General features: G+C 45.5%; 1 protein-coding gene across 2 annotated transcripts; it reads right to left on the reverse strand.

Moving 5' to 3' along the window:
* Positions 1-23,090: 23,090 nt before the first annotated feature.
* PRRX1 (paired related homeobox 1) lies at positions 23,091-105,791 on the reverse strand. 2 transcript variants are annotated; one of them, XM_073358197.2, is made up of 5 exons: positions 105,144-105,791; positions 37,597-37,772; positions 32,768-32,949; positions 30,386-30,454; positions 23,936-24,020 (listed from the first exon to the last, which is right to left on the reverse strand). In XM_073358197.2, exons 1-4 carry the CDS (start codon positions 105,382-105,384, stop codon positions 30,400-30,402), a joined length of 654 nt encoding a protein of 217 aa, XP_073214298.1. In that variant the 5' UTR covers positions 105,385-105,791; the 3' UTR covers positions 23,936-24,020; positions 30,386-30,399. The 2 variants fall into 2 exon arrangements, with proteins under 2 accessions (XP_073214297.1, XP_073214298.1); XM_073358196.2 differs by lacking the exon at positions 30,386-30,454 and having other exon boundaries at positions 23,091-24,020.
* Between the last annotated feature and the right edge of the window lie 38,388 nt (positions 105,792-144,179).

Consider the following 144,179-nt stretch of genomic DNA (forward strand, 5'->3'; position numbering starts at 1 on the left):
GAAAGGCTGGGATCACACAAAGCACTGAGCACTCTGGACCCAACCCAGTAAAGCACCAACATTCATGAGCAGTTCTTTCAACTGGGATGCTGTTACTCATGTACTTAAAGTTACGCCTGTGCTTTGCTGGCTTGGGGCCAGAGCACTCAGCAGGACCAGCCCATCTGAGATTTGCTCAAGGCATGCAGGGAATCACCACAGAGCCAGAAATTGACCTCCTGGTCTCCTGCATATTAGCTCAGTGCTGTCCCCGCCCTTCATTCTCCCCCAGAACAAGCAGAACCCTGCACGCATCTCCACACTGCCCTGCCAATATGCTAGAACCCTGACCTGGCAGACCCATCGCTAAAGGGGAGAGTGGAGCTGATGCTGTGAGCCACAACTTTCTGTACACCATCTACCTCCACACACTCCCATTTCAGGAGCACCCAAGGGGTACTGGAGTTGTGCCAAAGGGAATTCTGGGCTGTTACTAGAGTAGCACTGGAGAAATTAAAAACCCAAGAGCATTAACACTGTCAAAGATGTGTTTAGAAGTGAATGAGCAAGGAGTGGATTGAAATCATGCTCCTTTGAGTCCAACAAAAATACATTCTTAATAGGCATTAAGCTAAGTGGAGTCCCACAGCATTAGGATTGCCTTTCAGCAGATAGTTCATCTTTGCTGTCACTTTCGCTTACGCCATGATTAAAACAATAAACCTCAGCAGAACCACCCTGCTCCCAATCAGCAGCTGCTTCTCCTCCAGAGCTTTGGAAATGGGTCAATTTGTCGCTTAAAAAAACAACAACAAGGAAAATTAAAGACAGACTCTTCTTCTATTTGAAGCTGCCATGTTTGGAGACTGGCAAGACAAGAGAGTGAAAATTATGGTTCCCCCATAAAGCAGCAGGTTTGCCAACCCAGGGGCGACAGGGAGTGGGGATGAGTCATAGCTCAGAGCTTCATGGATAATAGAATCTATATACAAGGGCACACGCTATTAGAAGATTTAACAGTGTTGCCAGTCCCCAGGCATTCATGAGTCAGGGTTGCCTCCCCACCCCCAAAGATCATAAAATTGGTTTAAAAATCCTAGTTTTCCACAAAATAGTAATTCACTGAATTCTTTTTATTTGCTTTCTTGTTTCTAATTCTGTAGGGGTCACATTTTCACACTTTTCGTCACAACTGTCAGGATGGTGACCAAACTGAATGAATTCAGGTTTCTGTACCAGGGAAGTTAAGACAAACTAAGCAATGAAAACACAAGCCGATATTTTTCAAAGCAGCCCAGAGGATTTGTGCACCCAGCTGCCACTGATTTTAAAGGGAATTGGGCACCTTGATGCCCATAGGCAACTTTGAAACTCTCATCCATAATGAGAGGGTTGTGTGCCTTTATTTTATTTATAACTTGTCATTTATGTTTGAAAGGTAACATGCATAGGGGGAAAAAAGGGGGCTAGCCTTCTTTACCAGGTATAAAGAAGGCCTAAAGGGTGTGAAACTTGGTTTTGTTTTATAATTTAGTGGTCCTTTACTTTTGAAATATCAGGGACATCAAGTCTGATCCTCCTTAATTTTGGTGGCGATCTCGTTGGAGAGGTTGATCAGACCCCAACGGAGCCTTGCTTCATTGTGCAAAATCTCTTCATGTGTGCAAATGCTCAGAATTGCACACTCAGTGAAGCTAAGTTCCAAGGAAGCCATGGCTTGACAGGGTGACCATCTTGTGCAGGACAGGGCTACCTACTGCGGCCAAGCCAATCACTCCCCATGATGGAATTCCATGATTTCCCCCGTGTTTAAAAGACAACCTTGGAAAGTTCATTCAAAAACAAACCCTGTGTTAAAAGGACCCAGTGGTTGCACAGTTAAGGACTCATAACTAACTAACTAACTAAAATATTCCACACCAAGTATGTACACAAGAGAAGCGCCAAAGATAGGACAGGTATTTAGAAATGTGCTCACCCTTTTAAACGTCCTCAGAGGAGGAGGGTTCCCCAGCCAGCAAGCCAGAATCTTTAGCCAGGTTCTTAAACCACATTCTGAATAAGTAATAAACAAAGTAGTATGTTAATATCTTATTGTAACTTTTCCTTAAAAAAAGTTTCTATAAATAAATAAATGAGGAAAGGTAAAGTTAAAGATGCCTCTACAACCATAACTCTGCCCCCTTTTGCATATATATTACAATACAGTATAGTCATAAGTTAGGTGATGTCAGGTGGTTTATCCTCACAGCCCCTGTCTCATTCAGGTGGCAAGTGAGGCAGCAGTGCAGGAGACAGTGAATGGCTGGATCAGCAATAAAGTTGTTCTTTGAAGCTCCACTTACATGTGTGCAATTAATTTAGAGACTGTAAATAATTTTCCTGGAGCAGGGACTGTCTTTCACTCAGAGCCGTCCGTTGGGTAGGGCAAATCGGGGCGACTGCCCCAGGCCCGCGCTTTGGGGGGCCCGCTTCAATAAAATCGTGACTGTCCCAATATTTAGCCCTTTGTCCCCCGACCCGACCGATGTACGATCGGGATGCCGTTTGTCCCGATATTCAGGCGAGGAGGTGGGTGGGAAGGCGAGGCGGGAGGCGGGCAGGAGGGAAGGGGGTGAGGAGGCAGGTGGGCACGCGGGATGGACTGCAAGGAGACTAGCGGGGAAGCGAGCGGCAAGCGGGAGGGCGGGCGGGGGGTTGAGGATGCAAGTGGGGTCGGGGAGGGGGGTGAGGAGGCAAGCGGCAGCCGGGCAGGACACACCAGGCGTACAGCGAGAAGCGGGAGGCTGATTTGTCCTGGGCCCTGCACCTTCCCTAGGGACGGCCCTGCTTTCGCTATATGCATGTACAGAACCCGGGTCTCAGCTGAAGCCTCGAGGCATTACTACAATAATAAAAAATAATAATTATGTGAATCTTGAGCGTATGTGACTATGTGCCTTCCCTTAAGTGTATCTCTCCCTTTATTAAAAACAATGCTTAGGTTCTTTTAAATTGTAATTTTCCCTGATACACGCATTGGAGCAATTTTAACATGAGGTAACAAAGTATTTTATCCATTAATCTCCTTGTTTGCTTAAAAAAATAAACATACCTATTGCTTATGTCATTTCACAGAAAATGCTGACATTTTGACTTTGACAAATTTTATAATCTTGGAATCTTCCACTGGACAGAAACTCAATTTTCTGACCAGCTCTGGGATGTGCATTGCTACAGCCATGGCCATAGGACAGAATCCTTCCGTCTTCAACTGGTCAGGAGAACTACGTGCCCTTGTGTCAGATGGGGACATTGTCATCTCCCCACCTCAGACTACTGCAGGCATCTCAGTCGAAGGGTGAATGAAATAATCAGAAACAGGCTGATGTTGCCCATAGCGCCCCTCATAGGAGACAAAGGCAAGTGTGAACACATCATCCCTGGGCTCTGCAAATTCTAGGGGCTCCCTCTTCATTTCAGAAATGAATCAATATATCATCTCAATGTACGAAAACCTTTAGCAGACGTAGAGCCAGCTACCTCAGAAAATCTCTCATTGGCCATGAAAACTCCAGGATAGCTACACTCTACAGGGGTTCTGCAGCTGGAAAGACCCTGGTTTAGGTAATGAGGCATTCAAGGTAGCACGGCTGCAGTGGCATGATCTCAGCTTCTGCTAGAATGAATCAACCTGAGCCGCAGCCTGGCTGGGTTTCAGTCCAAAGGCAAGCTAACTTGGTTTGAGAAGGATGTCTCCAGATGTGGCACCTGTACACAACCAACACCAACGCCTTACCCCAAGAAGAGGGATGGTTTCACAGTGAAGGGGCCAGACTAAGGCTCTGTCTTCAATTTACCATTAACCTGGGTGATCAGCCCCTGGATTAGCTTAGCCCAGGTCTGAGCATTCCCACAGCAAATCCCTACCTTTGTTACCATGTCCTCACTCTTTCTGCACTTGCCCTTGTGTGTCAGGAGCACATCCCATGGTTCTTTGCGCTGAGAAGCTCTAGGATCCTTTCCTGGTCAGTTGTGGGAGAATTTGTCTGTCCTTTGAGCGGAATTGTGGGAAAGCACTGGAGGACTACCAGCACTTGAGTGATTTCACCTGAATCCTCACTGCAGCGTGGGCGGGTTCCAGCCCAAATTGAAGTAGAGGCTGGGTTCTAGCCCAGCTAACCCTGGCTTAAAGGTCTTCTGTGAGGATGGTAGGGTAGGTTGGGTTAAAACCCGGGTTAAGTGTTCAATGAATACATACCGTCGGACTCAGGAGTTCAAGGTTAAATTCATAGCTTTACCACAAACTTCCTATGTACGTTTGTACAAACCCTTCATCTCACTGTACTTCAGCTCCCCCCCTGCGAAATGAAGATGACAATCCCACCCTCTGCCTGGCTTGTCTCTTTAGATTTAGCTCTTTGGGACAGGGACTGTCTCTCACTATGTGTTCGTACAGTGCCGAGCAGAATGGTGCCCAGACCCCTGTTGAAGTTTCTCCGTGCTACTGGAATATCAACAACACAAAAAACAATAAAATATACACATTGGTCATCTAACCACTGTACAAAATTAAGACTCACTAACAAAAATGGTGTGAAGCCTAGTGTCTGAGAAATACCTAAGGTTTGGGGAAAAGAAAGATTTGTCTATGTAGTGATGAGTACAGCTTGTCTTCATTACTTTTAATTTGATTTGATCCACACAAACAAACTCTTACCTACAACATGCGGTTGCTTTTTGTTCTTTTCATTCTTTACTAACTGGACTAAACCAATTCCCATTTCTAGATTTGGCTAGATGCTCATAATGATGCCTTCTGGCCCTAAGAACTTATGAAGCTTGCACTATGGGTATGTTTCAGGACACTATATAATACCTTTTTCATGGTACCTTCCATTCCAAATGATTGCTTCTCCTGGAAAGCAGCTGCTGTGAGACAGCATTTGGCAACACTATATTACAGACTAGGGCAAGAAGTGAAGGAAAACACTGCATCAGTTTGAAATATTTGAGGGATTATAGTCGGACAAAAAGTAGAATTTGGACAAGCCATTGTAAATAGTAACCCCAGCCTTACAAAAATGACATGGGAGCCTAGAGAACTTTGGTTGCCATTCCCCACTCCCTGTTAGATATGATATGAACTCCAACAACACAGGGCCCCCTACCACCAAATGGCGGCACTGGGCCTGTAAAACCATGATCCTACATAACTGAAATCAGTTGGAGCTTTGATACTGACTTCAGTGGCCACCAATTGCATCATCAACAGTACTCTCTGCTATCCCATGGATTTTGCCCACAGGTCTTCTGTCCAAATAATGACCTGATCTAACCCTGCTAGGGCCCGGATCCTTCAAACACATACATAACTTTATGCACTCAACTTGTCCCCTGCGTGTTTTCAAGAATGGGACCTTTGCAGGTCAGAGCTGATGGCCCAGATCTTGAATGTATTTGATAGTTCATAGCTAACTCTATAATTACCCACATATTGGTATAAAATAATTATATTCTGGATTCCCGAAAGGGGACCATTTTTACATTCTTCTGCTGCTGTTCCTATTTAATGTGGGATTTGCAGATGACATCCTTGCACTTGCTGAACATCCAGAACCTGTGGAGAGGAATGCACAAGAACTCTGTATGGCAAATACGGAATGCATAACTAAGAAGAGATGTGTTAGAAGAAGATGAAGAGGTAAGGAATGTTTGAGGGCAAAAGAAACCTTTCACGAACAGGAAAGAATTAAAGTGAATTGAAGAATTCCTTCCTGCCATCCTCACAACAAGGGAAACTGTCGCTTCCAAACAGCTGGCCCAGAAGGTCTGCTCACTCTAGGAGTCCATCTTCAGATTTCAGGGAGGAGGTTGGGTTTTAGCAAACATGCAAAACCCAAATGTCTCCAGGTTCATATCCCCCTACAAAATGCATGCTCTGGTGTTAGTGTGGTTTTAGGTTATGTGGCTTGGGTCCTAGCTATTTATCAGAGAGGTGGGTGAATTTTTTTTTTTTTTGGGACACTAGTATATTTGCTGAAAAATGCATTTTTTGGGGCACCAAAACGATTCACAAATTTGACAAATAGTTTTGACCAAAAAAAATTGCATTTTTTAAGTGAAGTAAAAAGTTTGTTTGAGCCATTTCAAAATGAAACATTTTGACCTTTCATTTTGGAAAGGCATTCAATTTCAAAACTTAGCTAATTTTAAAAAGGGGAGGAACATCTAAAAAGGACCCCAAATTGAAAACCAAAAAGTTTTGGTTGAACATAATATTTTGATCAGAGACTATCTTAGGAACTTACATGGCCCTGATTAACATAGTATCTCAAGGCCTTTAAGAACCAACAAAATTCAGCTTTGGTTTGAAATGAACTGATTTGTTTTCTTATTATTTTTCTGTCCAGCCCCTGAATCACCAAAAGCAATTACTTGCTCAGCTCTAAGCAATCTATCTATCTCTTTCCTATAGAGCAGCAGTTTTCAAGCTGTGGGTCGGGACCCCAAAGTGGGACACGAATGGGGTCGCCAAGTCTGGCATTAGACTTGCTGGGGCCAAGGGCTGAAGCTGAAGTCCGAGCCCCACCACCCAACCCCAGGTAGTGGGGCTCAGGCTTCAGCTTCAGCCCTGGGTGGCAGGGCTCACAGGTGGCAGGGCTTGGGCAGGCTCAGGCTTTGGTCCCCCTCCTGGAGTCATGTAGTACATTTTGTTGTCAGAAGTGGGGTCACAGTACAAGGCAGTTTGAGAACCGCTGCTATAGAGCCATCATAATAATGTCGAAGCCCCAAGAAATCAATTCCTGATATCTTTCAGGAGACTGGCAGGATGCTAACAAGAGAATTATTTGGTCAAGGCCACTGGAAGAAACATGTCAGGAAGGCAGACACAGTACGACAAAATCTGCGGGTGAAGTCAGTGGGGCTGTACAGGTGTAACTGAGGGCACAATATGGCCCACTAATTGGGGATGTGAGGTTGTGATGTCTATCACTCACATCATTCCTACATAAGGGAATCCAAGGATAACAGTGCACTCTAACCCGGAATCAGACTCCACTCGAATCAGTGTTCCAGTGGGTATTGGTTTGCAAATCAAGGGTCTGAATTCCATACATGGGCTGTACTTTGCACGACTTTCTCCAGTGTCCAACACAAATGGGCTCTTCCAACGCATTCCAGAGAGGGCCCTGATGAAGGATGGAGCCTGCAATCCAGCTTATTCACTTCCCTTTTTCAAACAAGCCCCTTTCATGCTCCAGCCTCTCTCTGGAGAAACAAAACCATTCTGTTTTGTACAGTCCTGGGCGGGCATGTGAGCTGAATGCTTTCGGATTCACAGCCACTGGAAAAAAATACCAGTTGCTGCAAACTTCTCTGCCTGCTAATGACAGGACAGACAAATCCAGGGCACCTCTAGAAAGGAAGGATGGTTCCAGTGGTTAAGGTGCTAGGCTAGGACTTGGAAGACCTGCGGTCATGTCACCAAGCCTCACTGTGCCTCAGTTCCCCACTCTGCGGAATGGGGAGAACAGCTGTGTCCTACCTCCTAGGGGTGTTGGGAGAATAAAGACAGTGAAGATGGTGAGGTGCTCATATACTCTGATTCTGGGGGCTAGACAAGGATCTAAGAGTCTGACAGTAATGATGCCAAGTGAGACCGGGAAAACTGATCAAGCCCTAAAAAGACAAGGAAAGACACAGCCCAAAGAAGGGAGTGACCTCCTTCAGATCCGGAAAGATACACAAGGCATTGCCCCAGCTTTGGTGCAATACAAAATGCTATCAAAGACTTGGCACTTGCTCACTGTGCTGGTGGCTTCCAAATGGGGCTGGCATGTGTTGGCAAGAGCTCTTACAGCTGGGGTGATTTCCCATCGAGCTGACTCCTGGGCAATGGAGTTTTACAGTCAGGGCAATTCTTCACTGACCAGCGCCGTGTGGGACAGCAGCAGAACTGTTTACACTGGCGCAGCTACATTAGCAATGGAAAAGCACCTACATTGCCTCTCCATTGCTGGAATTCCCACCGCTGCAGGGCTGCCCCAGTACTAAAAGCAAGGCAACAATATTGATTTAACTACAGAGATCTATCAAAGGGCAGCAGATGCGTGTGGGTTTATAGACATAAGCCTGCACCCTGAAATATGGAGAGCTACATCAATCTGACTTGTGTGCAGACCAGGCCACAGAGCTGGAGATGGAGCAAAGATAAGCAGATGAGGTGTGAAAGGGATATGATCTGCAGTATCTGGATGGTCAAAGACTTCAGCCCTTTGGAAACTCCTGAAATCATACGCCATAGAGCAGGAGACTGAGGATTTGCTCATTTTCCTGCTTTTCTGGTCTTGCATCCATGCTCTGTGGCTGCTGTTCCATGCAGACTGAGGGTCAGTTCTTGGTCCAGATATTGAATTGGTCCAGATATTGGTCCAGATATTCCCATTCTTCAGGGCTAATTTTCAGCATGAGGGCAGGGAGCTGACACTCAAACCCTGCCAACTGGTATCCTCGTTGCATTGGAACTGGGGTGGGATAAGAACTGGGACTGCATTTCCTTTTCCAGCATGTAAGGGCCTGCATCCTTTCAGCACAAGGAGCTGCATACGGGCCAAGGGGAGGCTTACTGGTTGAACAATGTGGGGGAACCTTGTTCTGCTTCCCATGCTGTACCTGGTCCATGGGTAAAGAGAGGACGTCAGTCTAGCATCTCTCACCCTGCAATTGTGGGACTGTGCTCCTCACCCTAGTTCACGTACACATTCAGGCCAAGTTCCATGGAGCAGCATCTCCTGACTCTCTTGACATCTTCTTGGAGCAGTGGTTGCTGTCCAGGGGGTATGCTCAGTGTCGCTCACTGGTTCCCTTTTAGTATCCCTGGCCTCAGTCCATGCATTTTTGGATTAGTTCCCCATGTTCTGCTGACCCAGGTCCTTTTTTGGCAACTCCCCTGTGGCTGAGGGGGTAGGCCATTGTGTCCATCGGTGAGGCTTCCTTCAGAGGCCGGGTCTGTCAAAATGGAGATCAAATAGGTCATCACTTTTCACCAGTGCCTACTCTCTCTCTTTCTCCACACACACACTTCCTGTTAAAAGAAGTTGGCAATACAAGGCGGACACATTCAATCCACCTACCTGATTACTGCTATGAAATCCAAGCTGCTCAGCGAGTCAGTAAGGAAGTAACTTGGGCAACAGTTGCCCACTGTCCCTTGTCACACTTACGAAGGTTATCAAAATAGGGGAGGAAATGAGAAAAAAGGAAGAGAGCCAGAGTAGACAAGGGTGAAAGAGCCAAATGGGAACGTGTTGGTAAGTGAATATCTGGGGGTAGAAATGAGGAAAAGCTGCCCACAAGAGAAAATAGGGAACAGCTAAAATTTCCAAAAGCACCTATCTGACTTAGGAACCTAAGTCCTATATAAAGTGACTTAGACACCTAGAATACATCTACACTGCAATAAAATCCCCCCAGCACCAAGTCTCAGAGCCCATGTCAATTGACTCAGGCTGCGGGGCTAAAAATTGCAGTGTAGACATTAGGGCTTGGACTGGATCCTGGGCTCTGAGATCCTCCCTCCTCGTGGGGTTGCAGTGCCAGGGCTCCAGCCTGAGCCCAAATGTCTACACTGCAATTTTTTAACCGCACAGCCCGAGCTCAAGTCAGCTGACCCAGGCTAGCTGTGTGTCTTTTATTGCGGTGTAGATGTACCCTTGGGAGCCGGTAGCAGCACCACCTACCTGCTCTGCATCAGGCTAGGCACTGCGCCATCTTCCCCTCACTCAAGCTGGCTCTCCCAACCTGGCTTGGTAGCGGCAGAGACTTGCTGCAGGGATGTGACTCTCCGCCCAAGTCATTAAAGAGAAAGTCCAGCCCTTCTGGGTATCCATCTCCAAAACAAACACAGAAGAGTCCAAGGTTGACCTCGCCCCTCACTCCTGAGAACCTGGAAGAGTTCTCTTCTCCTCTTCTCAGCTCTCCATTCAGCAGCAGCTCTCAGGGCTTCCAGCCAGCAGTTTCCCTTTGCTCTCCACAAGCTTCTGCCTTACCTCCCCCGCCCCGGAAGACTTGGTTTAGCCAAATGACCTCCCTGTCATGTGTCTCGGCTCATTTTCTCCACCTGGGGAGGTGAGTTAGGTGTGCCACATGTGGGGCTGACCCCATGTCCCCTGAGCAGCCCAGCCACCCTGTGATAGATGCTAAGTCACTTTCGCAAATGGAACTTGGGCCCCGAAGTCACTCGGGTGCTTTTGAAAGATTTTGTCTAAAACTCGAAGGCAAGGTACACAGTAAGGGATGAGGTCCAGATTCAGCTCACTGTGTACACGGTGCACTTTGGAACGATGTTGCACAGTAAAGTGCTCTATTTGTGGAACGATTACCAGTAACTGATCTGTAGAGACAAATCCCCCTGATGCTGGCTGTGGATCTGTGCACATGAATCTGAGTTCAAATCCTGCAGAGTTTGCGGAAAACTCCTTCTGAAACCCAAGCCCAGGCAGACGCCTCTTTCATGTCCCACAGCAGAGCTGTCTCGCTCCCCTGTAGATAATATGGCAGAGCAGTCTGCTACCTCAACTCAACAGACAGCGTCCTAGCTAAGTCCAACAGTCCAGATACATTGGGCATGTTTGCTTAGTATTTTCCTAAGATAATAGAACTTTATAGCTACTTGATGGTTATTTTCAGAGTGCTGCACTTTTCCACCAGCACTGAGTCAATGTAGAGGGTAGGGATTCAGGCCAGCCACTGGGCTACAAAAAAACAACCACCATCCCAAACCTCAACGCACACTCCAAACCTCCTCTGAGTTTGGAAAGGTTATGTTCCCATTTTCCCCATGCCTTCCAGTCTTAAGATGAGGCCAGAAGCAGCAGCAGCAGCCGTCTTACATCCACACAGCCAGATCAGAGCCTAGATCACAAACACACGCTTAATTTGCCAGCCAGAATGCCATTCCCAGCTCTGTTCACATGATCTTCTCTGAAGCTGACTCCAGCCCAATGGGCCACTTACATCGCCTGCTTCTCCCTTGGAGAGGTACATTTTGGTGTCACCTTCTGGTTTCTTGGGAGGTCGGAGATGGTGTTAAGAAAGGGCCCCTTTCTCCACACTCCCCATTTAAGAGAAGACCAGGATGGGTCTGTACCCCTTCTGTCTCCCCCGAAAGGCAAAGGTGCCTCTTTGCTTGAATCTCCACCTGGAGGGAGAAAAGTGAAGCAGGAGAAGCCAGAGGAGACATCCTCTTGGCCTCCCCTTCTCTTTCCAGGGGATGTGTGTGTGGGGAGGGAAATTCTAGCTGTAGCCCAAGTGCAGGATTCTCTTAGGATACCGAGAGACAGTGATACCAGGCAGATGTTCATAAGCACCCAGGTGAATAAGGAGCACAAATCTGACTTTCAAGCACTTTTGAAAATGCCACCCACAGCCTTCGTGAACCTGGCAGGTGACTAGTTCTGGGAAAGAAAGGCCAGTCTCTTCCCAGCACTCCTGTGTGCCGCGCCTTGAGTACCGGGATCAGCGGAAATCATCATCTATGGCAGAGATGGAACAAATGAAGCCTCCTAAAAGAAAGGAGCTTGCAGAGAACGCAGCTGCAGCACTTCAAAGCTTTCCTGGAAGCCAGTGGTACTGTAGGGAAATCCAAAAGGGTGACATTCTCCCCACTGCTACATATGGCCAGCCCAGAAGCACCAGAGATCTCAAATACATTCCAGTGGACTGCAAAGCGCTAGACAAGTCATACCAACATTTGAAGGACAGGGTGATCCAGATATGGACTTCCCTTGGGAAAGGCTCCTGGGGCCAAGTTGTCTGCTGGAGAAAAGCCACTGAGGCCAGTGGAATTATACTAGCAAGTAACATGGCCTCTTGGCTTTCTAAAAGGTGATCTGTCAGGTGAGGCCATTGACCATAACAATAGACCTATGTCACAAAGCTAAGTCATGTAACACATGGATTAATTAGTTTCCTTAGCTTTTTTCCCCTTTCCAGGAGGAGCCAAAGGTTCTAGGGGATGCGGACGGAGGAGCATGCTTATTGAAATGCCTTGTCTTGGGGCAGAGTGCCATTCAGGGCAGTTGTGTAGCATCTGTCCTTTGTGTTCTGACTCCCTCTGCACTTTATGCTGCGTAGTTTTTATCTGTATAATCAGAATACATTGCCATGGGATGAGATTCCATTTTTATTAGGCTAATTGTGAGTCTCTTTTTAGTATTTCCGGGACTCTTGGATTTTCTTACTGAGCGGAGACCTCATAATGAAGAAGCCTCATGTTGTTGCCTCCCTGTACATGTGCACATGTGTTTCCCATTAAAGCTTTCCCATTGAAAACAAATCCGACGCCTGTTAAGGCTGGAGTTAAAGGTCTGGATTTATTCCTGCATGAGCCTGAGAAAATGTTACACCACCAGATTAACTCTGTACTCACTGAAAGCATCTCCTAGGCATTGGACTTGTCTTTCCACACTTGATTTTCTTGGTCTAAGGCTTTTCAAAGTCGCCTAAGGAACTTAGAGACCTACTCTACGCCAATCAGATTTGAGCACCTAACTCCCATGGGCTTCTTTCACAATTGCAGATCAGGAGAGGACGGTGATGAATGTAAAAGAAAGTACTTTATAAATCATGTTCCATTTGTGTAAAGCAGGTTAACATTTTTTGACAGTATGCAGGAGGAAGAGATAGCTCAGTGGTTTGAGCACTGGCCTGCTAAACCCAGGGTTGTGAGTTCAATCCTTGAGGGGGCCACTTAGGGATCTGGGGCAAAAATTGGGGATTAGTCCTGCTTTAAGCAGAGGGTTGGACTAGATGACCTCCTGAGGCCCCTTCCAATCCTGATGTACTATGACTAAAAAAAAAAAAAAAAAAAAAACTTTCCTAACAAATGACAGAGTTTCCTAGAAATTGATATTTTTCACAGGGAAATGTTGATTATTGTGACAAAAAGAAAATCTGATTTTTCAATTGGAAAATGATAACCATGAACACTAATTATAAAATGTTTCCCTTTGACATTTTGAAAATATCAAAACTGTCAACACTTCAAATGTGAGACAAGGTGGGTGAGGCATCATCTTCCAATGGGTTACCCTCTGTTGATGAAAGAGACAAGCTTTCATGGAACTAAAGAAGAGCTCAAAAGCTTGTCTCTTTCACTGACAGAAGTTTAAATCTACATTTCAAAAGGTTTCAGTTCCCTGCCCTCTTCCTACCAACATTGAAAATGACAACTTTTTCCTTTTTGATATTTCCAAATAGAAATATTTTGGAATTTTTTTAACCCCATGGAAATTTTCAATTATTTTGACCTTTTGTTTCATTTTGGGACAAACCCAACTGCGAAATATCATCATTCCGAGTGGGATGGAAAGTCCATATTCAAAACAACACTATTCCTGAGAGAGAGACACATGCAGACAGAGACAGAGACATTCAATCTAGTAGTAAAAGACAGAGTCAGAGATGGGCAACTGTCAAAATGTTCCGGAGCCAAAAGTTTGGATGAGTTTCTGAGACTCATTCCAACTCATTCCTAAGCACTTCGGTCTTAGTATCAACTTAGACATTTTCTGAGATCAGTTGGCAATATTCATTCCACTTCTTTTGGCTCGCTAATCATTGCATTTAAATATAGTTTTTCATCTACAAAGGAGTAAATGACTAATTCTCACAAGGTGGGGCTGAGTTAGACTTAAACCACAGAGACAAGTGAAAATGCAAGAAAATAAATATGTTACCCTAACTGTTTCAAGAGTCACAACATTTTAGGTCATCTTTTTGGGAGTAATTTGCAGAGCTTATTTTATCCAAACCGAGAGAGAGAGTACAGAAAACAATTTAGCATTCGGGTCAGTCAAAAGGAGCATGTTTCTGTCTGTCTCTTTCTCATCTGTGGGTTTTGATTGTGTTGCGTTTTGCTACAGAATAATTCTATCCATTTGCACCTCTGCGCCACATGGATCCAGCCCTTCTGGCACTGAGTTAATAATCCAGAAGGATTGACAGTATTTTGGATTTTACTGGGTTTGGTTTTATTAACACAGAAATTTCCCCATCAAAAACATAATCCTGACAAGAAAGGCCCAGCCAGGCTTGGCCCACCTGCTCCCTCCCCTCTTTTATAACAAGTTCTTAAGAAACCAGCTGCAGCAATGAGTCATCACCCTCTTTACCCTTTCTAGCTAGCTCACTCCCAGGGAATGAGGTGGGTGTGTGAGGCAAACCTGCCTGCCTGTTTCTGGCTGAGGGGTCCTGTTCTCTGTACCTACAAGCTCTGTTTTAGACTGTGTTCCTGTCATCTAATAAATAGTGCCCTCCTCTTGAGTGCCTTTGTTTTCCCATCTAGGTTATCGGCCCTCATGCCTGTCTGACCGTGCTGCCCACAGATCCATTCTCTCCCCCGCCTCATCTGCGGAGTGCCCCATACTATTTCCTCCCACCTGCTGGTTCCTCCCCTCCCTGATGTCTCCCCAAAACTCCAGTGAGCTCCCCCACCCACCTTCTTCCACCTGCTGGTATCTTTCCTTTCCCCTCTCGAGAAGGCCCTATTTACTTTTCCTGTCAGCCACTTCCTCTCAATCTCTAAACTACTGCCCCTACCCAACAGGGAGTCAAAAAACATAAATGGAGGGATCCAGGCGCTAAACCCACAGGAATGTTCTGGGCTGGCCTGTCCATAGACCCACCCCTTTCCCCACTTAGAGAAAAATCTACGTGTTTTACTTGCATTGATGCCAAGAAATTCCATTTGAGGAGCTACAGCTAGCAGCTCTGGGTGAGACACGGGTGAGCTTACAGTCCATTTTCCCTGCCCTCTTCCTACCCACATTGAGACATAGTTAGCTGCATTTTTAGAGTTGTGCAGAAGGATAGTTGTATGGCAGGTGGGAATCTTTAGAATTAGAAAAAGGGGCTGGGTTTTTTTGGAAAATGAATTTTTTTTCTTCAGAAAAATTATTGACATTGTAGAAATGTTTCATCTTCTGTGAAAAATATCATGACTATTGCGTCAACATTTCCCCCACAATTTTAATAAAAAAAATTGTTGACATGCTTCTCATGGGTTTTTGGTAAATGAAAAATGTCAAGACCCCTTTCATTAATATTTTTAATAAAAAAATTTGGAGTAAAAACATCACATTTTAAAAAATATCTAAAAACGGATCCCTTTGACGTTAAAACCTTAAAACGGCAAAATTTCTCCTGAAAATATGCTTTTATTTTTTTACCAACTCTAGAAATTAGGGTGTGCATCTATTATAGACTCTAATCCAGTACCCAGTGAAGTCTGAGCCAGTGCCCCTGGAAGTGATTAGAAAGACCCAGTGAAGTCAGTGGAAGTAACAACCCAGGGCTGTTGGTGTTACAAGCGGTGGCCTGTACTGGGGACCCTCTGAAGCTCCAGGCTGCTCTTTCCAGGCCAGGGGAGAATGTAAGCCAGGCAGGCCTGCTCAGTGTGACACTGTCCGTCTCTAGTGGTGGCCAGGCCAAGTGGAGATCAATGATCCTGCTACAATCTTGGCTAAGAGACCACTTCTAACCCCAACACTCCTAGATGTGTTGTTGACAGGGGGAAATCAAACCTGGGACCCCTGGATCTTAAAACATGAGCCTCTGCTCTCTGAGTTAAGAGATGCAGCTCTTTAACCAAGGCTGTAGCAGGCTCATCAGTCTCTAGTTGGCCTAGTTACCAGTAGAGGAGGACAGAGTCCCATGCTGAGCCAGTTTGGCTGGCACCTGGACTTGTTAGGGGCTACTGCACGTCAAATGACGCTCACCCGATAATCCACCCTGTACTGTAGAAGGAATACAGTCCCCTTCGTTAATGTGTCCTACCTCCCATCCTTTTTTAACCAACTTACAACCGTCTTGAGAGGAAGGCTGGTGAGGTGATTACGGGTCTCTGGAGCTCTCGAATTTCTGTCTCTGCCCCAGGCTCCCTGAGTGAACTCATTTAATGACCGTGGGCAGGTCACTTAAAGCAGGCTTTTCCGAAGTGCCCAGTGTTGGCCTAACTCTGCTCCTCCTGAAGTCCGTGGTAAAACTGTTGACTTCAATGAGAGCAGAGATAGGCCAAGACTGAACACTGTGTCAATCCCCCACTTAATCTCTTTGTGTCTCAGTTGTGAAATACCTGTGAAATTGGAATGAAAACACTTCCTTTCTCCCATCCTTTGTCTGTCTGATCTGTTTAGACCATAAGCTCTTCAGGGCAGGATCTGCCTCTCACTGTGTGTATGTGCCACATCTAACACCATGGGGCTCTGATCTCAACTGGAGCCCCTAGGCACTACTGTGGTATAAACCATACTAGTAAGGCCATGTCTGCACCACAACAGCACAGCAGCAGTATGGCACCTGTAGTGCAGACATGGAAGCACATGTCCTCACCTCTAGGGTGCCCCCTTTTGCCTGGGCATGGCATTTAAGGGGACTTCACTTCTTGTTCTCCCCTTTGTGGCCACTTCCTTGGCCATGATGTAGGGTTGCCAACTTTCTACTTGCACAAAACTGAATACCCTTGCCCCACCCTGTGCCCCGCCACTCCTCCAAGGCCCCACCCTTTCTCTGAGGCCACACACCCCATTCACTCCATCCCCCCTCCATACCCTCACTCGCTCATTTTCACTGGGCTGGCTCAGGGAGTTGGTGGTGTAGGAGGGGGTGGGGGCTCTGGTTGGGAGTGCAGGCTCTGGGGAGGGGGCCAGAAATTAGGAGTTCAGGGTGCGGGAGGGGGATCCAGGCTAAGGCAGTGGGTAGGGATGACGAAGGGGGTGAGGGCTTTGGCTGGGGGTGTGGACTCCGGTGTGGGGACTCCGATGAGGGATTGAAGTGTAGGAGGGGGCTTTGGGTTTTGGAGTGTGGGAGGGACTCCAGGTAGGGGGTTGGAGTCTGGACTGTGTGTGAAGGCTCTGGCTGGGGGTGAAGACTCTGGGGTGGGGCTGGGAATGAAGGGTTTGGGATGTAGAAGGGTGTTCTGGACTGAGACTGAGGGGTTTGGAGAGAGGGAGGGGGATCAGGGTTGGGGCAGAGGGTTGGGGCATGATTGGGGATGAGGGCTCTAGTGTGGGGCAGGGATGAGGGGTTTGGGGTGCAGGAGGGTGCTCCAGGCTTGGACTGAGGGGTTCAGAGGGTGGGAGGTGGATCAGGGCTGGGGCAGGGAGTTGGGGCACAGGAGGGGGTCAGGGGTGCAGGCTCTTGGCAGTGCTTATCTCAAGCAGCTCCCAGAAGCAGTGGCATATCCCCACTCCGGCTCCTATGCGGAGGCACGGCCAGGTGGTTCTGTGTCCTGCCCCATCTGCAGGTGCCACTGCCGTAGCTCCCATTGGCCATGGTTCCTGGCCAATGGGAGCTGTGGAGCCAGTGCTTATGGCAGGGGCAATGTCCTGAGCCCCCTGGCTTCCCCTACATGTAGGAGCCAGAGGCGGGACTTGCTGATGCTTCCAGGAGCTTCACAGAGCCACGGCAGGCAGGGAACCTGCCTTAGCCCTGCTGCACTGCCGACTGGACTTTTAACAGCCTGGTCGGCAGTGCTGACCGGAGCCACCAGGGTCCCTTTCTGACTGGGCATTCTGGTTGAAAGCCAGACACCTGGCCACCTTACCATGATGGACAGTCGCAGCTGATGTCTTCTCCCATCTCCCTCTCTGGACTCTCTGTGGCTCTGCCCTCTGGCCAAGTCACGCAACAGTTCACTCCCTTTCTGGGGTAACAAAGGTCCAACTTAAGAGTCCAAATCACATGCCTAAACTAATAGTGCTTCTGTCCCTCTCAGGCACCATTGATGCCCTCTGCTTCTCAGCCCTGGCAGAGCATCTCTTGTCTTGCTTCTTCCCCAGCAGGATTCCCTGGCTGCTTCCCTTCACCAGGGACTCCAGTAGTTTGCCTGTGGGGATCTCCCAGCTCCTGTCACAGGCCCTAACTCAGGGCTCCCCCCACAGAAGCCTGCTGTGCTCCCTGTGGGTCTCTTTCTCCTGTGCTCTGAGAGGGTGACTCACCCTGACTTCCTCAGGCTCCTCCAGAGGGAGCTCCCCTTGTTCCTCCCTCCAGGGACTCCCCCTCTACTGACTTCCCAGCTCTGTTTAAGTAGCACGCTCCCTGCTGCACCACCACAGCTGCGGGTCAGTCTTTCTAACTAGGCCTCATCACACTTGGCTAAGGTCATTAATTAGCCCTTACTCTCCAGCTTCTCAGTGAGGCTGAGGGCTAGCTGCTAAGTCGGGGCAAGGCTGAGCACAGCTTGCCTCCAAGGGCCCTGTGACAAGATGCTTCCTACGGTGACAGAAGGTGTTTTTTCTGTTGATTCAGTTAATCCACCCCTCTAAGAGGTGATAGCTAGGTTCACAGAAGTTCTTCTATTGACCTAGCCATGTCTACACCAGCGGTTAGGCATGAATTTTTTCACAGCCCTGACCAACGTAGATAGGTCAAACTAGTTTTGAAATGTAGACCAGGCCTCAGTCTCCAGGAGCAGACCCTGGGAAGAAAAGTGACACTGGGCTCTGGTTCGACTGCCATTCCTCCAGTGCCCTGCCCTGGTGCTCTCTCCAGGCTAGCACAGCAGACAAAAATGCATGATAACAAATGGAAAGGGTGGCAGGGGCTCCATTTATTGAAAATGATCATTTCTATTCTAGTGCAAACATAGTATATTTTACATCACAAAGCAGGATATAATTTACGGAATATATTTTCACAAGATCTCAAAACCCCTCAGTGGTGTTTGCATCCAGTCCATCATCTTCCCAGTGTTTTTATTTCCCACCACCACTTAAAATTCCATACAGTCCATCACCACCTTGTTTCTGGACAGACCAAGGATGGAGAGTTGCTCATCAGTATTTGTTCATGAGTGTCAGAGGGGGATATGTCTCATGAACATGTTCTACCGTATGGGTCCCCAAACTTTGTGACACTAAGGGTTAACTAGGTAGCATCTAAGGAGCCCAGACAGAATGCACCTGGAGCTTCCACTAAAGCTATGGAGAGTTTCATGCCTTCACAATCAGGCCCCTAATTTGCTTGTATATTGATACAGTTTTATAAAATACAGAGTAAACACATGTGATCACACTATTGTGCTTTTGCTGGGTAGATGAATAGAAAATTGTTTGTTGGTTGAAGTCATCAGCAATGAAAACCTGCAGTTGATCAACTTTGTCCGTGGACTATATTTACAAAAGCTGGTGGGTGCTGAGTGCATTTTTGGATGTGGTGGTTTTGCATCTGGCCCTTGTCGGGATACTCCCACTCTGACCTGGTGGAAGTTTACCAATGGGAGGGTGAGAATCCAGCAGAAGGGACAACTTCACCAAAAATAAAATCCTTCCCGCCTGAATAATAAGGCAAAACCTGGAGACATTTCTATGGCTCCACTGCTGCATATACTTATGCATGCACATAACTTTACTCATATACAGTGAATGCGATTACTGTCATAGATGAAGTTAAGCATGTGCATAAGTGTTTTCAGGATAGGGCCTTAGTTAAGTCCTGGTATTTACAGGCATATCTCAGTTTAAGAGTGACAACAATTCAGGGAACACAAATTGGGCAACTTTGGTCCCTGGAGTTTGTACATTTGTCCTCTCTGAGCGGTTTTCCCACCAGCATGAGAAATGGATTCCTTTGCTGAGACTCAAGGTGATTTCTGCCTGCAGAAGATGCCTCATGGTGTATCAAACAGTGGAGAAGGGCTAGGAAACCACAAAAATGCAGCATTCATTGATTGAAAACTTTGGCCCAGATTCTCAGCTAGCATCTGTCTTCCATTGACTTCATCAAAGCCATGCCAATACATACCCACTGAAGATATGGCTCTTGATTTTAATTTGGATGTGAGTCCCCTCCCCCAAGCTCTGCTTGGCGCAGGATTGGGTGAGCTGAAAGTATCTCAAGTGTCAATTTAAAAGCTGAGAAAGAAAGGAAAGCGGAAGCTCTTTGGGCCATTTCCTAGAACAAGGGTCGGTAACCTTTCAGAAGTGGTGTGCTGAGTCTTCATTTATTCACTCTAATTTAAGGTTTCACGTGCCAGTAATACATTTTAACGTTTTTAGAAAGTCTCTTTCTCTAAGTCATTAATATATAACTAAACTATTGTTGTCTGTGAAGTAAATAAGGTTTTTAAAATGTTTAAGAAGCTTCATTTAAAATTAAATTAAAATGCAGAGCCCCCCCTGACCAGTGGCCAGGACCCGGGCAGTGTGAGTGCCACTGAAAATCAGCTTGAGTGCTGCCTTTGGCATGCGTGCCATACCCCTGTCCTAGAAGTTCACTACGGTGATTGGACCGCTCCACACAGCATCTAATCTCAGGAGTTCTGTGAAGATGAACCATCACCCTCCTTAACCCCAACACAGAAACACAGTTATCCAAAAGAAGACAATTTCTCGCTGCTGGGAAAACTCAGCTCCAAATTCATAGTTTAAGACACCACATAGTATTTTGTGCTGAGCTATTTCCTTTCATCTGAACATCTCCATAAATGAAGCCTCACAACACTCCTGTGCGGTAGGTAAGTACTAGTCTCCCCATATTGCAGAGTAGGAGAGCCAGGCACAAGAGGTGAAATAACTTGGCCAGTGTCACACAGTGAGTCGGCAGTGGACACAGCAGCTCAACCCGGGAGTCATGACTCCTAGTGCCCTGCTAGATAATACAATGCACCTCAGAAAATGGGAGATAACATTAAATGCTTTCCAATATTTACACTTTCTTGTAAATGTATTCCTATCCCCTTCCAGAATGTATCTGTAGGCTGGTGCTGGAAATAGTGGATAATTAAAGGGTCTCTTTGTTCTGGCACATATCTAAGTCCCATTGGTTGTGTCTACACAAACATTTTTCATTTAAATTTCTCCCTATTGCACTACCGTCCACTGATGGTAACAGCAGACGGAGGTTGAGTGTGGGCCAGTCACAGCCATTTTAACCACTGTGTTGGCTCAGTCTGCTCTGGGGGCTATGCCCCACAGTGATTTGAACACCAGTAATTGTTGATTGCTGTGCCACCAGCAGAATGGCACTTTTGGTAGCGTAACAGTAGTGTCATCCCCCAGGTAATCAAAAATCATGAGTCAGCCACCCCCAATAAATCGTAAGATCGACTTAAAATAATAATTCATAGAAATGTAAAACTGGAAGAGACCCCAAGAAGTCATCTGGCTTGTCCCCCCGCCCACACACATGAGGGCATTGGGTCCTGTAAATATTGGGTCCTTTTTCTTTACTGTCTAACTTTTGAGCCTTTAGGTGACACTTGGGTCACCCTGTCTCGCTTTTCTCCACAACCACAAGGGTTAGAATTTTGGGGGGGTGCAGTAGGGGGATGCTAAATAAAAGCTGAGATTTTCTTGCAATCATGTGACTCCAGGACCTGTGGCTTTAGGAACCCGTCAAATATCCAAATAGGGTAATGAGGGTCAGCAGCCTTTATGCAATGGTGGGAAGTCTGAAGCGGAATGCTTGTGCCGACTAGGCAGTGGCTGGCTGTACAGAACTCTTAGGGACATCTACAACTGTACATGACCCTGCTAGCTAGAGCTCAGAAGCTAAGCAGAGTTAGATAGAGAACTAGAGGGGTAGGACAATCTGCTTAAAAATCTGAACTGTTTTGAAGGGCAAATTCTACTCAAGTCGGAGGGAGGGACGGCAAGTCTATCTGACCGGCATGGCATGTGGACTCCTAAATGGACTGTCCTGTAAGGTTGGGCAGCACAGTTGCACCCTGGTGTTGGTGACTCAGCAGGAGGCGCTCATCCCTTGGATTCAGTCCTGAACCAATCCACACCAGAACACATGGAGGCGCCGTCTTTTAGATACAACCAAAATCCCGGCTGCATGGGGGATTAGCTCCTCACCTCATGCAAACCAGCCTAGCACTGCAGTCAGCGGAGCGACACTGTTTACACCAGCTAAGGATCTGGCTCTTGGTTCATATGCTTTTTGCAAGTGTTAAGCCTGATGCTCAGGCTAAATTCTAATTGATATTCTGCCTACATAACATTTCACCTTCATTTTAAATGGCTGTGCGTGGTTTTAGAATGGTGGGGCCCATTGCCAGACCAAAGCCACATTCCAGCCAAAAGGTGCCTGCTTCAGCACCTAGATATAGATCTACGGTACTGTTTGGGAAATGCTCTGCGTAGATATAATCATCAGATCAGTGCCCAATGCTTACTCACATCGAGTAATACCTTGAACGGTCCATTGACTTCAGTGGGGCCATTCAAGGAGCAAAGTTCTACTCAGTGTGAGCAAAGGTCTCAGAACCTGTCCCTCAATGGCTCTCCTTCTGTACATAAGTGTTACTCGGCATGAGAAAGGCTGGCAGAAGCAGGTCCTCAGGTTTCACTCAGGCATACTCCCACTGGCAGCAGCAAAAACACAAGGGGATCATCTTTCCCTCAGGACATATGCATGGGGGGAAACTTTCCAGGCACACATCCAAGACAGCTCCATAATGTTGTCCCTCCTCTCTCTAGACCCAGACAAGGTGGGGGGGAAGTACAGAAGGGCATTTGATAGGAATCTCATTCCTGTCTGAGTCTCACAAGAGGCAGGGCGTTTCAGGGGGAAAAGCACTGCTGGCCCCTGCTGTCTTACCTTAGTGTGGAATCCCTCCATGGTTGGAGAACCCCCTCTATCACCTGGCATGGTGCCTAGTGGATAGTCCTGTGTCTTCGGTGGATTTCCCAAGATCTGGCTGGATCTGAAGTGCTGGAAGGCCAGAGTCCTCACTTCTCTGGAGGAGCAAACCCTACTCACTCCGCAAAGAGAACCTCACAATATGTCTTTCCCCAGAGCCTTGTTGGATGGGTTTTCCCAGAGGAAGAGATGATCTAGCCCTGAATATTGACCTCCTGATTTGGATCAACTGGACCCTGAGTTTTGCCTGACTAAAGACACAGGGATTTGGCCGATAGCTTGTAATGTGCTGTGGCCTTCTGTGAGATGAAGTGTTCTAAGCATAAGCTATTTATTATTACTATGATCGTGAGCAGCATACGACCATAAATGGGAACCTGGCACTCCGTCTCTATAGAAACTTGGCTGGAGCACACACATCTTGAACGTTTTCAATGTATTTTTATTTTGTTTAATAAAAAACACCAACCAAGCTTGCATGTATATCTTATATATATAAATATATACAGTATATATAAAACAAATGCGTTTGGACAACACTTTTACCTGTGGCACAAAACATAAGGCATAGAAAGAAGCATAAGGCAAAGTCCTAATCTTTGAGCTCCTGAGCAATCTCCCCTATGCAGACGCGCACTCTGGCTTGAGAAGGATCTTCTCTTCTTTGGCTTTTCAAAGAGGCTGGGCCAGAAATAATCAGAAAGAGGCGAATAAGTTCTAAACTCAAGATGGCTGTGAATGAAACAATGAACATTCCAGACAACTGGACTAGAGGAACTCACCGCGTTGCTCAAAAAGCCTCCTCAGAGGCTAATGATAACGACTTTGCAGCTGCAGCCTTGCTCTGGAGTGATGGAAGGATACTTCGATCTCATGCGGATACAACGGAGAGGGCTTTGGCTTCGGAATTCCCTTTTCTAGAGTGAGCTGGGGCATAGGAAGTGAGGGACACGGTGCTGAACCTCAGGAAAGTCTAGGGGAGAAGTTCAAAGGCTGGATCGATAGGGTTTCTTTTGCAGTCACGTATAAAATAAACAAGAAGGATGGAATTGTCCTTAACTGAAGAAGCTCATAGTATACTGAGCAGAAGCGATAAACCTGACACAAAGTGGTGACATTATCCCACAAGGAAAGAGGAACACCATAACTAATTTGCAGTTCATTTTTCTCCTGCTTTTGTCCCAATAGTCAGTTCAGGGTTTATTTTTCAGCATGAGCAAACTGCTAAGCAGGACAGGTGTCATTTTGTTTTACTCTTTCTTTGAGACAGTGTTTAATTGACTGTCGGTACTTGGTTCCTCTGTAAACTATATTCCTTTGCTTTCAGTCTCAGGTTGGCAATGCTGTTGGCCATGTTCATGCCCTGGGCAGGGCTAGCATTGGTACACGTAGCAGAATAGGTAGCCATGGCGCTGTTGGGGTGGAGAGAAGAGGAGAAAAGAAAGAAAAACAAAATCAGAATCCAGCTGCAAATCAGGGCTGCATTGAACTCGGAAATCAGTCGCTAGGTGAGCGGGTGCTGGCGTGGGCATACATCATGATGTATAATGTTTCAATTATTGGGTGCAACATTCCTTACCATGACTGGACATTTTAGTAACTTGTCTTTTAGCGCACTGATGGATCACCCTGTTTCACGGCATTTCCCAGGCTACAGCCAGCTGAAGTCAAAGGGTTTTGAACCAGGCCCACAATGATCAGTTTATGCGACCAAAGTACACAAGAATGTACTACAAATAGTCACCAGATGCAAAGTTCACATCTAGAGCCAACCTTTGTCAAAGTTCAGGGGAGCTCAGGTCTGAGGTCCTGGTTCTAGAATATACCGGAAGGAACACACCTGCATTAGCAGGAAGATAGACTAGACACAGCCCTTTTCCACTTCTGACTTCTATGATTGGAGAGTCTTTCTAATGGCAGGTTTACCTTGGGAAAATTTGGGGGTTTACTACAGGTACGGGAGCAACGGTTTTGCCAGTGCGGTGCACATATTCCAAATTGCTGGTGATATTTCTAAGTGGCCGCACAAGTCAGAGCTGGACCCTTAGAATTTTACATGCAGTTCAGTTATATTTGCTGCTCGAGACAGAAACTTTCAGATGATCCAGAAGAGACCCTATTCCAGACCCATTTCACAGGAAAATAAACTCAGGAAAGTCCATTTTGCCACAAAGACCTGGATGGACTGTGCCGCCACTTCCTGTATGGAATGGCAAGCAGTTTTCTGTCAGCTGTGTTCGAGCCAAGTTTAGTCAGTCACTAGCGTTCATTGTTACATCACCTGAGTGGCCTGGCCAAGGAGTGAAAACTGAGCTTCATACCAAATGCCACCGAGAAACATAAAGAACAGACCATGAACACTCACATTTCTCACTGCCCAGCCTAGACACGGGCACGGTAGCAGTGCCATGCTTTAGCTTTAGGGAACACCATCTCCTAGACTACAGGAACTATTTGACTCAGCACATCCATTCGGACATTTTTTTTCTAAACACTTCCTTTGCATTTTTGGTGGGGCTGTGGGATAAGATGGACCTTTATCACCGGATAAAACCTCAGCGGCATTCCTATCGGGACACTTTACTCCCATGGTCCTGCTCCATTTTCTCTGTTGTCCCTTTTCCTGTTTAACTGCTGATTGGTAACTGTGAACATGGATGTGGCATATCCCTTTACAGCCACCGTACGGCTGTAACCTGAGATGTCTAGCACCAATTGGAGAACGAATGCACAAGGTGTTACAGAGTGTGACGGTAACTACCACTAAGGATCATGAGACTGCGGGTGCACCTGGGCAGCACATACATGATCTAACAGTCATCTCCCATAAGGCCTGACCCAAAACCTACTGTAACCAAGGGAATTCTTTGCCCTGACTTCCCAATAGCCTTTGGATCAGGTCTGTCAGCCAAACTGGCTTTATTACAAATGCTCAAACTGATTTCAACTCATATTAACTTTGTGGATGTAAAAGATACTCAGCCTGATGCAGGGAAATAATGGGGGAAAGAGGTCAAAACAGCATTAAGGATGAACAGCTTTGAATAAAATACAAACCCACCTGTACCTTTGTCCTGTATTGTAAATTTAAACCTTCAACCCTGAAGTTTTCCTGAGGTTCAATAACGTTTGGTTAAATTTATTATTAATATTTATTGGTATTGTGGTAACACCTAAGAACTGCAGTCATGGAGCAGGACCCCCTTTTGCTAGGTGCTGTACAAACACAGAAAAAAAGGATGGTCTCCATCCCACAGGGCTTGCAATCTAAGGGTATGTCTACACTCCTCAAGCTGACGTACCCACGCTAGCTTGAATCTGACTAGCTCGGGTCTCAGAACAGGGAAACTGTGGTGTCAGCATATCTGATCCTGCCTGGAACCCAGGGTAATCACTTCCAGGGCTAGCCCGTGCTGCCACAGCTTCACTGCTCCAATACCTGAGCTAGAAAGATTAAGGCAGACTTGGATATGTCAGCTTGAGCTGCAGTCGTACCCCATGATTGCAGTCTCGACATACCCTGTGCAAACTATGTTTAACTTTAATGCTACATCTACCTTTCCAGAACAAAAGTAGAAATTACTTGTTCCCGAGAAATTCCCTGAGCAGTTTTTCAGGAACAATAGGTGTGGGTCATTCAGATAAAAGCCCGATCTGAACTGAGGAACTTGCAATGATTGCCTGATGCTGGTTTAAAGACCCCAAAGAAATAAAGTGCACTGAATGAGTGACACAATTTTAGAAAGAATCCTGAGAGTTTGATAGGCTACATTTCTCACGTGTACTGCAGACAATTGAGGAGTATCAGGAAATCAGTTCAGTTTGGGATTTTGTCAAGGCTATTCCCAGTTTTCTGTGATTTTTAGCTGTATCTAAATATCATAATGTAATTTATGCTAATAGGCTGGCATACACCCCTGCACAAAAGGCCATACACCACACACGTCCTTAAAATACATTTTGTATGAGACTCAAGTCGTATCTGGGCGAGGGGGTGGGCGAAAACCTGGGGGTGGGCGGTGTTGGGGGGCCTAACACCCCTGCAATAGAAATACGCTGGGAGTTCTGCTCCCATGTAAACTTGTGCACAGCTGGGGGAGTGATGAAGGGGACCTGGAGAAGCCGGAGTGGCACCCAGGACTGGGCTGGGGAGCAGAGAGTGGGACCTGGAGGGTCTGGAATGGGCCCGGGAGCAGGTAGGATCCCCCAGGATCCTCCTTCCCAGCCTAGAGCCAGCTCCCGTTCCCTCCTGCCCCAGGCTGAGTCTCAATATCTCCCCTTTCTCTCTCCTACCCTTCTACCCTGCACCCCAGCCTGCCTGGTCCTTGTGCTGGCCCTCTGCCCAGAGGTGAATGTCATCCTCAGAGTTTTGAAAGCCCTCTAATGTATGGAAACCTATTTTCATTATACTGGTGTAGAGCACTCAGCACAACAGGGCCCAGATCTTTTACTGGGGCCTGGAGGAACTCCCACGATACAGATAGTGAATAATAATTACACTACCCAGAATCCCAAACAGGAAGAGTCTGCTTGGAGAGTGGAAAAATACTGTAGTGTTTAGTAGCACAACTCAAGGTTTCTGTTTTTCATTCAGTTAAAAATCCCAGCAACCTCATCTGCACGACTATACCACAGATCTGGCTAAATTTCATCTCCCCTCACCAGCAAATGGGTAGACATAAATCCATAATAGGTGCCCAGTTCAATGGGATTTGGGCATCTAATTCCTTTAAACTCCTTTTCCCAAGCTCCATCTACACAGCAGAGGCACAGCAACGGTGCTACAGCAGTGCCACTGGACCGTAGATGCTTCCTACATCAACAGAAGGGGTTTTCCCATTGATGTCGATAATCCACCTCTCTGAGATGTGGATTGACAGAAGAGTTCTACCAGCAGCTTTGCTGCACTTACTGTGTGGGTTGGGGGCCATGAAATTGTTCTCAGCCCTGAACGATGTAGCTCGTTTGACATAAGTTTTAGGTGTAGGCCAGGCCTCAGTCTTTTTGTTACAGTGGCTCCTGATAGAGGCTGGTTTGGCTTCAGTGCTAACCATCCTGCCTGCACCATGAGTTATAATAACCAGGTGGTCAAAGGTCTCTCAACAATAACTTAGGATAGGGGAATTGGAGGAGAGACTAAATTTTCCACTCTCAACACGTTCTACCTCAACAGCAGTCGTCATACAAAAGAACAAACACCTGTCAGGGATTGACTAGGTATACTTGGTCTTGACTCAGCATAGGGGTCTGGACTAGATGACCTCTCATGGTCCCTTCCAGCGATACATTTCTATGATTCTGTGCAATGCAGCATAGAGCTGTGCGAATAAAACAATTGTCAGTTTACCGGCAAGTCAAAAAAAAATAATTAAAATAATCATTTCGAGTCTACCCAGAACATTTTTCAAAATTTTCAGAGAATTGAAAAGTAAAAGAAAAAAAAAGTTTCCTTCAACCCGAAATGTTTCATTTCGGTTTCAAGCATTTTCAATTGTTTTTTTCATTAAATGAAAAGACATTTTGAGGCAAAAAAGTTGTTTCAAGCTAAAAAAAACATCGATTTTGAGGGGAATATTTTGTTAGGGTTTTTCGCAAAATATTTTGATGTTGCCAAATCTGCATTCTTCACTGAAAAAAAGATTCTGCTGAAATTCACCAGCTCTAATGCTACAGGCCTCTACAACGTTCCCAGACACAACAGCTAACAACAGCGTCCTTGCAGCATCTTCGGCCATTATTGGAGAATACTAGGGGAGTCATGGAAAGGGGTTATTATACAACTTGGGAGCCTGGAGCTGGATCTCTCTTTCACTTACTTACATTGTACTATAGCGACCCCAGCCCAGTGAACTACTCCATAGTCTGCTTCATAGTTTGTGTGATTCTATTCCAGTGCATTTCTTAATCAACTCCAGAATATGTCTAGCAACTGACTGAATTTTGAGGGGTGCAGAGAACAGAGTACACACAGGAGAGCAATTGGCCTATAAAAGATCAATAGCTGAATACCCCCACTGCTGTCTTCTTTTGGTTCCAACATAGGGGTGTTACATTTAACTCCCACCAACACTAAGAAGCTTTGTTTGCATACATTGTAAGACGGTGCAAAGAGGCCAGGATACAGGATTTGAAGCAAATACCTCCTTACTTCTAATTTTGACTCTGCTACTGTGTTTCTATGAGGCCTTGGCCAAGTCACTTGCTTTCAGTGGAATTTAGGGGCCAAAATACTTTTGAGGATCTGGGCCTTAATCTCTCTGCTTCACTTTGCCCATCTTCTAAATGGGAATAATACATCCCGAGCTAACAGGGGTGCTGTGAGACGTGGTGAGCTAATGGTTGCAAAGCACCTCAAAGATCAGCGGTATGTGGTTTGGTTAAGCACAATGAAATGTATAAGCTCCTGGGTCTTGCCTTTCTCAATTATAGGGATGGCACAAGAGTTGACAGCAGCCCATTAACTTATTTTTCAGACTAGGATAGCAACAAGGGTGTATAAAACTCACTCAGGTGTTTCCAAGACCCACTGAAGTCATTGCACAAATGCATCTTTCCTGTGTCTCCCAATAGCAAGGCAGATCTGGCAGAGATGCTGGGGGGGGGGGGGGGGCTAGGTGACAAGAGTTTTTCCCTCCCCCCCAGAAGCAAGCCCCCTGTAGACCTTCTTGTGATCACCCCAGCCTCTATCTTTCGGCTCTGCTGCTGGTAAAGGGCAGGGACGGTGTGGAAAGAAAGCATTAGCACGGGAAAGCAAAGGCAGAGCCATTTATTTCCCAGCCACCTACCTCAGGCAAAGCAGATCATCTCTGTGGATCTCCTGCCTTTGCTCGCCTGACATCTGCCCATGGCCACTGCCTGCAGGTGTGAGCAGCAGAGACCACGAGTTTCCCCTGCTCTGCCATCCTGCCTTGGGCCTGCACTCCCCCCAGCAGAGCTCTCGTGCCTGCAGAAGGGATGGCCCCAGAGCACAGAGGGGTGTGCTAACTAAGACACCTGGGCTTCAGTAGCCCAAGTAGCCCACAGAGGAGTTTGTCACTGGGGGCACGGAGAAGGGGAGGATCAGTGATCGGGGGGGTGGAGGGGGCGTTGGAACAGGGCTGCTTGTTTTTGAAAGATGAACTTGGGAGCCCAACTCTCCATGTCACAGCAAACTAGGGGGTCGCAACAGGAAGCTGGAGGATGTAGGTGTGTGCTGGGAATGGATGCTGACAGAGCCGGATCCCAAAATCACTGAGCCCTCTGCAGGCCACACGCTTGCCATGTATTTCTGGGCCAGCCATAAGACTTTGTGTACAAACTGCATCCCTGAAGGGGAGAGGGCAGCCCTATGAACTGTGTTACCCTGAAAGGGAAGGGGTAGCCCTATCAACTGTAATGTGGTGGGAGGGGGAACCACTATGAGCTTGACTCAGGGCAGGGGAACCCTTATAAATGGCCTGGAAGGGACAGAACACCCCTAAACACTGTGACCTGGATTGGGCAGCGCACCCATCCACACGGACCTGGACTAGCATGGGGCACCCCTCTAAACACTGCATCTGGCCTAGGCCCACCCACCTAATCCGTGAGTCTGTCAGTTTCTTCCTGCTGCCGTCCCTTCTGTGCTCACTGCCCAGGGCCTGGCGTGGCTCGCGTTCGAGCCCACTTCAGTCCCTGCTCTCCACAGCAGCCCAGACCAGCCTAGCCAGCTGGCAGTCTCCTCCTTGCCTTTCCAGTGACCATGCTGCCTCCACCCCATACAGCCCATACAGAATGCCCCCTGCCCCCTGGAAGTTACCTTTGCAGTGTCTTCTAGAATCCGTTATGAAGCCCCTCGTGTAAACAACATCTTGGGAGGGACGAGGATCTATTTTTAAAAGTGTGAGAGGTAGAAATGAGCCACGCGAGTTCAGCAGGTCCCTGGTACTGTGACCATAACAGCCATAGGGGGTGGGAAGGGAGCGGACATCTGCACTCATCTCTCCTGGACCATCTCACCACCCCACTCCTCCCCAGCAAGCAACACTGCGGGCAAAGCCCCCAGGCTGGGATGCATGCTGGGAGCTAACCCCCATGGGAAGGGGCTTTGCCAGCCAGGCAGGTAAAAAACAGAGGGCAAGTCTGGCCCCAGTGTACAGGGCAAAAAAGTGGGTTCATTGAGATCATCTAGTGTCACGACCACACTCCTTGTCTGTACAGAGAGGGGGCGTCCTCAACCCCTCTTTATTCTGTGAGGTGGCAGTGTGGACATGGTTGAGGACCACTGAGCGAAGGTACCAATAGACAGGAGATGCCACATGGCGAGTGATTGTTTGTTGCATGAGTGCTGTGAGAAATAGGCCCGACTGACTTTGGACAGCAGAGACCTTTGATTGGGTACTTTTCTCTAAGGCCAGCACAGGGGGATGTGGCTTAGCTGGGCTGACATTGGGCTGTATCAGGAGGGAACAACAGCCAAAGGCCTCGAGCCTTTCATTTAAATTCAAGCCACAGTGCTAAAAACATCCTCCAGCCACCTATCCCTCCCCACAAGCCAGCACAAGCTGAGTTCTCTCCTTCCCCCAGAGAGCAGGCCCCAGCTGGCTAGGGACTGCCCAGAGAAGAGAGGTGAGGGCTGTGAATTGTATGAAGTGCAAATGCTAAGGAGATTTTTCCCCTTCTGATTTTACGCTGGCAGCATCTCTCATGGCCCAGTAACTCCCAAAACATGATATCAGGCCAGCTCCCACTCCTGGAGGGGAAAGCACACCCCTCCTCCTTTTAGCAACCGTATTTATCACTTCCTCCCTCTACCGCTCCAGAAAGCTCCCTCTGCTTCGCGGTTCAGCGGAGAGGGAAGCCAGGCCCCTGTTTTGCTACCCTGTTTGTATATTTCCAATACTGGCAAGTCACCTACAGTGTGAGTGGGAGCAACCAGACCTACCAGAGCAACAACGCCAGTGCCAGGAAAAACACTTTCCATGGCAGCAATGAACCTCGCCTGCTCACGTTTTTCCCTTGGCTGAGTCTTGTCCTTGTTAAAAATAAAAGACCTGAGACTTTTAGAGCTTGTCAGCTTGCAAGCCCCAGAACTGAGCAAGTTCAGGCTGGTGCTCTGGGGCCCAACAGCTGAGTCTTGTTGTCTCCTTACCCAGCCCTGTCCCTGTGCCCTAAAGCTGACCAGACAATGCTGGTTCAACCCAGATGAGCCTATTGCTAGACCATGGCACAGGAAGTTCCCAGAACTTTCCCAACCTGTCTAGAGATGGAAGAGTCACGTCAGTTGTTGGCCTCTCTGCTGGGACTGCCAACAAGTTGATGCCTGTGCACTAGGAACGAGGAAGAGGAATCACTCACTAATCTCATATTTGCCACCAGAAGACAGCTTCTTTCAGAGGCTGGTGGCACCCACACCTGCGTTCAAACAAGCATCCCCTAGAGGAAAGATACGGAATTCCCTCTCTGCTCCTGTCAGCCACCCCAGGGCCCAGTGGTTCTAGTTTTTTAACAACAAAAATGGCCAGCTCCTTAAAAGTGCTCAACAAAGGCTACCATTGTATCAGCGTTCCCTTACCAACATGGGTGTTGTTTTGGCGACCCCACTTAATCTAGATGCTGTATTTCAAATGAAGCAAACCAGAAATTAGTCACGTTAAATTCGATTCTTTATTTAAGCAAGCTCACAAAATGTAATGGCTCCGCCTTTCCCTTCTCCCTCCATTCTTTCTTTAAGCTGTCTGAACTGCGTAAAGGGGCCACAAAGGGAGAAGAAACAGCCCCCTAGAGAATCTCCTGTTGCAAGGGGGTTCCTTGCCTGGCACAAGGCTGACATAAATGTTCTATGCTGGCCCCACTTGCAGCCCCAGTCATAGGGGGTGTGTTGAGGATGGACCAGGGGCAGGAGAGGTTTGGCCAGAATGCTGTGTGCTCCAGCTGTGCAATGCCTATAGCAGTGCAAATTAGAGCAGTGCTGGGGTTGCTCTAAATTGTGCCAGGAAGCCTCCCAGGTCAGAATTAGGGAGGCACAAAGGTGGCTTAAAGCCTGTGTGTGGGAAAGGAGCAACAGGAAATCCGTCCCAAGATGTGGCTCTCACAGGGTGCTCCCGGTGAGCGTCACTGTCAGATGAAGAAGGAGCTCTGAAGGTGGTGGCTGGACAAGGCCAGAGGAGGCTGATCACCTAGAGATGGGATATGCATTCACCTGTAAGGCGAGGCTGTTCCCCAGGAGAGATAGTCAGTGGGTCTTGGAGCTGGGCGAGGTACTATTGGCTGCTCCACCGCAGTCACGTCCCCTGAATAGGATTTGAGAAGGGAGGCGTTCTTGTTGGCCAGCATGGCTCTCTCGTTCCTGCGGAACTTTGCTCTTCGGTTCTGAAACCATACCTAGGAGGAGGGGGAAAGACAGACAGGCCAGAGATTATAACCTGCTCCACTGATGCTCTGCTTCTCTCCCTGCATTATCAGATACTTGGTGGCCCAGGCACCCTAGTTTGATGGTGGCCTGGAGAGCCAGAACCCCATTGTGAGGAAAGGACCAGCAGTGGACGGGTGTAATGTGTTTGCAGGAGGAGCTTCCATTATGCCTGAGCAGCTAATCATCTTCCCTACCCGAGGTGAAGCGGCAGCATGTGGGAGGTCAAGCTGGGACCCACAGGGGTGATGCTCATGAGCTGGACCTCTCCTGCTTCTGGATATTCCAGGACCCAGGATGATGCTGGTGGCTTCATGTCTCCACCCCAGTGCCTGAGCACCAAGGATCCTCTCAGTGAAGATGCAGATGTCCTATCTGGTCTTTAAGATCACTGCTGCTCTGGGACGGGCTGCTGGCTGCTTGAACCTCATTCCTGAATGACAGGGATTCTTGAGAAGCTGCTGCTGGTCCATTGCCCTGAGCTGTAGAAACGGCTGCTTTTATGTTAGGATTTGCCCTGCTGTCTGAATGCGTGGTGATCCCTTTCCCTGATTATGCCTGGCACTCATGCCCTGCCCTAAAATACAACACACATACCTTTGCTGCTAGCCCGTGAATACGCACACATAAGTTTTCACACACACAAACACTCACGCACGTGTGCACAAGTTATTCGGCTCAGTACAGGGGTACTACGTGAATTTGAATGGCCTGTGTGGTGCAGGACATCAGACTAGACGATCTAACAGTCCCTTCTGGCTTTAATCTCTCTGAATCCATCAATGAACAAACATACGCACATGCACATAGGTGTTCTCTCTCTCACACAGGCATGCACGCACACACCCACAAGCTCTTTCCCTTCAGTCCAAGAAACCATCAGAATTTAAAAGGCTGATTTCATTCATTCTCTGACCCATCCCACTCTTGTGCTCTCAAACTCAAACTGCTCAAGGGCTTTACTCTCACCCTCTGCACATCTTGGGGAAACCCCGCTCAGCTGAACTAGCAAAATGTAAGAACAAGAGAGAGTCTATGCTGTTATAACTCTGGTGATAACCGATGTGAACAGAGGTTTGGGAGGTGGACTGTATCCTGCAATGTCACTCTAGGCCTGGATGCTCACTGGGCAGTGGGTTCATCTGTTCTGGTTAAATAAATCTAACTCAAACCTTCATCAGAACCTCTGGTGGAACCCAAGTCTCCTGACACTTGGATAAGGCTGTAAGCAATTTGTTTCCTTGTAACTTTCAGTTTCATACAGCTCTGTGTTTCTGGGCTCTGGCAAGGATCGAGAAAGGTCAAGAACAGCTAGCCAAAAACTCAAAAGGTAATAACAAAATGTTTTTTAAGTACATCAGAAGTAGGAAGCCTGCTAAACAACCAGTGAGGCCCCTGGACGATTGAGATACAAAAGGAGCACTTAAAGACAATAAAGTCTTCACAGAGAAACTAAATGAATTCTTTGCTTCAGTCTTCACGGTTGAGAATGTTAGGGAGATTCCCAAACCTGAGCTGTCTTTTGTAGGTGACAAATCTGAGGAATTGTCACAGATTGAAGTGTCACTAGAGGAAGTTTTGGAAGTAAATGAGAAACTTAACAGTAACCAGTCACCGGGACCAGATGGCATTCACCCAAGAGTTCTCAAAGAACTCAAAAGTGAAATTGCGGAACTATTAACGATGGTTTGTAACCTGGCCTTTAAATCAGCTACTGTACCCAATGACTGGAAGATAGCTAATGTAACGCCAATATTTAAGAAGGGCTCTAGAGGTGATCCTAGCAATTACAGACCGGTAAGTCTAACATCAGTACTGGGCAAATTAGTTGAAACAATAGTAAAGAATAAAATTGTCAGACACATAGAAGAACATAAATTGTTGCGCAAAAGTCAACATGGCTTCTGTAAAGGGAGATCATGTCTTACTGATCTATTAGAGTTCATTGAAGGGGTCAACAAACATGTGGACAAGGGGGATCCAGTGGACATAGTGTACTTAGATTTCCAGAAAGCCTTTGACAAGGTCCCTAACAAAAGGCTCTTACATAAATTAAGTTGTCATGGGATAAGAGGGAAGATCCTTTCATGGATTGAGAACTAGTTAAAAGAATAAAGGGTAGGAATAAATGGTAAATTTTGAGAATGGAGAGGGGTAACTAGTGGTGCTCCCCAAGGGTCAGTCCTAGGACCAATCCTATTCAACTTATTCATAAATGATCTGGAAAAAGGGTAAACAGTGAGGTGGCAAAGTTTGCAGATGATACTGAACAGCTCAAGATAGTTAAGACCAAGAACTTCAAAAAGATCTCACCAAACTAAGTGATTGGGCAACAAAATGGCAAATGAAATTTAATGTGGATAAATGTAAAGTAATGCACATTGGAAAAAATAACCCCAACTATACATACAATATGATGGGGGGCTAATTTAGCTACAACTAATCAGGAGAAAGATCTTGGAGTCATCATGGAAAGTTCTCTGAAGATGTCCATGCAGTGTGCAGTGGCAGTCAAAAAAGCAAACTGGATGTTAGGAATTATTAAAAAAGGGATAGAGAATAAGACGGAGAATATCTTATTGCCCTCATATAAATCCATGGTACGCCCACATCTTGAATACTGTGTACAAATGTGGTCTCTTCATCTCAAAAAAGATATACTGGCATTAGAAAAGGTTCAGAAAAGGGGAACTAAAATGATTAGGGGTTCGGAACAGGTCCCATATGAGAAGAAATTAAAGAGGCTAGGACTTTTCAGCTTAGAAAAGAGGAGACTAAGGGGGGACATGATAGAGGTATATAAAATCATGAGTGGTGTGGAGAAAGTGAATAAGGAAAAGTTATTTACTTGTTCCCATAATATAAGAACTAGGGGCCACCAAATGAAATTAATGGGCAGCAGGTTTAAAACAAATAAAAGGAAGTTCTTCTTCACTCTGCGTACTGTCAACCTGTGGAACTCCTTGCCTGAGGAAGTTGTGAAGGCTAGGACTATAACAGGATTTAAAAGAGAACTGGATAAATTCATGGAGGTTAAGTCCATTAATGGCTATTAGCCAGGATGGGTAAGGAATGGTGTCCCTAGCCTCTGTTTGTCAGAGGGTGGAGATGGATGGCAGGAAAGAGATCACTTGATCCTTACCTGTTAGGTTCACTCCTTTTGGGGCACCTGGCATTGGCCACTGTAGGTAGACAGGATACTGGGCTGAATGGACCTTTGGTCTGACCCAGTATGGCCATTCTTATGTTCTTATGTCACTCACAGGGTGTTTCCAGCCTGAGCAGAAGCAGAAAGCCTTGGCAACCCCATGAAGAACCCTATCCTCTTGTGATTCCCTACCCAATCTTGAAATCTCTTGAGGTTCAGAACAAGTCAAGGGGATCTTTAGCTCTAATATGGACCATTCGTGGCAGTCTGGTGGTGTGATGAGACTCCCTGAGTGCACAAAGCTGGGATAACCAGCTCTCTCTGCTTCCCTCTCCCCAGGATCTCTAAGCAATGGTACATGGTTAGAGTGATGCTGCACTCCATCAACTCCCATCCAACATAATAGCCCCTTGGGGCCTGTTACTGCTGCCACAAGTCCTGAGGCTGCTTCAGCTTGCACAGGGGCACAAGGGGGGTTCAAACCCACGTTTGCTTGCCATACTGGGTCTACATGGAGTGCAGCTTAGCCAGACCAGAAAGCTAAAGCCAAGATGCACAACCGAACTTTGGGATCTCAGCTGAACATCTCAACCTTTTGAGGTTTCCCTCATCATGATCCAGAACCTCTTCTCTACCCCCAAAAGTAGCATAGCTTTGCCACTATAATTAAATATTGGGTGTAATGCCTCCATAGGAAGTTCAGTCTACAGTGTATAACCCACACAGCTCACTTTGGAGAAGGCTTCTTGACTTGGCATTTTTGCCTGTGTCGTCAATCTGATTACAAAAATGGACACCACTTCCAAGCCCCTGCTGAGTTGTCTCTGATTGCCAAAGCAGATTTGCACTTGCGTTTCTTTCCTGACACATTCCTACAGAACTTAGCAAATTCTCTCCCTGCTATAGAATTCCATTATCTGGCTGAAAAATTCTACAGAAAGGATCCTATTCTCTATTCAATTCTTTGGATTTTTCAGATATATTTGGGGCAGGGACTGAGGATGAAATTTTCAAGAGTACCTAAGTGGCATAGGAGCTCCCATTTTCAAAAGTAACACGCACCCAGGATCCTAAGTCCCATTGACTTTCAGTGAGACTTTTGAAAATAGGCTTCTAAGTCACTTCTGAAAATTGTGGCCCTTGTCTTTGTATGGATTTGTACAACACCTAATGCTATGGGGCCTCGATCCCAATCTGGGGCTCCAGGGCTCTACTGCAATAAAATTATTGTTATTGTCCTGTTTGATTTCTATAAAACCCTAATGTTTCACTCTATTCAATATGATAGAGCTTTTCAGAAGGATCTCTATGGCATTTATATGTTTGAGAGCTTTACTGACAGTAAGGCCCATGTTCTTTAACAATCCTCTATCTCTGCAGCCATCGTGCTGGCTGGGTGAAGGCTAAAGCCATGGCTTGCTGACAGTACCTGGATGAGATGGGTGGAAGATTGACTTCTGGCATTACTTACCTGAACTCTGGCTTCAGTGAGGTTGACTCTGCGTGCGAGGTCTTCTCGTACAAAGGCATCAGGGTAATGTGTCCTCTCAAAGACTCTCTCCAGCGCCTGGAGCTGGCTGCTGTTGAAGGTGGTCCTGTTTCTTCTCTGCTTTCTTTTCTTCTTCTCTTCCGAGTTCAGCTGATCATCTAGAATGGGAGAGAATCAGACAGGTGAAGTGCTGGAACTAGATTACTAGTGTTTCTGAAGCATCAACAATTACCTTTAAAAAAAAAATTTAGATCTCTGCATCATTAATTTAGATCTCTGCATCATTTGGATGAGAGATAAAAAACAAGATCCTGGCCACTTGGATCAAAGTTGAGACACACATTTTTCATAGATTCATATAAATGAATATATTTGGATGCCAGAATAAATCATCCTTATCATCTAGTCTGACTGCCCCTGGAACACTGGCCAGAGAACTTCCCCCAGTGATTCTTGTATCAAAACCCATAACTTCTGGCTGAGCTAGAACAGACCTTTTAAAAGAGATTAAACATCAATTTTGGAAGTCTGGGCCTATGGCTTCATGTCCCTTTCTTCACCAATTGGTCCTGGGACTGGGACTTTTCAGCTTGGAAAAGAGATGGCTAATGGGAGATATGACTGAGGTCTATAAAATCATGACTGGTGTAGAGAAAGTAGATAAGGAAGTGTTGTTTACTCCTTCTCATAATACAAGAACTAGGGGTCACCAAATGAAATTAATAGGCAGCTGGTTTAAAACAAACAAAAGGAAGTATTTCTTCACACAGTGCACAGTCAACCTGTGGACTTCCTTGGCAGAGGATGTTGTGAAGGCCAAGACCATAATAGGGTTAAAAAAAGAACTAAATAAGTTCATGGAGGACAGGTCCATCAATGGCTATTAGCCAGGAATGGCAGGAATGGTGTCCCTAATCTCTGTTTGCCAGAATCTGGGAATGAACGACGGGGAATGGATCACTTGATGATTACCTGTTCTGTTCATTCCCTCTGGGGCACCTGGCATTGGCTGCTGTCGGAAAACAGGATACCGAGCTAGATGGACCTTTGGTCTGACCTAGTAGGGTCATTCTTATGTTCTTTCTTGAAGCTGTCTTTCTAATACAAATGTTTCCCTCTGTTCCACATTGCAGAGGGTAGCAAACCGACAAAAATCTTCCAAAGTTTGGATAGGAAACATGTGGAGGGAAGTGAAGACTAGACTGAATGCTTCCCTCTGCCCAATGCTGGTAGAAGCCCTTCTGTGCAGACAACTTAATGCAGACATAGGGTCAGAGCTTCATCTAGTATACACTGGCATAGCTCCACTGAAGTCAATGGACCAGATCCCCATCTGGTGTAAATCAGCAAATCTCCACTGAAATCAATTTTAGGAAAAGAAAATAGGAACTCTGGACCTATTCAGCTTGGGGAGCTCACCATCAGTGTGTAGGGCCCTTGATGTGGAGAAATTACGCTGCTAGAGTAGATGTCGAAGGTCCATCAGGTCTGGGCTGGGATTCCTCAAACCCTTCAAACTCTACTGGATTTAGAAGGCCATCCTCCTTGCTTCTTCTACTCTAACATTAATTCATCTTTCCGCCCCATTAGACTATGATCAAGGGACTTTTCTGTGAAGGTAGGGCAGCCTTGGGATGAAGGCACTGGCATAGCATTTAGGAGACCTGATCTGCCATGGATTTTCTCTGTGACTTTGGGCAAGCCCACTTTACATCTGAGGCCTGCAGAGATTAAGTAGGGATAACATCTCCTTCCTCCCACCTTCTCCCTGTCTGTTCATTTACAGAGTGAGCTCTTTGAGTCAGGAATTGTCTCTTACTGTGTGTTTGTACAGTGACTAACATAATTGAGCTCTCATCTCAGTTGGGACTGCTAGAAGCTATCCTAATACACGTTATTATTGGATGGTTTTTGTATTTGGTTTTTCTCTTGGCACATTTTTTGTGATGAAGAAGATAATGTTGTTCTCCATCACTAGCTGTTGCGGTCAATGCATGCTTCTGAGGTCTCCCTAATTTCCAGCTGCTTTGCTTTTTTGCAGCTGAAATTCTTTGACTGGCTACCTTCTTCTGCTCCAAAACTTTGCCAGTGAGACCTACCATAAGTAGCGACTGCTGCATATTCCCCCTCCTCCATCCCTTTACCACCAGAGGTGATTGGTTCACATGGCTGAGCAAAGGACCAGCTGTTCTAGTACCACTCATTTCAAGTACCTACCCTGTTGCGCTGAAGCCAGAGCCAAGTATTGAACTGAGGATTTAGAACCACCAAGATAAAAACCATGCCCACTGCATTAATAGGGAAATGCAAAGACAATCCTATTCCCATGTGCACAGATGTGCCAGGATACTGAACGAACAGCACAGTGGTCAGATACAATGGTAATCGATCCGCTTACCCATTGTCCTGCCATGACGCAGCTAGTTATGGGTATGCCCAACCTCTGCTGTTTTGTGATAGTGACCTGGATCTGGATGAAAAATTCACCACCAAATTATTTATTGATTTAGCCCCTTGCTGCGAATGGTCCACAGACAGGTGGCGATTTTTACGTATTTGTTTGCTCGTCAGCACTGCTTGGTTCACGCTCAGAGCTCATCCATTTCAGCTTAGGCCTTATTCACAAGTGTCTGCTGCCAGTATGCATTGTTCCCGAGTCACTGGTTGCCCTACATGATTAGTCACCTAACTCACATAGAATCATAGAATCATAGAATATCAGGGTTGGAAGGGACCCCAGAAGGTCATCTAGTCCAACCCCCTGCTTGAAGCAGGACCAATTCCCAGTTAAATCATCCCAGCCAGGGCTTTGTCAAGCCTGACCTTAAAAACCTCTAAGGAAGGAGATTCTACCACCTCCCTAGGTAACGCATTCCAGTGTTTCACCACCCTCTTAGTGAAAAAGTTTTTCCTAATATCCAATCTAAACCTCCCCCACTGCAACTTGAGACCATTACTCCTCGTTCTGTCATCTGCTACCATTGAGAACAGTCTAGAGCCATCCTCTTTGGAACCCCCTTTCAGGTAGTTGAAAGCAGCTATCAAAGCTATCAAACATGGTTGGTTGGGTTTCCATTTTCTGCAGTTTGGAAGAACTATACTTTATAAACAGGAAGACTACTCGAAGAACTCATTGATTGGTTGCTTCTCTCAAGAAAGCACCGGAAGATCATTTTCGGGGAGAGAAAGAGGAAGAGAGTGTGCTAGCAGGAACTCAGCAGGGGCTGGGAGTTTTTCAATTTTTCTTTCTCCTCTTCTGCAAAGGAAAAACCATTGCATTTGCCTGTGTGCCTGAGCCTTGGGTTTTTAACAAGCTAGATTCCTTCGTGATTGACAGAGAAGACAGATTTATTTGCTGGCTAGGAGGCCCAATATTCAGCGTTCTCTTGTCATAGTCAAGAAAAAGCAATTGAATGTATCCGTATTTGCTCAGTCCCAGCTGCAAAGGTTACAGAAAAATCCTTGTCTGGGTCATTTAATTGCCTTTATGCCAGGGCTCTGGCTGGGGGTAGGGAGGGGAAATTCACTGTGCATGTCCCTATTCCCTATATAACGTCACACACTATTTCACAAATCTGAAGCAGGCAATGACTTCCACTGGTCTTCATTTTGTGTTGCACAGTCGTTCACTAATGGCTCATCACGGTCATGAAGCACAGAGCTACTGCAAAATGTGCTTCACATGCCCCATTTGCTTGTGGTGAGTGTATTCGTGACAGGTCTCTCCCCTGGCTCCAAGGAGCACTGCCGTCATCCTGCATTAAGTGCTGTGCATCTATTGATTTTCCCACGTTTGGCCGTTCGGGAGCACGCTCACTGCCAGTCTTCAACAATTTAGCGTGCTCCCATTGGCATAAGCTGCACTGAACTAGCTTGCTGCTCCGTTTGATTCGTTGCCTCAGTGCAAGCAGCCAAACCTAGGAGTTGCTGTATTCTCCCCCTTCCCAACCACCACACTATTTCCTATATCTGCCATGAGCACGGATTGAAGGTACTGATCTCCATTTTCTGTCATACATCAACTGCTCGCTGCAACCATTAACTGCATGGACAGGCAGTAGTTGTGAGCAGTGGGGTCACCAGTCTATATTGCATATGATTGATTGCTAGGCCTCTGGCTCAGGGGCAGGATGGATTTAGATCTGTAACTCCTACACTTGCTCTAAATAGGAAGGATGGGCTAGTAGAAAGGGCACTGGGTTAGGTTGCAGAAGATCTGCCATCAGCTACAGACTTCATGGGTGACCTTGGACAAGTTGCTTGACTTACCTTGTGCCTCTGTTTCCCCATCTGTAAAATGGAGTAATAATTCCCTATTTCATAAGATTGTTACAAAGCTAAATTCTAACTCTAATGGATTGATTTCTAAGGATGCCACCCAACTGGGCACAGCACAACCTTTCCAGGTGACTTTTAGAGGCAGCAACTCTCACCAGGGCAATTCTCACCAACTATAACAACTTGCACTAGGGTCCCAAGACTGCATTTTGAAGACCTCTGTGCTAAGATAATTGGATCGTGACTTTTGTGTTCTGGACAAAAGTCCATCATATACTACAGTAAGGCCACCAACCTTACATTCACTTTTGACCCTAGGCTGCTCATGCTCTCCATGCTGTAGGTCAAAGGCCAATGCACTGACCCATTTACCTTTCATCCCCATGGTAATATTTGTAACACCCTTGCATAACGTAACGGAACTTGCAAACCTGGATGTCTGGGTGACAGCAGATTGCTTTTCATGTACCAGCATTTCTCAAAGGGCTGTATGTACAGATGATAAGCTATGAGGAGATACAGAATATACATCAGAGATTCCAGCTATTCAACTTAAGGGGGTGGGGGAGTTCTCTGGCTGTGCTATGCAGGCCAGATGATCACAATGGTCCCTTCTGGCCTTGGAATCTATGAATGAATCTGTCTATAAAACAAAACCTTTTCTTGAGCCAGGAACAACACTGAGGACCAAAGCTTATTGGACATGTGTAGCCACCATTATCAGTGTATCTGGATTCATAAAAGAACAAGGATATCAGGGCCTGATCCAACACCAATTTAAGTGCATGGGAGTCTTTCCTTTGACTTCAGTGGAGTATGGATCAGGCCCTTAGTGTGCAAACAGTGTTTGCTATTAAGTATTTGCTATTTGGCATTGGTTATTCTCCTGTTTAAAATGGTTTCAATCATCCAATCAGGAGCAAAAACAAAACTATGGGACTTGGGTGACCCATCACACAGAGTTTATGAATAAACAGTCTTGGATTCATGCATGATCCACGGGTATTTAGTTGCTTGGTCAATAATTCAACAGATAGCGATCAAATAATGATACAATGTAATTATAAACAAATTTAGGAAAACTGTTATGGGTTCACAGGTAGTGTAGGAACAGAAAAAAGGGGTTCAATCCATAGACTAAATCCAGCCCTAGTGAGCAGAGACCAAGTAAGATCTCTTTCCCTGTCACAATCCCAGGACAGTCTGCTGTTGTTCTATGTTAGTTTTACATTGTCTACTCATATTCAGTGGATCCTTACTCACTTCAACCCCCAGATTACCCACAAAAGATAAGGAACCAAAGAAAGACATCAAAGGGGATGAAATAGAAAAATATCTAGCAAGACATTGATATGGAATGAGCTGGGGCCCAGCCAGTTTCTCTGCTACTTGAGTGTATTTTCTGCATAAACATACTAGGGGAAAAATCAACCCTTAAAAGGTTAAAAATAAGAAGAGCCATGCAAATAAAAAGTAAAGTCTGCTCTGGTCAACATCCTGCATGGTGGAAGCTCATAACAGAAAGGCTTCCCGGAGCAGAAGAGACAGCTTGAATTTTGGCCCTTCAGTTTACATGGGGTGTCTGCCTTTCCTCACCAATCACTTGAATTGTGAGCCCTTTGTTTACCTTTGCTAACATTGGAGACCACAATGCTATCGTGGCACTTAAACAAGTGCTAGAGTGAATGCAAACATCACTGGTAAAGTTGACAGGTGTCCTATAGTGAATGTCTCCAATGAGCAATTGTATCAGAGACTAGCATAGAAAGAATAGAGGTTTGCTTATTATCCCGCTCACCAGGTCCCAATGCAAACCAGTGCAAAGGCATCCTAGGCAAAGGTGAAGTTTGGTTCCTCCCATTACTCCCTGCTCCACCTTATGCAAACTAGCTCGCTCGGAAAACCATCCATCCCTTCGTTCCATCATTACTTCTTCCATAACAGCATTACTGTTCCTGCTTCGTCAGAGACCACAGAGCCCTTTAGTTCCACCAGAACCTTAGCATTTGATGCAGCAGTGTGGCAGTGTGGCTCCAGATGTCCCGCAAAACATTTAGGGAGCTAAATTTTTATATACTGGGTAGTCAAACCTTTGGCCAGCTAGGTAGGGAACTATCCAAGAGTTTGCTGGAGCAATAAGACCATGTAGAACATGGTCCGAGATGCCTTGCTCTTCTCAGTAGCTTTGTTTCTTCTGAACTGATCTTAATGAAAACACTGGGGAGTTATTTTCTCCTCTTTATCTCACTCACTGGCCTTATAATGAGGCTTACATCCACCATGCAACAGGATTGATTCTCTGCCTATTTACATTGGTTTTATGCCAGGGGAACTTCACTAATGTCAGTAGAATTGCACATGCATGAACATGGTGTCCCGGAGTAGGGAATCAGACCCATAATACCGCTCCCATATCTTCACCAAACCATAATAGTTTGACACAGCTGCTTCTTGTAATCTGTACCCTGCCCGGCTTCATATTATTCAACTCTAAGGGTGTATGTACACTGAAAAAAGAAAAAGAAAAAAAAAAACAGCAGCAGCGAGCCGCAGAGCCCAGGTCAACTGATTCAGCTCATGAGGTTCCCACTACAGCGCTAAAAGCAGCAGTGTAGACATTCCTGCTCTGGCTAGAGCCCAGGCTCTGAGAAGCCACCCCCGCACAAGATTTCAGAGCCTGGGCTCCAGCCTGAGCAGGAATGTCTACACTGCTGTTTTGAGCCCCGTTGTGTGAGCCCCGCAACCCACAGTCAGTTGACCTGGGTTCTGAGACTTGTTGCTGTGGGCTTCCCCTGCCCAGTGTAGACATATCCTGCACTGGAACTTTCAGAGGTGTCTTGGCAGTTGGGCGCCTCACTGCCATGTAATTCCAAAGGGAACTAAGGTCCTAATTCCCTTAGGTCTTTGAAAATTCCAGTCTAAAACTTTTTCTGATGTATGGTCATGTGGACAATGCCATGTCAAGTGAGCAGGTGTATTAATAACAACAATTTGCACTGACAGCATCTTCTCTCTGAGGAGCTCAAACATGCATGAATAGCTTCACAGCATCCCTGTCTGTCAGGTCAGCATCTGTTTCCATGCTGTAGGGGGGAAGGAGAGAGCGAGGAAGGGATCTGGGTCCAGCAAAGTACTGAAGCATGTGCTTAACTTTAAGCATGCAAATAGTCTCACTGAAATCAATGGGGCTTCTCATGTGATTAAAGTTAAGCATCTACTTAAGTATGTTGCTGGATTGGGACCTTAACGTTCTTAAATATAACAGACCAGATCTTCGGCTAATGTATATCAGTGTGGGCCCATTGAAGTCGAAGGAGATACATCAGCTATAACCATCTGAAGATCTGGCCCAATAGATTTAGAATAAAATAAAGCACTATGCCTCACCTCTCCCATAGTGATACTGCCTTCTTCCCTAGTGTCGCTGGGAAAGGGTGCAGTCCCAAGACAGGAAAGTTTTTATTAAGAACATGAAATCCAAAATGTGTTGTTTTTCTGAGCACCTGTTTGGGATGCTTTTTGCTGTCCATCTGGTAACAGTTACTGCGCCTGAATACCTAAAGTCCATACAATTGGGAACAAAGGGACATTCCACTTCAACTGAAATGCAGTTTTCAGATTCCAAAAGATTTACCGCTCCCATATCTTCACCTCCCCTCACTAGACAGTCAATCCCCAGACAGATTCCTTTCCAGTCTGGGAATGCCTGGATACAAACATGCCCATGATTTCCTTGTATCTGAGAGGAAGTGTTTGGAGATTAGCTTTAAACAGGAGTTTTGAATCTTTAAGCCGAGATGGAATGTGTTAGAAAAGCAAGTGTGTTTAGGAATTTTGGAGCAGTAAAGTATGGCCACACGGGGTAACAGCGGGTCATCCTGATTAGGCTACATGAAGATGAGTGGGGGAAAGAGTGGGACACAGTTTAATTAATACTTGTGCTGAGTGTAGTGTTGGCATTTCTGGTTATGCTTTTTGTGGGTTTATTTCAGCCAGTGATGGGGTTGATATACGAAGGAGGTGATACTCTACTGCCTTCCACCTTGTGTAGTCACCGAAACCTGTGCAGAGGGAGAGAACTCGGCCAGTGATGTGAGTTCTGACAGGGTAGCATTTTACACTCAGAGCACACAGTGCAAGGCAGGGGAGAATCAGTCTCATGGTAGTTGCCTTGTGGTGTTTCAGTTCCTCGGACAGTGGAAATACCGCAAGACTGGCTGCTGTGGTTTGTGGGCTCCACAGATGGTTTCTGGAGGCATTAAAAAAATCCATGAAAATTGTAAGTGCCAATACAAAGTCAGAGATTTGGCTTTTGGGGGAGGTGTCCACCTATGGCTTCCTCTGGAATCCAAATGAAGGTTTCTATTAATACAGGTTCAGCGGAGGATAAAAGGGTCAGATCAGGGAGTCTTTCCATTCACTTCAGTGGGCACTGGATTGGACCTGAAGTAAGGGCAATGCAACAGAGGCATAAACTCCACAGAGGAACCCTAGTGAAACAATAACAAATGATGGGCAACCCTCATAAGGGCTGAAGGTTCAGTGTAAGTTGTCTGTGAAGGGTCGGGTTGGGTTTTTTTCCCCAGTATGTCTGTGGGAACCAGGCAACTGTTTCCAATCAGCAGCGCTGCGGATAAGTAGTTGGGTCAATGTTCAAATAATACCACTTCACTCTTCAAGTGGAAAACCCAAGTGCCTGAGTCCTGAGCTGGACTCTTTTGTGTAGGGAGTTTGGGAAGGATTCTGAACCCCGCCCGGCTGAACCACATGTGTTGTGTGATCCCCTCCACCCCAAACTGGCCCAAGTTGTTCTGAGTTTGGCAGGCATAGCTTCACCACAACTTCATGACATTTGGATCACAACATCCACTGGGCTACATTGCTGCAAACAATCACATTGTGCTGATAGCCCAGCATGTCGTGTGCATTAAGCACCCAGAAGAGGGAGAGTTCTGAGTTTGAGCTCAGATTCTAGCTCATTGACCTTTATGACCAGAATCTGGGGTTTGCTAACTCCTAGGGATGGAGGAAGAATAAAAGGGACCCAAATCTACACATACTTCAACCTAGCATCCCTGCCACCTGAGGATCTCTCTCTCCACATACCCCAGATGGACTCTGGTCTTCTTTCCGCCTCTTAGTGCTTGATCTTCCTCCTAGAGTGGAACAGCTCAGCCCAGCACACCAAGGGGCTTGTTCTGCTATCTGTTACCCTACCTCCGATTCATTGCTCCATCTGGGACCCTACGGACTAGAGAAGTGCATTATAGGCTTTTCACTTTCCTCTGAAGAATCAATGTTTGGCCAGTCCCGGAGGCAGGATACAGAATTAAATGGTCCATTGGTCCAATGCCATAAAGTAGATTGTTTGTTCCCGTGATACCATAGTGAAGGGTCACCTTATTTCTATCTTGGTTGTCATTTCTAGACACAATGGACCTGGTTCTCTCCCACTTATAGGAGTTTTACATTAGTGTGCCTTCATTGACTTCACTGGAAATATTTCCAATTTACACCAGCATAGATGAGTGGAGAAACCATTGGTTTCTCTTAATATTCATGGGAAGATGGGTTAGCTAGAAACATGGCTGAGATTCAATTAATATAAACCCTAGTGGGGGCCTTCTTAAACTGGGTTAGCTCTTACATTGTGCTTCTCATCATAGATCTCAAAGTGCTTTACAAGGAGTGTCAGTATCATTATCCCCATTTTACAGATGGGGAAACTGAGGCACAGAGGTGACATGACCTGCCAAAGATCACCCAGCAGACCAGTGGCAGAGCTGGGAATGGAACCCAACCCAAGTCTCCTGCATGCCAGCCCAGGACTCTATCCACCAAGCCACACTACCTCTCTTAATCAGATTCAAGAGCGTCTAAGGAGGTCACAAATCAGAGCCCAAACTACATATAGACCAGTCCTAAGATGCTGAACATACTGATTTCAATGGGAGTTAGGCATTTAAGTATCTTGAAGAACTGGATCATTGGATCACTGCTTTCTCATTTCCCAAATATTTCTCAGAAAGGAATTAGCCCCTCAGGGCTCTCTTGGGGTTTCATACCTCATCTTCTGAAACATCTAGTACTGGCCACTATCAGAAACAGGATGTTGGACTAGGTAGACAGTGGGTCTGATCCAGTCTGGCAATTGCTACATTCCTGTGTGACTAGGAGCGACGATCTCAATGCTGTGGGGAGTGGATGAACAAAGGAGAAGGCCTGAAAAATGCTAAATGTGCATCCTGTCAACAGCCCCAAAAGCATCATCGCAATTTGCTTGGTTCTTACGGGCATGAAGGGAGATGCCAGTGATTCACAGCTCGCTCATTACAGATGGGATCCAAAAAATAAAAGGTCAATAAAAGGCGACTTTGTGCAGCCACTGAATGGAAAATTATGAGCAATCGTTATATTCCAGTGACTCATGTGAAGGTCACCCCTGGCCAATTCACCTCTGCCATCAATTGGCATGGAGCGTGGACATTACTCACCCCATTACGGGAAGTATCTGGACACAGATTGCTAGGCAGCTAAGCCCAGTGGTGGTTTCCCTTGACCACCAGCTTGGGTTAATTACAGGGACAGAGACTACTTAGAGGGTGTAGCCACAAAACCCCCAGTAATGTCAATGAGCGGCTAAGTCATCCCTTAGGCAGCTTTGAAAAAATCTCAACCACCCTCAGCACCTTGATTTCTATTCCCCTCCCACCACTGTCACCATTTCATTGCCTGGAACACCCTTTTCTTTTCTTCTTCATCTTTTCCTGCATTTGCTGAATAGCAGAAAAGGGTCAAAACCAGCATCTGAATGCTGCTCTCTGGTAGTTCAAACACAGGAAATGTATCATGGCTCAGACTGGTTCACATCCTCCAAGGCCCGACCCCCTTGCATGCCCATACCTATCCCAGCCTATTAAGCGCCTATCCCACGCCCGCCCCATCTCTGGACTGGACCCATGACATTCCTCCAGAGGGCGAGGGGAGAACGTTACAGGGTAGACACCTGCCCAGATCTAAACGGCAGTACAGGGCATATAGCACTTTGCTGTCCAGGTTACTCAGCACATGCTAAAAGAGAGAGGAAGGACCATCCATTGGTTAGAGCACTAGCCTAGGACTTGGCTTGAACTCCCTGTTCTGCCATAAGCTTCCTGTGTGGCCTGGGGCAGATCATGTATTCTCTATAAGCATCAGTTCCCCAGTAGAGATAATAGCAGTGCCCTGCCTTGCAGCGGTGGTGGAAGGTGCTCAGATATTGTGGCGATAGGGGCTGTATAAATACCATAGAGAGAGCCTGAGATGAGGAAATAGAAAGAGGAGAAAGAGGAGAGAGAGAAATACTATAACAGGACACAATATTTGTGTGTCAAAAGTTGCTGTTATTTAGATTGTAAGTAGAAGGATTGGCAAGCCTGGAGGTCTATCACGCAACCAACACCCCCACACTGCCACCCGGAGGCAGCTGCAACCCAGACGCTCCCTGTGAGCCACAAACCACAGAGGCTGACTGACAGTTGTCTTTAGCGACTGCTGATTGGCTCCTTGACCTTACATAAGCCCATGGGGCGTACCAGGAAGTGTCCAGGCAACAATATGGATTCCCAGCTAACTGCCATCACAACCCTGCTTCTCTGCCTTTGAACTCCCGGTACTGACCTTGGCTCTGATTTGGATCCTGATTCCTGACTGACTCCCTCAACCCCAACATTGAGATTCCGATATGTTGTACTGATCCCTGGCCCAATCCTGACTCAACCTTGGCTCCTGACTTAGACTCTGGCTTTGACCCTCAACTTGACTCCGACACCAGTTCTGATCCCTGGAATCAGTTCCTGATTCCCAAGACCTTGCCACTAGTCCTACCTGCCGTTGCCTGGGATCCTGACAATAAGCTCTTTGAGGCAGGGGTTGCCTCTGACTATATGTTTGTACAGCACCATGCACAATGGGCTCCTGTCCTCTGTAGGGTGCTCCAGCCACTGCAATTATAATAATGTCAGAAATTGAGGCAAAAGAGGAATAATTTAGACACAGCTACTGATTATTATAAACACGATAATCAAATCCACATTGAAACTAAACAGTTTGATTTAATCCAAGAAGGGAATGAGGCTTTTTCAACCCGAGACATTTAACCACAAAGCATAGGATACGCCAGGAAAGATTTTTTTCACATCAGTTGTGTAAGCTGGAAGCTCAATGACTTAATTCCAGAAAGAAAGCAAGAGCATTGAAATATATTCCCAGACCTCAAAATACTGAGTAATAACCTAATATTGAGTCTGACTCACTAGATTTGGTAGGAAAATGAATGGGGTTTGTTTAGTGGAAAATGTTGACTTTTGGTAGAAAAAAGTAAAACTGAGTTTTCTGCCAAAAGCCAACAAAAAATTCAGGTTTGGTGTTTGCCAATAGAAAAAAGCAACACTTTTTTGAGAAAAATAGATACTTGCTGTGAAAATTTTCATTTAATCAAAATCCAAATTTTCCAGACCAAGAAAAATGGTTTGATAGGAAATTTCTGAGCAATCTACTTCCAGGAGTTCCAGGAGATTCCTTGCCGTAGTCAAACCTTGTGTGTGGCCATAACTCTTTACCCAGTTGGATCCTTGCTTGGCCCTAGTGACATTTCCTTTTATATTTGAAACACCATCCACCCCACCACATTGTGCACAAGTTTTACACACTACAGAACAGGGAACTTACAGGGGGAAAAGGGCTGGGAAAAGGAATTCAAAACTAGCATTGGGTTTGTTCACAGAAAGAAATTAACAAAGACATAATGTAAGCAGTCGTTACAGCATGATCGCAATCTATCCAACTCCAAATTATCAACAGAAGTTACTTTTCCCATTACAAGTTGCTGGAGGCAAAAACAATTAACACAGACAAATTCTGGAAAGGCAGCGCCAGTCTGGGGAGCAGAGTGCATATGTTTCTGAGCTGCTCTGTGAGTCAGTGAAACTGGAAAAAAAATCCTCATGTGAATGTATATTATATTCTCCCAAAGAGCCACTTTAAGAGATCATCTTCAAACATTCAGTGGTTAGAAAATGCCAATATTAAGATTTCAATTGCAACCTTAAAGAGACTGTGTCAATCTGAAGATCACTTTTTCCCCTTAAAATTTCTATTTATTATTGCTAGCAGTAACCCTGAAGACCGCTACCGTGGAAAGAGAGTTGAGAGAAAAATTCTCTCTATTTTTCTTCAATTTATTTTGTGCCTTGGACAGCATTTGGTGTATGGTCAATTTCATCACTCCCTTATTGAGGGTCATTTGCACTTGGTATCTCATACTGCCATCACTCTCATGCACTCCTCACACTCTGCATGAGACTATTTACCAGGAGCAGCAGTAGTAAAGTTGAAACTGGAAAGGCAGCAGGCAGGTTTGAGCACAGAGAGAAAAAGGGGGAGAAGAGACCCAAACATGTAAGGGTTTGCTCTCAAACCAGGGCTCCAGGTCAGATGGTTCCCATAATATAGTAAGTCCTGTATGGCTCTCAGACTCCAAGGCATGTGTTTGGAATTCCTTGTCTGTTTCATACTTTATTTTACATATTGTAATTTTTATGTGACTTATCACGTTGGTCCTTGGGAAATGAATCAAAAACAAACACATTAGAGAAAGGCTTGCCAGTGGCAAATTATAGAGGTCAGGCTAATGACCACAGAGGTCCCCTGCTCTATAAACTATGAATCTACGGCATGTCTACGCTGCAATCAGAGGTGTGATTGCAGCTCCAGTGGATGTATTTGCACTAGGTTTACATGCACTAGTACAGCTAAAAATAGCAGTGTAGGTGTGACTGGGTACACTTCAGCACCAGATGTATAAGTCCACCAGGTACCTTGGGCATGTGCTTGCATTGCAGAAGCTGGAAGCCCCGCATCTACAGTGCTCTTTTTAGGCATGCTACCACAGGTATAGCTAGCACAGGTATTTCTACCTAAGCCGCAATCTCACCTTCGACTGCACTATAGACCTACCCTATGTGTGGTTGTAACTGGGCAACACACCCCAATCTATGGGTCCATGTCGTCATATCTCTTAAAGAACACACAGCGACATAAAACTATGCAAAACACTCCCCAAGCCAGCACTAGTACTATGAAGTCAGTAGACATCCTCCCCTCCCTGATATATCAAAACATTGGGTTCCACCTCACAGTCACAAGACCCCGACCCTGCCAAAACTTGCGCACACGTTTAACAGGCAAGTCTATAGCACTACTCAAGAGTGAAAATGTAAGCCTGGGTATAAATCTTTGCCGGCTTCAAAGCCAGGTTTACAACATCTGCATCTCCGGCCATCTGTTCCTCATCCCCTCAGTCATGTCTCCCGATGTCTCCTGCTACCCAGAAACCCTTTATAAGGTTTAGTGCAACTGTTTGAAATCAAATATTGTATAACACAGTTTTAAAAGTGCCTACACTCCTTTTTCACTTCCTCCTGCAGTGTGTCTGCCTGTCTGCTTTCCGTTTCTGTCACCATCTCATTTCTCTGCAAAACAACTTTTCCTTTTTCCCCTCTAAAAAACCTCTCTCTATATTCATTCATTGTGAAAATTCCTGGATCATCAATGGGTTAGTGTCGTATTCCTTCCTGACCCCAATGAGTGATCATCTAATCTGGTATCTCATTTCCAATGGTGACCAGTAACAGGTACTTCAGAAGAAGGAGCAAAATACCATGGAAAAGGCAATGAGGAAATATCCCACTCATAAGCAAAGTGTACTAATCAATTTGCCTCATTAGTATCCAGAGGCAGTAAGTGCCACAAGGTAATTGTAAAAGGCATCAACAAAAAGTATTTCCATATATCTCTTTTACAGTTGCTGCCCCTTTAATTTTAGCTGGGGCCCTCTATTTCCAGTGCTTGTACACCTTTCTCCTTGCATTGGGCAAGAGTAAGGAGTGCCTGACTGATCACTTTAATTGGACAAAGCCCACAAACATCTTGCAGCTGTGCACAGGTTTAAAGCCACATGAGACTCCCGTAAGTCATAGTGTGAAAAGAAATCAGCAGAGAAACACAAAGTATTCCTAAGGATCCCCTGGCATTTCAGGGACCAAACTGCTGTTGTATTTTTTTTATTTTTTTATTTTGGACCGCTGGAAGAATAAAACTCTAGTAAAACCAACTCTGGGGATATTCTTTCCTACCTGTTATCCTGACAGAGTGCTCCAGCCCTCACTTGATCTCACACACTTTGGTGGAGGAGCCGTGATAGGTGGCAAAGTCTCCCAGAATTCCTGGAGTCATCGTAAAACAGGATGGAATTCACAGCATCCCTCTGGCTTGGTGAATCCTTAGCAATCTCATTCTCCTTATTAAAAGCCTATGATGTATATGACTTATGAGGGAGGAGAGTACCCAATACCTGTCTGGTTTTAACTTGTACCCTGGGGAAAACCAGCAAAAAAACCCATCAGTCCATACTCCTGCCCTCTTAAATCTTCAGTGACCCCGTTGAAGTTAACAGATTGCACGTGGTGCATATTAAGGCAGAATTTAACCCATCATCCTTGAACCATATTCATAAAAAGCAGAACACCTGGAGGCTATTCCTCATCATTTACATTTTTCCAATATGACAAAATATAGTGTGTTTGTTTTCACAGATTATTATGCAAGATCCTTAGCCCTGTTCTGGTCCCTGTGCATCACATAAAAGTGCTGGAGCAATGTGAAGGGTTTGTTAAAGCCCCATATCTTCCCAGGGCATAGGCATTGCAGGAGAGATTGGAATGCTGCTGTCAGAGGACCCTCTTGCAAGCCCTGGTGTAGGAGCAAGCTGAGGATGGGGCTGGGGGTGAGAGGGGGGTGTCAGAGGTAGGACTGGAACATGCAGCACTGTGGAGACTCCAGGTAGCACTACAGTCAACAGGGCAATCCTTTAGGGTAGGGGGCGCTCTCGAGAGCAGCTCAGGATTTGGCAGGCACAAAGGTGGCTTAAATCCAGCTCCCTGGGCTGTGAGTTCTGTGGTGCACATGTAATACAGACAGACTGCGGTCGTCAGCAGGCAGGGTCAAACCTGGGACCTCTGGAGCTTAGTGCATGAGCCTCTACCGCATGAGCTAAAAGCCACATGGTCATTAGCTAAGGCTGTAGCAGACTTATTAACCTCTCTCTAAGTGGTCTCAGTGCCACTAGATGGGACAGACCACCACACCAGGAGGTGTGTAGGTTCACACAGAATCTCACCTGTTATTATTATTATTCATTTATATTGTGGTACTGGCTAGAGGCCAACGAGGTTGCTGCCCATTGTGCCTTCCAGCCTCTCTCTCAAACAGGCCAATCTGTGGCCGGGAACATATGCGACTTCACTTGTTTTTACTTTGTACTCAGAAAACTGCAAAAATCCATGTGGGTTTCAATTGGGAAGAATGGAAAAATGAAAGACATTTTGTACAGGGCAACTAAAAATATTTTTGCAAGGAGAATTAAAAAAAAAATAAAAGATTGCAAACCAATTGTTTGGCATTTTGTGCATTCCTAATGGCCTTTTCCAAACTCTGCGGGAACTACAATGCTCTACAAAGCCACCCAGAACTCCCTATGGCCTGCACTGGCAAAGATTTACTCATTCCTACTTGATTCATTAATATCTTTGCTTGTTTGGGTCCCACTACGAGCTAGCTTTGCTGCTGGGAAGTGTCATTACTACATAGCCTTGTCCCACCTGTATCTGGAAATTCACTTTGACATGTTATTTTGTATGTATGGCCCATGTGGGCCCACAGTCAATGGCCTGTATGATAGGAATGCCAGCTGGCCTCCCCAGTAAACAAGAATGGTATTTACAATAGATATTTCATCTGTTTATAATTTTAACACGCAGACCTCAGACAGCTAGCGAATGTCAGCTAAAGATCACCTAGTGTGCCAAATTCTGTTCTTGTTACCAAGGACTGGATCAATGGTGCTGTAATTCATGGCATTGACAGGATGTTATGGGAAAACATAAGATGCAAATGAACGTGAAAAAGAACATTATGGTCTGATCTCTGAAAAGGTCATTTTCCTTTCATTAATATCCAAATGTATTTTGACCCAGCTAGATGATTTCCCCCAAGTAATGCATGCATCTTGGAACCATTAGCAGATTTTCATTTAGAAATCCTGATATAAACCACTAATGCATTTTATGGGTCCCTCCTGATCAGGCCTGGAAAAATGATGGCATAGGAGATCCAGTAACAACAGAACTTGAGCCTGGTTATTAGCTTCCAGGCTACATGCCTCCTCCAAGAATGGAACATCCAAAGAGGCACTGTGTTCCATGGATGCTGAATAAAGATCTTTTTATCTAACATCGTTAGAGTACGGAGTCTGTGGGATTAGAGAGTTTAGAGCTATTTAAAAAACTAACTTTGTTTCTCATTCTTTTCACTGAAACTGGTAGCCTGCTATTAGCAGGTTCTAGCTGAAAGATGATAGGACTGGAGAAAGGAAGAATCTGTGTTTTCTTAGGTACAACTTGCAGCTCATATAAGATAACAAGATTCTGCAGAATTAGCAAAACTATGGGCCAGAATCAGAGCTGGTCTATAATGGTGTAAATCCAGAGTGACTCTGTTGACTTCTTTGGAATTATTTAGATTTACAACAGTGTAAACAGTGATCAGAATCTGACCTAACTTGTATACTTAGCCTATTACATACACTGAATGCATTTCACATTAGCTAATAAATTGCTCCATCTTATGTCTCTTAACCTTTTGAAATGATTAATATTTGGAATGTATTTTGAATGGTCCTCTGCCAAAGTCTAACAGCTATCTAGAGATTTGAAATCAAAAGGATGAGAAATGGAAACCTATAAATTCCCACTAGAAGAGGCAGGGTAATTATTATCAGAGCTTTTGAGAATTGGGGGAAATGAGTGATATGTTGGAATCTACACTGTCCAATATTACATAATGATCTTCACTTCTATGTGATGAATATATTATCAAATAATTCTCCATTAGTACCCTTAATCAGTCATAACTAGCTGACACCCCAACCTAGAAATCTGGATGATTCAAGGGATTGGCAAATGAACTACAGAACATTGTACCCTAGAATACTGCTTTAAATTTGGTTCAGAGCAGTAATAGCACTTCACCCTTCTGTTGCATTTTAATCTAAGGATCTCAAAGCACTTTAAAGACATACAATTTACCACACTCCTATTAGGTGCATGTTATCATCACCCCCATTTTATGGGTGAGTAAATTGAAGCAAAGAGATTTAATGACTCACTCAAAGTCACACAGCTAGAAGAACAAGGGATGGAAGCCCCAGCCCCCCCTACTCTAACCACTAGGCCATGCTGTCTCGGTGAACAAAAGTCATGTGAATACTGTTTCATGGTCTATCTGCAGTCAGTCAATTAGCTCAGCCACTAATCCGGATCTTGGATACAAAGCCACCATCACAGTAGATGATGACATCACTTCGTATGCTCGTCTCATCAGAGAGGCCAACACTTGAATGGGCCAAAGAGGAAGCTACGCTCTCACCTTTGGCTATGGACTGTCTAGACATATTGGCAGGGCAGTGCTGAGGGATTTATATTGCCATTTCCCTGCTTCCTGTGTTCTGCTGAAAGAGAATTTCTGCTTCCAGGGCTGGCAATACGGCATCTTGGATAAATTTCATAGAGTTGGCCAAAATAAGCCAATAATTCTTGTAAGGGAAGATTTTAAAATTCATTTGTTTTGTTTTTCCAAAATTCCTTCTGAAATTTTTTTTCATGAAAAGGCAAAAAATGAAAAAAAAATTAGCTATTTTTGGTTTTTAAAAAAATCAGTATTTGAATCCCAAAAAATGACAACGTTAACAACAATTGCAACAGAAACCTGAAATATTTTAACACCCAATAAAATTTTACCAACATTTTCTCTCTCTGGAAGTAAACATTTCAATGCCCCATGTGTCAACTTTCATACGACCACTGAGCATCTCTTGTGGATGGCCAGTACAACAAAGCAGGATCATTTTATTAGAGATATGGAAACCAGCAGATCTGTATGTTTCCCACACCCGTTCAGTTCACAAATCACTCCTAGCAGACTTCCAGCCATACGTTTGAATGTCTAGAGTAGGGGCAAGAAACAGAAGCTAAAATCAAATGTATTTAAATCTCAGATTGTTGTATCTGTGCAAGGCAACAAAAGGGAATAAACAGAAGAAGTCCTAGTGCTACCTAGAGACTGAAACATGTCACTGAACTGCCCAAAGATAATCTAGTGCCCTGGCCTCACTTATATCCACCAAAAGCCAGTGTGGCGGGGTAGTCTGCCCCTTGAAGGCACTACTGGCTAATGGTACATCCATCCTGCCATCTGGCATGGCTCTTTACAAGTTGAAAGGTCTGATTGTAGACACAAGGACCTGGGAGGTATTGGAAGAGAGGAAGCAGTCTTGCAAGTAAGAAGTGTTTGGGAGGAAATCCCATTACTGCTTCTTTAAGAGTTGGAGTCTTGCAGAAGAGGCAGAGCAAAACTCTACTCTCACCCAACCAATTAGGGATGAGCTGGGAGAAGGGGACCAGCATAAATATTGCAGAAGACTGCTAAACCCTCTGAGCTTAGGACCAAGTGGGGCTGGCTGAGGGAGAAGCTGGCTACTACCCAACTCCAGTAAGGAGAGGAACAATAATTGCTTGAATGACCCAGCTCCAGGAGGAGGGCTGGGGCTTCTGCCATAAGGAGAAGTCATGGAGACTGAGAAATGACCCTGAAGGGATTGGGAACAGAGCTTACAGGGCAGGCTTCAGGGGAACCCTAAAAGCCAGAAGCACCTTTTGTTTATTTGGGACTTTTTGTTATGGACCCTTTTGTATGAGGTTTTACAATAAGCCAGCCCCCCAGGAGGGTATTTATTGAGTCAAGCATCAAGATGGCCTGAAGTAGATTTATTGGCTTCCTGAGAAGGGAAACGGAGGCAGGGAGTAGCTGCATTGCCACACTAACTCAGCAGGAGGCACTACAGGGAGGGAATGCCCTATGACAGGCAGGGTCTCTTCTGTGTTTAGTACCTTAACCAAACGCACATCAGGCAGACACAGCAAATCAGAGATCTAGACCGAGATGAACACAGAAGGCAAGTTACCTCTCTGTGCAACATCAATAGAGTTACTCCAGGCATGAATTTCATCCAGTGGGGGAAACTCAGCAGTGACATAAATGATGGGCTAAGGGCCCCAGGCTGGGTATAGGATGGTTAGAAACTAGGTGTCAGTGACAGTGTTGGCTTGTACCAGCTCAGCATTCAGGGGGTGCACAAAATGAGTGCCACTGAAATGCTCACTTAGTGAAAAGGTTACCAAATACCTCCATTTAACCTGTGCAACAGGCCCAGGTGGGCATGCCATTCATCTTTTAAGATTACCAAACGGCAGAGGGTCCCTTGAGGACCTGATGGCTAGAGCATCCGCACACCATATTTGTGAATTGGATGCAGATACAAACTTTGTATCCACGCTGGGCTCTCCTGGTTGCTGACAGCCATTATTGTCACTGCCCAGAGGGAGCGCAGCGTTTGTGTTGTCAAGGCCTCTGCCAGCTGGGCTCAGAACTAACCTGGTTTCTCATTGTTAGCCTTTGGGACTACACAACCAATAACACCCTAAGCCTCATCTTTGGGTTGATCATAGACAGAGCATATTTCCCTCTTCTGTCCTGTGCAGGTCACCAGCTTGTTCAGGTGGAAGGCAGAGCAGTTCCTGTCTCTAGGCAAGATGGAACCACTGTGGTGATCTGCTCATGAAAGCACATCATGGGCCCTTTTTCTTTCCCAAATGTTCTTAGGAAAACCCTACCCAGCCAATAGGCCCAGGGGGACAGAAGAACCAGTCAGCAACTACTATCACTGTAGGATGGACACTCCTTCCTCTCACGACAACCTCCAAAGCTCTCATATGACCCAATCAGAGAAGTGGGAAGGGGCATCCGCACAGGCATAAATAGGCTTCGCCAGAAGGGATTCTTACAAGTCGACGTTCCTGCTGTGGAGGAGACAAAGAGATCTTATCCTCCACTGTCACTCACTGAGTCACACCCCACAGAACTAACCCAAACTGAAAATCAAGTCTTAACCAGCAATGTTTGTCCTGAACTCCAGAAGAACCCAGCCCCTCTGTTGTGAGAAGCTACCAGCCCACTTCCCTGAGATCACTCACACCTGAGATGGCCTCTCTGGACATCAGGGGCAGCAAGCCAAGCCAAGCCAACCCTGGGCCCAAACCTCCTCCCTCCAAGGATCTGGTCCATTCATGCTTAGGAAGCAGCAATAGAAATCTGAGCCATGACCTACCACTCCTGGCTAGTGAAAGAGGTTAGAGAATTTGGGACCCTTGGTAACTGGGATCACCAGCCTTTCCTCTGAAGGAGGAAATCTGCCTCCTGCCCTGAAACCTACGCTGAACAGAACTTAAGAAACCATTACTTAAAGTAGTTGACTCACAAATGACTGCTCGGTGTCCCTCCCATTTCTGAGCAAGCTAAGCAAGAAGCTAGCAGAGAATCACGTCTACCTCTCTTCTGCCAATAGGTAGAGCCCTGCATAGATACAAAATTTGTATCCACATCTGATCCGCAAACATGGTCTGCGGAGATCCACAGATTTGCAGGGCTCTCTCTGTATAAAATCTGGATCCGCATCCATCCACGAACCACAATCATGGTCCATGGATATCTGCAGGGCTCTACTATTGGGAACCCTATGAGACAGCTTCAGCCTTTTCCATCTTGCCTTTCCTATCCTTCTTCTCTGACTTTCTCTGTGTATTTGGGCAAGTTACGGCGCTGCTCTGCGCCTTAGTTTCCCCACCTGTAGACTGGGTATATAATACTTGCTTCACAGGGGCGTTGTGGGGATTAATTGACTTTTGGACAGTTCCTTGAACATGCAAAGTCCTGTGTAAATGCTAGGTGGTAGTATTTAAAAAACTGGAGAGCTGATGGGCCTTAAATCCAGTCAGGAAAGGACCCTTAATACAGAATTGGCCATCTGATCCTGAAATAGAGTTTTTAAATGCAGCTCGTTACGTGTGGGCTGGAAAAACAGAAAAGCATTTTCCACACAGAAGAGGACATCCAAGAAAAGCCCTTTTGGACTGAAGTTGGCAAGGGGCTGCCGAGCATTTATCTTTGGCATAGAATGTGCTCTGTCAGGGGGTTGTAACTAACAATACATTGAAAAACATGCCACAGACTTCCACTGTATTTTATTTGGCATGGAAGGATTATTCCTCAGCACAAAGTATTTGCAACTGGCATCAGTTAAATGAGAAATTACAACCTTTAAAAGATCTATTTATCATCGGCTGCAAAGTACGGAATTTGCCGTGCAGATTATGCACCATAAACAGCGCACTCACATACTCTGCTACAAGGCGTTTGGCAGCGAGCAGCTAATTTATGATGGACAGTTAAGAAGTTGATGTTTAGTGCCCCTTCTTCAGAGATTTTGCAATAAATTACTCTCCTCCACCCCATGCCTTCGGTTTGTGTGGCTGACAAATTCAGAGCATTTGGATCGAGCTACAATCAGGCTGATATGCTTTTTAATTTTTCCTTTTAGAATAGCCTGTCAGAGGTAATCAGCAATCTGACAACCAATTTTTGCCACTGGCTCCAGCCAGGCTGCGAAGTAACCCCCTAGTGACAAAGCAACATTAAGCTAGTTTAAGGGGTACATTATTTAAAATGCTGAATACATTGGGTTCTGATTTCAGTTCCAAAAGTGGAAATCCAGAGTAACTCCAATGCAATCTGTGGGCTAGATTCTCACCTAATGTGAATCAAAGTCAATGGAGCTATGTCAGTTTACCCCAGCTGAAAGACTGCCTCTGTGTGTTTCGGTTTGAAGTCAATCGAGTTGCTTGCTCTGGATTTACACTGCATAAGGGAGAAAAGTTTTGCCTTTACGCATCTTCATACTGGCACAAACGAACTTAAACCACCTGACTACCCAACTGCACTGGAAGTCTCACAAGAAAGGTCTATTTCAGGGTATTCCATAGAGCAAGGCGAGGGCAGAACATAAGAACAGCCATACTGGGTCAGACCAAAGGTCCATCTAGCCCAGCATCCTGTCTTCTGACAGTAGCCAATGCCAGTGCTTCAGAGGGAATGAACAGAACAGGCAATCATCAAGTGATCCATCCCCATCATCTAGTCCCAACTTCTGGCAAACAGAGGCTAGGGACACCATCCCTGCCCATCCTGGCTAGTAGCCATTGATGGACCTATCCTCCAGGAATTTTTCTAGTTTTTTTTTAACCTTATTATAGTCTTGGCCTTCACAACATCCTCTGGCAAAGAGTTCCACAGGTTGACTGTGCGTTGTCTGAAGAAATACTTCCTTTTGTTTGTTTTAAACCTGCTGCCCATTCATTTCATTTGGTGCCCCCTAGTTCTTGTGTTATCAGAAGGAGTAAATAACACTTCCTTATTTACTTTCTCCACACCAGTCATGATTTTATAGACCTCTATCATATCCCCCATTAGTCGTCTCTTTTCCAAACTGAAAAGTCCCAATCTTATTAATCTCTCCTCATATGGCAGCTGTTCCATACCCCTAATAATTTTTGTTGCCCTTTTCTGAACCTTTTCCAGTTCCAATATATCTTTTTTGAGATGGGGAGACCCCATCTGTATTCAGTAGTCAAGATATGGGCGTACCATGGATTTATGCACTCTGACGACCTCAGACTGTGTGGCACAAGACTAAAGGACAAGCATCTTCAATCACTAGAGAAGGGCAAGGAGCTGTATTTTTTAAAATGAGAATTACCCTGTCTGCAAGGTTGAACGTGTGCATGTGTCTCTGTTCCTGTAGCCTGGCCCATCCCCCGTCAATCTGCATCCCAAGGGAATCCTCTGAGAAGAATGTTTCCTCCACAGCATCCTCTCCCTACGTGGTCCCTCCGGTGGGGCACATGGAGCTCCATGAGGAGGTTGAGGATGACAGGCCATGGAGCAGAGGAAGTGCTGCATTCCATCCCCTGCTGTGGGCCTAGGTTTTCATGAGGCAATTACCTTCCTTCTGGGTCATTTCTGTGGCTGCTACTGAACAACCCCTGAAGGATCTACCCATCTGCAACATAGATCCTGCAAAAATCAAATCAGCCATGGAGAGGGGGACAGCTAAGAGGCAGATGTCCCTGCAGGAGAGCTCCTGCCTCTTTGCAGAAGGGTGGCCCCTTTCCCACTGAGATCTGTGGGGCAGGGAGAAAGTGCGCCCTCCCCACCCCCGCAACTCTTACCATTAGAGGTTATGCTTGCTGAGAGCTCCACAAAGGAAAACCTCAAGGTTCTTTTAAAACACTTCTGATATTTCCGGGCGGGGGGAAGGGGGTAGGTAGTTAAGTGTGTGTGTGAGTGAATCAATGACCTGTTACTTGGTGCTATCCTTTCCCAAGAATCACACGACTCTGGATATCTCTAATTTTGTTAAATTAAAAGAGGGACCCAAGCCAATTCTCAGTCCAAAAATAATCTCTTTCCATTGCCTCTCGGAATGAACTCACAAGAAGTGAGCCTGAGCTAAACTAAAGCTTTCATCCAGCAAACCCCAGGCCCTTTTCCTGAGTGGTAAATGTTCTCTCTCTCTCTGTGAGAACTTTACTGTTTCCTTCCTCTGGTGGCGAGCACGCTCTGATTCAGAGAAAGCAGCTCATAACAACCTGTAAAGACCAGTTTTAATTGACAAAGACCCTTAGTTTAAGATGCTGGGGTGGGATATTTAAATGAGTATAGGGTTTTCCAAACAGAAGAAAAAAAAGTTTTGGGGCAGGAAGATTAAAACGATTTTAAAGGGCAGCTCATCTACCCCCACAAGGGGAACATGTGCTAAAGCAGCATTTCTGCTGGAAGCACTCCTGGAAATTTGTAGGATTACAAAGAAAATAAAAAAGGACCTTGTGTTATTTGGTCCTGTTTGAAACATATTTGAACATTCTAACACATTCCACATGGCACCTGAATTAGCCCCTGACTTACCCATGGGTTTAACTTTAAGCAAGTGCATTGTCTCATTGGCATGAAATGTAAGCACATGTGAAAGTTCTTGCAGGATCAGGGTGAGAGAGATTAGCTGTGCTGCATCATGGCTATAATAATTCATTGCATTCTAGGCATTAATTAAGGGCACAGATCCTCAGTTGGGGTAAATCACTAAATTAGACCAGCTGAGAATCTGAGTTTAGGGCCCTAATCCTGCAAACGTGTGGCTCTGATTACAGGATGAAGGACATAGGAAGAAGAAATATTTATCGGTCTAGGGCTCTTCTTGATGTGGCTGTGTAATTCTCCATAGGGCCTATTCCCTCCTTGATAGGTTGCATAAGTCCAATTCTTATTATGATTTATTACTGGTAACATGGTAGAACTATTGCTAACCCCAAGCATTCAAAAATCATGAGTCAAGCTCCCAAAATCATAAGATAGGCTTAAAAATCATGAGATGTTTTTAAAAATAATACATTGAAGGTTCTTTGTATTGACCTCTTGCTTGGTTGGGGTTTTTTTTGGGGGGGGGGGGTTCTTCTTTTAGGCTGCATTTGGATCACATTTTCAAGCATTACTCCTCAGCTATTACAGCTAGAGACTGATGGGTTTTTTAAAAAAAATTAAATCCAAGATTCTCACTTATTCACATGGCTCCAGGAGCTGGGGCTTGAAAAAGAATCACCAACCACTGCAAGACTCACAATAAAACAACAAGAATTGGCAACTCAGACCAGGGCCCAGTTGCACCAGGCACTGTGCATACACGTAATAAGAGAGAGTCTGTGCCCTAAAGAGTTTACAGTCTATATAAGCAAGCCACACAAAGAGTGGGATCCCATTAATAACAGTCAGTGGTTAGCTAGTTTAGCCAAATTTTAATTTTCAGTACCTAAAGTACACCACCTAAATCCATATTTAGAAACCTGAAGCCAATGGAAGTACAGCACCTCTGAAAATCAGTTCATTTATAGTTAGGTGCCTAAATATGGATTTAGATTACTAGCTTTAGTCATTTGAAAATGTTGGCCAAATACATAGCATTTTTACTCAGGCAAATCCTGGAGTCCTTTCTCAGTTCTTATTCAGGTAAAGAGTCCATTGAAGTAGATTTTTAAGTTCATTCTGCTACCCATCAGTGAAGGCCCAATAACACCAACAGTCATTTGAGACTATTTTTTCCAACAATTGATGTAAAAAATGTACCCGAATGTTATTCACCTAATCAAACCATCAATCAAAATTGATCAAATAATTAAAGATATATTTGCAAATGATCTAGGCACCAGTTCAGAAAGATGCTTACACACAAGCTTAACTTTAAGCATGTGTTTATGTGCCCTTTCTGAACAGGAATGCTTCCCTGAATCAGATCTTAGTTAAGGAAAAATTCATCACATAAATTATTCCCAACAAATATTTTGACCATCTCTACTCACAATATTAGAATCCCGGGAGCTGGAGAGGAAAAGCTCCTATTAAATTATAGACTTCATCTATTCCCTAATAAAGGAATTAACTTATGAAAACTGATATTACATTTAATTTTAGCTAATGGGATTGGCAGTTCTGTGAATACATTAAGAGACGCAAAAATACTCCTGGTGACTATCACTTAATTGCAGATAATGTACAAGTTGTATGATACAGTTATAGAATATAAAGGTTTCCCAATAAATCTATTTTTATTAAAATTATGACAGACCAAATATTTCCTCTTAAGTTTGTATTTCACTAACCTTGGTAGTTTTATTATAGAAACAATAACTATAGATAGGCTTGGAAGGATTTGATGTGTATTGGTAAATGTCAGTAAATATCACCATACACACACAAACTGATGAAAAAATATTTCCATTGATAATAATCAAAATGTACAGACAGGCAAAGTAAGAAAAATGCTGCTGGAGAACTTAACCTTTGATTTAATCATATTTACTGTGAACATTGTGACATGTGATTTTGACAATTTGCGTTTTAACAATTATAAAGCAGTATGAATACGTAAGATAGTGATTCTAGATGCCCCATATGTTGAGTGCCCAACTTGAGACACGTTAGCCTATTTTTGAGAGAGCAGATGCTCAGGACCTTTAAGCTGCCTTAAGTTGGACACCCCAAATCACTAGACCCATCTGAAAATTGTGGCCAGAACACTTTTGATCCCAGCTTTACTCTGGTGGGATAAATGCCATCTGTACAGAGCTAGCTCTGCTGCTGCTTCCCATGGGAGAACTTCCATTGTACTCAGAGCTCTACACTGTGACAATTTGATGAGTAATGCCACACCCCACAGTAACTCTGTTCTTTTAGCTAGATTGATAGGGAGGTGTGCAGACCTGTTGTAGGTCAAGTCCAGCTAGGATTAAATAAAACAATCTGGATTCCCTGGAGTTTCATTCCTTGCTTGAACTAAACCTAAAACCCACTTAAAAAGTTTGAACAACAACTTTTGCTGTTGTTTTTCTGTCCTGTTGCTGCCTCTGGGTATGCGAGCTGTAGTTCAGAAAAGCATCAGATGCTGCCAGGGAGCTGTTTTCCTGGGATTTTCAGCTCAGTGCTGTGGAAGCAACTGATCAAAGCAGCATCTGATTTATAGGGTACCTAACGAATTCCCCAAATACAAGAAAACTGCACCATGCAAAATACCCAGAATCAGAAAACATTATTGCCTCAAGATCCAAAGAAAACAGGCTACATAAGCTAACCTAGCAGAGTCACTGACCCCTGTGCTACTCCAAACACAACTTCCTCACCTCCACTTCTTGTGACTAGTTATGAGCCAATAGTCCAAACCACACTCACTGTAACTCCACTCAACTCTGAATGAATTCTACCTCTCACCAGTTTGTTCACAAGTACCTACCTAAGGAATTTAGGGTGTGAGCTGAAGCGAGTGGAGAGACTCCCATTCATTTCAAAGGGCTTTGGATCAGGCTCTGAGCACCCCTGAATGCATACACAGTGCATCCTTTCTTCAGGAAATTTCTCCATGGTACATACATGGGTCCCCCCATTGCCATAGGACCTGACACCTCACAATCAGTAATGTAAATACACGCGCAGCACCTCTGTGAAGTAGGGAAGTGCTATTATCCCCATTTCACAGATGGGAAACTGAGGCACGGAGAAACAAAGTGACTTGCCCAATTCACAAAGGAAGTCTGTGAAACCACTGGACCATCCTTTTTCCTCCATAATGAATGAAACTAGCCAAAAATACTACTATGTTTTCAAATGGTCGTGACTGGGGCATATGAAAACCAGTTTCCTCCAAGGCCGTGCTCTGCTCCTCGGAGAGGACTGTTTCCATGACAACTTGCAACTTTCCAAGTTGAGCCATTTCAGCTTTTTGATCCCCTCAGGAGAAAGTGTATTTTTTCCACCTTCCTCTCACTCAAAAGTCCTTCAACTGTTTTGGCTTGAACTTTTCCAAACTATTCATCTGGGGAGGAGAACAAACCTGGCAAATTTCAGCTTCAAATATGAATGCTTCAGCAAGTCATGAGTTATCGAAAACTGGGGGACAGAAAGGAAAAATCTTTGCAACCTTAGCTATATGGGAGTGTATGTACAGTGCAAGTCCAGTTATCTGAAAATCCTAGTTATCTGAAGCCAGGGTGTCCCCCATGTAACCCTAGTTAGTTAACAGCACTACCATTTATCCAAACATCCAGTTATCCAAAAGTTTCCAATATCCTCCTAGCTATTCGGATAAACAGGAGTGTACTGTATCTGTGTCAATGACCCCTTTGGGTTTCTCTGTACTACACCTTTAAACTGCAGCAACATGAGATCTACACTTAATAACGTACCAGGAGAGTGGGAAGAAAATTTTAAAAGCACCAAAGTAACTAAACATTTCTTCCCCTTTCTTCCTGGGCTCTGCACTCAGGACAGTTGGCATCTGGCTCTCTACACAGCCTGCCATATTGCAGTGGCAGGAGTTGAAAATGTACTTGGGACTTCCAAAGCAGCCCCAACAGAAGGTCTTTTCTCCCTGGAGAAACACCGTGTGGGACTGTCTGGAATCATGGACAAAATCAGGGCAATAGGGACTGCATTCCAGAGGAGACCGAGAAATGGAGAGAATCCAAGAGCCATAATCCCATTGGCTTCAGTGGTAGTTGGGTATGTGCAGGAGGAGCAGAATTTACCCAATGGTGATTTGCCCAATGAAATTCTATTGAGTTGGGTGTCTAACTCTCTTAGGCTCCCTTGAGAATTCTGGCCTAAATTCTTAAGTTTTCCCTCTTCCATCCCACTTCTTTGTGCCTCAGTACTCTCGCCCCTATTCCCACCACCATCCCTAGAGAGCTGCACTCCCTGGGGCTCCTGTCCTTTCACCATCAGATAGCTGCTTACATCCTGCAGCTGGAGAATCAAGCTCTGGCAGACTAACAAACAATCCACCCGCCGTAAGACTACAGCACTGCAGGAATACAGGGAGAAATTCTGGCTCCATTGAAGTCAATGGCAAAACTCCCATTGACCTCCCTAGGGCCAGGATTTCACTCTTAGGGTATGTCTATACTACAGCTGGGGTGGTGTGATTGCAGCACATGTAGACGTAACTGAGCTAGCTTTGATCTAGCTAGATCGGAGCTAACTCAAGTAACAACAGCAGTGAAACCAACACAGCATGGGGACGTGCATGGATTAACCCTGCCCACCCAGGACTCCGGGTACGTACCCAAACAGCTGTGGCTTCATTGCTAGTGTTACTTGCACTAGCTAGATCCAAGCTAGCTTTAATCACCCCTCTGACATACCATGGGAGCATGTCTACACTACAGTGGAACCGCTTTGGCTATGCAGCTGTGTCGCTGGAACACCAGAGTGTAGATGCTTCCTGCATCGTCAGAAGGGGATTTTCTGTTGATGGAGTTAATCCATCTCTCTGAGAGGCCACAGCTGGAAAAATTCATGACACTGTTCAGGTCATGATAGTGACATAGCAAGGCAGGTCTAATTTTTAAGCATAGACCAGGCTGCTGTCTTTGTACGTGCTCAGGGATTTACATATTTATCCACTTCTCTCCAAAAAAAACTATATGGCCTCCTCTATCCAGAGCCATATAGTCTGAGTCCAGCTTGGTTTTCACCTTAAGTTAAAAGCAAGGAGCCCTCTTTGTTGCCCTCAGTTCTGCAGTGTGGGATTTCCACACCGATCTGCCTATTAGTTATTCAGCAGCGGTGCCCACAGTATCCATCACTAGTTCCTTATTGATGTTCATTTCAGGGGTGTGGCATGGTGGAATAACTCCCGCTTAATCCAGATCAACATTCCTGCACATCTAGCTAGATACTGAGCATATCGGAGCACCCAATGTCCCTGAACTGTGAAGGTTCTGAGAAAACAGGACCGTGATGCAAACTGTCCCAATTAAACCATCCCTGGTTTCTTGGTTTCCCATTTAAAACCAACCCTGATTTTGCCCATCTCTTCTCCAAATCTTGCTAAAGTCCCCTGTATGCTTTTTCCTATGGAAAACACTATGCCGGATCATCAGAGTCACTGATTAAGTGAGGCCTAGTCCAGGTTCGCTTACTCAAAATCCAGCTTTCCCATCCCTTCAGTAAAGGGGTCACACATGTCACAACTATTCTGCCGCGTGACTAGCAGAGGGGTACATCAGGTGTTCCAGTCCCGCTCACACTCTCAGCTGAGTGTACGGTGCAAGGCACCTGGGCTGTTTCAATCCAGCCCCCTAGTCTCAGATGAGTGAGCTTTACAGAGGTCTCTCTTGTTACATTCCTGCTCTGACTCCCATCTTGAAGGAGTGAACAGAACAAGGATCTGTCATGTGGCACTCCCAGCATGCCCTACTCTTGCTTGAGTGCATAGTGCAGATCCTGTGTCTTTTTAAGCACATTCCTGTGCCCATCCCATCCCCATGAGTCCTGGGCAGTATGATCTGCTCCTTGTGACATTCCAAAAGATCTGGAGAAGTGTTTAACCCCGAGGACATTACACTGTCCTGTCCCGAGCATCTCCAATGCAGTTGTGTATCTCCTGGTCACTCTGTAGTTGGTTGCTGTCCTAACAAGCATTGTTCTTCTATCTTTGCATTTATTCCCATTTAACCACTTTGAAATGTGACTCTCCCCTCTGTCATGTTAAACAGTGAGAGGCCACACACAGGTTTGAAGTTGCTACGTCATTTCTGTTCTCTCATCCTAAATGTCCTTTATGATCATTATTAGAGTGGACAACATGGGGCGGGGTTAGTGATCCAAATTTGGGGTCATTTGGCCCAGGGGTTCCGAAGATTTTATATTACAGTGGCACCTAAAAGACCCCAATTAAGGTGAAGGCCACAAAGAGCGTACAGTCTAAACACTCAAGACAGACAAAGGATGAGAGGGGAAACAGGCCCAGAGTGGGGAAGTGATTTGCTCAGTCACATACAAGGTCAGTGGTAGAGTCAAGAAGAAACCACAAATCTCCTGAGTGCCAGCCCAATGTTCTCTCTGCAAGCCCACATCGCCTCCTGAAAGAGACCTTTACTAGGAATATCTTTACAGTGAGAAGCCTTTACTTTCTGGTTAGGCAAGTACCAATCTTTCTGGCCTCTTTCTTTAATAAGTTGGCTGTCTGCATAGCACAGCCAGCTGGAGAACCCTCTAAAGAAATCAGTCAGTGAGGATAGGTTTTCATAATGCTTGCTTATCTCAGCCTAAATTGTATACAGCTCAGAGTGTGAGAAGACGGATGGTCCTTGGGACCTGGGAGACCAGCTTCCTTGTCTGCCATTGATTTCCTGTGTAACACTTAGCCTCACTGGGTACATCTACACTGCACCTAGACACTGGCTGGTACCAGCTGACTTGGGTTCGCGGGGCTTGGGCTAAGGAGCTGTTTAATTGCTGTGTAGACGTTCAGGCTCAGCCCAAGCTCTGGGACACTCCCTCCTTGCAGGGACCTAGAGCCCGGGGTCCAGCCCCAACCTGAACGTCTACACAGCAATTTTTAGCCCCACAGCCCAAGCCCCACGAGCATGAGTCAGCCTGAACTGAGCCAGCCATGTTGTGGGTCTTTTATTGCAGTGTAGACATTCCCTATATGTCAGGGGTGGGCAAAATATGGTCCACAGGCCAGATCTGGCCCGTCTCACATTTCTGTCTGGCCCACCATGACTAACATTTCTGTCTGGCCTCCTCTGCCCCCTCACGATTTCCGAGTCCAGGCCGTTAAAAGTCCCGTGGCACAGACATGGCCCCACACCACTCCCGGAACTGGCTGGCTGTGGCTGGCATGTCTCTGTGTGCCCCTGGTGGAGGGTGGGGGTGGAGGCAGTTCCACACACTTTGCCCCTGACCCCAGCACTGTCCTCGCAGTGGGGGTGGTGCTTGTGGATATGGGCAGCGCACAGAGACCCACTGCCTCCCTCCCCGCAAGGGGCGCACAGAGATGTGCCAGCAGCAGCCAGCCACAGCTGCTTCCAGGAGTGGTGTGGGGCCATGGCATGCAGGCAGCCTGCCTGAGCCCTGCTGTGCCGCCTGCCGGGAGCTGCCTGTGGTAAGAGCCTCCTGGCCAGAGCCTGCACCTCACATTCCCTCCTACATCCCAACCCCCGTCCCAGGTCAGAACCCCTCCTATACCCAAACTCCCGCCCAGACCCCACACCCACTCCTGAACCCCAATCTCCTGCCCCAGCCCGGAGCCCCCTCCTGCACCAAACTCCCTCCCAGAGCCCACACCCCCATCCTCTCCTGCATCCCTACACTCGGCACCAGCCCAAAGTTCCCTCCTACATCCAAACTCCCTCCCAGACCCTGCACTCCCTTCATTAATACAGTAGAAATGTGGAGCCCGTGATGACTTACCAACATTCGTGGAGTGGCCCCCCTGCAAAAATTATTGCCCACCCTGCTATATGTTTAGCATTGTGAGGTGCACAGGTACTAGTGTACAGTCATATAGGCACAGAACACAGACAGACCCTTAATATGCAAATCTCACTGTATGTCACTTCCTGTTGTCAGGGTTACATCCCAGGTGAACAAGGGACTTTTGGTTTGCTGACAATTCTGGGGGAAAAAATTATACTTGTTTCCAGCCGAACCAAGAACGTATCCTTTCAACATTCCAGCAAATCAAAAAGTAAAAATTTCAGATTGAACAAACCACTTCATTTTAACAAACTCAGAATGTTGTGTGTCAGTTTTGGCTGGTTCTGATTTTTTTTTTAAAAAATAAATGTAAAGGACATTTTGAAATAAAAAGTCATTTCAAGCCAAAAAATAAAAAAACAAAAAAAAATCACAAGATTTTGTCTGATAAAATGTCAAAATGAAACATGTTGATTTTTTTCAGAATTGATTAGGGTTTTTTCCCCTTTCTCAACCAAAACAATGCAACGAAACCGACACAAATTCACAAAATGTTTCAGTGCCGTTGCCACTGCATTTTTCACTGAAAAAGAATGCATCCGATGAAGTGAGCTGTAGCTCACGAAAGTTTATGCTCAAATAAATTGGTTAGTCTCTAAGGTGCCACAAGTACTCCTTTTCTTTTTGCGGATACAGACTAACATGGCTGCTACTCTGAAGTTTCATACAAGGTATTTTGCCCAGCTCTAGCCATAACTGAGCTCAACCAGTAGATGGCACCAAAGTAATGAACAAAATCGTCTCCCATTTTCCTCCTGTGCTTTCCCCTGTTTAAACATGATGAGTCCATTCTAGCAACCTTCCCTCTTGCTTAACTATCTAAAGGCCGAACAGGAGTCCTTCATCTGGGATGGTATTGAAAAAGTTTTTTCTGAACTCTGCTCAGCATTACATTCACAGCCTCTACTTCTGCATCGAGTCCAGTACTTTTCTACCAAGAAAAGCAAACTTTCATGTGCAATTGTTACACAGGGAGCGATTTAACATAGGAGGGTGTGTTTGCTCATTACCTGTCTGTTGCGGGTCGGGATAAGCTGCAGCCTACATTCAGTCTGTAATAGCATTTAGCTTATTTATGACAGAAGAGTGGAGGAGCACATATGGGCTGGAGTACTTGTGAATAGGAAGCCCGTGACCATAAGGACAGCGGTCTTGATTCAGTATGGTACTTGAGCATGTGCCTAACTTCTACCATGAGAATCATCCCATTTTGTTCACTGCTTAAGCGCCTGACTGAATAGAGGCCCTGACCCAATCCCCACTGAAGTCAGCGGAGTACTTCTAGTGACTTCAGTCAGCATTGGATCTGGCCCTGTGTACTGCAGCCGTAGGGAGTCAGGGGCAGCTGGCGTGTGTGGGATTTTTTGCAATGTTTATTTACACACAATCCATATTAATTTCTCTGAGCCAAATTCTTCTCTGAGCTACCCTTGTGCAGCTCCATAGCACTAGCTCACCGGTCCTTCTGGGAAGGACGTTGCAAGGTCAAGCACCTTCTGACATTTGGGAAGTCGCTCACGGACATGGGAATGGGATGGGTAGCCTCACTTTTAATCCAAAGATGGGACCAAACTGGCCCACAGCACCCAAACCCTTCTGATCTTTAGATCCAGGGCTGAATCCAAACCTCAACGCTCCGACCCGTCTCTACCCAAAGAATCACCCATCTTCATGTATCACCTTCAGCCACCTATTTACAACAGGAGCCTCCCGTACTGACCTATTTGGTGCACACTAGTTATATTACTGGTCGTTCTATCTGTCCTGTTCTCCTGAGCCCAGCTCCACTCCATGATATCATACAGGCCTCTAGCAACATCAATGAACACCTTGTAAGCAGTTGGTGGCTGCACGTTGGTAAAGAAGTCCTCAGCCCAGCAGGGCTGCCAGGTGTGCTGCATGTATCCTTGCATTTTCCAAGTTTGGCTGGACAGTCTCTTAAAGTAGTTTCCAGAGCCCAGGTCCAATTTGGTCCATTCCCTATCACTGCACGTGGCTTGGGCTTTTGCAGCTGTGCCCAGAGACCATCCATTCAAACCGATGAAACAGAGCAATCCATACCTGGCAGTCATGCCAAAGCAAGCATCTTTTCGCAGAATGACTGGGATGCAAGGCATTTTGAACAGTTCTTCTGTTCACAATGATTGTGAGACACCAACCGGGTGCAGCAGCACTGAAGAGTTAATACCAAAGGAACGCAGGATAAGCCCAAACCAGAACCCAACATCAACCCCACCCGCACCCCCACCCAAAGTCTCTCCCTCACCCTCCATTTTGGGAAAGGCCAGCTCTGGATCTGTACATTGTGTCTCATACCTATTGCTATAATGGGCCAAAACCAAAATCCTCAGTACAAACACCCTTGAACTTTTGGAAAGTTCTGATTCAAATGTGGAATCCCCCTTCATAGGGGTGATGCCAGACTGGGTAAGACCATAGGAAGTCAAGTATCCTGAGCCCAGCAGCGGACAGTATCCAGTGCTTCACAGGAAGGTGAAAAATACCTCATAATGCCCAGTCTGTTGTACCATGGTGAACACAGTTATCTTTTGGAGCCCTTCTGTGATCAACTGGTGCCCTGAAACAGGAGCTGATTACCTTTATCTTACCCTGTATACTATTTATCATTAGATGATAGCCATTATGAAAGCCTTTAGTAAAGCCAGTCATGGGGGGACTCACAGGAAAGTGTGCAGGAATTGATGAGAACTCTTGACCTTTTTCTTCAAGTTCAATAAGAGGCTTGAGTCCTTCATACAAGTCTTTTCCTTGCGAGTTCCCACAGCTCTCCAATGAATTGCTCTGTCCTCCCTCTCACAAGACAATTTCACACCCCAAAATATTTTTAGCCCAACACTTAAGAGATTAAGTGATCCCTTTAATTCCTTGAGTCAAGTAACTCTTCCCAGAACACACACACACACACACACACACATAACTGTATAACTAGCAGTTTAACGCAAAAGGAGCTATTGGGAAACCTGCCTCCCCTTTGTTCCCGAGGGTGAGCTCCTGTTTGCTAATTCCCCTCCTCCTCCGTGACTGTCAGCATGATTATGAAGTGTAGCAGTTGCCAGCTCCGAGTCAGCTGGTGGATTATCATCTCAATAACGCTCATGCAGAATGAGCAGCTGGGGCTGGGCTGAAACAGCTGGAGAAAAGTGACTCACAGCGATTGCAATGCGCACACCTGGTCACTCTGATCTCAACGGGACAATAGGGTTCAGTCTGGTGCGTGAGAGTCATACAAGCCCCAGAAAGGTTTAACAAGCAGCACCAGCCTTGAGAGGCCAGTAGAACCCAGGGGTCTGGTCCTCCACTGGCTTGGCAGTTTCTGTGACACCACTGACTTCGCTGGAATTAGTCCTGATTTACACCAGTGGGACCAATGGTCTCAATCCTGCAAGGTGCTGAGCACTCCAGCCCCAATCCAGCAAAGCTTTGCTTTAAACTAGTCCCAAGGACACTGGATGAGTCAGTGGAAAGGGTGGGAATAAGAGTCAGGATTTCAGGCCCCAAGGGTCCAATACTGACCAGCAGACATCATTCCCTCCCTGGTTCAGATCCTGTGCAGAATATTTCTGTCCAGGGAAAAGCAACGCCTTGCTAAACATTTGACAGTCAAGACCAATAAAGTCTCTAGCTAGTGATGTATCAGGCAAGGAGTCCCTAGTGCTGCGTTCCAGCTTGCAATGGCTGAGTGTCAAGGAGGACTCGGCACGAGAGGAGAATGGCCAGCAGCCAGGAGTAGGATTTGCCTGTTTTCTGAAGAAGAGAATTAGAAGATGGCTGGGGAGATGAGCGGGATTTGAAGAGAGGTAGGAGCTAGGAAGGCGAATCAAGACAGTTGGGGGCTCTCCCATGCACTGAGGGAGAGACAAGGCACCCACTGAAGGAAACAGAGGGCTGAGGGCTGGGACTTCTTGATGACTGTTGATAAATCCAGGGAAGGCTCCCTTTGACTTAGGCCACAATCTAGTGCCCATTGAAATCAGTGGAAAGATTCCCACAGACATCAGCAAGCATTAACCAGGCCCTTATAGGCTGCTAAGGCACAGGTGGAGGAAGAGAACCACTGGCATACAGAACAAATCTCCATTTATGACAGAACAAAACTGAAATGTACGTAATGATGAAGACCCTTTTTAAAAAAAAAACCCATATATTATCCCCTTCAGTCTCGACACAACCCAACCAGTAAGAACAAGCCGAATTCTTCTTACTGGCCACACAGGGTGGTGATGATTATGACGCAGGGTTACCTAACCTAAACCTAGTAATGAGGGCCACATTTTCCTTTCAGAGCCATTAAACTTCACCTGATACTTTGTTCAGCTGTGACACACAGAACTCTGATGGAAACCAACAATGGAAGCTGCAGGCCAGGCCAAGCTGGGATAGCTCCATGGTTAGGACTCTAGCCTGGAAGGCAGAGATCCAGATTCAAGTTCTGCTCTGCCACAGGCTTCCTTGGGAAAGTCACCTAGCCTCTCCGTGTCTCAGTACCCCACATGTACAATAGCACTTCCCTATTACCAGGCCGGGGTAGATAACCATATTAAAGCTTGTGAGGTGCTCAGATGCCAGGGTAACTGGTACCAGATAAATACCCAAGATATGTACACTGTGAAGAACAATTATAGTTATTGAGGGCTGTGACTTTTTCAGTCAACATGAGCTAGTTTGGGGCAGTTCTGGGGTGAGTTTGGAGTATGTCTGAACCAAGTTCCAACAAGCACACCCAGGGGGAGTTTGGCATGAGCCTGGGGGTGGGCTTGGAGTACATTCCAGCAAATAATTTATCACAATAATTTATTTGATTATTTTTGCCTTTCCCCCCTCCCTGCTGAGGCAATATATGGGGGGAAAGGGGACATGAGGGTCATATGCCCCCCAGATTTGTTGCTTGTCTTGGACTGAGCATGCTCAGTAACACTGCTGAAGCCAGCTGCCCTCACTCTGCCCCTCTGCCCCACACTATTGGCAAGCACAGTGGTCTCTGCCTTCCTGTTTATGAATTGTCCATAAGAAGATTGCATTTTCTTCAAGTATCGTTATAATTACTTGCAAAATAATTTCTGGGATTTTCCAAAGTGCCTACTGGGGTTAGATGCATTTAAAAATACCACCCTCTGCAAATTATCCTTTGTGTGTAGTGAAAGGTCTTTGTGAAAGTTCTTTGAAGATGAGAACCATGTGGGCAGTTAGTTGTGTATGATTTAATATCAGGAATTCAAAATTCAACCAGCTTCGACGGGACTGATGTGATTGTTTCTATTACCCAGTGCGATGAAGGGAGATTGTAGGATCAGTTTACCAGTGTGAAACATTCATGATTAGGAATTGAGGATTTGTTTCTGGGAGCAATTTTTCCATTTTCATAGACAATCCTGCTAGTAAACTTTTTTGCTAGGATATTCATGGAAAGTGGATACCAAATGGAGTGCGGACAGCTGAAGAACTGGCTTAAATTTCCAACGGAAAGTTCACAGCAATTGTTCTGGAGCATTATTTTATTATTATATTATTTTATTTGGGTAGACCAAAGGTCCATCTAGTGCAGTATCTTATCTTCTGACAGTGGCTGATGCCAGGTGCCCCAGCGGGAATGAACAGACTAGGTAATCATCAAGTGATCCATCCTCTGTTGCCCATTCCCAGCCTCTGGCAAACAGAGGCTAGGGACACCATCCCTGCCCATCCTGGCTAATAGCCATTCTTTTTTTGAACCCTGTTATAGTCTTGGCCTTCACAACATCCTCTTGGACCAGGACTCCATTGTATTGAACAACCAATCCAGAATTTCACCCAAAATCCACACTCACTACAAATTTGGAACCCTTTCCGAGGCTAGAAAATGTGTAAATAATCTTTTTTCAAGTTCAATAAGATCAAAAACACCACAGTTACCAGAAAGTCAGTTCACATGGAATATTCAGCATGGCCAGAAGCGGAAAATACCAGAAATCTCATATGAAATCTTGTTCAGCTAAGAATTCCAATTTAGTTTTGTGGACTCTAGGAATCCAGATAGTTCAGAGAAGATGCAGAGTGATATCCATTCTTTTGTTGCCTACTAAACCCTACATCTTTAGTGGCTTTCCCAGCATCACCATTAACAGGGTGTATGAGGTTGTTTTGTTCCGTGAGTATGGAGTCTGGTTTGGAGAGGGATAGCTCAGTGGTTTGAGCATTGGCCTGCCAAACCCAGGGTTGTGAGTTCAACCCTTAAGGGGACCGTTTGGGATCTGGGGCAAAAACTAGGGATTGGTCCTGCTTTGGGCAGGGGGTTGGACTAGATGACCTCTTGAGGTCCCTTCCAACCCTGGTATTCTATTATTCTAATAAGGGAAAGACTGGGATACCTTCCCCTGCATTATCATCAGAGCTGAGTAAATAGTGCAAAAAAAAAATGGCTATCTTTTGTTGAAACCTATAAACAAATTTGCACTGAATGTGTTTACTTTCTGCAGCCATTCCAGTGAACAAGTTTACTGGCAGGAGTGTTCCTTGAAACCACAACTTGTAAATGAATGCTGCAAAATGTCCATAGATGTTGCGGCCAAAAAGTTCTCCTAGATCTTCTCATCTGACCTCCTTTGTGACACAGGCCATAGAATTGCATCCAGTTACTCCTGTATTAAGCTCATTAACTTACGTTTGACCAAAGCAGCTCTTCCAGAGAGACAGCCAGTCTTGATTTGAACACTTAAGAGATGGAGACTCCACCACTTCCCTTGGTAGTTTGTTAATTGCCCTAACTGTTCACCTTTTGTGCCTTATTTCTAATTTGAATTGGTCTGGCTTTAATTTCTCAGCCATTGATTCTTGCCCCACCTTTCTCCACTAGAGATATTCATGGAAAGCAAATTTCAAATTCAAAATGATAAATATTTGCAAGGGAAACCTGATTCTAAGAGTAACACTCATCCTGTCTGGGAACACAAACATAGCACATGCCAAATGGAAACATTCTCAGTTCAAAGTCTGCGCTCTGGAATACTTGACACACTAGACACATCAAAAAGTTCATGAACAAACCATAAGCTCAGTGCCTCCTATAAGGAAATCATCATCTTCATCTACAGTGAGTGTGAGTCAGAGAACAATAGCAGTGATCACAACTTCACACATGCCTAGCCATTATCAGTTTTCTGTCTGCTTTCCATCAGAGGTGTCTTGAAAGAGGACAAGGGAGTGGCTCTATGGATTTGGACTGGGAGCTTTTAATACTGGTGCTGGAGAAAGCCTGAAAGTACTTGTTACAGAAGCAGAGTGATCTAGGCTGGCATGGTCAGTGGCGCTAAGACAAGAGGTGATGGGATCAGGCCCCGAATTACACAAACAATACACATCTATGGAGAGAAAGGGGGATTGTGTGGCTAAAGGCACTACACTCAGGATCAGCTCCCATCTCTGCCACAGCCTCCTTGTCTGACCTTGGGCAAATCATTTAACCTCTCTGAGCCTCAGTTCCCCACTATGTACAATGGGGATAACAATGCTCTCTGTCTCGCTTGGCTATTTCAATGGTAATCTAATGGTAATCTCGTCAAGGTAAGGACAGTCTTTTACTGGGTGTTTGTACAGCACTTAGCATAATGGGACCTTGATCTCAGCTGAGGCCTCTAGGCACTACAGACAGTAACAAAACCATCTCCCACATAGAGCACCAGTCCCAGCAGATCTCAAAGTGGTGTGGGAGATGGAGTTTTCCTTCTTAGCAACTTTGTGTCTGGCAAAATCTTGCAAAATCTCTGCTCTTCCAGATTCATGGTCACACACACACACACAGTTCTGGATCAAACAGTTGTTGTCCAGTTCCCCAGCAGTGATTCAGTCTCAAAGAATTTGTTTTCCATTCCCCCGCCCCCCACATGCTTTGTCTTATTCTGTCATGACATAATGCCTTCCTGGTGCCTCCTGGGCGCCTGACCTCACCCGGCACCGCAACCTTCTGCGTGTGTCCAAAAGGGAAAGAAAAATATCCCATGCTGGGAAAATGGCTCTCCTATCTTGATGGAGGTAGCAATCGGAGACTGATGCTCGTCAATCTGCCTGCTAAGTGTAATCAGATCATGAGCATCAGGGCACAAACTGATCACCACAGAGATCAGGAAGAAATTCCACCCTCCAACCCCCCACTCATCAACATGAAGCATTTCACAATAGCCAAGTCCACATCCTCTTTCCCTGCTCAAAGACCAATGGAGCAGGCTTTGCAAAGGGGAGGTGGCCAAAGGGAATATGTCTATGGAGCTCCAGTGTAGGATGTTCATCCAGTCTCCCAGCCCCCTGCACACAGAAGTGTTTAGGCAATGGGTCCATGTTGTCAAGGGACAACTAGTCATTCCTTAAGCACATTAGACGGAATGGAGCAGAGCCCCATAGGATCTTGGAACTTGCCACCATGTTAGCTCAGCGTACTTCTTTTAGGTGACAAATCCGAGGAACTGTCCCAGATTGAGATGTCATTAGAGGAGATTTTGGAACAAATTGATAAACTAAACAGTAATAAGTCAACAGAACCAGATTATATTCGCCCAAGAGTTCTGAAGGAACTCAAATGTGAAACTGCAGAACTACTAACTGTAGTCTGTAACCTATCATTTAAATCAGCTTCTGTACCAAATGACTAGAGGATAACTAATATGATGCGAATATTTAAAAAGGGCTCCAGAGGTGATCCCGGCAATTATAGGCCAGAAAACCTGACTTCAGTAACAGGCAAACTGGTTGAAACCATAGTAAAGAACAAAATTGTCAGATACATAGATTAACATAATTTGTTGGGGAAGAGTCAAGATGGTTTTTGTAAAAGGGAAATCATGCCTCACCAATCTATTAGAATTCTTTGAGGGAGTCAACAAGCATGTGGACAAGGAGGAATCCAGTGGATATAGTGTTCTTAGATTTTCAGAAAGCCTTTGACAAGGTCCCTCACCAAAGGCTCTTAAGCAAAGTAAGCTGTCATGCAATAAGAGGGAAGGTCCTCTCATAGATAGGTAACTGGTTAAAAGATAGGAAACAAAGGGTAGGCATAAATAGTCAGTTTTTCAGAATGTAGACAGGCAAATAGTGATGTCCCCCAGGGGTCTGTACTGGGCTCAGTCCTATTCAACATATTCATAAATGATCTGGAAAAAGGGGTAAACAGTGAGGTGGCAAAATTTGCAGATACAAAATTGCTCAGGATAGTTAAGTCCCAGGCAGACTGCGAAGAGCTACAAAAGGATCTCTCAAAACTGGGTGACTGGGCAACAGAATGGCAGATGAAATTCAATGTTGATAAATGCAAAGTAATGCACATTGGAAAGCATAATCCTAACTATACATATAAAATGATGGGGTCTAAACTGGCTGTTACCACTCAAGAAAAAGATCTTGGAGCCATTGTGGATAGTTCTCTGAAGACATCCACTCAGTGCGCAGCAGCAGTCAAAAAAGCAAACAGAATGTTGGGAATCATTAGGAAAGGGATAGATAAGACAGAAAATATCATATTGCCTCTATATAAATCCATGTTACGCTCACATCTTGACTACTGTGTGCAGATGTGGTCGTCCCATCTCAAAAAAGATACATTGGAATTGGAAACGGTTCAGAAAAGGGCAACAAAAATGATTAGGGGTATGGAACAGCTACCATATGAGGAGAGATTAATAAGACTGGGACTTTTCAGCTTGGAAAAGAGATGACTAAGGGGGGGATATGATAGTGATCTATAAAATCATGACTGGTGTGGAGAAAGTAAATAAGGAAGTGTTATTTACTCCTTCTCATAACACAAGAACTAGGGGTCACCAAATGAAATTAATAGGCAGCAGGTTTAAAACAAACAAAAGGAAGTATTTCTTCACACAACGCACAGTCAACCTGTGGAACTCTTTGCCAGAGGATGTTGTGAAGGCCAAGACTATAATAGGGTTCAAAAAGGTACTAGATAAGTTCATGGAGGATAGGTCCATCAATGGCTACTAGCCAGGATGGGAAGGGATGGTGTCCCTAGCCTCTGTTTGCCAGAAGCTGGGAATAGGCGACAAGGGGTGGGTCACTTGATGATTACCTGTTCTATTCATTCCCTCAAGGGCACCTGGCACTGGCCATTTTCAGAAGACAATACTTAGCTAGATAGATCTTTGGTCTGACCCCCACATGATATTGTTTCTGTTTCCTAATTGGATTTTTCAAACTTTTCTTTTCAAAAGGATACTAAAGTGTAATCAGAAGCAAATTATAAGCAATCAACACTACTGACTAGTGACTACTGTTGTTCATGCACAAATATCCTTGTTCCCATGTGACTATGGGACATGGGAAAACCTACATATACAAACAAACTGTGAACAAAGATCCATTGCACAAAAATATACGTGAAGAGTGACTAGCCATGGGAAAGAACATGGCCAAATCAAAATCCATTGGAAATTCGAATGTATGTCAGCGACCTGCACTGGATTTACAGCTTCAATGAAGCTACGTTAATTAACAGCAGCTGATGATATGGTTTGCTGGTTTTACAGTAATCTACCAACTTTACAAAGCCAAATCCTCAGTGCCTTCCTCCAGCCCTCTCTGTAACTCTCACTGACTCTGGCCACCGATACCATACCACAGTGTGATATAAGTGACCACATCTAACCAACACAGCTCAAATCCAGAATATCATATAGGAAAGACTGTCACATATCAATCCATTGGGTAAAAATAAAACTTACCCAACACATGCTGAATGAACTCAAATACATTCAAGGAAGTTGCATTCCATGAGCAGAGGAAGAGGGTATGTTTTACAGCAAATTATTTGCTGCAAATTACTCTCTCTCCTCCAGGAGGTCACAGGCTTATTTCTAGCTAAGAAATAACCACCAAGACACTGGAAAGTAATGACCAGCTTAGAATAATCAAGGGCCAGAGGAGAAACCAATGAACCTAACTGTGTCACTAATAATACCTGGCTGTTATACAGCACTTTTCATCAGATGTCAAAGCATTTTCCAAAAGGAAGTCAGTTTCATTATGCCTATTTTACAGATGGGGAAACTGAGGCACAAGGTGTGACTGGACAAGCCCAAGGTCACTTAGCAGACCAGTAGTACATATAGGACCCTGGCGCCTAGTTCAACACTATATCCATTAGGCCAGAGGTTCTCAAACTGTGTTCTGTGGACCACCAGTTCTCCACAAGCTCCATACAGGTGGTCTGTGATAATTCCCTTTAAGGTGCACACCTGGGTGGCCACACACAAGAGAATGCAGGGCCACCCACTTACTTAGTGGAGCTGTGCCGGCGTGGCTCCACTAATTAGGTGCCTGGACCCTGGAGAAGACACACATGTAAGGTGAGGTGGTAGCCTTGGGGGGACTAGGTGGGAGGGGGCAGTGGGGTGAGAAGAGGGGGTGGGGGGAATTTGGGATGTGCAGGAGAAAGAGGCAGCGGGAGAAAAAGGCAACTTTCCCTAGCTCCAGGGCTGTGGCTGCCGGGGAGAGACCCCACTCTTTTCCAGTCCCAGCTCGGGGGCTGCCGCAGTGGGGGAGAGAGGGTACATCCATCGCATTAGAAAGGTAAGACTACTGATATTAAAATTTGAGTTTTGTGCTTTTATTTGTAGAACAAAAAATCATTAATTATTATTAAGGTTTTTTTATATAGTGCTTTTATCCAAAGTGCTTTACAATAGTTAGCTAATGGTACAAACAACATTTGGAAAGATCATTAAGTGGTCCGCCGAGACCCTCAGCAATTTTCAAGTGGTCTGCGAAAAAAAAAGTTTGAGAACCCCTGTAGTAGGCCACACTAAGACAGGCCTTGTCAACTTTTCCTACGCACAAAGGACAAAACATCTTCCTCTAGAGTTCCCTTACTAGAGATAAAGAAAACAGCAAAGAAGGAAGGAATACAAAGTCTCCAGGACAGAGAGCACACAGTGGGCCATTCTGCAACATTCTGCATTTGCAATGGAAGACAAAATGGCCGCTGTCCCACAGCTACCTCTGCATCAGACACAGGGACTCCTTTCCACCTGAAGGCGCAGTGCACAAGAAACAGAATGGTGAACTCCCCTTTCAGTTACCCAGCTATAGAAATATAATAGACTTGAGCCACACAATTTGGTTCTGGATTTTGAAACCCCTTCAAAGGCCATTGGTTTTGGTTCAGTTCATTATAGAGAAAGGAGCCAACTGTGCTCAAAGTTTGGGGGCACTTTGATTTTGGGTATGGATTTGGCCCGCTCTGAATCTATTCCTTTCTCCAAGTTCTCACAGAGAGGTGCCCACAATCGGCTTTATCCTTGGCAATCATAATGGAGAAGCCAAGGACTGAATGGGAGCCGTGAAGACTGCACTGACCTCTGACCCCTAGCAATGGGCCCTCCCTCCATCTCAGGGTGCAGGCAGTGTAAGGGAAGCTACATACTGTACTTGTTCTGTAGATAAACAGAGTCCTTCACTGTCCGACAATCTCTCTCCCTCTCTTCTACCCTCATGCTATCTAGATTAATTCCACACAAAAGCTCCGGTAAAAGGACACTAAGGTTTCACAGCTGAGCAATTGAAAGCAACGAAAAGCACATGTAACCTTATCTACGCTTCTTTTGTGCCCATGCATTACAACACACCCTTCGCTTGCGTGCTTACACACTATTTCTCAAACAATACAGTGCAGCAGGCCTTTCTTTTCCACAGCCTGCATTTTCAATTTTGTGGCTACTTATTTTAAAAGGAAACAAGGAAGAAAAGAAGCGCACCCCCTAACAGGAACCAGGGGGTAGCACTGTGACCCCTATTCTGCCTCCTCACAAAGCTCTCTAAAAGCTCAGCTACTATGGCACTAAGATTTCTACAGTGAAGTTTTCCTTCATGAATGTCCATTACAACCCTCACTTAGGGCTCAGTCCTGCAACCCTGGCACATGGGAATGACCTTAAATAAGTTATAGCGATGGATGGTGCATGCCAGTAGCCCCATACACCTTCACATCTCTCCACCCCTGAAGCACACAAATGCAGTCCCTGGTCCAGTGCCCCAGTGAGGGGCCATTCAATGAGGACAAGGTTGAGATGAAGTCAATGGGGTGACTCTGATTTGCACTCACTGAGGATCTAGCACTCAGTGGTTTGCTAAACATCCCCTGGAAATGCTGCTCCGTGTCCTAACGTTGTCTTTTCAGGGGGAGTCAGTAGCAAGTCCCCACAAATATTTGGGAGCCACAGACCCCATTTTTGCTAACTTTCCATAACGACTTGCAGTTTAGGAATAATTTGTCCCAAGCTGTGACTTCCCCACTGGGTTTACAGATAAAAAGCAGCAGCTCTTCCCACCTGAATGAGAGTAGAATCCCATATCATTGTTCAGAATGCAGAGTGATAATGGTTAGAACGTTATATTCAGGCCTCCACACATGAAAGGGCAAGATCGTTATGAAGACCCTTATGAAAATATCCCAGGTTTCAAGTGGGGAAAAGCAACTTGGGGTCTCACAAGGCAATTGCAGCCATTTCTAAAATGTCAGATCACAAACCTAACAGCAAGAGCTTGCCTTCCCCGCAGAGTTAACTGGTGTGCGAGCTGAAGTGTTATCCCTATATTGAGGCCCATCGCCGCACACAGACCCTGAGCTCTAGTGCAGTGTTATTTTTAAAGGAGTTGTCTGACTCCTTTAGAAGCTAAAACTGGGCTCAGCACAATCTGTCAAACTGATGTGTAATGTTGAGGCAGGCTACTCAAGCCACCGCTAGTCCTCTAGTCCTCCAACACCATCCCACAATTCCCTCTCTGCATCCAGAAAGGACAGAGAAGGTGTCATAAATATAAAGGGAAGGGTAAACACCTTTAAATCCCTCCTGGACAGAGGAAAAACCCTTTCACCTGTAAAGGGTTAAGAAGCTAAGATAATCTCGCTGGCACCTGGCCAAAATGACCAATGAAGAGACAAGATACTTTCAAAGCGGGGGGGGGGGGGAGGCGGAAACAAAGGGTTCTCTCTGTCTGTATGATGCTTTTTCCAGGACCAGAGCAGGAATGCAGATCAGAATTCCTGTAAAGAGTTAGTAAGCAATCTAGTTAGATATGCGTTAGATTCTGTTTTGTTTAAATGGCTGATAAAATAAGTTGTGCTGAATGGAATGTATATTCCTGTTTTTGTGTCTTTTTGTAACTTAAGGTTTTGCCTACAGGGATTCCCTATGTTTTGAATCTGATTACCTTGTAAGGTATTTACCATCCTGATTTTACAGAGGTGATTCTTTCACTTTTTCTTTAATTAAAATTCTTCTTTTAAGAACCTGATTGCTCTTTCATTGTTCTTAAGATCCAAGGGTTTGGGTCTGTGTTCACCTGTGCAAATTGGTGAGGATTTTTATCAAGCCTTCCCCAGGAAAGGGGGTGTAGGGCTTGGGGGGATATTTTGGTGGGGGAGATGTTTCCAAGTGGGCACTTCCCCTGTTCTTTATTTAACACTTTGGTGGTGGCAGCTTTTAACCTAAACTGGTAAAAATAAGCTTGGGGGTCTTTCATGCAGGTCCCCATATCTGTACCCTAGAGTTCGGAATGGGGAAGGAACCTTGACAGAAGGTCTCCCACAATTCACTGGGAAATAATTCACAGACCCCACCAGTTTACCACAGTGCAAAGAACCATGAGATAACGTCTTAGCGTCACACCCATGTGAGGGCAACACTAGTGGAGACACAGAGCTGGGGAGTTATTTCCTAGCCTGGCCATTCTCACTCAAGCCAGGCTAACTTGAGAGGAGTAACTCAAGTGTAGATAGCTCAGGTTAACTCTGCAGCGAAGACAGACCCAAAGAAACACTTCAGAAGGCAGTGCAGACTTCCCCTACTCCACACTAGTCCTTTTCCCTCAGAGCATTTGTTCTTTCAAGTTGGCAGGGAAGATAACAGCAGGTGAACCAATGGCCCTTTACAACTCTCACAGCTTTCTTTTGCTATGACATGGCCTCCTGCTAGGCGGGGATGTTCACCATTCTACATCCCTACCCAGGAGCCAAACCTCCTTTGGGAATTGTGTATCTGGAGGGGAAGGAGAAACACAGCAATTCAACCTCGCCTCAGGTCAGGTCAGACTTTATAGAGGCCAGAGTATATAATATTGTGACACACTGTAAATTACTCATGATGTGCTTAATTATGCAATAAAAAAAACTTTTCGGGAAAATAACCACATAACCCCCAAGGGTATACTTAATATGTGAATCACAAATGATTAAGTATAGAATAAACAAGCAGCATTGAACTACCTGGCTGTAATCCCATCAAGGGGTTCTGGTAATGTCATAAACCAGGGGAGCAAATTTCAAATGGCCAGAAAATCACAGAATGAATTCTTACCCTGTAATTCAGCACTTGCTTAGTCAATATGTGTTTTAAAATCTCGTCTTCTCCCCCTCTTAACTTTTTTTGTTACACCCTTTCCCAGCTCTTCCACTACTCTTCCCTCATGCCCATCCCCTCCACAGACTCTGAAGCACCTCAAACATGACTGATGTAACCATAATTGATGCTGATTGTGGGAAACCTCTGTCAGTTCAGGGCCCAATTCTGTTGCCACGCTGAGCTCCAAGCAACTATACAATCTAGGCCCAATTCTGAAGCTGCTACTAACAGGAATAGTTTCATGGTCTTCAGGAGAACCATTCACATGAGTTGGGGGCTGCAGAATCAAGCCTCTGAATACTAAGGAATGAAATATGTAAACTTTGCACTCATTGAGCAGCATTTACTCACATTAGCAGTCCCATTGAAAGCAACTGGTGTAAGTAAAGCTTGCACAAATTAGCCCTAAAATAATATTTTCCCCCATGCAATGCAATCAATCATTGTTTTATGTATCATTAAATGGGACAAATATACTTCCTTGTAGTAGAAACTCAGAAGAACACAGAATGCTGATGGTCATTAAAGGCACTCTGTCAAATACCTCAGAAAGAACATTTTGGTTTTATAATTGATTTCAAAATCTAGTGTTAGAAATGTTTTCACTGAATTAGTTTGGGGGTTTTTAATTAAAATTCAGTAAAAACCTTTTTAAATTAAAAAATTGGAAACTTTGTGCTGAAGTATCGAAAATACAAACACAGCAGGAGAACTAGGAAGTGAAACTGACTATAATAATTTGCTCAGTACACAAGAAAACAGACTTTACTTACAGTACTGCAGACAGAGAACACGCTGCTTTATTCAGCTAATCAGTGACTCTCAACCTTTCCAGACTACTGTACCCCTTTCAGGAGTCTGATTTGTCTTGCATACCCCCAAGTTTCACCTCACTTAAAAACTACTTGCCTACAAAACTGAGACATAAAAATACAAAAGTGTCCCAGCACACTATTACTGACAAATTGCTGACTTTCTCATTTTTACCATATAATTATAAAATAAATCAGTAAACTTATCAGAATGTAAATATTGTACTTACATTTCAGTATACAGTATATAGAGCAGTATAAACAAGTCATTGCTTGTATAAAATTTTAATTTGTATTGACTTCGCTAGTGCTTTTTACATAGCCTGTTGTAAAACTAGGCAAATATCTATATGAGTTGAGTACCCCCTGAAAGATCTCTGTGTACCCCTAGGGTTATGCATACCCCCTGGCTGAGACCCACTGAGCTCCATAACAAATGGCGGGTGGGGGGGGGTGTCAAAACACCCAGTAAGTAAACAGGAAATAAGGGTGGGATGGTGCATGGCTCCAACCTGTTATCCTCTAAGTAATGAACACCTTGATTACCACTTTACTACAAATCAGGAAGTGAAATTGATTATAAACAGAAAAGTTTAGTTTTATTCTCCAAAGTAAGGGCAGTGTTCAAAAATAAATGAGTCAAGCTCCAGAAAACCATCAGACTTCTTTTAAAATAATACAGTTTGGAGTCTTTTTCTTTGCCTTCAGGTTGCACTTGGGTCATGTTTTCTAGCTTTTCTCTGCAACCATGAAAGTGAGAAAGTTGCTTTAAAAGAAAGGAAAACTGAGATTCACATTTACTCCAGGAGTTGGGCTTTAAGACAAATACCAAATACTATAAGACTCACAGGACCAACAGTGACACGCAAAAAATGCACAAGCAACATAAATGGAGAAAAGTAAATCAGACTTTTAACAGATTTTTTTTCATTTTTAATTATCTAAGTCTTGCCCTACAACCTTTACTCACATGAGCAATTGTTACTCATGCAAGACATCCCAATTGGACTACTCACCTGAACAACGATTACTCAGATGAGTAAAGTCTGTCGGATCTATCACCTGTAGTTATTAAAATGGAGGTAATTAATGTTTTAAAGAAAGAAAAGGAGGACTTGTGGCACCTTAGAGACTAACCAATTTATTTGAGCATAAGCTTTCGTGAGCTACAGCTCACTTCATCGGATGCATAAAGTGGAAAATGCAGTGAGGATGTTTTATACACACAGACCAGGTTTTAAAAATAATTTTTGTCTAAACCTAACAAAGTGGAAAGGATTTTTCTCGTTAACTTCAAGAGGAGCAGGATTGGACCCTGAATTTCTATTTTGACAGTATTCCTTTGGGGATGCCCAATTACATTCAAGAGTTAAATGCATTGACCAGTCTGCCTTGTTTACATAGTCTGTAACCTGTTGATATAACCAGCCAACCGCTTCTGTACAATTTCCATTTGCCTACCGATTACAGAAAATAGGAAAAAGAAAAGGAGTACTTGTGGCACCTTAGAGACTAACCAATTTATTTGAGCATAAGCTTTCGTGAGCTACAGCTCACTTCATCGAAAGCTTATGCTCAAATAAATTGGTTAGTCTCTAAGGTGCCACAAGTACTCCTTTTTTTTTTTGCGAATACAGACTAACACGGCTGTTACTCTGAAACCAGAAAATAGGAAAAAATACTAACAGCTGCTAGTTCTAGTCAATGTAAAGTTCCTGATTGTTTTCTCCTATTTTTTGTCCATCCCAAGTCCATAAACTCCACATCTCTTGGGAAGAACCCTGAGTTTTGAGAATAAAAGAGGCTAAAATCCAGAATGCTAAAATAAACCTTTCCAAAGAAAGAGCTTGAATGGGATCTCTGGATGATCTTTGCCCCTTATTTTGCATCTGCTGTCTGTGCATCTCACCCAACCCATAATGCAGGTTTTCATTCATATAGCTTTGGAGAGATTGGATGTTTCATACTGGTGGCAGGCTATCACATTTGGGCAGAATGCAATGTTCTGCCTTCTTTTCAAAAGCAAGTTGTTTTAAGGGGGTGTCTATGCAAATAAGAGCACTTAGTAGTACCAGTGGGAGTTAGGCACCTAAATATTTTTGTGAATCCCATCCCACATGTCTATCGTGCCATTGATCTGAGAATCTCAAACAACTCTACAAACACCCCTTCATATGGAAGCATTAGCTTAATTTTCAGCCAGCACATAAAATGATCAAAACAGGAGTGGAAGCTCTAGTTGAATCAACAAAAGGGGAAGAGGAGAGCTGTGGGAGAGCCCTGCTTACCAAGCCCAGGAGACGATGGGGAGCAGAGAGCTGTGTTCCTACCTGCTCCCCTTATTTTAGTTCTGGCTTTCATAGAAGTAAACAAAGGTACAGAGAGGTTATGTGACTTGCTGAGATCACACAACAAGACATAGGACAAGCCAGGACTCCTGACTCCCAGTCCTGTGCTTTAACCATTAGCCCATAGACACAACTGAATCTAACCACTTAGCCTGGGGAAAGACGCCTTAGTCCTAAGACAGTTAAAAGGACTATAATAAATTAAGATGCAAGGGATTTGTATATAAATCAGGTAGAATTGATCAGGAAATTATTTTTCCCCATAAAAAAATTCAGTGAACAGATATTTTCTCATGTTTGTCATCATTTTCCTTCAAAAATTGTACAGGTTTTCATTTTTTTAAAAAGAAAAAAGTCAATAGCAAGGGGATTTTTAAAGTTTCAGCCAAAAACCTCTTCATCGGCTCTAAACCTGAGATCCTGCAGCAGCACTCCGATTCAGGACCTCTAGAGACCCCACCCTGAAGAATCCATGCCACCTTCATTAGGGTGTTCTCCTAAGGAAGGACACAAAGGACTTTCAAAGATAAGTAATGCTGGGTTTTTGCACAAGAGAACTTTCCCAAGGAAGTGCACAGGGAAGAGGGGATAGGAGCTGTGGCTGGTTATCTATAATGGGAGGGGTTGCCCTCTATGGAATGGAGGTCAGGGCCCCCGTTGAAAATCGAAATACAGGTCCACCTCAGCTTTAGCAGGAGACTCATGAAACAGCAGCATCTTAAACTGAACATTGGTTGTGTTTTGTCTTATGTTGTCAGGGGGAACTTGGCCTTTAAAACCCTTCCAGTTCAGCTACAGATGTGGGTCAGTTGGGTATAAATTAAATCGACTTTTATTCTTTTAGGGTCTGATTTTCAGAGTTGCTGATCATTTGCAACTCCATCTCAAGTCAACAACCCAGAAAATCAGCCTTTTACTATGTTGACAATGTCCTCCTGATAGACATTAAGAGTAAAGTCACTATTTTGTCAGATTCTATACACTATTAGACTGGGTTAAAAAAATGAATGAAACATTTACCTATTGGAAAATGATGTTTCATTGAAATTAAAATTTTCAGTGGGAAAAAAACAAATTCAGCTGAAAGGTTTCATTTCAAACAAAATGTCGAAACAAAAATGTTTCACCATTTCTGATTCAAAACTTTCTGTAACTTTTCATTATACAAACAGTTTCAATTCTTTTCCTCCCAATTTGGGACTAAAATAAACATCAAAATACTGGAATTTCCCACAGGATAGAAAAATCCATGTTTGATCTTTTCTACCCACTACAAAAATTTCTCTGGATGATTCTTACTTTCCTTCCTTAAGCAATGTATACAACAGTGAAGCCAAAATAGATAGATAGATAGATAGATAATTTGATCTGTCCTCTAAAACATATCTGATTTTTTTCAGAGAAGGAGAAAAGATTATACCATTATCTCCAGTATATTTTTCTTGCCTTAAAATACTTTTAAATTCTACCTTATAGGGATGTCTGCTGCCCCAGGACCATTATATTAAGGTCAAATTGATCACCACATTTGGAATCATGAAAAAAATTTCCCCCAGCGGGAAAGGAACCATCTGATATTTTTGGTCCTTTTCCTGCAGGAATCAAACCTTTCTTGCTATTACTGTGAGCTGATTTGGGCGTTAGTGGAGATTAGTTATTCATATCTATACATAGGTGTACAGTTAGGCAACAAAATATTGTTGTCTCAACTTTTTTTTCCAAATGAAAACCGCTTTTTGATGGAAAAGGTAGTCTATGCAAAATGTCCATTTTCATAGAAATATTTGGGGTATTCATCAAAAAATGGAAGTGCAAAAATTTTTCAGTTTTACCCTCCCCCCCAAAAATCTGGTTTGGGTTCTGAAAATTGAAAAATGATTTTTGTGGGACTTGACAAATTCCCTTCCTCCCAACCCTCCCCCCCAAAAAAAAATTCTAAGAAAAATATTTGTTTTTGTTGATTTTTCACTAGGAAAAAAAATCATTTCCAGTTTAGCCCTAATCAGGAGCAAGCAACTTCCAACCCCACGTAGTTTTTGATTGTCACTTTCCTGTCTGTCTCCCCTAAACAATCCATCCCTGAAGGACTGGGATAATTAAAGGACAGCTGGAATTTCTAACCTTCCGCTTTTTAAAACCTCCTTACAAAATTATAATTGCATTTAAATTTGAAGCAAAAGACCCTTTTGAAACAAAAGTCAAAACAATTCAATTTGAAAAAAAATGGAGAAATAAGGCTTTTTGACTTTGTCAGAACTTGTTTGTTTTTTGACTGAAACAATTTGGCAATTTCAGCACAGATTCGAGAAAGCTGTTGGTCCACCCAGATCTGCATTTTTCTGCAAAAAAGTCATTTCAGCTGAAAAATTATGCCCTGCTCTAGTTGCAGGTCATAAAACAATGTGTATTGCTACAGGGCAATATAAATAATTAGGCGATGCTGGTAGAAATGCTATAGTTAAGGCTATATTTGTTTTTTCAGTTAAAGTGGAGTCTAAGTAATTTTGTTAGGAATGTAAACAGATGTTAATTGTAGGCATAATTAACCCAATCACTTCTAGGGAGATTTCATTTTCTGGATTATTACAAGTAAATCTTTTTAATTATTTAGAAGACGGAAGGAGTTAAAAATAAGCTTTTCTGAAATATGGTGTTTAACTTTTTTTGGTCTACATTTAAAAATGGCTTTAGTTTTAAATATTAAACTTTGGATAGATTTCAGTCTAAACAATACCTACCATAGATTGTTGGGTTTGTTTTGTTTTTTAAAGAAAAAGGTTATTTGTATTATTCCTCATAACCATTTCTAGTTCTACTACAAACTCAGATGGAATAAAAATTACCCAAGCAAATGGCAACATTTGCAACTTTTTGTGTTAAATCTCTGGCATATTGGAATTGTAGCTGTGAGCTCTTTTGAGAGGGAAATATGGATAATCCCCATCAATGCGAAACAATGCTGGGTGGTTTGGTTGGGTGGGTGGCTGGGATATGTATTTGCAGGAGGAGCGAGTGTTCTGTTTGTCCTCAGTTGGGGGGAGTGTTTCAGGGAGAAGATGCAAAGACCCAGTGAATCCCTTACATCTGCTTCTCAAGCTGGATCTCCCAGGAGAAGAGAAGCCTATTCCTCTCCACATTCACCCAGACCGCCGCTGACACATAGCTCCAGCTTCTCTTTTCCCTTCAGAGAAAGCAGCCCCTCCTGATTTCCACTTCTTGGTAGGCCTGATCCAACTTTCCCTGAAGTCTTTCCATTAACTTAGATGGGAGCTGGTTCAGACTCCAGGGATTTGCCAAAGTTCTAATGGTCTATTCTCCAATGTTTCGTACCTAGGATGAACGTGGCAGCCAGATGTGAGCTAAATCCAGGTACTCCAGCCCCAGTGAAATGCACAAACCCTCCTCCAGGCCATATCTACAGTACAAACTTTGCTTGACGCAAGTTATATCAATGTAAAGCCGCCGCAGTTAGTACATCGCTTGTGCGCGTGCATACTGGACTACTTGTGTTGGCACTGCATATACTCACCAGAAGTGTTTGTGTCGCTGTGCAGTGTGGTGCACCATGGGTACGTATCAGAGCGTGCAACTCGCCACCATTCAGTGCACTGTCTTTTTGGACATTTTGGCAATGCCTGTTGGAGCATAAAGGAGTCACAAGGGTGTGAACGGGAACAAGGGGTCAGCTTCCCAGCATGCAGCTGTCTCCATCCCATTGTCATCTAATTCCCATATCTTTTGCACCTTTTTAAAAACTCCTATGAATCTTCTCAGCACTCCTCTGACAAAAGCATGGCGCCTGCACAGCTCTGCACTATTGTCATAAGCATTGCCAACAGAGGACACACAATCCTCTGTTATTTGCAGAGCCGTACAAAGAACCAGATCAGCAGGGAACATGATTTCTTGGAGGACAGATTGCTGTGGGACATTCCGAGAACCAATTCAAGGTTGTTGGTGGTGTTCCTGGAGCAGCTGCAGACGGGGGAATGCCACTTCTAGCCCGAGAAACAAGCATTGACTGGCGGGATTGCATTGTAATGTAGGTTTGGGATGATGAGCAGTGGCTGCAGAACTTTTGGATGTGCAAGGCAACATTCCTGGACCTGTGTGCCAAGCTTAGCATAGCCTTCTAACACAGGGACACCAAACTGAGAGCTGCACTGACAGTGGAGAAGTGAATGGTGATCACACTGTGGAAACTTACAATGCCAAATTGTTATCTGTCCTTGGCAAATAATTTTGGAGTTGGAAAATTCACTGTTGAGGTGATTGTCATGCATGTGTATAGAGCCATTAATCATATCCTGCTATGCGGGACTGTGATGCTTGGCAATGTGCAGGACATAGCAGATGGATTTGCAACAATGGGGTTCCTGAACTGTGGTGTAGCGATAGACAGTATGCACATCCCCATTTTGACCCCAGCCCACCTTGCTGCAGAGTACATCAACACAAAGGACTACTTTTTTATGGTTATGCAAGCATTGGTGCATCACAGAGGATGCTTCACTGCCATCAGTGTTGGCTGGTCAGGGAAAGTGCATGATGAGCACATCTTTAAGAACACAGGACTGCTCAGAAAGCTAAAAGCAGGGACTTTCTTTCCTGACCAGCAGCTTTCCATTGGCAATGTTGAAATGCCAACAGTGATCCTGGGGGACTCAGCCTACCCCTTGCTCCCCTGGCTCCTGAAGTCAAACACCAGCTATCTCAACAGCACCAAGGAATGATTCAACTGTCGGTTCAGCAGGTGCAGAATGACAGTTTAATGCACTTTTGGTAGACTGAAGGGATGTTGGTGTTGTTTATTCACAAGATTGAACCTCAGTGAAAAAATATCCCAGTAGTTATAGCTGCCTGCTGTGTCCTGAATAATATCTGTGAAGCAAAGGGAGAAAAGATGCTGCTGGAGTGGAGGGCGGAGGTTGAGCAGCTATTTGCTGAGTTTGAACAGCTAGACACAAGGGATATTTAAAAAGCTCAGCACAGAGCTATAAAGCTCAGGAAAGTTTTGAACAAGCACTTTAACAGTGAGCCACAGTAATCCATTGTGGTGTACTGTGCTCCACCTTGCCCTGTTGTTTGGGGCCAGTTAGAAACTGTATGGTCCTTGGAGTACATCTATGGATATAACACTGTCAATGCACCTATTAATTTTGCAGTGCTTGCTGTGCATTTACAATAACACTGTGTTTTTCATTGATCCTGTGAGTTGTGTCACTCTGTTCAGTAACAAGTAAGTGGGTGCATTTAGAACTTCTAGGCACTCTGAAGCATATGTTGTGATGAATTATTTTCCAAATAGAATTTTATTCAGTAATAAAACCAGCACAAGGAAAAATCTTTGAAATCTAAAAGCAAATCCATTAATTTATTAAATTTTTAATGTAACAGAACAGGAGGAAAAAACATTCACATCCATTTTACCTATGCATACATCAACCGTGGCTCTCACAGGTTGGTGTACGTGAAACTGTGGTTGTCCTTCATGTCCCCTGGGGTGCACTGGTAAAAGTAGGGACGCAGACCCTGATGCCATATGGAATGTTGAGGGAGATATAAGGAGATGCTGCAATGGAATTCTTCATGGATTGCAAAGGGTGGTGAACTTGGGATTGTTGAACTTGTAGGTCTACCAGAGTCTGCAGCATCTGTGTTTGCTTGCAGAGAAGCCCCATTATGTCCTGATAGGTCTCCCTCTCCTTTTCCTGCTGGGACTCCTGGGCCTTTTGCCCTGTCCACTCTTTCCTTCTCCAGGCTGTCTGCAATGTTCACTCTCCAAGACCTTAGTCTGATGCAACTGAGACTTGCAGGATCTCACTGAATATGTCATCCTAAGTCCTCTTCTTTTTCCTCCTTATCTGGCTCAGATGTTTCGCGGGGGTGAAGGTAGAGCCCCTCAAGGCCACAACAGCAGTAGCTGCAGATAAAACACACACAGGTACCATTGTCACTATAGTCACCACAGAAAGCAAAAGTTAAGATTCAGAACTCCCCTCCCTTGCTCCCCTAAAGTTTTGAACAGGACATGCTTATTAACACTTCTGCTTTGGAGTGTTTGTGCACGGCACCAATCACTGCACCATGGAGAGTATGGCCCACCAGGGGTGAGTGGAGGTAATTGCTCAGCTGCATGAAACTATGAGCACAGGGAAATGGCACTGAATACTAGCACCAGCCATGGTGATTTTAGCTAATATCTCACTCCTGAGAATAACCAAGGCACAGAGAGCACAGCTGCTACTGGCATTCTGAAGATTCCTGGGCCCATATGCTGCTAGTCTGTTTACTGCAATGGTGTCAGCCAAAGTTATCCCTGACTGGCGTGGGAAAGCGTCCTACCACAGAAGAAGAAATAAGGCTGCCATCACTGGAAGCCTTTGGGAGAGGATGGCAGAGTACCTCCATGGAAGTTTCATCGAGATCTCAAGGGGATTCAAGGGATGTCCCTGTGTACACAAACTGTTCCACATGGTCCATTCCCTCCTCCCCCGCCACACACACACACACACACACACACACACCTAACTCTACAGAGGAATGAAAAGCAGATAGCAACTCCACCTCTCTTTGCTGTACTGCTACCTCTTCTAGTGCAAGTAAATTAATGACAAGGTGATAGCTGTGTTCTGTTAAATTGGGGGAGCCTTCAGTACATCACTGTAATGGGGAAATACAATTACACACTTACCAGAGGTTCCTTGCCCTGCATTGGACTCGCCCGTGCTCCACTGCCAGGACTGACTGGACTGGAGTCTCAAACAGGTCCTGGCTTCGGACATAGCTGGACCCCCTGGTTGCAAGTCCTCTATCCTCCTCTGCTTCCTCCTCCACCTCCTCGTCCTCGCTGTTCATGCTGTGATGAGGGCTCCTCAGAGGTATTCACAGTGGTGCGTAGGGTGGTGGTGGAGTCTCTGCCTCTTTGTAAAAGCGGCTGGTCTGCAGCTCAGCACCAGACTGACTGTTTGCCTCCCTGGCCTGCCACAATTCCTTTGCTTTCATGCAGTACTGCTGCTGATCCCTGTTCTAGCCCTTTTCCTGTATCCCCCGTGCAATCTGCTCAGAGACATCCATGTTTCCACAGCTGTTCTGCACAGCCTCTTCTCCCCACAGGCCCAAGCCAGAGCGTGGCTGGAGCACACAATGGGGAGCTGCTAGGTGTGCTCACCAAGCTGGACAATCAGGAAAAGGCATTTCAAAAATTCACAGGGTTTTAAAAGGGAGAGGTCCTTCTGGTCACTGTGATGTTGGGCAGTGGAGTTCACAATTGTGACCAGAGTGGTCAGTGTCAGGCATTGTGGGACAGCTGCTGGAGGACTGTTAGGATAGACAGAAGTAAAGCAGTGGCTACATTCATGCTGCATCAACCTCAGTACATCAATCAGGGCTCAGTGCGGTTCAGGGACATGGTGTTACTGCGTCACCATAATGGGGCACTCACATCACACCAGGGGGAGACTAATTTAAATGCAGACACATTCACAATTAGATTGATGCAAGGTGGCTCTTGTCGACCTAACTTTGTACACCGGGCCTCAGTCTGATTCTAAAATCAGCCAGCAGCATAAGCTCAGATATACTCGACAAGGAGAAAACAGCAGCCCCAGACTCTGGGGAAGCTCAGTTCTCCAGTATCAGCTCAAAATGTCACCCTATCAGCTGTGTTAGTTTAACAGCTTCAGCGGAGTTTACTTTGGGTATCAGGGCAAGAAAACCCAAAGGCAGGTTTTCAGTGTTTCCCCAAGTCTCCCTCCCCAAGTCTGGTTTGCCTCAGCAAAACACGTGTGTGTTGGTAACACTGAGACGTAAATAGTCCCTTTTTTCTGTACTTTGAAATCTGCTGATGAGAAGTGCAATCTGAGAGCCAGTTACTAAAGTAAATAATAACAACAACAATGGCCTTGATTTTGGTGTGGAAGTTCAGACTGAGGGGATCTCTGGGAGATGATTTTTGACTTTCAACTGAAAAATAAGGATAGCATTGTGGCTAAACAACATTTGCAAGTTACACTTGCTGTATTTACCTTCAATCAAACAAAACACAATAACGCGCTAATACTAAATGATTACTCGAGTTTGCCTCTTTGGAGCTGATCGACCCTGAGCAATGTCTCGCTGGAATATTACAACCTCTTCCCCCCTCATCTCAGCGGCTGCTGCTATAACCCCGCGGGAAGCTGCCAAGTCAGGGGCAAATCCAGCTTCATATATTTCTTCCTCAGAAAAAGAAAGTCCCTTTTAAATCGGATTTCAGGCAGAGCCCTGGAGCTCCGAGGAGTCGAGAGAAACTTAAGGCCTGATTCAAAGGTTGTTGACTTTAATAAGATTTTTTTTTCCATGCAACTTCGGAGCCAGCCTTCCCAGCAGAGCAGGCAACCCCCATGCAATGCACACAGGGGATCCTCAGAGGAGTAACCAGCGCGGCAAGTGCATCGCTTACCATTTCAGATTGGGGGCTGACACGATGCAGCTCCCTGAATGGGAAGCGATCTCTGCTAAGCGTCCAGGGAACTGGTGCCGCAGTGGGGAGGGAATTCAGCCAACCCGCGCCCCGCGAGCGAGCTTCACGCCGCAAAGAGACATATTCGCATCAGAGTGCTTTAGCGAGCAGGGCTTTTAGGTCCGTCCTCTGCCCCCCGCCCGCCTCCAGCAAACCTGTAAACGCAGGCGACTGGGGGTTAAGTAGCAAGCGCCTGGAAATGCTGTTTTAAAGGAAGGCTTTCTTGTTCGGCAGGGTGCATTAGTCACTGACTTTCAGTTGGGGCTTGAGCGCCTAAATCCCTTAGCGTTTGAAAATCTCCCTCCTTGATTCTTCTTTCCTTAGACACCCCAAAGAGATTGCAGGGCTAAACCCCACCTCGCCTTACTCACCGGAGTAAAGGTTGCTCACAAAGGCGTCCTGCGGAAGTCGCTGCGGGTACTTTTGCTGTGGGATCGGGCCCTCCATGGGAATTCAGCTTTTTTCTAAAACGATCTCATTTCACCGGATCGGTAATGAGAGGTACAGAACTAACACCGGTGGCCTAAAGGGCCAGTGGCTTTATTCAGATCCAGCCACCTCTAAAATCAAATTCGATTTTTTTTAAAAAATTCCCTGCTCTGTGCTGCTTTGCTGGATAAAATATGAGCCAATCCACGCACCCTGGGTCCGTTTTAGTCGGGTACATTCACTGGCTGGTGTAGTTAAGGCTAAGCAACCCCTTTGTATAGCTTCCAGCCATAGAATTTCAGGAGGAAGAACCCTACCGAGCTAAGGAGATTTTTGGACCACATAGACATTAGGTTACATTAGTATACATACAATTATTTAAAATCAAAGTGTGTCGTTTTTTTAAATGCCAACAATAGCAAACGAAAAGGTAGCAGATTTGGGAAGAAATGACAACTTTAAATATGGAAATGATTGGGGTTGTTGGAAGTATAGATAGATAGATAGATAGATAGATAGATAGATAGATAGATAGATAGATATTCTTGTTGTTACTGTAGGTTTGTCTATTTAATGTGTAAACCCTTGCAGGTTAAATAGCAAAGACTAGCTGCTATTCCAAATGGAAAAACTCCTATCGCATGTCACTGGAGCCAGAATCTGGCCCAGATCTCCAGGCCCCGTTGGCGTTCACAGGAGCGTTGGAAGGACTGACTACAAAGATACTAGACTTTTAAAAACTCCAGCGACTTTTTAGCGCTGTCAGAAGCAGGGCTGGCTGGAGGTTCCATTGATCTGGGCCGGGGTGGCTGTTCTGTCTAATCCCTGCCCGCTTTGTAAATGTTTGGAGACTGGCTGGAGGAGGAAACGCAATCCTTATCCAAACAGCCTTTTAACCTCCAGTCCTCTCTGCCCCGTGAACGCTTTGTATGAGCCTGTCATAAACCTAATTAATGATCCTTGTTACTTAATCTGAAACGGGGCTCCTGGCAAACAGACAAGCCTCTTGCCGCCGCACAGAACGGATTTTGAAAAGCATTTTGGTCCCAACCTAAATTCAGCTCGACGAGTTTCTCTCTCCTGCACCGAGAAGTCACTACGGCGCAGCTGCGTCATTTAACTTGTTGGGCCTCAAGAGGACATGACACGCGCCCCGCTTTCCATGGCTCTCTTTTCTTTTCTTACAGCAAACGAGAAATAAAGTGGAATACACAGAATGCTAGTCGGATGCTGTGGATTTTGTAGCGGTGGTTGAATAGAGGTGTTCGTCTGTAAATCCTATCGGTTTAGGAAACATGGGAATGTAAGAGCTGAAATTCAGATATCAGGGTGGTTATTTAGCACAAGTATCAGAATGAAACTTGGCATTTCATAGTGTATCGTCAATTCTTCTAGGAGGCCAGATTGGGGAATTGTTGGAATAATCCCTGAAATAGACCAGCAGCGATCCATGCGATTCCACTGCTTCTCCCATGCGGAGCCCTCATACAGTCGGGACATTGCAATTGACTTAAGGGGCCGGATTTTGCCAGGGGCTGGGTCCCTTCCGTGTGAGATCGGTGGATCTCTGCAGTCCCAAGCCCAGTCCCAAACCCCCCTCATTCGCCGCGCCCCGGCAATAGAGTTTTGGGCTCCCGGGGAGAGAGATCGGGCTAACGCGCAGAGGTTGGGGACAGCGTTGTGAATCCCCCCCCCCCCCCCCCAGCTCTCTTCATGCGGTTCCTTTTAACATGATCTCTAACATTTGCCAGGCTCTGGGTGTACTTGCCGCTGTGTTCGTTCTCCACCCTTCAGTAAAAATTTAACAACTGTAATGATCTCACAGCGCCATACATACGTTTGATAAGCTTGTTTGAGAAATAGGCCTATAAAATGCAACCTCCCAGCAACTAGATGCCACATTTGTGCCTGTCTGTTGTTAATTGCCTCCCTCGGTATGATAGTTAAGCAGATACACTGAGAACGTGCTACATGGTTTCATGCTTTGGTTAGATGGTTAGTGGAAACCAGACAACGTTATTTTATGTTTTTAATTTAACTATCCCTAATAGCGTTTGCAAAGCTGTATGGAGACAGTCAAAGAAAGTATGACACCACACTAAATAAAGTTGCCAGATATAAATATTCCCTCGGGGCCTGAGTTTTCGCTGAAGTCAATGGGAATTTTAGCAGTCTTCAGCACAAGCAGGATCGAAGCTTTAATAATAGCCGCTAACGGAAATATCCGTTGAGAGATAAATGATGAGCTGTGGCATTAATTATGGCACGCTGGGGGGGATTTTAAAAACGGATTGGGGCTTTGAAATCTGCAGGAAAGTTCTCTGTGTAACCGACCAGACGTGGCGAAACTGGGAGTAGGTCTGCGACATCCGTTTGTGCGTAAGGGAGAATTTCTCGCCACTGTAGAGGATGGTATTTTAATGTACGCTCTGCTAATGCGAGCCATGTGATCCGAAATTAGAAAAGAGTTTGAACTAGTATGGAGAGGAACGACAGATGCATTATAAAGTGGGCTACATCGCATTTATAAACCGGATCTGTATGTTGTAGCTACATCACATCGTATGACAATTTCCTAGAGGAAAATAACGATCTCAGGAATTTTATTCCTAGTTAATAAAACATTTATCTCGCCGTGCGGACAATAGCTCGTGCGGCTGGATTGGAGCACTCCATGGACTCTGGTTTGCCCAGCCACTTTCTTTGCAAGACTTACGTCTCCAAGCACAAGTCCCGCTCACTGATGCATTTATTCTAGCACATCAAAACGACCCCTGATTTGGGAGAAGTCATTTCACTCAAGGTGTCGGTCCAGGAGACACTCGCTTACGGTTCGTGCGCTCCCTGCGCTCAGATGATTAATATATTCCCTTTAATCCCTTTCTTCATGACTAATAGATTCCCCCTGCCAGCGCTCCGATTTGTTTCCGTGTCTTGGTAGGGGGACAAACAGCCCAGCTCCCACTTCAGCATGGTGTCTCTAATTGACTTCTAGTCTACTTTTTATGGCGACATATGCTTCTCACAAAGCTCTTATTAGGACAAGCTGCTTTCACTAATTGAGAGTTGCAGAATGCGGAAGGCAGGCTGGATTTCACATCCACCAACTCCAGGGGATTCAGGGAAGGAAAGGTTCCCTGCACACTCTGCATCGGGTCCCTAAGATCAGATAACCAAGGCAAACTAGTCTCCTCCTCAGAAGAGGATACCATTTCTAACCGCAGCTGCGCATCGCAGATCCCAGGGAAGCGCCAAGAAGCACGTGAAAGGCTACCTAGGGAGAGATCCTGTACCAGCCCTTGTGCGCAATGCTAACTCGGCCGAGCAAAGATTACGCAAGTGCAGAAGGGCTGCTGGACTGAGCTGTCGGAGGAGTTATTCCGATCAGCTGGAAAAGCAAGGCACGTGCAAGTGCCAATTAGGAAGCTGATTAATTGTGAGCTGCTAGGTCACATATGATCAGTACCATGAGCTTTACGATTGCAACTCACACAACCGAAATAAATAAATAAATAGCCCCTTCTCAATTAGAGTAAAAGCAACACAGGGAAAAAATTAACTCACCAGCTGTTTAAAGCACCGCCTCAGGGGCGACTAACGCAACCCTTTTAATACCGATACCCACATTTTTTATAAATGTGCAGGAAGATCCCGACGGGAAAGTTATGCACGTGGAGGGCTCGATTGGGGGCGGACAGGACACGTTTAACGACACGTAGCTACACATGGCTCAGCTTTCTCGTGTATTTCGCTCGCTCTCTGCCATCTGGCAATGAATTCTCGGACTTAGGGGCGAGTTTGGCATAGAGGGACAAGGCCTAAAGCCCTCACCAGGCAGCTGACTCTAAAAGGATATTTTAAATCTATCTGAGGTGGGCATAAGGAAAGCTGCCCTCAGGCGTAGATGGTCAGTACCTAGCCAGTATATAGTCAATACCTAGCCTCCTTCCCTGCGTTGGTGCGTGTCATTTACTACCAAAGCACCACCGCTAGAATCGCCCACAGTCAAGTCAGCAAATATTAACCTGATCCCCTCCCCGCAGCCTGCCTTAGCCATGAAAGAGCAGACGACTGAGAGGAGCTCAGTATGTCCATTTCTGTTGTGCTTCGCAGAACTTCTGAAAGATCCTGCTTACTGAAAAGAAACAACCACAACTTAAGTCTGGATGGATGGCTAGATCAGTAATGTACGCCTGGTGAAAAAGCAATTGGCTTTTGCAACCCTGTGCCCGAATGAAATCTTCTGTACTCTTCTTGTTTCCAGTTTTGCACATCAGTCAAATGCAATGTTTGTAAAAGTTGCATTTTTTTTCATTCACTTGCAAACACGTCCCGAAGCGAATGTGGTTTCTCTGGGTGGCGGGCTCACACAGGAGCAAAGCTCCTCAAGCCTGTAGCCCTCAGGCTGGTGGGCAGAAGGGGGAGCCTCGTGCAGGGATGGATGGGGGCTGAGGGATACACCAGTGAATAGCGGAGCCAGCCAGGTACAGGGCGCACTGCTTTTGGGATTAGCTTTAATCGTGTGGCTGGCTTCAATGCATCTCTCCGCGCGGTGGGTGTTGCTGGGGCCTCTTTCAGCAGGAAAGGTGATCTGTTTGATCCTATCGGAAAGGTGCAGGAGTATTCCTGTGTCCCCTTCCCCAGCAGCCACAGTGGCTCCGTTACAAACAGCGAAATCGCCTGGTTCATCCCCTCAAGCCAGGCACTCGCCGCACTGATCGCTTGTTGGCCTGCCCCAGCTCTGCCGCTGTACAGCGCCTAGCACAACGGGGCGCTAGGGCGCCACTAGGGCTCCTGGGGCGGCCCTACAGTAAATAATGGCCCTACCTGCGTCTGAGCCATTCCCTTTGAAAATAAGAGAGATGGACATTAAGGCAGCGTCAGGACCCTGTGGCTGGGATGCCCCAAGATTTAGTCCATCAGCCCTTAACCCAAAGTCCCCGGGTTAAATCCATGCTCGGTTCCACCCGGGGCCGGTGGCGCGGCTCTGCCGGGCAGATAAAGGAGGCGGTTTTGGGCGTCCAATACAGCAAAGGGGGAGCGCTGATTAAACCGGCTCCAGAGCTCCGGCCTGCGCCCCCCACACACACCCGAGTTGGCCTGTCAGGACCGGAACCGCCCATGTCTCAGTATTAAACCCCTGTCCATTCAATCGGGCAGTGCCGGTAAAACCAGACTGGAGCGAGCGTGTCTGGCCTAGCCGGCTTCGCTCGGGCAGCAACCCCCCTCCACCCCCGTAGAGACTGGATTGAAATCCCGATCCTGTTCCCAATGGCAAAGCGCCCCGGAAAGAGCCAGCAAGTAGCAGCTACTCGCGATCTGATCCTGCTCCCACTGGAGTCCAGCAGGGTTCCGGCTCTTAGGTGAGAGCAGAGGACTAGGAAATCCATCCCCACCCTCTGGCTGCCCCTACTCTTCGGGCTGCAAACCCTCTTTGGAAGTGTTTACTCGTGTTTAAAAATAAGATACTTTGTCCTGTATCTAAAGTGCCAGAGACATCCCCTAGCTCCAGATCTTTCTTTTAGCGCCATCCACAGCGCGTTCTGACTGCAGATGACCTGGGACAAAGGTTCTTAAATCAGCAGGAAATAAGCTGAAGAGCTCAGACATTAAGATTGGCCAGTATGGGAGAAGAAATCCGTGTCTCCCACTTGAATGGGGCATCTGCTTTTCCAGCTAGTTACTACGTAAAGGAGGAAGGATTTATTTTTCAGAATGTACTAGGACAGTCAGGTTTTACTACTTGAGGGTGGAACGAAAAGCCAATCTCCTTCTCTCGAGTAAAGGGACATGAAGATGAAGAAATCATAGTAAAACTAAGCAGCCTACCAGGGCAAAGTCTGCTGGTTTGTTCCTTTTCATTTCCACTCAAATTTAAATACACATTGGGACCCTAAAATATAGTTCTCTTTTTAGTGAATGAGAGAAAAAGGCAGGGAAGGACGTTCTTTGGTTTTGCTGCGATATTTTAGCGATGTACTTGTGTGGAGTCGTGGTGCTTGTGTTGAGGTGGATGGGGGGAAGGTATCTGCGACCGGTGGCTCCAGGGGCCTTTTCCCAACCCCCCTCCTGGCCAGTCCCAGAGATTTATTAAAACCCTTCAGGTTCCAATAAGTATTCTTATTTTATAGTTCAATTTACAAGACTTCTTAATTAAAGACCGATTCGGATTGAATCCGAGCTCTGATTACTGATCCCTTATCAAGGGCAGTCATTGCGGAGCGTGGAAAGGTGTTAGAAACCCCTGGATGCGGCTTTAGATGCGGATTTCACCCCTCCGCCAGCCCCCTTACACAGCACGGTGTGTCTGCCCTGCTCCCTGGGTACCTAACTCACACCCGCACCCCTGCTGCAGCCATCCCCTGGGCGATTAACAACCGTGCGTTCCTGGTGAGCACGTCTCCCCAACCTCTCCTGCCAGGCGCACACGGTCCCTCCCCAGCCCAGCCGCCCGATGTCCCGCTTGTGGCGCTGACGCCAGCGCCTGACTTCCCCGGGACCATGTAGCCGTTCCCCACCAGATACTGGCCCCTCTGCCCGATCCAGCAATAACTGCCATTGCTCACTCCCAGCTGGCCATCTCCAAGCCCTTCAGGCGCGCAGAGCTCAGACCGAACCCCCAATCCGACTCTCTCTTTCCAGGACAAGGACAGTCCTTTTCAAGCCCAGTCTTCCCCCAGAGTAACGCTCCCTCTGCTAAAGGACACAGCTCGAGCTGTGGGATCGTGTAATTACGGCAGCTCCCCCCGCCCCCCCAAAATTAGTTTGATCACAGGCTGTCCCCTGCGCGCTGCCGCCTGCTTTATCTGCGCCCCTGCGTTGCGCGCGGGGGAGCCCAGGTCTCACTTACTGTCCTGCTGCGGGGTGTCGCTGCCGCTGGTTAGCCCCGGGGATTCCAGCAAGCTTCTGCCGGCTTCCCCTACGCTCTCGTCCGCCTGAGCCGCCACCATGTCTCCGGCTTCCTCCAGATCCAACAGGTGACTGACGGAGAAGTTCTTTTTGGCCTGTAAGTTGTCCAGGTTGCTGGGGTTCTCCAAGCGGGTGGCTAGGACGGCCTGTCTCTCCATGATGTGGGCATAGCTGGAAGTCATGGTTTCCTCCAAGTCTTAAAGGGAAAGTGCAGGCAAAAGAGGAGGGAGAGAGGGTGGGGGGGGGAATACAAGGGACCCTCCCCAAAATCTCAGACGCTGTCCCCGGAGCAGGGGCGCTCCCTGGGCTTCCTTCGGCAGGTTCTAGGGGGCGAATCCGGCCTCCCTCTGCCCAGTTCTCACGCGAAAGTGACACAGAAAGCGAGAGAGAGAGAAGGAGGGAGGGGATGGGGGAGGGGGGGAGAGGAATCGAAACGTGTCTTTCAGGAGAAGCGGCGTATTCCCAGGCAGGCACCAGCAGCAAGAGGCTTGTCCCGGCTTTAAACCATCTCCAAGAGAGCGCGCTGCCCCCTTTGCGCTCCTGGTGAGTCTCAGGAGTAACTGAGGTTTCAGGTCACGGGTGCTGATGTCTTGCAGATGTACTCGCGAGTATTAACTCTCACCGAAGGGAAGGCGAGGGTTTTCAGGAGTCCGAAAGAGCCCCCCCCCCGGTCCCCGGTCTCGCTCTCAGTTGCTCTCCCCCTCCCCTCTCAGTTGGATCAAGCCGCTCTCTGGCACTTCAAAAGGGCCAGTATGGCACACAGGGGAGACTTTGCAGGGAATACATGAAAATTGGAGACCCAAGGGAGGGCAGCTCGAGACTTAATAGGGGCCTGTAATTACGTGGCAAAGTCTTTGTGCTGTTTCTGACGTTTTACAGACCCCTCTTCTCCGGCGCAAACTCTCCCCCCACCACCAAAAACACACTGATTAAAAACTCCCCTCCCCCCCCCCCTTCGCCAACATCTGATGTAGCGAGCGAGCGCGGGGAAGACCCTTTGCTTGTCTTAAATAAAGATCGAATTCTCTCTCTCCCTCCTTGCAATAGGATCTCTGGCAGAAAAGTCAAACTGAAAGCTACAGTCACTTCAAACAGGCTGATTATTTTGCTTCAGCATTAACTCCTCCTGATTTGTTTTAGATCTTGTTGGAGACTCTCATTTGCATGTTTTGATAACAGCTGCAGGGGAAACTTTTGGAAACAGTCCATGTCCATTCCAATCAAGTTTTCTCCTATTTTTTTTAACGTTTCCTGCTGTTCCAACCGTTTGGCTTCAGGCTATTAAGAAAGACGAGAGGAACCCAAACAAGGGGTTGGATTTAATACACAGATATTTGAACCAGACACTATATTATTAAATACAAGCATCAGCAAGCAACAATTAATGAAAGTTAATGGCTAGGGCGATCTGTTTGAGAGGTGCGATGCATATTTCAGGAGCCTTCTTTCTGCACCAAGTGGAAAGAACAGGTCTCCTTGCTGTTAGAATCCACGGAAATAGGGGGGTGGAAGAGATTATTTAAACAATTAAAACCCATTCTGTAATTCTGAACGATCTACACTCAGCTCTGGACAGATCAGAAATCATTAAAGCCGGAGAGAGAGTAGGAGAAGGCATTTAACGTGAACCCGGAGCCTTAATTCCTGTCCAGGTGAAACTCCCTTTGCAATCAACAGGGCTTGTGACCAAATAAAGAAATGGGCCCATAGTCTGGGAGAGCTGTGTGGAGCGATACGAAAACTTCTGATTCGTTCAATTAGTGCTTGGCCAGTTCAGAGGTTTACGTGAGCCCCGTTTTGCAGAAAGATTTACTCACAAACTTCTGTCCTCGACTTGAAGAGTCGAACCAAGAGAGAGAGGGGCCTCTGACGTGCCCCCAGGTGTAATGCTGCAGCAGCTTGAATAGCCTCATAAGGGATGAATTACTGCATGGACAGCAGGTAAAATATGACGTGCTTATTTGTAGAGATTGCAGCTCCCTGGCTCTCAAAAAAATCTGTTCGATTGAAGAGGGGTCAGGGAGGAGAACTAAGAGGGTTGCATGAGTTTTGAGTGAGGGAACTCCCCAGGAGAGAGAAAGACCCATGTGTTTAAATGGCCGGAGCCTGGGCTCCAAGCTGCCATAGCCAGCCCAGAATTTCCAGCCCCCTGATCTGAGAAAAGAACATTTGATGCCATCAAAGGGCTGCTGATTGAAACCAGATGTGCTTTCCTCGGCTCTTTCCATGCATTTAATTAAGGAGCCGGGATAGAAGAGACTTTTTCATCATTAGGTCTCCCTGCTCCTTCTCCTCCCCCCAAAGTTTCCCCTTCTCGGCCTGGAGCGCCCAGAGCTGTGCCAGCTCCCCGTTTCCTCTTTGCATGGACAAATCTGAGCTAGCTAGAGAACCCGCAGACCTGTGTTTGCGTGATGAAATGGGTGTTTAGGAATCAGTGTGTGCCCTTCGGGGGGAGGGGAGAAGAGGGAGGGTGTCTGGAGGGAGTGCTTGTGGGTATCTTTGTGTGTGTGTGTGTGTCCGGAAGCACATGGCGGAGCGTGTCTGTGTGTTGAACACGAGTGTCTGCCTTCCTGAGGGGGCCTGCCTGTGTGCCTAGATTTGTGAGTGGGTGTGTTCGGACGAACGTGGGGCCCTGCGCCTGGCTGCCTGCCTGTGTCTAGCTGCAGCTTTGTTTCTCTGACTCGAGTCAGCCATGTAGCTGGGCACCCCGCAGCCAGCTCCCCAACGCTGAGCCCCCCCACCCACAGCCTTTTCACCGGCGTACTACTGCTGCTTTCGCTTTGGATTGGCTCCCCTTTTCCATGCCTGGCCCGGCAGCTGGTGCGCCCGGGTGCCAGGGAGTGGCTGGACAGCCTGGTGGTGCGGGTTTGCACGCGAGGTGCAGAGGGGAGGTGCGTTGCTGTGCCCCGGCTGGCCACGTGGGGCAGCAGAGAGGCCGCGCGTGGGGGAATGCTGGGGGACACGCGGGCCGGGACAGCTGCGGGTGGGGGGCAGTGTCCCGGCTGCGCTAGGTCCAAGCAGCTGGGCCTGGTGCCCCGGGCTCAGGGGTTGAGGCCAGAGAGCTAGGGTGGGTGCTGCGAGAAATGAGAGACCCTTAAAGCACGGAGCTGGAGGAGAGGACACGGCGGATTCCCCGCGCCGGCTCCCTTCGGGGTGAATTTTTGACGCCTCCACCCCATGCCAGGGTGGAGCTCACTCCTTCCTGGGCGCTGGCAGCCGACCCGTGACCAGAGCAGCTGCACAGGACCGGGACGCCGACCCATGGGCTATAGGCTGCGATCCTCAGCCAGACCTGCGGGGCCAGCCCCAAATGGGAAGGGTCGGGGAGGAGGGCCGGTTTGCAGTTGGATCGGAGCGATGGCCTGTCCAGTCCCCGCGCCCTGACCCATGGCTCGCTCCTATGTGTACTGACCGGACCCAGCTCCGGCGCGGGGATTGGGCTGCAGACTGTAAAACCTCCGAGGGCTCCGAACCAGGTGACCTGCTCCCCGCAGCCAGCATGACACGAGCTGAGATGGGGCCCGCCGCGGAATTAAATCCTCCCCCGGGAGAGAAACAAGACCATCCTTCGAAATCTCCATTAATCCCTCCAACAGCTGCCTAGGCGAGTTGGGTTTATTTAACCTAGCTCTTAGCACCAAGCTGCCAGTCGGGGGAGAGCCCGCTTTCCCCGGCCTGCCCTTTAAAGCCAGCAGGGCTAGAGACACCCAAATCCCCCCAGGTTTCCCCAGTTTGTGATTAGAGAGGGTGGTAAATAAAAGGAAAGAAATCTAGGCGATGTATCTCCATCAGGTACACACCTAATCTAGGAGAGGGGGAAGGGGGGATGGAATCGCACACCGGCCAAGGGGCAGAGACCGGAAATTAATCATAGAATATCAGGGTTGGAAGGGACCTCAGGAGGTCATCTAGTCCAACCCCCTCCTCAAAGCAGGACCAATCCCCAGTTTTTGCCCCAGATCCCAAGTGGCCCCCTAAAGGATTGAACTTACAACCCTGGGTTTAGCAGGCCAATGCTCAAACCACTGAGCTATCCCTCCCCCTCGCCCATTAGCTCATTTCAGGTGCCCCAAAACAAGTCCCGCAGATATTAGCGGCCAAAGCCTCAGGTGGGGAGCATTGGGCACAGGCCCCTTGACTTTCACAGTGGCAATTCACCCCAGCTGCCCAAGAGGGATGGAGAGTGGGTGTCTGTGCGAAGGAGGGACGATCCCCTTTAGCTGTGCGCGCTGCTGGAGTTAACCGGTGTGAACGGGAGCTGAAACTTCTCTTTCCAGCCCGGCGTGAAATCGGGGCAGGTGGCAGGGAGGATCCCGCCTATGATCTCCACTCCCGGAGCGTGGGCTGCTGCTGGTTGAAAACACCCAACCGCTGGGTCCGAGGGAGAGGCCAAGTGCCTGCTGCGCTCTAGGGGCGGCTAGCGATGGGGGGCTGCTGCGATCCCTTCTCCTAAGGGGCTATCGCTCCCTTCAGCTCAGCTCCGGACCGCTTCCAGCCCAAGCGCAGCTGGGGAAACCGAACAGCGCCCGCGGCTGCTGAGCACCCCTCCCCCCACCCCCAGTAGGCAGGAGCTGGGGTTCCTGCGGCGCAGTGGGCAATGCACGTGCTGCGCACCTTACACACAAGCCGCTTGGGCCCGAGCCCCGCGGGCGGAGGGGGCGGGGAACCCCAGCGGGCCAGCCAGAGATGGGGCGCGCGGGCTGTCGTGGGGAGAACGCGCAAAGGTTTCCCCAGGCTGCCTCTGCCGGGCGCGGACAAGGAGCGGGGTAAAATGTTTGCACGTGGCTCCCATGAGCCCCAGCCTGCAAAATAAATGTGCACGGTGCTATGTCAAATGTATGTTTACCATGGTAAGAACAAGTAAACCAGTTTGCATCGCCCCATGGACACGTATATGGTATGTTGGCTATCAGAGTAACATGCAGCATGCATACGTGTAGATGTTGCTCTGTTAAATGTTTGCGTATTGCTATGACGCCCTATATACAGGGAACTTGATGTAGCTTAGCGAGTGAAAATGTTTGCATGTTGTTACCATAACATACCACGAGGTAGAACTTTAATTTTAGCGCACGTTATCAATTATGATAACACGCAAACCTTTTACCTCATTAAGGTAACATTTATTGCCTGTTCTGTATTTTACATGTTTTCAGCAGAGCAGCTGACAATGCAAGTAGATGTAGCTACGCGACATGCTGTTACCATGGCACAGGTACATGCAATAATTAAATGGATATACAATCTGGCAAGGTTGGTTTTTATTCGGGATTTTCTGCCCATATTGCAATAAACTATTAAGATCTTTCTCTTGCTTTCTACACCAAAAGCTTATTCAATGGGATGAACACCGTTTATTAATTCATATGAATTTAATGTTTGCGTTGCAACAGTGCCCACCAATTTTTTTTGCTTTCAATGTCACTTATAGGCCTGATTTTTTTTTTCCTTCGTGTGTAACTGACTAAGTTTTTTCAAATCCCTCTGAGCAAGAGAAACAAAAACGAAGCCTTTATAAATAGAAACATGTCATTCCAACTTTGGAGATGTGAAAGGAATATTCCCTCACGAAACGTCCCAAAAGAAGTGTACAAAAAATAGGAGTAAATAAATGGAAACCAGCACCCTTCCTAACTAATCGTGCAAAGGAGCGATTTAGGCATCCCCTTCTTTTCACCTGTCTTCTGGTCCCGTTCATGAAAGTAACTCTCAAACCCTTGGCAGCTCACTTGTTTTGGCTTTGGCTTGTTTCTCTCTGCATGCATCACAACGCGGAAGCCAATTCTTTTGCTGCCTGTAATCTGGGTCTATTCCATTCGCCATCCTGCCTTCATTTCTTCTACACCCCAGGCCGGGGATGCTTCAAATCTTGCCAAGAGCTGCCAACTGTAGTGGGACCAGACAAGCACATTTCATCTCTCTACTTGGCTGCTGTGGATTGAGGGGAATATATGGTGGTAATTTTGTAGTCTCAGCCCACAGATCTAATTACAAATGTAATCGGGACCTCTCCAAAAAAGAGCCTGATTTCCTTCCTCTCCCTAAACGTCAGCCATTTCTGCTGCTTTGAGTCAAGGCTAAAGCAAACCCTAGACTAGCTTAACCTGTCTGTTCCCTTTGTGGTGTGGTTGTAACTATGTTGGTCCCAGGATATTAGAAAAGACAAGGTGGGGGAGGGAATATCTTTGATTGTAGTAATAAATCTTTAACATTTTGAATCTCAACATCCGCTGTTATTAAATAATTGGTTCTTCCACTGCCTGACCCCTCCCCTAATTTCCTGCAACTGTGAAAATTTAAATATAGAAAAATAAAACATGCTTAAAATCCATAATTCCACATAAGTGTGGACATTTTGAATAGATACAAATTGAAAAACATGCTTAAAATAAACATAATTATCCCATAATTATTGAACATTAAAACTGAATTTTGCCAAGACTCTCATAATACATCAGAATAAAGATGCTGGCCAGGCACAAAGCTATCAGCACATTTTACAAATATTAATTGACACAAGTCCCCTGTGAGCCATACAGGTGGGGGAAACTGAGGCAGGGGGCAGTGACGTGACTTGCCTTCACTAAACGAACGAGCGACTAGCAGAGGTGGGAACAGAACCCAGATTTCTTGACTCCTAAGCTTTAGCAGCAAGGCTATCCTGCCCTGTGTGCTCCCCGGCAGGGTGGATAACATAACAGGATTTACATGGTGTAATTGAACAATGACACCGCAAATGCTGAAATAACATGTTATTTCAACACTTACCGGGTCATGAACCTGTGATTTCAGCACTTACTGACGTATCACTAGCCTGCTTCAAGCTGAACACGTGATTCCCCTCCTTGTGTTCAGCTGCCATCTCTAAAGACAGGGGCAGGGCTTTGGCTGTGTGGGGGGGAGGGGCTTTTCAAATGTGATTGACCAAAGGAGGTGTAAGACACTAATTTTCACAGGGGCCGGGCCCCCCTGCCCTGCAAGTACCAGGCAGTGGCAGTTCCTGTCTCAGGGGGCTGTGCCTGGACATTGCCACATGGTACAAAGGGTCATGGCGGTGACCCCATGGGCCATATCGCAAGAACACTCAAATCTGGTCAGGATGGAGAGGCAGCTGGGCGAAACCTGGGTAGCTCCATGACCCTGTTTGGCAGGTCACAATGCCTGGAGTAGGGAGCCAAGTCTAGCCCCACAGGATACGAACTGCCTCTGTTGGCTGAGTGGTGGGGAGGGGATTACTGTCCAGCTCACCACCCATTCCCGCCACTCCTGGGTGGCAAAATCCGGCTCTCCCACTGTCTAAAACCCTTCCTCCAGTCCTGGCCTTTCCGTTCATTCCTCTCTGGAGTTCCACTTCTCCTCCGCTCATATTTCCCAGAATGCTTCTCTGGTCCTTTGTCTAATGCCTTCATATACCACTAGCTCAGCACCTGCTGGCCTTGCAAAGCGCAGGGCCTACCTCTTTCGTGGCGCTACCCATCTCCCTATTTTCCCAAGACCTATACTGCTCCTGAACATAAAAGAATCCTTCGGCAAAGACTAAGCACCTGGATTAGTACATCCACTCACACATTTGGGCCTACATCTTACAAGATGTCCTGCAATCCTTGCCCACTCTTGACTCCCAGTGGCTTTGATGCGATTCCACCCCCTCTGGTCTCACACAGCAGAGATGGAGGCTCCCCCAGATAATTGTTGTTCTGTCTGGAGTCAGATACTGTCGGGCTAATCTGCAGTCATCCCTTCTGTGACTAAGAGCTGCAGGATTGGGACTGATCTGATCTTTACCTGGCTTTGAGTGCATCGTTAGGCATCAATTTTGCCTGTTCTCTCTCAGTTGTCACCAATGAATAGTAAGTAGCCTGGCTCATATTTTTACTAGTACCACTGACTTAAGTTCCCTGTAAGTTGCACGGCCGCACAGCAGCCTATTTAGCACCACACAGGTGCTCAGAGAATCGGCCTGGGGATCTGCCGCCCCTCCCCCAGAGCCAGGCATGGCCGGAGCAGCCTGGCCCAGAGCCAGGCACGGCAGGAGAGGCCCAGTCCGGAGCCAGGTGCGGCCAGGGCACCCCACCCCCAGCCCAAAACCCGCCCCGGCCTGGCCCTGCTGGGGCTGGGAAGAGGTGCCTATCCTGCAGTCTCAGCCCTGGAGCTGCCACAGCAGGGAGAGGCACCTCTCCCCCCAGCCCAGGTGCTGCTGCAGGGAGCGAGAGCTGGGGGGAGTCCTCTCTCCCCTCCGTAGCCCATTCCTACACCCCAAACCCTTCATCCCTGGTCCCACCCCAGAGCCTGCACCCCTAGCTGGAGCCCTCACCCCCTGCTCCCCAGCCCTCTGCCTCAGCCCTGAGCCCCTCACCTTCAGCCCCACCCTAGAGCCCGCACCCCCAGCTACAGACCTCACCCCCTGCACCCAACCCTCTGCCCCAGCCCTGATCCCCCTCCCACACGCCAAACCCCTTGGCTCCACTCCCACCACATGCAATTTTTTATGTGCACCGATATGAAGGTGAGGTGTCACATATCACCACTATATGAGTGCACATAAGAAAATTAATTCCACACATGGGTGGGAAAAATTAGAGCGAACACTGCCACTGGCTACTGCAATTCACTCCTGACTCCCCTTTCCTCCTCCCCCAGGGTGAATTTGAGTCCATCAATAACGAGTGCAAAGAAATGATATATTTAGAGTCACCTTCATGGCCTACCCTGCTGTCATAAATATAAAGGGAAGGGTAAACCCCTTTGAAATCCCTCCTGGCCAGGGGAAAGCTCCTCTCACCTGTAAAGGGTTAAGAAGCTAAAGGTAACCTCGCTGGCACCTGACCAAAATGACCAATGAGGAGACAAGATACTTTCAAAAGCTGGGAGGAGGGAGAGAAACAAAGGGTCTTTGTGTCTGTCTATATGCTGGTTTCTGCCGGGGATAGACCAGGAATGGAGCCTTAGAACTTTTAGTAAGTAATCTAGCTAGGCATGTGTTAGATTATGATTTCTTTAAATGGCTGAGAAAAGAATTGTGCTGAATAGAATAACTATTTCTGTCTGTGTATCTTTTTTGTAACTTAAGGTTTTGCCTAGAGGGGTTCTCTATGTTTTGAATCTAATTACCCTGTAAGGTATCTACCATCCTGATTTTACAGGGGGAATTTCTTTATTTCTATTTACTTCTATTTTTATTAAAAGTCTTCTTGTAAGAAACTGAATGCTTTTTCATTGTTCTCAGATCCAAGGGTTTGGGTTTGTGGTCACCTATGCAAATTGGTGAGGCTTTTTATCCAACATTTCCCAGAAAAGGGGGGGTGCAAGTGTTGGGAGGATTGTTCATTGTTCTTAAGATCCAAGGGTCTGGGTCTGTAGTCACCTAGGCAAATTGGTGAGGCTTTTTACCAAACCTTGTCCAGGAAGTGGGGTGCAAGGTTTTGGGAAGTATTTTGGGGGGAAAGACGTGTCCAAACAGCTCTTCCCCAGTAACCAGTATTAGTTTGGTGGTGGTAGCGGCCAGTCCAAGGACAACGGGTGGAATATTTTGTACCTTGGGGAAGTTTTGACCTAAGCTGGTAAAGATAAGCTTAGGAGGTTTTTCATGCAGGTCCCCACATCTGTACCCTAGAGTTCAGAGTGGGGGAGGAACCTTGACACCTGCTTAAAACATAAGGCCGAGATTTCACTTTATAAATTACAGTCTTTTATAGTGCATTATTTGACAGTGTGATCTTAATGAAAAGGAACAAAGTGATATATTATTGCAGAAGATGAGGTCAGAAGGATAACAATATACTCTGCCTTGATTTTGGAACATAGAATTGGAGCTTTCTGATTGGCCATTGGTGATGTCATAGCATGTCTATAATGCCCAGTGACTGGTCTAATTCCTGTATTTTTATAGATATAAATTCCATTTCAAAGCAGCAATAAGATACGCTCCAGGCAGTGCATTTGTCAAGTAGTAAAAATGAGCCCTCCTGTTTTATGACACTACCTGAGGTGTATTATAATCACTCAGAAATGCACTGCTCACTCTTCTTATTGTTTAAATATGTGCTTCTAGGAGATTGTGGCTACACTTGGTTGGGAAAGATTTTTCAGTAACTGCAGACTGTAGCTAAATGACTTTGTGGGTCAGGCAGGCAGGAAAGCAAATACAGAGAGCTTTGGAGACTGACAAATGCACACAAAAAAAAAATTACGAGACAGACACTGAACCAAATCACAATCATACAGTTTGAATTCAGTGCACCAGAGTCTGGGCAGAAGCTTACGGCCATGCAACCCCAGAAAGGCTGCCTGGTTTTTGTGGTTCTCTGTGTTTGTGTCCCCTTTTTTTGTTGTTGTTCTTGGGTGTGATCCTGGAGCCCTTGTGTAATTCTACCAACGTCAATGGGACTCACCTCATGTTAAATGATGCAGTCAAGCCTGTAGTCAATCGGCCCTTTTCTAGTAAAGTCCTAAGGCATAAGTCATAATGTCAATGGAACTACTCAAATGCTTAAAGATAAGCACATGATTACATGCTTTGCTGAATCAGGGCCTTGGGAGTCTTTGGCAGAGCCAGAAAATAAACACAGATCTCGAGTCCCAGGCCAGATCATAGACTATCATCCCTCTCTTGAGCTGATTGCCATAAATATTGTACAACAATGGCACAGCAGTTCTGTTTTACTGTAATTATTCCTGTATTTGAACAGGGAGGGAAACATTTTTTCCCTTTCCTTTTCCAGGTGAAATCCCTTTTAAAAAACTCTATTTTTAAACAGATTTAATGTTGGTGAAGGGTGCTGGACTAACAGGCGTGAGACTGATGTCTTTTGAGACCCTTATCCTCTTAATAGATTGTATTTTAATATCAAATTTCACAGTGCAGTTTTACATACTAGAACATTTCCACTGGCAGACTGCATTTGTGATCTCAGTCTGCTTGCTGTGAATCTGAGACTGATGCTTCAAAAGCTATCTAAATGACACAAAAGACTACAGATTGATTCGACTAGACTCATGCATGGAACATGCTTCAAAAGTCAACCACACCCGGATGTCTCATATGAATAGAGTGAAGACGCTGTAGAAGAAAACTGGAAAAAGTTTAAGACCGGAGTAATATCACCACTATGTTGGTACTGGGAGAGAAAGCATGTGATGTTAAGCAACCCTGGATGACTAACAAAAGTGTAACCCTAATAAATACAAGACAAGAATGCAAAGATAGAAGTGAGGAATACAAAAAGTTACACAAATTCAGAAATAATCGTTGTCCTGTCTGGAGTCAGATACGACGACAACCTAGTTGGCAGCATTTCAACTAGGAAAGAACTTCATAACACACTTGCTGCTGTGAACAATGGCAGCAAGAAATATGGAATAATGATCAATGTTACAAAGACAAAAAGTAGGGTAATAAGTAAACAGAGCAATGCACAAGGTAGGCCACATCTATACCTGGAAGGTCAAGTGCTGGAACAAATGAATAGTTTCCCCTGCTTAGGGAGTCTAATAACATCAGACAGAAGATGCAACGAAGAAATTAAGTGAAGGATACACTTTTTTATAAGTTGTATTTGACAACTTTAAAAGACTTCTGGGTTGTCCCAGAAAATTAAAAGTGTGCAGTGACACTAGATTGCTGAAGTGGTCAGCCCTCCTGTATAGATTTGAGAGTGGGACACTTACAAAGGAATAGAGATGACTCAGTGTTCAAGTTTTGTGTTCTAGAAGAATGTTAAAAATTGTCTGTTGTTAGCCAAAACTACAAATGATGAAAAGGATGAATTAGAAAAGACCACAACTACCTGAGACCCTAGGTCAGGGATGGGCAAACTACAGTCCGTGGGGCAGATCCGACCCATCAGGGCTTTGGATCTGGCCTGCAGGATTGCCACCCCTATGGCACTGCGGGGCTATGGCAGGTTCCCTGCCTGCTCTGGACTTATGCTTCTCCTGGCACCATGTCCCTGGGGTCCTGGGGAGGGAGAGGGGGGCAGAGGGCTCCGTGCGCTGCCCTCGCCTGCAGGCACTGCCCCCCACAGCTCCCATTGGCCAGGAATGGGGAGCCTGCCTTAGCCCCACGGCGTACCACTGCCACCCCAGAGCCACTCAAGGTAAGCAGCGCACCCCAAACCCCTCCTGCACCCCAACCCCTTGCCCTGAGCCCCTTCTTGCACACTGCACTCCCCCTCACACCCCAACCCCCTGCCCCAGCCCTACATTCATGACCCTGCATGCAATTTCCCCACCCAAATGTGGCCCTCGGGCCAAACAGTTTGCTCACCCCTGCCCTAGGTAAAAGACTAACATCCTACCATGGACACGCAACGCACCAATCACAGAGCCACTCAGTTCCAGCATTCATACTATCCATCCAGATCACAGGCAAACGAGGAAGAAAGAGAGCTAGTTACACTGGAATCACCACCAGACCGTCTGGTATCCCAGGGAGAGCGAAAGTTTTCCACGTCTGTCAGGACTGTGAAAGACAGAAGGTGATGGTCGACAACCTCTGCATTGGTGATGTCGCTTGATGATCCTTTTACGGCTAGACAAGAATCAGCACAGCTCAGGCAGTGGTAGGGGAAACATCCCACTTTCTCCTGTCAACCTGCCCTGTTATTACAGTAGCACCTCCAGACCCCAGCAGAGATCAGGTCCCAGTTGTGCTCTGGGTTGTACAGACACCTAGTGAGATACAGTCCTTGTCCCAAAGCGTTTGCAATCTATATTAATAATAGATGAAAGAGGAAGCAATGGGAAATTGGCTTGCCCGAGGTCGCACTTTCTCACGGGAAAACAAGGGCTAGAACCCAGGTCTTTATATTTCCTGGCCCACTAGACAATGCTGCCTGCGGAAAATGCCACGATGAGGGGGCAGATCATTCTTCATGCCCATGGAATCTTGTTTAAAAGGCTGTAAAATTCTTCTATTCCTCCCCCTACTTAACAAAAATCCTATTACTAGTTTGCACTCTTAGATCTTAACCCTTTGAGGTACTCTGCCTTCTGAGTGGGATCTTCAATCCCCATTGCTTTCCAAGGGCTAGAAAAATACTTTAAAAAATGTCAGCTGAGATTCTCACATAATCACAGGGCTTCAGGAGCTGGGACTTTAACACCCTCCTCCTCACCAATCATCAAAAAGCACAAGAGATGGTGACACTGACTACAGTACCAGTGTGTGAAATGAGTCTGGATGATCTCAGCCCAGCCTCCAGCAAGAAAGCTGCCATTACAGCGGACAGCTACTTTGCAGCTTCTTCAGCAACCTCAGTGGTGCAGCCAAGAATTAAATGGGCTTGGAATTATCCCTGTAAGAGACTGACTCTGTCAGGTGCCGAGTGCCTTCTGGAAGGTATTATCTTCTACTGAAGAAGTCATCTAACTTGTGTAGTCTTTAAAAGCAGTCGCTGTGGTTCAGAACTGTGGCATATTGACATGGGGGGAGGGGGGAGATTTGCTGCTCTCTGCGTTATGTCTGTTTTGTGGATATCCAAAGGGCTTTAGTCTCCAAGGATCTTACACCTGCATTAAAGCAATGTTAAAATAAAATAATGCCTCCTCATTTGTCTCTTCCTCCCAAAGTTAAGGTGGGAGAGCATAATGGATTGTTTCCCAGGGGTTTCAACAAAGGGCTTTTAGTCAGGTATAAAACACACTTGATGCAAAGAAGTAGAACTGCGCAGGGGGAAAAGGGAAACATTGTAGAACTTTTAAAAAAATTCAAAATGGGGTGAATTTCAAAAGATTTGGACCAACTCTATCACTGGCCAAAATATGAGGGCATGGAGCCTTGTGTGAACACTAATTTGAACATTTTCCCCATGTGATTTTCAAATTTTGATATTTGAAGTTGCATTGAAATTTTGAAATTTGCCAAATGTAGATCAGCTCAAGAAAGAAGCAATAAAGAGTAACCACATGTGTATCCTATAACTGAGTTATTGTATTAAAATAACCCACAGTTTACAAAACATGGGGATGACGTTGTGAGAAAGGTGAATATCATTCTGGGTGTATTAACAGGAGGTTCCTATGTAATACATGGGATATAATTGTCCTGCTTTACTCTGCAGTGGTTGTCAGGCCTCAGCGGGAGTACTGTACCCAGTCCTGAGTGCCACACATTAAGAAGGATGTGGACAACCTGGACAGAGTCCAGAGGAAAGCAACAAAAAAAGATAAGATTTAGAAAACCTGACCTATAAGGAAAGACTTTAAAAAAACTGGAGAAAAGATGACTGATAGTCTTCAGATATGTTCAAGGCTGTTACAAACAGGAGGGCGATCAATTGTTCACCATGTCCCCAGAAAGTAGGACAAGTAATAATGGGCTTAATCTGTAGCAAAGGGGATTTAGGTTAGATATTAGGAAAAAATTCTGGTTAAGCACTGGTATAGGCTCCTGAGGGATGCTGTGGTATCCATGTCACTGGTGGTTTTAAGAATAGGTTGGACAAACGCCGGTCGGAACGATCTAGGTTTACTTGGCCCTGCCTCAGTGCAAGGGATAGATGACCTCTTGAGGTCCCTTTCAGCCCCCCCTTTCTATGATTAATATGTCTGATATGTACAAAATTGATAAAACATGTTCACCATACCCCCTGCTGACTGGGCATGGTCCAGCAGGCTGGGCATGGTCCAGCAGGCCCTCCTCCTTTTTCACCCACTTCTGACAACCACTCTGGACCTGTGGTGATTACTTACAATCCTGCCCCCTCTGGGGTGAACCAATAGTCCAATGACCTCATGCTGGGCACTCAGGGGATTTCATTTGTCTTACCCTTTGTCAAGGGGTTGCCACTCCTGCATCTCAGCTGGCCAATAGGAGAACCCAGGCCCTCTCTCTCCTCTGGGTCCCAGGCCAGGGACCGTCCAGGTCTGCCTGAGTCAACCCCATGATGCCTCCCTGGTCCACTTTCTACTTTGCCATGTCTGAGGCCTTTCTTGCAGCCTCTTCCCAGCTTACAGTGTATCAGTGCTCCTTGAAACCTCTTCAAGCTCAATGTAGAGCTTCTCAGCATGGGCAGCCACCCGGCTGATTCTGCTGAAGGGGCTTTTTTCCACTCCCCTGGCAAGGCATCCCTGCCCCTTTCCCTCTATCAGTGCCCACAGCCCTGGGCAGATTCCCGCCCCTTCACCACTGCCTTGGGCTCTCTAGGGAAGCTCTGTCTGCCAACAGTCCAGCTCTGCTCCCTAACTCCAGCCAGGTTTGTCTCTTGGAACGAGAGCCAGCCATCTGCTCTCCTCCATGCTCAGCCCCTGCCTGAGCCAGGTTCAGCCCTTTTCACTCCTCCCTTCAGGCTTGACACCTGGGGCAGGTGGATCAAGGAGATATTGAAATGAGCTCACAGGCTCTCTCATTAATCCCTGCTGGTCCAGCATGAGGTTGGTACACCCCACCACACATATCCTCCAGTGTTATTTAGATATTTAGTTTTGTGTGATCAGTGTTGTATTGTTTCATTTCCTAACCTGCAATTGATCCATCTATCTATGCCAATATGCACACACACACACGTGCGCGCATCTTAAAGCCTCAACACAGATTGATCTGTCAGTTGGAAAACAACTGTGATGGGATCTCTTATGAAAGAGCCCAAATCCTGAGGACTTGTTGTCCCATTCAGCACTAAGAAATGCCCCGGGTATGGGGGAGGGAGACACAAAATGCTGCCAGAACAAAGGAGCACAAGTTGGGAGTGGTTACTATAGTAGGTCCAACTCCCATTGAAAACAATGGGACTTGGATGAAACCCGTAACAAGGAAGTGCCAAAACAGAAAATCTGCTTCTTTATGACAACAAGCAGCACAGGGGCCATGAGCACAGCCTCCCTATTGGCCACCGTCTAGCTGCTGGAGCATAGATCAGTGCAAGCTGAGCACTGATCTTGGCCTGAAATGATGGGTCTCTTGATTTGCTATTGATAGTATAGTCAGCTGGCAAAGAGCATCAGAGCCCTGGGGTAGAATACAAGACGACTGTATAAGCACAACCGAAGGGGCTCCAGTACTCAAATTACACAGGAGGCCTGATTCTAGCTCTCATTGAGTGGAACCTTACTAGGGACTTCACTAGGGTGACTTATGCAGTAAGTTACTACTCAGCCTGAGCAAGGAAGGCAAATTCCCACCCTTACTTTATATTTGATTCAGGTGAGCATTGAGCACCTGACTCTGCCAGCCTCACTTGCGCTGAGTCAGACCGGACTCCACAAGGAGTCTCCCTGAAATCAATGGCACAGTGAGGTGCTACTCGGTGTGAGAAAAGGGAGCAGAATTAATCGTGTTCCCGTTTCACTCCAGCTGCTCTGTGCATTCCCTCTGGCTGAGACCTGAAACTGACTTGGAAGCTTTCTGCAGCAGAAACCAGAGTTTGGATAAGCCAGCAATTTAAACAGGTTTTATTACCAGCCAGCATTGCAAAAGCACTCAGGGGTCATCCAGAAACTTTCATCAGCACCAGGGGTCACTGGATAGCACTTGAAGACAGGAGACAGGGGTAGCGGGGAGGGAAACCAAATAAATAAGTGCATTTAAACCCCCGCTTCAAGTAATCTATATATTTAAAGAAATCAGTGTTCTTTACAATCAGAAATGCTAAAGAGCTGTAATTGCCAGCAGGAACTGCAGACCAACTGCAAATTTAGCCAAGAATTTTATCCACATACATTTCCCCCCCTTACCCCCCACCCTTTGCAATTGGAGATGAAAGTTTGGCCCTGTGGTGGCTTTCAGGCTGGATATCAGATATCGCTAACCCTGAAGGAAGAAACCTTCCCACCAAACCCCTCTCGCCGACAAAAAATGCATCCCATAATCAGAGCCTGGGCAGACAAATTGGCACCAGTGCTTTTTTTCTTTTTCCAAGCGAGGACTAAGCCCTCAGAGTTTAGTCACAACTTACAAATATTTGGGGGTATTATATTGCAAGGGGGTGGGGGAACAGAGGAAGGTAACTCTTCGAAGCTCAGCTTTCACTCACAGAAAGCGAGTTTATGCTCTCCATAAATCTCCGGTGTAAGTGGCCATTAAAATAGTATCTAATTTAATTAAAAATCTCTTTTAAATGCTCATTTGGATCTTGCAAACCAATGATGTCATTTGCAAGCTATTAATGAATTGACAAGGGAAAAAAGAACTTTTTTCAGTGCATTTAGAGCTCTTTTAAAAGCAAATATTTAAATACCAGGGCCCTAATCCAGGAAAACACTTCAGCACATGCTTAATGTTAAGCACGTGCTTAAGTGCTTTGTTGGCTCAGAGCCGAATGCATACTTAGATTTTAGGCCCCAATTCTACAAAGACATGAATATGCTCAATTTTACACCTATGTTTAGTGGGACAACTGACATGCTTCAAGTTAAGAAGTACATGCATTAAACATTGTGGATCAGACTCTTAAGATTGCTAACAATTGGCAGACCTGGTTTAAAAAAAGAAGAAGAATTTTGATGAAGTACTTACCACATTGTTTTTTGAAGCAGCTTCAAATGAGACGCAAACACAACTAAATACCAGTCTCAGAGCGGGACGGGTGAAAATCCATCCCACATTTTTCAAACTAATAATTAGGTATGTTTTTAATTAAGAAACTGTTAACTGCTTCAGAACTTGAACGTACATGGTGTGAATTAATGTTAAAGCGGGACTGACGACGTTAACAATGCCCAGTGCTGTGGGTTCATCTTTCAAATAATAAAATGGGAAACAAAAAATGTATTCCAGGCTCTCAGAAATCTAATACATCTTTAGGGCTATGGCTGTAAAGTTTGTTCAGTAATTTATTAGGGGTCCAAATCAACCCTTGCTGAATAGCTTTGTAGTGTAATAAATATCAGCCTTGTTTGTTTTTGTAATGAGAATAAAACCATACCGCTTATATTTCTAAAGTGGATAATTTAATTCCATTGTAATGAACACACTAATTGTCCAGACTGGCCAAGGAAAAGCTTCACAAACTTTGCAGAGAGATTGGAGGAAAAAAAGAGTGCTCAAACACCCAGCATTATTGAAAGGTAGGAATTTGCTCTCTGAGCAAAAATGCTTAACACAGAAGACTACAGCTAGATTATTATTACAGTAGCATCTAGAGATCCCAACCAAGTTTGGGGAGCCATGTTGTGCTAGGTGCTGTATACACACACAGTGAGAAACAGGCCCTGCCTCAAAGACTTTACAGTCTAAACTGGCAAGACAGACAAAGGGTGGGAAGGGAAACATAGGGGACAGTGACTTGCCCATCGTCAACCAGCAGGTCAGTGGTACAGCTGGGAACAAACCCCAGGTCTCCTGACTCCGAGTCCAGTGTCCTATCACCCTCTGTCTCCACATCTGCGATTATTTCCCAACAAGGTACAAATATCAATTTCCCCCACTGTCAAATGAAAATCCATCATTTCTGTTTATATTAGGTTAATACTGGGCTATCAAGTGATTAAAAATATTAATAGCAATTAATCACAAGATAAAAAATTAATCGCAGTTTTAATCACGCTTAATAATAGGATACCATTTATTTAAATATTTTGGATGTTTTCTACATTTTCAAATATATTGATTCCAATTACAAAACAGAATACAAAGTGTACAGTGCTCATTTTATATTATTTTTTATTACAAATATTTGCACTGTAAAAAGATATAGTATTTTTCAATTTACTGCATACAAGTACTGTAGTGAAATCTCTATCGTGAAAGTCAACTTAAAAATGTAGATTTTTTTTTTTACATAACTGCACTCAAAAATAAAACTGACAAATAATGTAAAACTTTAGAGCCTATAAGTCCACTCAGTCCTACTTCTTGTTCAGCCAATCGTAAGAAACACAAGTTTGTTTACATTTGGGGGAGATAATCCTGCCCATTTCTTATTTACAATGTCACCTGAAAGTGAGAACAGGCGTTCACATGGCACTGTTGTAGTTGGCATTGCAAGGTATCTATGTGCCAGATATGCTAAACATTTTTAATGCTGCTTCATGCTTTGACCACCCTTCCAGAGGACATGCTTCCCTGATGGGAGAAAAACATGTAGAAAAACCATCCAAAAATATTTTGAATAAATTTCAGTTGAAATTCTATTATTGTTTAACAATGAGATTAAAACTGCAATTAATTGCGATTAATTTTTTAAATCACGTTAATTTGTTTCAAGTTAATCCCTTGAGTTAACTGTGATTAATTGACAGCTCTGGTATTAACCCTTCTCCTGTGACACAAATTAAGAGTCTCTCATAGTTTGTGTTTTGCTGGTAGATTTCTCTTTCATGCAAACTCCAGTTACATCAGCATTCCCTGAAAGTTACAGTAACGCTCCATTCCTGCATCCTTTGCTTTAACCTCCTGAAACCTGGGCGCAAAAAGATGCAGTTAAAATACTGTGGGATTACTCCCTTTGGGATCCAGGATTCTTTATTTCTGATGGAACCCATTTGCAACAATAAAGAGGAAGGGACAGTAGATATGGTTGGGATGATGTAGGAAATGTTAGGATGAAAATGATTAGGTAGGTTCCTTACTGCTTCCTGAGTAGAGCTGGGTGAAGTTTTTCTGGACAAATAGTTTATTCAATGAAAAATGCAGATTCAGTCTACCTGAGACTATTTGCAAATTTGACATGAATAGTTTGAGCCAGTCACAAAATAGCCAGAAGAGGAGTGGGAGTTACTGCATATTCCTTGCCCCACCCCTCTACCGTACTGTAACTTTTAGCCCAGAGGGCAGGGCACTCACCTGTAATGCAGGAGACCTTGGTTCCAATCCCTGCTCTAGAACAGACTCAAAATGGATTTTTCTGAGTCACCCAAAATTTTCAGATTTGGTTCCACCCAAACCCGAGCATTTTTTGCCTCCAAACCTGTCACCGAACTGAAAAATTAAGTTATTGACTCAGCTCTATTGCTGAGTCAGTGGGAGTAGGGCCGCCATAGAGCAGGGCAGGATGGGACACTCCAAAAGAACTTACTTCTTTCCCTTGCTGAAAATATCCCTGCTCGACTCCCCATGACCCCCAATTGCCTGAGTAACCATTCAACATTAGCAGAGCGTTTGTGCAGCAGTAACAGATTAAGGGGGCTGATGACCAGATAAGCACGTCCAGTACATTCAATTACACCACAAGCTTTCCTGGGGAAGGTCGAAAAATTACAGCCAGCAATAAATAAAGCCTTTGGCTGCCAGAACACAGGCAGTCATTCTTTCAGGCTTTTCTTGGGGGATACACTTAGCATGCTGATGTGACTGAAGCTGCGTTTGACTCCGAGCTAAGGCCCAGATGCACCCAGATAACATTTTCATTTAACATAGCTAGCCGTTCAAAGCTGAGGTGTTAGTTATCTGATTTGCAGCCAATCAATTGGAAGTAAAATGCTGCGGTCCATACAGCTACATCGCACCACAGCCAAATTCCCTTTTCTGCCATGTTCTCGAGTGAGACGGTTTCCATATGGATAGGAGTGAGGGAGTGTGACAGGGATGGAAGGAGGAGAGAGAGCAGCATTGCTTAGGGTCTGATCCATGTCGGTATGGGTGTTGAATCAGGCCCATGAACTCAGAACCTCAACTTCCAGCAAAACCAAGTGCTGAGAGGTGCCTAAAGACCTTTGAGGACCTGGGGCTTTATTGCTAGTTGTGGCTGCAGTGAGTCAGCGCTTATAGCCCTTTACTCACTTAAGTCACCTTTACTCAGGCAGCAGTGAAATCTCATTGACTAGAGTGAGTAAGGGGAGACAGGGACCCCTGATTCAGCATGTCTGAGTGTTTTGCTGAATGGGCACCTGGGTTCCTATATGGGCCTAATCCAAAGCCCTCTGAAATCAACAGGAGTCTTTCCATCGACTCCAATGAGGTTTGGATTAGGCCTTTATTAGCTGCTGCAAGCAATTTTCTTTCTAACTAGACTTCCATATGTCTAAAAAAAATCTGCCAAGTGCTGGAGTTTGTTAGAGTAAATCTGTGCTTTATTATTCAGCTCCCCCCTTTCAGTCAAGCCCCCCTTTTAGTTCCTTGATCAGGCACTTCCAGGTCTCATTTCACTCCCTCTCTCCAAGTGCCTTTCATTCTAAAGCAAATATTCTCGCTGCAACAGACTCCGCCGAGCCCCCAGCCCCCCAGAAATTCATTATACTCTGCAGGGAATTTTTATACCTGGAAATTATTGGGAAGAAGAAATGGTTTCATGTGTTGAGGCAGGGGGGTGGGGCAAATCTAGGATATCTGATCTGAAAACTTAGCACATGTTTCCAAACTGGTATGGCTAGGCTAAAGGGTCTGAGCAGAGGTGACTGAAAATGTTCAGGAGAAACTGATGAATATTTTGATCATTTGTGGAAGGCAACTTCCCTTTTCATTGACAAAAAACAAAATATTTTTTTAAAAAAAGACCAACAACAAAATCCACCCTTAAAACCAATTTGCTCTCCAGCTTTTGGCAACTAAGTTTTTTTAAACTGAAAATTTTGGTGGTTTACAAGTGAAACTGGAGAAACGTAGATAAAAAAAAGAACATTTTTCAGTTTTTTTTTCAAAAAAAGTGGGGAAAGTCATCCATTTCCTTACCTATATGTTGGTGACAATCATTTTGGTAAGCAATTTAGGAAGCTGCATACTATTTTCAAAAGTGACTTAGAGACTTAGGAGCCTGAATCCCATTGGCTTTCAATGAAACTTACGGCCAGGTTTTTAAAGGTATCTAGATCATAAATACCTTTGAGGATCTGGGCAATAGGAAGCTAAGTTCCATTGAAAGCCAATGGGATTCAGGCTCATAAGTGGCTAAGTCACTTTTGAAAATGGAACTGAGGTTTCTAAACCACTTGGACATTTGAACATTTTTCTGTTTAGCTCTTTGCCTCAGTTTCCCTCCCTATTTCACAGGGCTGTTGCATGGATAAAATCCATTAGTGGTTGTTAGAAGAGGCTCAGAATCTAGAATGCAATGTAAGAGTTTCCACTGATGTAAATGATGACTGTAGGGCAATAAAGAATCAGATGCAATGCTTTTCCTGTTATAATACATTATATATACACATGCCCCTTCTTCACCAACATGACTGTTTTTAACACAGAAGAGGTAAAGAGAAGAGATTTAGTGCTCATTAGAACAAATGTTGCACTGTGCCTTACAGATTTCAACATGTCTCATTAAAATTGGTCTTGTAATTTACATATCCTTTAATAAACAAAACTTAAGATGCATAAACACTGCAGCGGATATAAATTTTAACTAAGTATGTTGGGGGAGATACTAGAACTTCATGATCAGTAAATTGGACTTCATCAGTGGTTTTCATATTTATTTGATTTTGGAGTTCCTCCACTAAAGCTGTAAGTTTTGTAGTGTTTAAATTACAAAGTGTGAAATAAAATATTATATGCCATCAGAATTCCTCTCAAAAAAAGATCCAACTAATTAATATCTTTTGGCTTCGCACACATTTTTTTTTTTATGAATTTTCACACTTGTGGGATATTAGAGGCGGGATTAGGATTTTAACAGCCTCACAGACGTGCGGCATTGGCAAAGAGCTTGCTTCCCTTTGTGAGCTAGGCGCTTGCCTAGCTGATCTCTGTGGTGTTTTCAGACATTTCCATGCCACTGAAAAATAATCCTTGATTTCTACTTGTTTGTTTTCTGGAAGTCACTGAATAAAGTAAAGACATTTCCTGCTATTCTCTATATTTTTCACTTTGGGGCAGGTTCATCTACTGCTAATGGAACTTCAATGGGAAAGGCATGTACAAACAGGCTCGTACATGAACAGGCTCGTGATTAGTAAGGGCTGGATTGCCCCCTCCACAGTAATCTCGCTGAGAGAGGAGAATAGGTTACAGAATTGTTTGAAACTATATTAACGAACAGAATGATCAGACATGCAGATGAACATGATTTGTTGGGGAAGAGTCAACATAGCTTTTGTAAAGGGAAATCGTGCCTCACCACTCTATTGGAATTCTTTGAGGGTGTCAGCTAGCATGTGGATAAGGGTGATCGAGTGAATACAGTGTACTTGGACTTTTAGAAAGGCTTTGACAAGGTACCTCACCAAAGACTCTTTAGCAAGTAAGCTGTCATGGGATAAGAGGGAAGAACCTCTCATGGATCAGTAATTGGTTAAAAGATAGGAAAACAAATGGTAGGAATAAAGGGTCAGTTTTCACAATGCAGAGAGGTAAATAGTGGTGTTCCCAATGATCTGTACTGGTCAACATATTCATAAGTGATCTGGAAAAGGGGGTGAACAGAGAGGTGGCAAAATTTGCAGATGACACAAAATTAGAGTCACAAAGCAATCTCGCAAAAGTGGGTGACTTGGCAACAAAATGACAGATGAAAATCAATGTTGATTAACACAAAGTAATACACATTGTAAAAATACTCCCAATCCTCATTTAATACCAGGCACTCAAGTTCACCCATCTTACTATTTAGACTTCTTGCATTTGTATACCAGCACTTATAAAATTTGTTAATATTTAGCTCTCTGACTTCATGTCATATAATTGAATGGGAATCTTTTTTGCTTGACTCTTAATTTTCAGTTCCTAATTGTATTTTACCAACTTCTATCCTCTCCTCTTTACCAGGATATAGAGAATCCCCTTTAATAAATCCTCCCCTAAGGGATGTGTCTGTCGGAACTGTGCGCTCCTCCGTACTGACTTTCCCCCAGCCCTTAGTTTAAAAACTCCTCTACAACCTTCTTAATTTTACATGCCAGCAATCTGGTTCCTTTTTGCTTTAGGTGGAGCCCATCCTTCCTGTATAGGCTCCTCCTTTCCCAAAGGGTTCTCCAGTTACTAACAAACCAAAATCCCTCCTCCCAACACCATCGTCTCATCCATGCATTGAGACACTGCAGTTCTGCCTACCTTACTAGCTCTAGGCGTGGAACTGGAAGTATTTCAGAGATTGATACCATGGAGGTCCTGGACTTTAATCTCTTACCTAGCAGCCTAAATTTGGCCTCCAGGATCTCTCTGTATCACTAGTACCTTCATATACCATCACCGGCTCCTCCCCAGCACTACACATAAGCCTGTCTAGATGTCTTGAGAGATCTGCAATCCTCATACCCAGCAGGCACTTCACCATCTGGTTCTCCTGGTCATCACAAACCCAACTATCTATATTTCTAATGATCAAATCCCCCATTACTACTACCTGTCTCTTCCTAATAACAGGAGTCTCCTCCCCCAAAAAGTTGTCCTCAGCATGAGAGGATACTAGGACTTCATCTGGAAGGAGGGTCCCAACTATGGAATCATTTCCCTCCACTCCAGTTTGATGGTCTGCTTCCCTGAGACATTCAACAGCACAGAGGCATCAGACTAGGGGTGGGACCGCTCTACTATGTCCCTGAAAGTTTCCTCTATGCACCTCAGTCTCCCTTAGCTCCTCCAGTTCAGCCACTCTGATCTCCAGAGCCTGTACACAGTCTCTGAGGGTTGTGAGCTGCTTGCATCGAATGCACACACATACACGACCTGCCCACAAGGCAGGTAATCGTACAGTGCAATAAACTGGATAGCCCACACTGCTACTGGACTTCTGCCTGCTCTAGTTTGCTGTTGCAGGTTCTTTGTTCTTTTTGGGGGAGGGATGTTTATTGGCCAAAGTTTAAAAAATGTGTATTAGGTGTATCTGGCTCTCACCCTCCATCTCTAGACTCCCCTCTTTGCTAGCTCCTCTGGTCGCTTAAGAAACTCCTCTGGTCCATCAAAAGATAGAACTATCAATGGCTATTAACCAGGATGGTCAGGGACACAACCGCATGCTCTGGGTGTCTCTAGCATCTCTGACTGCCAGAAGCTGGGACTGGACAATGGCGGATGGACACTCAATAATTACCCCCTTCTGCTCAGTCCCTCTGATGCATCTGGCACTGGCCACTGTCAGAAGCCAGGATACTGGGCTAGATGTACCATTGGTCTGACCCACTGTGGCTGTTCTTAGTTCTCCTCAGTCATTCCAATGGGTGTGCAGGGAGATCAGAGTTTTCCCCTCTCATGGAATCTCCCATGGAACCCACTCTCAAGCCTGGTGAATCCCCATAGATCCCAGCAGATCCACAGGTGCTGAGGGTCATCCACACAAAGGCTTTGATCCACCATGTCAGCTCTGGGGCCAGTGAAGTCAGGGTCCGACATTGGCTGTGACTACCTGTCTCCTTTCCTAGTATCCTCAGACACCTGAGGTCAGAGAAGATCAGTCCTAGCTGCTCATTACAGCATTGCTCAAGTTGCTGGGAATGGGTATGATATTATCTGGAGGGACCTGAACTCCATTAAAGACAGGGAAACCATCCATACCACCCCTTAAAATAGGTGGCAGAATTTTAACAAGGGGCACCTGGCAGTCATTTCCAGCAGATCTCTGAATTATTACTGACAATTAGCACCTATCCAAGATCAGGGCCATAGTGTGCTAGGCGCTGTACACACGACAGAAGATATTCCCTGTCCCAAAAAGCTTGCAATCTAAGGTCCTGATCCTGCAATTCAGAGGCTGACCGCTGTGCCCACGAAGAGGCTTGTTGAAATTCACATGGCTCCGTGCAGGCCTAGCAGTCATGCCATCTCTTGCAGGACTGGGGCCTAAATCATTGAGCTCTTTCTGTTAGACCATACTGCCAGTGATAGGCATGTGTGCACCTATTCCTCCGAGGGGTGTGGAGATGATGAGCTATCAGAGAGATGGGAGGTGCAGGGGCTCAGAGCTGCTCCACTGGTTATTCCTCTGGACACATAGAGGAGGCCAATTTCCATCTCGAGTGCAAACTCTTCACTGCAGCAGCCGAGCCACATTCAAATCCTAACACTGGATGTTTTAGTGCCTGGCTCCTTTTAACTGGCACATGTTAAGAGCTTTGAATTAACAGGTGCATAAAAACTGTCAAAAGCCACTTAAATCTCAAGACAGTCTGTCAATCGGATTAAAAAATATGGTGTTATGTAACCACAATCTCTCAACACTTGCAGCATATTATGGCATGACAAAGCCAGGTGCCCCTTCCTCCCACCAAAAGCTGCAGTTTTTAATCTTCCTCTTGGGGAACAAAAATAAAAGAGTAGACTTCTGTCAGGGAGCTGTTTCCTTCTTTCGCCACCAAATGTAGAATTCTCCCACCCAAAGTTATCCTAGCCTATGCTGCAGGATGGGCAATAATCAGTTCTATCATGCTGATGGGTGGAAGATCTCACAACACCCAGAGCTAGAGCTGGGAACTCCAGGCCATACAAAAGGGGAGATTTCCAGCTTTCCCACGGGAGACACAGTACTTGCTTCTAAGGCTAGACAGTCCTGGGAAATCAGACTTTCAAATCAGGATATTTTTTCCCCTCTCAAAAAGCTATTTTACATCATTTTTAGAGGGTTTCTAAGATGTATTAGTTAGTTTTTCCTCTCTGCCTGAGTCCTGTGCAGCTGGACTTATGGTAACAAAAGTTTCTGGCTTCCTAGGGGAAAGGGTGCAAGATATAGTTCCAGTGGAATTTTCAAACTCTCTAAAAACTGTCTCTCTTTTAAATATATGGCAGATATGGAATACATTATGCAATGGTGGTGGACTGGCCTTTGATTGGGATGACCGACCTGCCCCACTCATGCCTTTGACACTTGTGTAATGCAGCTAACTCCAGTGAGTGCTAACACAATCCTTCATACCACACCACATCATGTATTCTTTGGTGATCTCTCTAGTAAGGGCCAGCTGGGCTATCAGCGATTCCATCTCTGGTCAACGGAGCACCAATCAGAAGCCTGAAATGTAAATTGGATTGATCCAGAAAATTTCTGAGCAATTGTTGGGAAGGAGAAGGGACAGCTGGACAAAGGATAGAAGGAGGAAGTTGTCACTAGAGGTTTTCAGCAGAAAGGTTTGGGTTGAGTTACTGACTTGTCCATCTGCTGCTGTTTATGTGGAAGTCACCTGCTGAAGAGTGACTGTGGTTGTTTTTGTTTCAAAAGAAGCTAATATAACTCCATAGATTAAGGCCAGAAGAGACCATTATGACCATCTAGTCTGAGTCCCAAATGAAACAGGGCAGAGAACCTCAACCAATAAATATGTCTTATCTCAGTTTGTGGTGACTGTGCCTTCAACTCCAAGAGACTCAGGTGAAATTGGATAATTTATGATGGCTGGTAAGAAGCACACTTCTCATGGACATAGCTGAGTATGAGGTGGGATAGGGCATGCATCAGCAGTGGCCTAACTCTGTTCCCACTGGAGCACTGCTCCACAGGGACAGATCAAACAATCAGTTTGTAAGCACCTGGAGGATAATAGGGTTATAAAGAATAGCCAGCATTTATCAACAACAAGGACAAATCATGCCAAACCAACCTAATTTCCTTCTTTGACTGGCCTAGTGGATGGAGGGAAGCAGTAGACATGATATACCTTGATTTTAGTAAGGCTTTTGACACAGTCCCAACATGACATTCTCATAAGCAAGTTAAAGAAATGTGAGCTAGATGAAATTAATAAAGGGAGGGTGAACAACTAGTTGAAAGACCGTACTCAAAAAGTAGTTGTCAATGGTTCGCTGTCAAATTGGAAGGGTGTATCTAGTAGGGACCCACAGGGAACAGTCCTGGGTCTGGTACTATTCAATATTTTCATTAAAGACTTGGATAATGGAGTGGAGAGTAAGCTTATAAAATTTGCAGATGACACCAAGCTGCAAGGGGTTGCAAGCACTTTGGAGGACAGGATTAGAATGCAAAATGACCTTGACAAATAAAATAATTGGTCTGAATTCAATCAGATGAAATTCAAGAAAAACAAGTGCAAAGTACTTTACTTAGGAAGGAAAAAAAACAACCAAATGTACAACTACACAATGGGGAATAACTGGCTAGTGACAGTACTCCTGAGAATTATCTGGAGGTTATAGTGGATCACAAACTGAATACAAGTCAACAATGTGATACAGCTGCAAAAAATGCTAACAATTCTGGGGTGTAGTAACAGGAGAGTCTTATGTAAGACATAGGAGGTAACTATCCCACTCTACTTGGCTGTGGTGAGACCTCAGCTGGGGTAATTTTCCAATTCTGATCACCACACTTTAGGAAAGATATGGACACGTTGGAGGGAGTCCAGAGGAGAGCAACAAAAATGATCAAAGGTTTAGAAAACCTTACCTTATTTCACCAAAATCCCCAAAAGACCAACCCAGCTCAGTTTCTGATATCCCAGTTCATAGCAGGATGGGATAAGCCATCTCTGATATTTTCAGTGCCTTTAAAAAAAAACAGACAACAAACCAGTCTTTTCCATTTTTCTATTTGGCTATTGTGCTTTTAGGAATTCCTGCTTTTAGTTATAGTGTCTGTTAAATGTTCAGAAACTTCAGTTAGAGTGTCATATTAATCATTATAGTTTTATTTCCCATCATTAGCATACTACTGTGACTACTTCTAATATTCCAGTCATCTGAAATAAATAATAAGAGATGAAAAAATGTCACCAATATTTGTGTAGACAACCTTGTATACGTCAATAGACTCATAAGCCTCGGATATCTATAGTCAACCCAAGAAAAAACGGTAATCCCACAATGGCTACTGCACAATTGTAAAACTGGGGTCTGAAAGGTAGGACAGTCTAGTCCAGAGATCAGCAGCCTTTGGCACGTGACCCGTCAGGGAAAGCAGCTGGCAGGCCAGGACAGTTTGTTTACCTGCAGCGTATGCAGGTTCGGCCAATCGCAGCTCCCCTTGGCCATGGTTCACCGTCCCCGGCCAATGGGGGCTGTGGGAAGTGGCGTGGGCCAAGGGATGTGCTGGCTGCCGCTTCCCGCAGCCCCTATTGGCCGGGGATGGCAAACCGCGGCCAGTGGGATCTGCGATCAGCCGAACCTGCATACACTGCAGGTAAACACACCATCCTGGCCCGCCAGTGGCTTTCCCTGATGGGCCGTGTGCCCAAGGTTGCCAATCTCTGGTCTAGTGAATAAGTGCGGCAGGGTTCTATTCCTGATTCTGCCACTGGCCTGTGTCTCTTCTTGGGCAAATCACTTCACGTCCATGACTCAGTTTCCTTTCCCCACCTTTTGTCTGTCCTGAAAGTTTTTGGGAGCAGGAAAGTGTACAGCACTTATCTCAACTGGGGCCTTTAGGCGCTATCAGGATACAAATAGTAAATAGTAATAAAGTAAGTAGGTATGACACAAAATACACAGGAACTGATATGTTGAGTATAGAGGAATCACATCCACATAATTCCTTTCTGGAGCAGGAAACTGCACTTTAAGCACTCTGTGCCTCAGTTTCCCCATTTATAGAAAATAGGGGTGTTGTGAGGCTAATAATACTTAATACTTTTGTAAAGCACTTGGAGATGCAAAGACGACACATGCCATGGAAGTTTCAGGGAATATTTTCAAAGCACCGTACGCATTGGTGGAGGTTGGTGAATAACCGGTACCCTTATTTTACAGCTAAGACCCAAAGACGTTAAGGTACCTGACTAAGGAGGTAAACTGAATCAGTGGCAGGCCTGGGATGGGAACCTGGGAGATCTTAATGAAGTAGTTAATAGAACTGATTTTTACAGTAGAGCAAGATTTTTGTCAAACATATTGGACCCAACATTCTCAGAAATACAGTGGACCACACCTTAATAGATTTCCTTGGGCTCCTCCACTGGTCTCTACCTACCGTTGTCTTAGATGGAAGTTCCTTGGGGTAGGGACCATCTTTTTGTTCTGAGTTTGTACAGCAGCTAGCACAGTGGGGTCCTGGGCCATGACTGGGGCGCCTGGGTGCTACCGCAATATGAAGTATTTACTAATTGTTATAATCAATTAGTCATAGGAGAGCAATTGGCAGACACTTCCATTCTCATTCCGTCATGCAGGCCACCTCCCCTTCCACTCATATTTGGGAGCCATTCTATTAGTTGAATAATGCATGATTTCTCAAACACACCCTCCCACCTGTCTAACTGATGAAATAATGCAAAAGTTACACATGAGATCATTTGTTTGACATCTATCAAAGCTGTAACCTGGCTAATAGAATTCAAACAGTCCTGTTAGTTCATCTTCCCAAGATGCTTCAAAGAGGGCCATGTATCTACCCATTGGAAACCTAACCCCGAGCACACCACATCACTACCTGTTGGAACCCTAATCAAGACCCTAGAGCCTGATCTTTTGGTTACCTTTTGGAATACTAACCCTACCCTCAAGCCCAAACACCTACACTTTGAAACCCCTAACCCTGATCCTTGGGCACAGAGCCCTGACTTTTCAAACCCCAACCCTAGAGTCCTACCCTTGCGAACCCCACCCTGCCCTTTACAGCCCTAACTCTAACGACTACCAGGCCAGGAAGCCCCACCCCCAGGAACCCTTACCCAAACCCTAAAAACTGATCCTTTGGAACCCTACTCCTAGAGCCCTACCCCTGAGCAAGTATTACAGGGAAAGCTAGTTTCTGCTCATACTCCCACCTTTGCAGACATCTGCCCTCCTTGCTTAGCATCATCTGGCATGATGGACTCATCCTGATAAGCAGAAGGTATCATGTGATTTTATGATGAAAAATCGCTGTCGCTAAATATTTTGATTGGAGAAAAGCAGAAAAACAACTGTTATTTTGGGAGCTGGGGTTGGGGGAGAGGGGGATGCAAAAAACAAACAAACAAAAAAGCAGCAAGTGGAGGCAAAGTGGAATCCCTGCTGGGAACCTGGACTAGCTCTTCAAACAATGGTAAGATTTACCTGTTATACAGTGTTATAAAAACCCTGCAGGCGAACAAGATCTCTATACGTGGAGCTCTGGGCCTGTGTACATGTTCCTCCCTGCAGTGAAGATAACCATCAAAACATATTGCACGCTCGACCTCCTGTGGTGAGGGAATCTCGGTGTGTTGGAGACACGGCTTGTGCAATGCTAATAGTACTATACATATATGTACATGCAAACCCAGCACAAACGTAAGCTAAACAAAAATCCTTAAATGTGGTGCTTTATTTTTTTAAAGCTGGAGCCAGATCAGTATTTTGGAAATTGGAGCCCATCCCTGCAGAAAGTTGACAGCCCCAGACGAGCCTGTTTCCACAAAACACGTGGAAGATACTTTAAAGAGTAGGATGCCTGGATTAGATTAACCTATCAGTAGGTCTAATGCTATGCTGAGCGCTGGCAGGTTACTCAAAATATTGCTAAGATTGGCGCGTGTATTTCATGTCTTTCTTGCATACGATAACAAGATGAGTGGATAAAGGAAATGCAGTGAATATTCTGTGTCTCATTTTTAAGTAAGATATCTGATGCAGTCCCAAATGACATACTGGCAAAGGACTAAAGAGATCTGGATTCACAGATGGCTACAAAAATTGAACCCAGACAGAAATTATGAATGGTCCAATATCAAGCTGGGAGGAGTCGTCAAGTTTGTTCCTTCAGGGATCTGTTCTGGGTCCAGTATTATTTATCATATTCATTAAATGACTTGGATGATGGAGTGAAGCATTCCCATATCAGATTTGGAGCTCAGAGGGATCACAAAAGCTCTGGCGGATAAGATAAAAATGCAGTGTGGGTTTACTACATTGGAGAAACAGGCTGAAAGAAAAACTAGAGACAAAGTAATTCAAATACACTGCACAGAATAGGTGAACTTTAGGTAGGCAGCACCACACAGAAGGGGCTTAGAAAAAGTTAGCGAGGAAGATAAATTGCATGTGAGTCGATAATTGAATGCTGCTGCAGAAGAGGCAAATGCTGGGTTGGAGTGCAACAATAGAGTCTTCTAGCTAAAAGCAGCAAAGTCATTTGACAATCCCTAGCACAATGGAGTGGGGGAGGGGGCTGTAACTGGGAATCCTAGGCGCTATGGTAGTACAAATAAAGATAATCACAGTCATAAAATAACATCCCCCCATTGGTGATGCCTGATTTCAAGTAATGGATTCAGCTCTGGGCAACTTGCTTTAAAAAAAAAAAAAGAGAGAGAGAGAAGAGCAGCAAAAGTGATAAAAGATTCAGTGGGGAAAGAACTATAAGGCAGATTATGGGAAGTTTTGTTTTACCTCATCTTCCATTCCCCAATTTGTTTTTGTTGCAGCCCTCTGTTGTGTTTTTTATCCACTAGACCACACTGCCTCCTATTAGTCATTACAGAAATGCTGGTAGTCAAGAAACCTGGGTTCTACCCTGGGTCTGCCACTGACTGTGGGTGGGACCACTGATGGTGTATAGAATATGGGAGACCATTTATATTTTTAATACCAATATTATAAAATTGCAATGAATCATGCCAGAGATGCCATGTAAGAGGTCCATGAAAATGTTATGATTTGCCAGGTATGATCATCTTGTTTGTGTGTTTGTATCACCGTTGTATTGTGAGCTATAGTTATGCATGGTATATCTGTATTTCCAAACTTGTGCTGTGTTTCTGGGGGACACCCCCAGACAGATGGCATCACCACTGCCTAGCCTATTTGATGGCCCATCAGCTGTACAACATACCCATTGAAAGGAGCCAGAGGATACACCCTTCTGAGTCAGCAAGGTATATAGGGACATGCCTATGGCCAAAACTCTAAGGCTTTTCCATGCCATGTGCTTGGGACACAGGAAGTACAAGCCGCATGGCAAAGGATATAAAAGACAGCTGTATCATCTCCATTTAAGTCTTCATTCCTGCTTCTTACCTCTGGAGAAACTTCTCTACGAACTGAAGCTCTGAACAAATGACTGAATGACCCATCCAAGCTGTGGATGTATTCCAGCAGGACTTTCAAGCCAGCAAACCCACCAGTGCTGCTAAGAACCTGATATATGGATTTTGAAGTCTTTTAGATGTATTGATTGCTTGACTATTTAACAACTCTCTTCTTGTTCTTTCTTTTATAATAAACCTTTAGTTTTAGACACTAAAGGATTGGTTGGCAGCATGGTATTTTGGGTAAGATCCAAACCAATATTGGCCTGGTATTATGACTGGCCCTTTGGAATCAAAAGAAGATTTTGTATAGAAAGCAGAGTTTTTAAATAACTTCTCATTGTACTGGACCTACGTGCTAATTGGGAGCCAGGGAACTGGAATGCAATAAAGGGAGTTGTGGGATTTCTTTTTTAGCTTCTTGATAGCCAGTGTGGGGGATCAGAAGTGCAGTTTATGACTGGTTAGCAAATCTAACTTCAGTGTTAGCCACCAGGTCCGGGAGAATCTAATTTCCTTTTTGCAGCCTGCCCTGACCTTGACATTTTCAGTTAGGGCTACCCTAGGCACCTCGGCTCACAGTACCTTCCCCTCCCTGTGCTTCTGTTTCCCCTCCCACCCTTTGTCTCATCTATTTAGATTATAAACTCTTTCGGGAAGGGAATTGTCCCTTATTATGTGTTCGTACAGCACCTAGGACGAAGGGGTGCTGTTCATACACACAGTAGGGATGACCCAAAATTCAGATACTAACATAAAGGGATGTCATGTCACATGGGGGACAAGGACCAATTCTTCTCACTGATCAGTCAAGAAGAAACAATAGGCTTAAATCTGAAGGGTCAAATTCAGCACAGCACAGACCATGAGAAGATAAGAATTGCTAGCCTGGATCAGGCTCATGGCCCATCTAATCCTATCTCCAGCAGTTCCAGCACTGGATGTTTCAGAAGAAGATGCAAGAGACCCTAGAGTGGCAGTTATGGGATAACTCAAGAGAGGTTACTTCCTTAGACCCATTACTTAGAGGTTGGCTTATGCCCTGAAACAAGAGGGTTGTGTAGACTGCTGGCCTGTTTTCCCCTAAGAAAGGATGATCATCACACGCAACATCTGTTCAGGCCCTTCCTTCACAACACAGCCTATTTTTCCAAACACAATAAAACAATTCAACATAAATGCCCCATGAAAACCTGTCTTTTTTCCCCTTACCCAGGGTCTTCTGCAAGGGCCCAGAGCATCCAGACTGTACCTACTCCACAGCCTGCCAGAGCACCCACACTGCTGCCTACATTTCTTCATCAGCTGAGATCTCTCAGCCTTTATAAGAATCATCAGGGGTCCAGCTGGCTCTGATTGGCCCCCTTCCCAGGCACAACCACCAGTGCAAAAAAGGCACCGTCTCAAAACAGGGCTGGCTGGCCACCCATTCCCTAGCCCTTACGGGGGCAGACCACCCGATTACAAGTTTATATCCCTTATTAAAAACTATATTCTGTCTAAACTGAGTGGGAGTATCCTCATTATCCATAGAGATACCTAGATTTTGTTGTGTTATTTTTAAATCTTGCTCAGATCCTGTCCTCATTTAATGTCAGGATACCAACAAGGGCAGTCAGGACGCAGGGTCAGAGCAGAGGGAAACCTGAGGCTGGGAGCAGGTCATAGTCAAGTTCCAGGCCAGGGTCGATACCAAGGTCTAGATCAGGAGGCAAAGTCCAAAGTCAACGCAAGAGCTCAGGAGCGCTCACTGCAGCTACAGAAGATCCATACAGCTGTCTGGACTACCCCTTGAGTTTATATATGATGGGGAGCCAATCAGGAGCCACAGAGCTGCTGCCCGTCAGACTCCTTGAGGCAGGACTTCCCATGGTCTGTGCCCACAGCAGGTCACAGAACCATGAAGAACATAGTTTGTCAATCACCAGCAAAGTCAGCTTGTTGACGCATCTCCCAACTGAACCTTTGAATTCTTTGTGGTTTGTCCATTGCTATCATGATGCCCACCCCTCTCTTCCTCCTGCACCCTTTTCCCTTAACACCAAACGTGTGGCAGTCAGAGTTGTAGGAAAGAGATCTATGCTGAGCAGGCTGAGAGGCCTGGTGTCACACCAAACTAGGTCCCTCCTGAAACTTGACATTCTTTTTCCAGTTCCTACTCACGCTAAGTCTTTCCCCCCACAAAGGAGGAAAACACACCTCGAGGCTGCCTGGTTTTCTGTACCGTTGTTAAACACAAGTACTGCATTCTACTTATTGAGTACAAATGTTTTCCCCAGTTAGAATATTTTGGACACGCTCCCCCTCCAAATACACACGCCAGGTGCTGCAGTCAGATTGGCAACATTAAAACCCATTGCTCAGATTTGTAGCGATGGAACAATAAAATAACTGACAGCGCTGGCTAACAAACAGGTGGGAGCTGGCGGGTGGGGGAGGACGGGGGATTCTGGGGGAGGAAAGGAGCAGGGGCACTAAACCTGCCCAATTCTCCTAAAGCGCCTCATTACTGCTGATTTATGTTCAGCTAATTGAGAAAATGACTCTAACTCCTCTATCCAGTCCTCAGTTCATAGAGCCCCTGGGCCTTTTAGTGTCTCAATCTGTATTTTAAAGGTATGATTTAAACCCTGTAACAGGCTGTCAAAGGCAAGGATTTGAAGAAAAAAGTTTCGTCTGACATCCTATATATACATATATGTATTTTTTAATGCTTCACTTCTCCAGTTACGTGGCCTTTCCCATCCTGCCTGGGGGAGGTTGCTCCTGGGACATAAATCAGGAGAAATGCCAGAGGAAACCAGTCTCGTTCCCCTTCAAAGGAGCCTGCGCCCACCTTAACGGAGTTAGAAGAAAAAGGCAATTAGCAGGCATGTGGTTGTCATTATGCCAAGAAAAATGGCTACACCTCTCCCAAAAGCCCTCTTCCTAGAGAAAACCCCCCACGTTAGGAGAGGCAGCGTTGTGTAGTGGAAGGAGACAAGTCCACAGAGCTACACTCTCCTGGGTTCCCAGTCAGGTTCTTCCACCAACTCCCTCTGTGGCCTTGCAATAGTCTAAGCCAATGGTTTTCAAACTTTTTTTCTGGGGACCCAGTTGAAGAAAATTGTTGATGCCCGTGACCCAACGGAGCTGGGATGAGGGGTTTGGGATGTGGGAGGGGGTCAGGGCTGGGGCAGAGAGTTGGGGTGCAGGGGTGAGGTCTGTGGGGTGGGGCTGGGAATGAGGGGTTCAGGGTGTGGGAGAGGGCTCTGGGCTGGGGCAGGGGTACAGGAGAGGGTCAGGGCTCTGGGCTGGGGGTGCAGGTTCTGGGGTGAGGCTGGGGATGAGGGGTTTGGGGTGTAGAAGGGGCTTTGGGTTTGGGGGGGCTCAGGGATGGGGCAGGGATGCAGGAAGGGGGCAGGGCTCTGGGCTGGGCGTGCAGGTGGGATGGGGTTGGGGATGAGGGATTTGGGGTGCTGGAAGCGGTTCCAGATTTGCGGGGGCTCAGGGTGGGACAGGGGATTGGGCCGCTGGAGCAGTCTTATCTCCCATGGCTCCCAGTCAGCAGCACAGCTGGGGTGCACTGTGGACTGTGCTGCGCCCCGGAAGTGGCCAGCTGCAGGTCTGGCTCCTAGGCAGAGGCACACAAGCAGCTCCGCGTGACTCTCGCCCACAGGCACCGCCCCACCAGCTCCCTTTGGCCAAGAACCAGGCGATGGGAGTGCGGAGCCAGTGCTCGGGGCAGGGGCAGCAAGTGGAGCCCCATGGCCCCCCTGCCTAGAAGCCAGACCCACTGTTGGCCGGTTCTGGGGCACAGCACGGTGTCGGAAAAGGTAGGCACTAGCCTGCCTTAGCTGGGCAGCACCCCGACGGGACTTTTAACGTCCCGGTTGGCGGTGCTGACCAGAGCAAGGCAACCCAGCACTTGAAATGCCGCGACCCAGTAGTGGGTTGCGACCCATGGTATGAAAAATACTGGTCTAAGCTTTGTGCTTCAATGACCCCCCTCTGTCACACAAGAATAATAGTTAACTTCACGCCTACTGGTGGAGAGAAGATAAATGAAATGTTCATAATGTGCACTAAGTCTATTTGTTATCTATTAGTGTAGCTTCAGTTTGGGGAATACTAACGGTGAAGGTTTCAGAGTAACAGCCGTGTTAGTCTGTATTCGCAAAAAGAAAAGGAGTACTTGTGGCACCTTAGAGACGAACCAATTTATTTGAGCATAAGTCTTTGCAACACTGAATTTTTTGAGACAAATTTTAATTCTCAAAATAGGTGATTTTTTTTCAGTGACATAAATTTTCTTCGAAAGATTTCTGTCCCACTCTCTTTCTCCTGACGGCCTGGAATAACATTCAGTTAGTCTCTGGGTCTAGTAGAGAGTTGCATATTTTATATTTTACTAGTAGTTTTTCATCTTCCACAAATATGCTAAGAAGTCAGTGCTGGTGAAAGGTCCCAGATTAGCAACTGACGCTCTGGAAACTAAAGAGCGCTAGTAGACTTCAATGGGTAGTGGCAATGGAAGGGTATTGTCAGAATAAACACACTAAAGATTGTGAGGCGCTTCGGTACTACACTATTGGAGTGCAGATAAGTACCTTAAATAGATAATAAAGACCTGATAACCCAGTCAGAATTAAACAAGAATCCCCCACAAGCCCTTAATCCACATTAAATCCCTTTTAACCCAATTCCTTCTCATAAGGTTTAGGGAACAAACAGGTCTTAGGATGTAGGCTCTATTGGACCAAGCAGGAGATGAAGGAGAAAGGGTATTCCAGCACTGCAGGTAGACTGACATTGCCCTGCTGCTTACTGTTAAAGCAGTTTGTTTTGTGACTGCTTGGGCCCAGATCCTCAAAGATATTTAGGTGCCTAACTCTCATTGGTTTCATTGATGGACGTGAGGTGTCCAATAGCTGAGGTTCTGTTCCTTTGTGGCTACTGATCCTCTTCTTGTAGGCACCTTTCCCAGCATGCTTTTCTTTGGACGTGTCCCTTTTACATTTGCAGACACAAGCAGCTGGAGGCCTAAAATAGCCATTTTATTGCTGCTGGCTGCATCACACACCACATCTAGCTGGTGTGTGCTCTCCACACTTATAGGCCAGAAGGGACCATCATGATCACCTAGTCTGACCTCCTTTTGTTTTCCCTTTATTACTCCTGAGGATGTGGAAAAGCTTCACAGAAAGGATAGCCTTGTATTTTGGAAAATATTAGAAAGAAGTTTATCTTCTTGTAGAACTTAAATCTTTTTTGAGACAGTCGCCTGGGGCTAAGGGCTCTTCAGGTCTCATAAACTAGGCAGGGATCTGCTGAATCAGTAATCAGATGGGAGCCAGACAAAAAACCCAGCACACAGTAGGGAGTTTTATTGGTTATATAGTGAGTAGCATTCCTCTCCCTGAATCAGAACCGAAACAATACTACAGATTAGGTTTTGCAAGCCAGTCAAGTGACTGCCTATTATTTGACTACAGTCAAATATTCCAGTAAGAATACCCTGATGTAGGCAGTAGCTTACCTTTTTGATCACATCATGGAGCCATTCTTTCACTTTTTAGAACTTTATTTCATTGTGTTTCACATTTTCCTGAGTTCAAAGTAACCTGTTTTTTGTAATTAGGCATAAAAAAACTACATAAAGCTAAACCTAGGCCATAGTCTTACGCTTTTTTTTGTTATTGTTCTAATAAATAAGTGCTTTAAAATATCTGGCCATTTTTTATATTATTTGACAATATTTGATCAATATTGGACCAGTCAATTAACTAATTATTTTTGGACCCTATACCAGAATCCTATGCCAGATGATTTCGGATGGTACTGTTCTGCTGGAGGTGCCATGTTTTGTTCTGATCTTGACCACTGGAACCAGATTCTTTGGCATAGGGGGAGGTAGGTTAGCACCAATGTCCTTGACCCCATTTTGGCTGAGGAAATTATATTCTGCTTCCTTACATTCCCTCGGCTGTTTCATTTGGATGTGACATTGTTTTGCGCTTCAGCCCCTAAATTGTTGTGTGCTGTGGGCAGGCTGTGCAGAAGTGGCTGCTAGCTGTCCTGCAGGGCTCCAGAACACCAACCTCCAGGGAGACTGTTAAGAAGCAGGGCACAAACCCCCAAACTGGCTGTGAGTGCCGTACTTAGATTTCACCTACCGACTACCAAGTGTGAACTCCTCAAGCCTTAACATGGAGCCACAGACAGTTCCCTTGGACACTCCGATCTGTCTTGCCACCCAGGCAAACCTGCATTTGTGATAGACGGTCCCTTACACCCAAGATCACAGCAATATTCAGGTTACTGT

Source organism: Lepidochelys kempii, chromosome 8, assembly GCF_965140285.1.
Source record: "Lepidochelys kempii isolate rLepKem1 chromosome 8, rLepKem1.hap1, whole genome shotgun sequence".
Lineage (NCBI taxonomy): Eukaryota > Metazoa > Chordata > Testudines > Cheloniidae > Lepidochelys > Lepidochelys kempii.

Bases quoted from the DNA above. Each gene is read 5' to 3' on its own strand.
- PRRX1 (XM_073358196.2), bottom strand. From the start codon at position 105,384: ATGACTTCCAGCTATGCCCACATCATGGAGAGACAGGCCGTCCTAGCC. The intron at 32,950-37,596 runs GTAAGTAATGCC...CCCTCCTCCTAG, and splicing joins TCACTGAAGCCAGAGTTCAG to GTATGGTTTCAGAACCGAAG. The intron at 24,021-32,767 runs GTGAATGCATAT...CCACCCCAACAG, and splicing joins GGAACAGCCTCGCCTTACAG to CGCCATGGCTACCTATTCTG.